At 38.7% G+C, this 123945-nt stretch overlaps 7 protein-coding genes and 2 long non-coding RNA genes across 26 annotated transcripts; 6 read left to right on the top strand and 3 right to left on the bottom strand.

Annotated features, from left to right (window-relative positions):
* Positions 1-3882: 3882 nt before the first annotated feature.
* LOC120111442 lies at positions 3883-13113 on the top strand. 2 transcript variants are annotated; one of them, XR_005512630.1, is made up of 3 exons: positions 3883-4070; positions 7510-7714; positions 8148-13113. It is a non-coding gene; the product is annotated as an uncharacterized LOC120111442 (long non-coding RNA). The 2 variants fall into 2 exon arrangements; XR_005512629.1 differs by lacking the exon at positions 3883-4070 and having other exon boundaries at positions 7122-7714.
* A 12004-nt stretch (positions 13114-25117) lies between these two features.
* LOC103701466 lies at positions 25118-30661 on the top strand. 4 transcript variants are annotated; one of them, XM_008783519.4, is made up of 6 exons: positions 25311-25490; positions 25663-25910; positions 26011-26625; positions 28022-28429; positions 29416-29621; positions 30192-30661. In XM_008783519.4, the coding sequence occupies exons 3-6, from the start codon at positions 26217-26219 to the stop codon at positions 30429-30431; spliced, it is 1263 nt and encodes a 420-aa protein (XP_008781741.1). In that variant the 5' UTR covers positions 25311-25490; positions 25663-25910; positions 26011-26216; the 3' UTR covers positions 30432-30661. The 4 variants fall into 4 exon arrangements, with proteins under 4 accessions (XP_008781742.1, XP_008781741.1, XP_008781740.1 ...); XM_008783520.4 differs by lacking the exons at positions 25311-25490; positions 25663-25910 and adding an exon at positions 25118-25239; XM_008783518.3 differs by lacking the exon at positions 25663-25910 and having other exon boundaries at positions 30192-30642.
* Positions 30662-37256: 6595 nt separating this feature from the next.
* On the top strand, positions 37257-43078 carry LOC103701465 (protein ALTERED PHOSPHATE STARVATION RESPONSE 1). 7 transcript variants are annotated; one of them, XM_039128477.1, is made up of 5 exons: positions 37257-37438; positions 39021-40158; positions 40500-40708; positions 40811-41034; positions 42333-43078. In XM_039128477.1, the coding sequence occupies exons 2-5, from the start codon at positions 39057-39059 to the stop codon at positions 42958-42960; spliced, it is 2163 nt and encodes a 720-aa protein (XP_038984405.1). In that variant the 5' UTR covers positions 37257-37438; positions 39021-39056; the 3' UTR covers positions 42961-43078. The 7 variants fall into 7 exon arrangements, with proteins under 7 accessions (XP_038984405.1, XP_038984401.1, XP_008781739.2 ...); XM_039128473.1 differs by having other exon boundaries at positions 38635-40158; XM_008783517.4 differs by having other exon boundaries at positions 37257-38749.
* A 934-nt stretch (positions 43079-44012) lies between these two features.
* LOC103701577 (mitochondrial outer membrane import complex protein METAXIN) lies at positions 44013-55226 on the top strand. Of its 2 annotated transcripts, none has more exons than XM_039128482.1 (6): positions 44013-44446; positions 46427-46767; positions 47165-47241; positions 47395-47455; positions 53608-53782; positions 54824-55226. In XM_039128482.1, exons 1-6 carry the CDS (start codon positions 44281-44283, stop codon positions 54997-54999), a joined length of 996 nt encoding a protein of 331 aa, XP_038984410.1. In that variant the 5' UTR covers positions 44013-44280; the 3' UTR covers positions 55000-55226. The 2 variants fall into 2 exon arrangements, with proteins under 2 accessions (XP_038984410.1, XP_017696907.2); XM_017841418.2 differs by having other exon boundaries at positions 44055-44446; positions 54818-55226.
* An 11778-nt stretch (positions 55227-67004) lies between these two features.
* LOC103701463 (pumilio homolog 5-like) lies at positions 67005-83363 on the top strand. 3 transcript variants are annotated; one of them, XM_008783516.3, is made up of 12 exons: positions 67005-67181; positions 68381-69181; positions 70197-71283; positions 71389-71632; positions 71737-71878; positions 72022-72129; positions 73484-73696; positions 73812-73922; positions 80041-80235; positions 81627-81798; positions 82897-82902; positions 83045-83363. In XM_008783516.3, the coding sequence occupies exons 2-12, from the start codon at positions 68537-68539 to the stop codon at positions 83065-83067; spliced, it is 2946 nt and encodes a 981-aa protein (XP_008781738.2). In that variant the 5' UTR covers positions 67005-67181; positions 68381-68536; the 3' UTR covers positions 83068-83363. The 3 variants fall into 3 exon arrangements, with proteins under 3 accessions (XP_008781738.2, XP_008781735.2, XP_008781736.2); XM_008783513.3 differs by having other exon boundaries at positions 70197-71632; XM_008783514.3 differs by lacking the exon at positions 82897-82902 and having other exon boundaries at positions 70197-71632.
* LOC103701464 lies at positions 81805-85025 on the bottom strand. Its single transcript, XR_005512609.1, has 3 exons — positions 85011-85025; positions 82937-84897; positions 81805-82788 (listed from the first exon to the last, which is right to left on the bottom strand). It is a non-coding gene; the product is annotated as an uncharacterized LOC103701464 (long non-coding RNA).
* A 7391-nt stretch (positions 85026-92416) lies between these two features.
* LOC103701462 (transcription factor GTE7-like) lies at positions 92417-105962 on the bottom strand. Of its 2 annotated transcripts, none has more exons than XM_039128445.1 (6): positions 105836-105962; positions 105048-105101; positions 100904-101041; positions 93996-97625; positions 93692-93881; positions 92417-93591 (listed from the first exon to the last, which is right to left on the bottom strand). In XM_039128445.1, exons 4-6 carry the CDS (start codon positions 95535-95537, stop codon positions 93503-93505), a joined length of 1821 nt encoding a protein of 606 aa, XP_038984373.1. In that variant the 5' UTR covers positions 95538-97625; positions 100904-101041; positions 105048-105101; positions 105836-105962; the 3' UTR covers positions 92417-93502. The 2 variants fall into 2 exon arrangements, with proteins under 2 accessions (XP_038984373.1, XP_008781734.1); XM_008783512.4 differs by having other exon boundaries at positions 93996-96135.
* A 4102-nt stretch (positions 105963-110064) lies between these two features.
* Positions 110065-118111, top strand: LOC103701458 (reticulon-like protein B22). Of its 3 annotated transcripts, XR_603169.4 has the most exons (6): positions 110065-110572; positions 113204-113345; positions 114103-114172; positions 114501-114619; positions 117101-117258; positions 117334-118111. XR_603169.4 is itself a non-coding variant. In XM_008783509.4 (5 exons), exons 1-4 carry the CDS (start codon positions 110382-110384, stop codon positions 114614-114616), a joined length of 519 nt encoding a protein of 172 aa, XP_008781731.2. In that variant the 5' UTR covers positions 110065-110381; the 3' UTR covers positions 114617-114619; positions 117101-117366. The 3 variants fall into 3 exon arrangements, 2 of the variants coding, with proteins under 2 accessions (XP_008781731.2, XP_008781730.2); XM_008783509.4 differs by having other exon boundaries at positions 117101-117366; XM_008783508.4 differs by lacking the exons at positions 117101-117258; positions 117334-118111 and having other exon boundaries at positions 110066-110572; positions 114501-114917.
* Positions 115623-119092, bottom strand: LOC103701459 (bZIP transcription factor RISBZ4). Of its 2 annotated transcripts, none has more exons than XM_008783511.4 (6): positions 118678-119092; positions 118424-118547; positions 117373-117511; positions 116834-116909; positions 116219-116344; positions 115623-116120 (listed from the first exon to the last, which is right to left on the bottom strand). In XM_008783511.4, the coding sequence occupies exons 1-6, from the start codon at positions 118873-118875 to the stop codon at positions 115737-115739; spliced, it is 1047 nt and encodes a 348-aa protein (XP_008781733.1). In that variant the 5' UTR covers positions 118876-119092; the 3' UTR covers positions 115623-115736. The 2 variants fall into 2 exon arrangements, with proteins under 2 accessions (XP_008781733.1, XP_008781732.1); XM_008783510.4 differs by having other exon boundaries at positions 117373-117529; positions 118678-119075.
* Between the last annotated feature and the right edge of the window lie 4853 nt (positions 119093-123945).

Here is a 123945-nt window from a genome sequence, read left to right as displayed (position 1 = left end):
GCCGTTCATAAGGGCTCAAATTTAGCATTAGTTCCTATTTCACCCCAAGTCAGTGTCATCAACCGTGGTCTATGTAATATAACAAATTCATGCCCATAGTAACTATAACTCAAAAGAATGTGATACAAGCAGTGACCAACAATTTATGCACAAACCAATTTCAGATGCTTGCATGGGATTTTATGTTATTTGCGTGCAAAGGACGACTCCTAAATAAGGAGTGCAAAAGAACCAAAGCAGGATGCAATAGTTGGTTTGCCCGTGTTCTTTTTTTTTTGGGGGGGGGGGGGGTGCACACTAATCTCCCGTGAGAGCTGCCTAGAGAGTTAAAAGATAAAATACTCCACAGAGGTAGAGACACAGATACAAAACAGGTGCCAAGTCCTTCTCCTGGCAATATTTGAAAATGGAGTTGGTTGTGTCCATTGTTGCAGTAATCCTGGCTAAAGTCGATGAAGCAGCTTGCACGGGGCTGCTGTTTCTTTACTAGTTCTTTGACCATGCAAGCGTTGCCGTTTCCTAAACGGCCATCGAATGGTAGAATAATATTTTAAAACATTAACCTACTAATTATGCCTTTGTCGAAGTCTAAACACATTTGGCTTTACACCCTGCTGTTTGGAGAACGCATCCAGTGGGGTGTGGAAGCTTTTGAATGTACAATGAAGGAATTGTCAAAAGCAAGAATTTTTCGGCAGCGGGTCGAATCAGCCATTTGCTTCTCTCACGCTTGGGATTCTTTAAAATATATGCGTTAATCTTGTTTTTTTTTTCTTAAATGAAAAAAAGAAAGGAAGGAAGAAAGAAGCTTATATGTTAGTATGGTGCAGACCTATTTGACTTATAATATCCCTGCTGAGCCAAGATAAATTTTAGGTCGTGGCTATAGTTAATTAATAGAATATATATATATATATATATATATATATATATATATATATATATATATATATATATATATATATATATATATATATATATATATATATATATATTGATATAACGGTTGCTCACACAACTAGTACAGCCAGTAGAGATAGAACATCTTTAGGTTACAGCTGTGGCACTGCAATTCATGGAATTCAATAGATTGCCATCTTGGCCTCTTGTTAATTTATGTACGTATTGCAACATGCTGTCTTTACAAGTAATCAAGCGTTAAACATAGTCCAATAAGTATTGGGTCCTTGGAGCTTCAGCATTGGTAGAATGATGGTGCAAATTAATTGCAAGAGTTCACGTCCCTAGAGTAGCCTCCTCATAGATATGTGCACCTTGATGGGTTTAAATTAATCCAAGACCAATTTAGACACAAATTTTCCCAATAGACCAGTTCCATCTCATGCACAAAAAGTCTATGAAAGATCACATGTTTGGCTGTCCCTTGTAGAAATGTTCAAATGGAAGCTTTAAGGGCTCGTTTGGTTCGCGGGAAGTATTTTTCCTCCTAGGAATCTGATTCCTGGGAATCATATTCCTAGGAAGAGAATACCTAGGAAAGTACTTTTGGCATGTTTGGTTAACCATGGGAAAGTGACAAATTTCCAAAGTGCTTATGTTTGGTTGACCATCCACTTTCCTAGGAAAGTTATGTATAATTCCTATTATGCCCTTAATAAAAATTAGGTCTTTAATGCCTCTTTAATGCTTCTTTAATGCTGAAGGGTTTTTTTGGGAAAAAATAAAAAAGGAGTGATTCCCACCTCATGGGAAAGTAACTTTCCCATGTTTCTCATGGGAAAGACTTTCCCATGAAATGTGGGAATCATATTCCCATGGGAATACAACTTTCCCATCCCTCTCCTTTGAAAACTCCAACCAAACAAGAGGCATTTCATTACTTTTCCGTTGACCACACTTTCCCCCCTCCTTTTCCTGCGAACCAAACGAGCCCTAATAGTCATTTACGAGGCGACAAATTTGTTGGAAATTCTAATTTCCTATTAAAAAAAAGGAAAGGACCAGGATAAATCTCTAGTTCTCTACCGTGCCCAGCAAAGGAACCAAATTAAGATCAAGTTGTAGGGACATTAAGCTGTGTAAGCCTAGTTCTACAATACTTTGGTATGGATATACTTAATTTTTAGGGACTTTGGTTGTATCAACAATTTATCTTTTTTTTTTTTATGACGAGGGAGGTAAAGTCACTCGGCGTTTATTAGAAAAGTGGAGTTTACAAAAATTATTTATAAAGAATTTACAAGAAAAAAAAAGCATAAAAAAGCAATAAAATTCTTTTAAAAAAAATAGTGATATGTAAGTAGACCTGTTAAACTATTCCACAATTCATCGAGGCAAGCCAAATGTGCTTAGAGGCCAACCTGCAAGGTGAAGAAACTACTGTAAACTGGCTCCAAGGAGATCGGCAACAGCTGATTGGCTCTCCAAAAGCATGGAGTTGAAAGCACCAAGACTTGTTCTTGGGAGCTCGAGTTCAACCTTGCATGGACTGTTTAAGTGCCGCCAATCATTTACACTGGTTCCAGAGAACTATGAATTTATACTGATTATTGACTAGGATCCTGCGCTTTAAATCAAATGAAAAGGTCGAACGTAGGCAGGTAATTGATGTTTAATTACAAGATGATCGACAATTAATAAAATATTTTGATGAATAAAATATACAAATCATGTCGTTCATGAATCAATTTGTTTATATGCAGTCGTCGTCTCCGATGTGCTTTGAAAGTTGGCATATATTTACGGCATGTTGCATGGATGCTGTTGAAGGTTTTGGATCAAAAACAATATGATGCTTATCCTACACTTGAGGGCTTAGGGCTCTCAGGCAAGGGTTCTCAACTTTTGCACTCATGGCTTAAGAATCTCGAGTTACAAATTCCAATAGCCAAGCCCAGTAAATGTGATGCATGGATAAAGTAGTTTGCCATAATGCAAGCATAAGTATTGAGTCAACCACAATGTAGCTGGAGAGAAATTATTTCCTACCCTACATGCAGAGCGTTGTCACGCACCCTATCAATCATAACTACTTATTTCTATAGGCCCATTCATTAAGCATACATCTTGATGCATTCTTGCAGAAATGAGCGGCTATGATTGGCGGCGCCCTCCGCCACGTGGCTACGCAAACTTCAATTTTGCAATTTATAATAAAAAAAACATGTATCCAATATCAACATTTAATAGGGGGTTATATGTGATGATGCACGTGTAAAATTTGACCCACTTCCGGCAGTTTTTTACCGAGACTAGTTTGTTATTCAAGTTCAAGTTGAAGAAATTTAACACCTTCGAGTTTTCTTAAGGTCAATTTGGATGGCTCGATCTCGGATGGAGGTAGAAGGGGATGGGCTGGATTTTTCACCAGGGCCCGAGCTCTAGTGCGGTAGCAGCGGGGGGCTGTCAGATTTTCGATACCTCGATTCTTGGAGTAGAGCAGCAGGCGGCCTGGATGGACATGTATTACGCGCGGCAGGTGCTTTAGATAAGTTCAGTCTTACTGGAGGATGATTCGGCCATGGCGATCAGCTCGGTCTGAAAAGGCCCGAGCAGCGACAAAGGAGTTCATCCTCTGCTCCGCGATATTTGGATGATAGTGAGAGAGGGCGTTACATTTTAGGCTATGCATGTATATCGTGAAGCTAACAAGGCAGCCGATTGGATGGCGGCATATATAATGAGCTACTCAAGAGGCACTCTATGGACTGAAGAAGGAGAGATGCCCGGAGCACTTCGGGACCTTTTATTTTTCGATTTTATTAGGTGAATTCGTATCCATAATGTATGAAATGCTCGTCTTAGTGTAAAAAAAAAATAATAATATATATATATATAAAAAAAAAAAGCAGCATAGGCAGCGCTATTACGTAAAACCCCCTAGCATTTAGGCATTTAAGAAGAGAACCTCAATAACGCGCTCGTGCGCGGCGACGCCGGCGAGACCCCGAAAACTTTCGCCCCTCCTCTCTCTCCCTCTCTCCCCGCCAACAATTGTTTTTTCCCTTTATTCGAGATATTTCCATCCCTAGGTTTATCCGATCGCACGGAGACGAGGAAAGAAGGATCTCGAGGATTTGCCGAGGGATTTCGATCATGTATCGGTTAAGGTTTGGGAAGTTCTTCCTCATCTCTTTCCTGTTGGTTGAAGATATTTTGTATCTGTTGTAGATCTTCGACATTAGCTTGCTGAGGGAGAGGAAAACTAGAAATGTAGATCATATCAGTCGCATTATGTGTGGGATTGATTAAAGAAGCACGAAAGTTTTCTTTTTTTTCCCCAAAAAAAACGGAGTGAGGAATCTACTGGAGAAACTTGTTTAGAAGAATCATAATTGGGAGCTATCAGGTCTGGCATCATCGAAGTCCAAAAACTGCAATGAGATATTACGACTAAATAAACTATATTAGTTGAGATTTGACTAGATGGATATTTGAGATAAAAGTGTACAAAATTGCACCAACTATTACATAGAAAAGTAGGGGAATTTTCAAAGGATCGATCACGTACGTGTGGAAGTAAAACATTAAGAAAAGCATGAAGTTTGTCTTGATCAGGCTATGTATTACCCGTTGCATTACATCACCGTCATCTTTTCTGTGTTTTAGATCTGTTACTTTAACACATTCTAAACTCGGTATTGATTGTCCACTCATGAGGCCAAGCAGAATGGCAGATGCACCTGTGTGGAAACTCACAAGTAGTGGAAACTATTCAGTAAATTCCTTCTGCAAATTTCTAAACCATGAATTGGGTATCCTTTAGCCTTATTGTACACCTGTTTGGATGGCAGCAGCTACTACTGAGAAGGCTAAAATATTACTCTAGCTTGCTCTCGAAAATAGACTATATATGGGAGAGGTACTTGCGAAGAAGGGTTGGGGAGTTAGTTCTGGATGTCCCTTGTGTGCTGCAAATGTTGAGTCTGTAAAACGCCTTTTTATAAAGTGTCCATTCATAAGAACCTTTTGGTCAGTCTTGAAGACACACCTCAAGTTCTCTAGGCTGCCGACTAATCTTCAGGACCATTAGACTTCATGGTGCTGTAGAAAAATTAAATCTCCTTTGAGAAGAGCCTGGGATCAGCTTGTCATGGCAATGCGTCGGCTAGTTTGTTTGGAACGAAATTCTAGAATCTTCTTTGATAAAAAATATCTTCACCTTCTACAGGGTAATCTTTGTGATGGCAAAGCAAAAGAGAGCCACGATCAGCTTATGAGTACCCTTGCTCCCTTGTTCTCTCGGATTTTGTAACTTTTGTTACTTTTCTCTTGTACAGATTTATTTTCTACTGAATAAAATTTGAGGGGAAGTATTTCACTTCCTCCCTTCTCCCTTCAAAAAAAAAAAAAAAAAAGATTGTCCGCTCATAAATCATGAGTTTGTTTGTTTGTCTTTGGCTTCATATCTCTAATATCTCAAAATTGTCTGGTTGTAACGAATGTCGAATCAACTAGCATGAAGCACATGCAAATGCACATGTTTGATTTTAGTTTTTGAATGGCAAGATTACATATATGAAAGCATGGGACTAATCTTTTAGTGGTTATATACTAAGAGGGTTTTTAATAAGGTTGATACACATCGACTATGGCTTTCTTTATAGTGCTCGAGAGAATTGGAAATGAAGCAAGTGCCTCATATTAAAGGGAAATGCATTTGTCAAACAAAGAAGGAACCATGCAAGAACTTAAATTCAACATAATAAAATTTTGTTGCAAGAACAACTGAGAACTGTAAAAATTCCTTGAATAAAAATTAAATGACAAGAAACTTGCCATGATCTGCAAAATTATATTTACAATTCCATATATATTAAAGATTCCCTGGAAGCGGGGAACAACACTTCCTGCACAATTGTTTTTTCATGTTATCCTTATGTTTTGGCCTTTAACATTCATTATGAGCAATGATGCCTTCTATTGCAAAATGGAGTATGGAGTCACAATTTACCCTTGTGTTTTTGTTGAACCTTCATACAATTTCTAAAGCTTTTGTTTCCATAGCTATACCTTCACCTACAGCTCCTAAGTTACTTCTAAAAGTCCATGAACCATCAGTTCTTCTCTTGAGGTTTCAATGGAGTAACGCAACTGCAAAATGTGTTATTAAGTATATATTCATCAATAGTACAATACAAGTCTTCCAATTATCTATTTATTCAGGTAGTGATTAAATAGGTGTGCAAGTACTCAGCAAGTGGCCTCACAAAATCAAGAGGTACATGCTTGTATCCATGGTTCACTGTACCATCCTAAACCGCTTGGTTTGGGGCAACCAAGCTATACCAAAAGTGGATCAATACGGTTCCGCCCCTCAATTCAAAACACTGGCAAGGGACAGGGAGAGGGAGAGGAAGAAAGAGAGGACGAGAGAGGGAGAGAGGGAGGGAGGAAGAGGGAGGGGGAAGAGAGAGGCCGAGAGTGAGAAAGGAAGAGGGCTTTCGAGCTCCCTCTCCTTCGGCGCTATGTAACAGGGGCAGAGCTCCTATTTTGAAAAGAAATAGGGGCTCTATCCCCTTGACCTTTTCGTTTCAAAATGCCCTTTTTTTGAAACGAAATAGGGGCTCTATCCCCTTAATCTTTTCATTTCGAAACAAGGGCTCTGCCCCTATTATATAGCACCAGAGAAGAGGGGGCTCGAATGCCCTCTCCCTCTCTTGGCCTCTCTCTCTCTCCCACCCTCCCTCTCCCTCCATCTGTCTCTCTCTCCTTTCCACGCTTTTGTTATGGCATGGCAGGAGGAGAGGAGGCGTGAAAGGCCCCTCCCTCCCTCTCTTTTCTTCTCCCTATCCCCTTCTCTCTCTAGCTTCCCTTTGTCGATATGCCACAAGTCGGCATAGCACCGTACTGAACCATACTGTATTGTTGGGCAACCGGTACAAGTCCCGGTACCGGTTCCACCGACCTTGTTTGTATCAGATAAATAACTTTGTTTATTAAGTACTTATATTGTTAAATTTGAATTGTTTTATCTATAATCAAAATCATTTGCATACCTTGATGTATTGCGATTCAGCAAGATTGCTCCAGTCTGGATATCAATGAATGAAGGCTATTTTAAAAAAATATGCTATTATATTTTGACATCTCTATAAAATTATAAGATAGTTATCCAATGCCGCCCCCTTACCCCCCCCCCCCCCCCCCCCTTCACTCTCTACGTGTGTACACAAGCACATGTGGGCATTCTGCAGAAGTGCAACAAAATGAATTTCTTGCTTGCAAATGAAGAGGCCTTACACTTCATATTTCTAGCACCAACATGCACTTAAGAAACCACATTATTTAGGAATCCATGCTAACATGGTTGCGGATAGCTGCGATCTGCCCCTTCCACGAGCCTTGCATGAGAAGACGAGGGCAAAATGTAGCCAAGGACAACCTGCCGACAGTCTGCAGTAGAGGAATTTTCTCTTAAGTTGATGCCGGCAGATCATCCTTGGCTGCACTCCACTCTCTGCTTCTTCATGTAAGGCCTGGTGACAACTCTTGAATGTCATGATACTTCCATATTTCAAAAGACTAAAGAGGAGGATGAACTTGCAGGACCCATCTTCTCCATCTTGTGCTCTTCCTACTTCATATCGCTGATATGGTGTTCATATATATAGGCTGGTCTGCTTGACAAAGTGCTTGTCGTATTCTCTGTTTGATTCATTTGGTTGTGTGGAAAAGTGATGGAAATCTTGGGATGCCTGTTACACCTTCGCGACAAAATTTTCAAAAGTGATTTGTTACTTCTAGTGCAAAGGTAATTCCCTCTCTTTATATCATCAAACTTTTTCCTCATTTAGGAAGATCTACAGCATTTGAAAGTAATTGTCTAGGCCACTAAAATGTGTTGGGCTACCCTTACATGACTCCATTGCCACTAAAACATTAATTAGATAGCATTGGGAATAAAATCTTGACTATACAATGAGATATGCAAGTGCCCATGCTTAGCCACAAGGAATTTGAGTTTTGTCAAAGGAATTTATGCTGAGAATAGTGGGGTTATTATTCCTTCTGTTTTACTTTCTGACAATTGCATGAGGTGCTCTCCTCATGTATTGTCAGGACTCTTGGACTTTTTCAATGTTGGTTCTGGTGAATGTGTGTTTACACTTCATTCTTCTATGAATTCTGTGTATGGCATTTCAAGCAACATTGCATTTTTAATGATTTGCTTGGTAATGGTGCAGATGCTGTCCATGTTTGGCCTAGGACAAGACTGGCTCATAGTTGGCACAATATTCCTGGTAGTCTTGTTGGAGTTGATATTCTGTTTAAGCCTGAGAATAAAGTTTCCAACAGTCCATCTGGATAGTGGCACTTATATGGTGCCAATGCTTAGGCTCTTCTGGCTGGGTTAGTATGAGGCCTGCTTTTCTGTATTCATTGAAAAGCAGTCTGAAGGCCTAAATAATTTTGCTGCTGAGACATCTCAAACCAGGTCCAATGATGCATTAAAATGTTACACACACACACACACACACATTAGAAACAGTGGTTATTCACCACCACTCAGGTTTGAACTGAGGCCCTCAATTGGAGAGGTAGGTGCCAACCAGCTGAGCTACCACTACCAGCTGCTGGTCCATTTACATGTTATATACTGCCATTGTATTAACCACATCTACTTGTTATCCCTTGAGCCATCACTAGCACATTTGCTTTGAATGAGTTTGTTGTATTCATTAATATATTACATGTTATGGGACTACACATGTTGATATTGCTCAGTAGTGGTTGATGCTTATCTAAACGTCTGGCCATGTAGACCAATAAGACTGCAGTGTTTCTCCGGCTTTTTGAATGGTTCTGCTGTCATAAAGGTTCAAGCGACCCTTTAATGCTAGGGAAGGTTGTTCTAGTGGATACTTTTTTGTAGAGCCAGATGCTTATCAGGAAGTAGAGTATATAGTACTTTTTGTTATTTTCTTTATTATAAAAAGACAGGCCATTCCCAATGATTGTGTAGGTACCACAAGTTAATGAATTCTGATCTATCTTATGGAGGACTAGGATTTAATTGGTATACTGTTTTGGGACCATGACAATTGCTTGAGAACCAATTTCATGGTTTTTATTCTACAATGTAAAAACTCAAATGGCAGGAATGAGGAATTGTTTTAAGATTTAATTTGCCTACACTATTGTTGGTAGTGAGCTGAGAATAGGGCGCTGAGCTGACACAAATTTGATTGGTCAACCAAAGGATTGTGGAGATTGAGGTGTAGTCAGAGAAAGCCAACAACATAGGGTGAACTTCAGATATTGAAAGTAATGATATCTTGGTAGAATGGGATAAAGGAGGATGCATGATTTTGGGCCAAGTAAGAAGTTTTTGGAGCAGAAATTGAGACATTGAAAGATGCAAGGGAGATTTAAAATTATTATTAGCGGTTCACTTCAGACCACCATTCTGGCAAACAAGACAGACTTTCTCTCTAGGTGATGTTACAGTGTTCAGGTGCCAGGTTGTGCTGACTTCAGATCATTTATCTAATGGAATTGGGGCTATACTAGCAATCTCCAAAGGAATTGATATTTCACTTCTGGTTGATATGGCTATGTGTTCATTTTGGATCTTAGTGCTCAAGTGGAACTACATGCATATTTCCATTAAATTCAGGCATTGCTTGATGTGTCTGTGTTGGATGGTTGGCAAGTATACGCCCATGACAAATCAAGTTGTTTGTTGGTAACTACAAGAAGCCTGAGTATACAATAATTGGTAATTAAATATAATTTACAACCAAATTAAACTATAAGTACTGCTGATCTACACCCACACTTGCCTCTTGGTAGGTCAACCTTGGTACTTCAACCGACTAGCATGATTAATAAAATCTTAAGAGGTTAATAATTATTGCATTGGACCTAGAAGGAAATTAAGCTCTAGCTGGTGAATGATTGGCAAAATTTTTGCAATTTGAGTTTCATAATAATTGTAAGTAAAAGAATGGCAGATGTCATGGCAAGAGGGAAGTTGGAGAATCTTTCTCTAGAAATGAAAGAATGCAAATGTTTTCTAAGGATGCCATAGATCTGTTGGAAGCCAAGAGTATGTCTATAGGTAAGCCAAAGACGGTAGAATCATTTGGGACACAGAGCATAGAATATTATACATGTGGAAAAGTTAGTCCGCCATGTTGCTTGTTATAAGCTGAATAATGCTATGGAGAATATCTCAACCTTTAATTCTTTTGTTTATGAAAAATGCAACATTAGAAATTCTAAGAAACTTCTAGCGCAATTGGAGGTGCCTTTTCTTTTGAGAACGTGAACATTTATCGCTAAATTGTGCTATGCATATGTAATATTCTCTCTTGGAGGAAAGCTTTGACTGTGCTTTATCTTGGAGTTTTGACTTAGATAGCTGCATTTTTTACATGTGACAACAACTGATTTTAGTGCTGTGAAAACTCTTGAGGCTGTAGATATGATTAATCCACTGTTATGTCAATGGAACACTGAAATTGGTGTCATGATCAGAATCAAGTAAAAATTTTGAAATCGTGGTTCCTTGGTTCAGTGAATGTTGACCAAACAGGCATCCACAGAATAACTGTTCATTGCATTTTTGCTGATCCATGCAACTTTGTCATCTGAAGGCACTCTTTTAGCAAAGCGTGGTTGGTTATTCTCTTTTAATCTGTAACTCGATATAGTTTTCAATATTGTTATGTCAAGGGAAAACTTTGACATTTTTTGCTGATCCAGGGGCAAAATCATTCACCCCAAATTTGTACTATTCTGAAAAAAAAAGAGAATAAATCCAGCAATATGTTGCAAAACCAATAATTAAGTGGATTTTCCATTGAAAAATCACTATTTTCATTATAGATTTGTAACTTTACCATATTATTGTTCTGTCATGGAATAGTAACTTTTAGGTTGTTCATCTCTTTAATATGTTTCAGAATTCTTATCGTCATTTCTATAATATTATTTCAAGAATATGCTGAATAAAATAAAAAAGTATGAAAACTGTAAATCTCATGGTACATTCTTTTTCTGCTAAATAGATTAGCTGAGATTTGTTGCTATTTGTAGCACTACATACTTAGGTGAAATGTAGGCAGAGAGATATTTAACATTTCCCTGTGATTTCCCTTGTTATGGTGCACATGTGGAACTCTCAGCCACGATATTAAACATAATTACCACAAGTCTTGAGCAAAGTAGAATGTCTATAAAAATCTTAAAGCAAATTTATGTCAATTCAGAGCAATTATAATAGAGTTGGAGAAGGTTGTAAGGTACATCTTTGTTGGATTAACTACTGCTGGCGAAAGAATGGGTAGAGCGTAGGTAAGCCTGACGGCATATATTTCTTCATGTTGAGTTATCTTTACTTAGTCATCATCGTACTCACTGAATGCAAACATTGTACAAGAAAGGGATCCCTGATTCAAATATAGTTGGTATTTGAGGAGGCAATATTCAGTCCTGGACTTTAGGTATTGTTTCAAATCTTAAGGTTTATTTTTTTTAAACTGTAATCATGGTCATTCTAATTGGCATTATTGACTTCACCAGCTTCTCCATGAGCTGATAGGTAATTTAGTTCTTTGAATGAATTCTAAAGCTTGCTGGTTGGCATCTTTTTGTCCGAGGCCTGGGGTGAAGAAATTCAGGAAGGAATAGCTCAAGAACTCATGTCTCTACTGGAGGGAGTTGCACAAATCAAATTACTGCTGTCATGTTACATGCGTTGAGATTTTGACATCGAATAAACTACTCGTTTTTGAACTATGAAATTTATTACGTATCAAGAGGTGAAAGTGTTGGACCTAAGGAAGGGCAAGCGATAGCGCTAGCAGTATCTTGCATTCATTAGAGTTCTTCAACTCATATGCATTGTATGCATGTGTTGTTTGAGTTGGCATTACTCATTTAACTTTTGAAAAATCCTTAGCAATCCTTTCAGTATTTATGCGTACCTCATATTCCAACAATGGGTAAACACATGATCATCCTGCCACATAAATAATTTTGAGTGCTAAGAGAGCTATTGCTGCTTATAATCCATTTTACAGTATGTTTTATGTGTACTCAATCCAACTCATAATCAGATTTTTCTACTCTGCTTGATATGCACTTAATAGTATGAAGTGTGTCTAAGACAAAGTATGACTGGCTTGGTTCTTGATAAATTTGTATATGATGGTAAATACGGCCATCCAGTTTTGAAGTTGATTTCGTCATTAGGCCGCTCATTATGTTCTTATCTGTTGTTGCATCATCTCGAAGCACAGGTTTACACTTTGTATTGTAAAAATTTTCATAGTGCTCTTCGTTGACATTATACTGGTCGCTCAAGAATGCATCTTTCACTAGTACTGCACGATCCATGAACAAAAGAAACAAGAAAAAACTATGAAAGGTTGCATACGAAGGTTAGAAAACAAAAGAAAAGAAAAAACTAGACACCATGAATATCTTACTGTTTCAGAAGCCTAAATTTTTCAGGTCATACCTCTTGGCGCCGCCGAAGTTCTTCAGGGGGCATTGCTTGAGTCATGCAAGGGCCTTGTGTGAGAAGAAGAGAGCAGAAGGTAGCCAAGGACAGACTCGCCGGCAACTTAGGAGTGAGGTAGAGTCTCCTCTTCTTAAGGCTAATGCCGGCAAGTCATCCTTGGCTGCATTCCACTCTCTGCCTCTTCACGTAAGGCCTTGGATGAGAAAAAGATGAGACTCCGGCCTCTCTTTCACCATCTGATCTGTTGATGGAGATGGTATATATGGGCAGAGATGGGTGTTTCAAATGGTGACTCGGAAGCTGGCAATGGAGAGCCAGTGGAATGGTATGTAGATATTCTCTTAACCCATTCCCTGGTGGAACTTTTCTCACAGGCAGTGTATGATTTTGTGGTGCCAGCTTGACTCTTTCCTTTTTAGGATGGAAGTGCAGAGGCTAAAAACAGTAAGTGGGCCACGTCTTGTAAGGGATGCGGGCCCACTCGCATTGGGTGGTTTGCTTTCTAAATTGTTTGTTGGGCTGCTGATGGGAAGAGAATCTTTGTTGGAGGAAAGTTGGAGATGAGAGATATGGAGTGGGGATCATGCCTGGCTCATGATCTTTGGCTGGGACCGACATGGAGATTTTGACTTTCGACTTAGTCGGAGGCATCCATAATTGGAAAGGTTGGTTTTTGGCTCCTTTTTCCTGCTCTTTTCTGGCCAGTTCGTGCACGAGGTGGTTTCTCCATGATCTCGTGGGTGAGCTTTTGGTGATTCTAGACGAATATGTCTAAAGATTGCATGATGTCGAAGCGGAGAAATTTAGAGTTTTAACTTAGGAAAAAAATTTTAATTTTAAAAACAAATATACCAGTTTTATTTTCTAAATTTTACATTTTGAAAATTTGAAAAGTCTTATTCTTTTTCATCGTACGCCACAACTTTTCTGAAAATAATGTTGGTTCCAATTTCCGTAGGGATGCGATATTTCTGAAACATTGCATCTTTAAAAATGCCGCACCGTATCGATAACCAGACAAAGTCTATAAATAGGTCAAACCTTCCAGAGATCAAGTTTGAGAGTAAGTCGAAGGCGTTGTGCCCTCGATGCCTCTAATAATTGGCTTTGTTCGATAGAATTCTCTCACGAGCTTGAGCTATCCTAAGAGAAATTTCGGAGGTAACCAGCCATGAGATGATTTGATTAGTCTTTCGTACTTGTTATAGGAGGATCGCGCTGAGTTGGATTGTTGTACCTTGGGGATGAAATCGCCGTAAATCTGTACATAGGGGATGAAAAACGTTCTTAGGATAGTCTATACCACATGCTTTAATCCAATCAAGTTTTTTTTTCAATTTTCTGATTTTTTTAGTAGATTATTTTTTATAATACTTTTATAAAATAAAGATATGGCAAAACACTTTTCCAACAAATGCTGCCATTAATAATTCTAAGTTTGCATGCAATCATCGATGACCGCTTCAAACAATGATTGCATGGTAATAATGCTAATCGTATCACATTTCTTTATGACAATTGAATCATCTTAGATGAAGAAATATTGTGGAGTGGGGCGTATTTGGATTGGCATGATCTCATAAAAGTTTCGAGAGATTCGGAACCATACTTTAGACCATGGTCGGAGGTTATTCTTATTCCTGCCTTCTGTGGACTTGCTTTTAAGGGGGCATTTTCCGTGCTGGATTGTGATTAAGGAGCCAGCGACGTTATATGAAGGAATGATTCTGGTCTTTTTTTTTATCTGGTGAGGGAATGGGATTCTGTCAACTGATTGCTGGGATCACTTAATCACAATTTTAGTTTCACGTCCATTTTGACTTCCATCGATTTGATTGTTAAATGCTGTTTATGGACATTTGTTGAAATATTGTGATCCATGTTGTTTAGGCCTCTGCTGATTTTTGGAGCTTTAGGCCTTCATTATGCATTCATTGCCTGTGACACCAATCTAAGGTGAAAGAATATTAATTTGTCGAGCGTATAATCTCATCAACTGATTAAATATTTGGTAATGGATTTTATGCTTGTAAATTTTTGTTGAGAGAGAGAGAGAGAAAGGTGGGGGAATGTTAAAATATTGGCAGAAGAAGAGAAAAACAAAAGAACAAAAGAGAGAAAAATAATTTTATTCGTCCGTTCCATCATATTCGATACATCTCAAGGGTTATATATTTTTATATATGGACTTCGTACAAGAAAAATAATATAGCCTGATATACAATCACACTAACAATGGAAAATAATACTGACTGATACAAGTTATCATGTGATCCCTAAAATCACTCTAGCAAGGTTGTACTAATAATATAGGTAGATACAGAATTATGCTAATAAAAAAAGTTATTATAGGCGATGCAGATTGTTACGTGATCTCTAAAATTATACTCATAAAGAATACGATTATATGCTTGGGTAGTGAGCTGAAATGGATTCCTCTGCTAGATAACCTGCTCTGTTTGAAGAGACACTGTTATTAAAATTTTTTGTTGTTAGAACGATCTAACATGTTTCTGCAATTCAAATGCTCAAAAATTGACTCAGGAAGATTTGATGGCATGTTGCTTCTTTTGGACCACTCTAATGGCAGATTCTATCATTGAAAGAATCTATGCAATATTCTTTTGAACCACTCTAATGGCAGATTCTATGCAATATTCTGAAAATCAGCTACAAATTGCAATTCGGAGCTCGAAATTGGATTCCATAAAATGTATTGAAATTAGATAGATAAAATACGCTTTAGAACTATGAAATTAGAACCATGCCTCAAGTAGCTGTTTCGGTCTGGGCTTTTGCACAGTATTCAGCACTTTGAGCATAATTTGAATTCTGTAAGTTGTGTTGGATTCATAAATGGATGCTATTTGCAGCAAGTATAATGTTCACCATATCGAGACTCATAAAAAAGGTAAAGAATTTTAAAAATTCAAATAATTATCGAGACTCAAGCACGCATGGATCTCCTCCTTCTCAGCACCTTTGACACCATCGATCACAAAAAATCTTCATGAGGACAGCCATGATCAGAGGCTCTCTTGCTATCAAAAAGTGTTAAAATCACCAATTGTTCCAAAAGATTAGGGGCTCGTTCGATTCGCGGAAAGTATTTTTCCTTTTAGGAATATGATTCCTGAGAAGCAGATTCCTAAGAAGAGAATGCCTAGAAAAGTACTTTTGGCATGTTTGGTTGACCATGGAAAAGTGACAAATTTTTAAAGTGCTTATGTTTGGTTGACCATTCATTTTCCTGAGAAAGTTATGTATAATTCCTATTATACCCTTAATAAAAATTAGGTCTTTAATGCCTCTTTAATGCTTCTTTAATGTTGAATGGCCTTTTTGGGAAAAAATAAAAATGGAGTGATTCTCGCTTCATGGGAAAATTTTTTTCATGAAATATGGGAATCATAATTCCATAGGAATACAACTTTCCATCTCTCTCCTTTGAAAACTCCAAGCAAACAAGAGACATCTCATTATTTTCCCGTTGACCACACTTTCCCCCCCTTTTTTTCCCGCGAACCAAACGAGCCCTAAGCTTTTAGGATAAGTGATGATTTTAACATGGTATCAGAGTAGAGGTCCTGAGTTCGAAACTCCATTATTAAAAATTTCATATGTTGGGCTCATTCATTAAAAAAAAAGTCCGGCCTACATGTGAGGGGAAGTGTAAAAAAATATAAAATATATAAATAAATCTATCTCATCCTATTAGCTTAAGCTTTTAGGATAAGTAGTGATTTCAACATCGTATCAGAGCAGAGCTGGAAGTGGATATTAAAATAATGGTGACAAGACTAGGATTCTCAAGAGATGAATTTGCCATAATATGATCCTGTAATCTGAATGTGTTAACTGCTCATGCACAATTGAGGGCAAGTGTTTGATGAAATTAATGTTGGAGACACTTGAAAAATATCCTGGAGATGTGTCGCTAAGACGTGGCCAAAGCTTGCTGATATCTCTTAAAACAAACTTGAAGTTAACTTCATTGTTTCATAGGAATTCTAGCTGAGTTGAGAAGCCAAACTTCATGCGCAGAGTTTTGGTGTTTTTTTATTATTTGTATAGAGGTAAGATTTTGTTCGTATTTAATTATAAAGGGTCAAGCAAAATCTTAGAAGCTATCTAATGCAGAAGCATTTGGCAAATATATGCTACGTAATGTGCATCAAACATGCCAGGATCAGAAACAAATATCAATTAAATGAATCAATAGTGGTGGGCAAAAAAAATTTAGAGAAAAATATAATTTATTTTAAAAAATAAAAATCTAAATAATGAGTACGGCATCTCTCATAAAAAAAAAAAAAACTTCATGCATCTCACAAAAACTCTCCCTGCCACTGAGACTTAAACTCTCTCCCCCTCGCAAAAATATCACCATCTCCCACAAAAGGAGAAAAAAACCACCATCCTGCCTCAACTAAAAAATAAATTCAAGTATATTGAGCCTAAAACTCAACCTATTTTAATGCGAACCTGAATCCTAAAATTTTAGAACTAATGATCAGCTAAACAGAAATCATAATAAAAGTAGGACTTGGATTAATATCAACATATTCGGCGGTAAAGTACAATAAAAAAAACTTATAGTAATAATATTTCAGAAAAAGATTTTGAAGCTTCTTTTTCGCATCTTGATTGCTGGAACTTCAAAATAGTTGTGGCATTCATGGAGATTGATGGATATTGGAACATTGTCAAGGTAGCAGCAGCTCGATCTAGTGAAAGGCTTTGAAAAGTTCTTGAGAAAGGTTCATAAAAGGAAGTTGTCAATAGAAGAGGAGGGACAAGCCAAGAGAGTGCATGTGGGGAGGACATGAAGCATGGAATTGAGGCTGTGATGCTTCTTATAGTGCTGCCTGGAAGAGAAGAAGGTACGTAGCAAATGAAACAAGAAGGAAAATAAGAAGAAGCAAGGAAGCAAATGAGACACGGAAGATGAGAAGAAGAAGGATACAGTTCCAAAGGCTCTATTTTAGACGCATCTTTTATTTATTTATTTTGGTGGTCGACCCATCGTTTATTTACTTTCCTGTGGAAAAACTTGCAAGTCTATCTCGGGAAAATCCGAGTTTGACCAGTTGAATCGAATTCCTCGGTTCGTGAGCGCTAAACGTCTGTTGCGATCGCACTGCATAGTGGTCTGAAAACGTTTCCCAAGCTTTCACGGTCGCTGGAATACAATGAACCAGGCCCCATTTATATTATCCAGCATTCACGGTAGTCACGATGGGGGGCAAGCAGAGTTTTGGTGTGCTTCTCGAAATGTTGACTTCGTTCCACGGATGATGGCTAGCCTTGACACTCGAGGGGGTTACCCTTATATAGGAGTATGAACAAGAAAGAAACAAGAAGTGTGAAATGAAGGAGAGGGTTACTCTTATATAGGGGTATGAATAATTCTGATTAAAGCGACAGTTCGACTACCCGATCTAATTCATCTACATGTCAGCTCCGGATACGACGTGAACGATTCATCCGGATCACCACATTAATATTGTCTCGAGAAAATTCTAAAATAATGACGTCTCAGGACAGGTTGGTATGATGACGCTTTGAGAAAATCAATCAACGCATTAAAACTCCCTTGTAGATGCCATGCCCTTGATCAAGATGACGAGACAACACTTTTGTCATCTGAACTAATATTTAGTTCGGCCTCAAAAGTAGAGGCAAGTGATGGGAGAAATATGGGACATCTTGACCTTGGCCTAAACCGACCTCTTTGATCTCAGTACGAACCAAGGTGAGCAATCTCAGTAAAAACTAAGCTGCTACTCTGCTCATGCTAATAAAGACTAACAGTTATAGCGATACTATAGTTAATGCACGATCGGCGTAATTGTTGTCGCACGCTACTCATACGGGACGGTTACCATATTGTTAACGTGCAGTCAACTGTTACTTTGTAGTTAAGGCATGTCGCGCTAAATTAGATAACAAATCAATATTCTACCCTATACAAAGGAGTGGCCCAAGGATCCTCAGGTAAGCCCATTTTGAAGACTATCTTATACAAATTTTTTCTATTCTATATTGTTGCTCTACCATTCTGACTTAAGAATTGAAGGATTCTCTGTCGAAAACTTTTCGGTAAGTAGACTTTTTGCAGGTTAGTCTCAAAGGCAACCAGATATTTTTCACTTCGGTCTTATTCAACCTCATTCAGCTCGATTCTTGCTAACCTCAAGGCAAGCCGAGCACCATCCCGACCTCGATTTAAAATTTAACGGAAACAGTTAGGTAGGATGTGGGCATCAACACACACACACAAAAAAAAAACCAGTAATACACGATTCACCAAGGGTGTGAGATCTCACACCCTTAGTGGTGAAATCAAAAACAGTAATACACGGTTCCGCCCATCTGCCAGTCTACAGCTACACGAGTACCTAATACCTTTAGTGGTGAAATCAAAAGCCTTGAGCACGATTCACAAATAGCGTGAGGTATGAGCAGCTTATTTGGTGTGGTTTGGACCACGGAAAAGTGACTGAATGCGTTGGCCCAGCGGAGCAGGAGAGATTTTATGGGTCAAGCAGGCCCACTGTCCCCAGCTTCCAGAAAATTGTTCTCTTAGGACCCGTTTGGTTCACAAAAAGCATTTTTTCTTTTAAAAATATGATTCCTTAAAAGTAGATTACTAAGAAGAGAATGCATGGAAAAGAACTTTTAGCATGTTTGGTTAATTATGGAAAAGTGAGATATTTCCAGAGTACTTATGTTTGGTTGATCATCCATTTTTCTGGAAAAGTTATGTTTTATTTCTATTATACCCTTAATAAAAATTAGGTCTTTAATGCTGAAGGTCTTTTTTGAAAAAAATAAAGATGGAGTGATTCCCGCCTCATGGAAAAGACTTTTCCATGAAATGTGAGAATCATATTCCAATGGGAATACAACTTTCCCATTTCTCTTCTTTGAAAACTCCAACCAAACAAGAATCATCTCATTACTTTTCCGTTGACCACACTTTCCCCCTTCTTTTCCCGCGAACCAAACGAGCTCTTATATCCATTAATACAGGATAGAATATTACAAGAGATACGAGACATTGTCCACAAATTACAACATGGTCTTTATTCATCCACACGTCAATATTTTTCATTCCCCTGTTCGGGACAAGTTAGTTTATTCATCACGGATTGTGCTCGGATGGTCCGGATTGTTGCCAGGACTGCAAGTTGATCGGTTCGGGTTGGAGCATGCTTGACCCAACCTAATCTGGCTCCGTATTCGGATCTTGATGTCTGGTCGAACTCAACCCAATAAAAGTCTGACCGGATCTATAATTTTTTTTAGATCCACTGGATCATTCGGATCAGATCAGGGCATATATGATCCGATCTCAACCCAAGAATACTATTGGCTATGGAATATTTCTCTCACTCTATCAAGATGAATGGATAACAAGTCCATATGCCACGATGGCAGTGTGCAAAGCACAGGTCTCGTGAACAAAAGAGAATAGCTTCGTGACGCCCTTTGGATGGATTGCCCTAAGCAAGCGCTTGCCTGGTTTGTTTTGGTGTAGTTCCACCGTATTCAATGAGAGCTAATATTATAATTAATTAAGATTGTAATAAGGGTGTCAATTTAAAATCCTTTCTATTTCCAAGTCCAATTAGAGAGCCCCATGATTGTTGGTGAATCACAAAATAGCTCATTTATTCATGGATCCTGTCCCACATCACTAGAGTTTTTTGTTTTTTTCTTTTTTTCCGGAGGGGCAACGGCATTTGGTCCAAAGGACCCGAGAGCAAGCCGGATGAAGGAAGAAATAAAGTGAATGAAAAAGGCTTGGAGGCATATTTCCAAGAAGCGGTAGTTCTCGCATCCCTGTGCTCAAATCGGGGTGGGCGAGTTCGGTTCGAGTGTTTATTGATTGGATGGAACTAGAGGAATCAGAAAACGAAATATCACCCCAAGGTGTAGGAGTAGATGCACTAGAATCTCGAATTGCAAAACTTTGATCGTTGGCCACAAAGAATGCTATCCAATCTACCTCACTATTTACCTCCTGAAAATATAAAGCACCCACAAACTGAATGGTACAGCTTGTGATCAGACTAATAATGATCCAAAACTACTTTTCCAACCCTCAAGGCAAAAGTGGCATAGACAAAACCTTCCCATACTCCTTTCAATTCAGCCAAAGTTGTGGAGGTATCAAACCGATAAGAACCACTTGCGGTTATCAATGCAAAGTTCGGTCTTTTAATGATGAAACCTTGCACTCCACTGGCACCATTGTTCACCATATTGCCATTGAAGTTAATCTCAAGGAAACAAGGAAATGAAAGCATCCAAGCAAACCGAATCACTCTAAAAGATGTTAAAGCTGCAAGATAGGGTCCCAAATTTCCTCTACTATGAAAAATCCCTCGGGCATCTGAGCACAAGCGAACCCATCTGCCTGTGTAGTTGCTTTTACGAGGATCATCTTACGTCGATGAGTTAATCCCAACATCCAAGATTGCTGTTCCTTTACAGCACAGGGTCCATGCAATCACAAGCAATCACATGGCAAGCGGACAGCCATGATTGCATAAATACCATCCCAAAGTTCAATATATATATATATATATATATATATATATATATATATGTCTACTCTAAACATATAAAAAAGAAATAGCGGTAAGTAATTTAATATGTTTATCAAAATAAAAGAAGTTCTGCAAATATAAATATAAATATAAAATCTAAGGCAATTACATTGTCATCTATTTGACAGAGTTGTTGGCAGTAGAACTTTCGGAAGTAGGACTTTTTAAAATAGAGCTTTCTAAAGTAGAGCTTCTATAAAAAACTATTTAATGTTTGGTAACTACATTTATAAAATGTTATACAACTTTAATATGTATTTGATAAACAAACTGAGAAATTATTTTTGCTATAACAAAATAACTATAAAAAAATATTGCATAGTATTATATAAATAACATAATAAAATATAATATATATTAATACATAAATATATAATATAGTATAATATTTTTATAATATAATATAATATTATTATAATATAGTAATATAATATTTATTGTATATTGCTGAATCAACCATTTCCAAAAGCGTTCTCGCGTGAGTAAAGGTGAGGAAATCATAAAGGATGTGAAGTGCCGTTTGCCGAAGTCGTGTTGGTGAACACTTTGAGTTTCGTGCACGTGATTAAAATAGTAGAATTTTTTGCCCTCCCAAGGCGTCGCGACTCGAATTTTTGTGCGCAAAGGCAGTCCACTGCTGAAGCAAACAAACGCATGCACGGGTCGACTGCATTCCTTAACGCAGCACATGCGAAATTTCGACATTTGTAAAAGATCTCACTCACTTTCCAATGCACCTCTCGAGTCACTAAATTTTGTGACACAGACTTAGTAAATTCTCCGAGGAGACGTTTTGTTCGTAAAAAATATTTTTTCTCCTGAAAATATATTTTTTTAAAAAAATTTCTATATAAAAAAATTAACTTTTTCATGAAAAAAATTTTCTACGAAATATAAAAATTATATTTTTAATGAAATACAACCTTTCTATCTTATTATTTTTCTATTGACCATTTTTTTTCGCCTTCTTTTTTCGTAAACCAAACGAGCCCTGAAGCCTTTTTGTGTAGTGCGTTGGAGCTTATGGTGGTGATTTGGAGGCTATGGATGACTTGGATTACGGTCAAAAATAAAAAAATAAACACAGCTTGGCACTTCCCCCTCCAAGAAATTGTTAGTCTCTTTTGGTACAACCATGAAATTGTTGTTTGCAACCGACTGGCGGCCAAGATTTTATTTCATAATTTTTTTGAGTGCTTAGCAAAATGATGTATAAATATTGATCAATGCAAACTAATGTTTAATTTCAGCATATCAATCAATATAATGTCAAGATATTGGTGAAAATATTTTAATCAATATTTCACAATCTGAAAGAAAATTTTATCGAGATTAATATTTGTTGCTGCCAAATTTGGAACCGAGGTTGGGAGGCTGCTCGGGTGGCTCGGAGATTGGTAAGTATCGAAGAGCGTTGAGGTCGGCTGTGGCTAAAGTGAACACACGTTGAATTCCGCCGAGGCCCAACTTGCAAGAGGTCTGCTTGCTGGAAGATTTCCAGCAGAAGACCCTCTATGGTTAAGTCAGAATAGTAAAGTAACAGTGTAAAAGGGAGAAATTTTGTAGAGAGAGTCTCCAAAAGAAAAATAAGCTTACTTGAGGATCTCTAGGCCACCCTTTTATATAGGATAAAATACAACCCATTACTTGATTTGGCGTGTTGTGCCTTAGCTGTACGTTAACGGTTTGCACCATTTTAATAACATGGAAACCATCCCGCGAGAGCAGTACACAGTGGCAATTACGCCAATCGCACATTGATTGTAGATCACTATAACTGCTGGTCTTTATTAGCATGAGCAGAGTGGCACCTCGGTCTTCACCAAAGTTGTTCACCTCATGCCAACATCTCAGCGAAGTGTATAGGAAAGTGCTTCTCCAAAGAAAAGAGAAAACGAGATGAGCTTAGACTGCCCTTCATTTTTGACTTCGCGACTGACTATCTACGTCACGAACTTCTAACTTCGCCGCATTGAAGCAGTTGACGTAATCTCTAAGGGACTCTCTTTTCCTCTGTTTAACATTGAGCAATGCATCGAAACCACGATGTTGTCTTCGGCCGATGATGAAGTGGGCCATAAAAAGACGTCCAAGCTGCTCGAAAGAGTGAATCGGTTTGGGATGAAGCTTCGAGAACTAGAACCACGCTGCTTTGCGAAGAATGGTGGAAAAAGTTCTCCAAATAATCATGAGAGCCTTAAAGATCTCCAAATGATCCAAAGGATCCGAGGTGCCGTCGTATAGCTCCAGCTGAGACATTTTGAACTGAGGTAGGATCGGTTCCTCCATGATCTATTAGGAAAAGGAGGTTTCTGTGTCGAGGTTGAGGTCATTATTCGACCTCTAAGTCTGCCCCTTAAGCGCCTGACTAACAGCCCATCTCCTTGATTTTCCTATCGAGGTTTGCTTTCCATTAGGGTAGGGGCTCCCTATGACGAGGAGATGAAAGACCCGGAGCGAAATCCTTGTCGAAATGGAGACTTGGAGTACGTTGCTTCCCACCCTGATCAAGACTCCTCCATCGGGTATACCGACTCTGGTGAGATCGCTATGGACTTTGGCATTGAGAATGGTGCTTGACTTGGTGCATATGAAGCGTTAGTTGTTAGGAGTGGTGACTAGGCCGAATAGGTTCTGGTCGGATTGATTTCGACCATGGGGATGCTTGCTGTAGGCCATGGACTGCTGCAGTCAAGGCCTACATCTATTATACGAGTAAATTAAACCATTCAGTGTTCACAGGTGCAGCGGGTTGTACGAGCTAGGCATGTTTCGGACTCTGAGGCATGCGATGCTTCACGACTCTTTCATGACCTCATATTGATGATTCTCTCTTCATTTGGTGTATAGTACCCTTTTCTGGCACCAATCTGTTGCTGCCAAATTCAGAATCGAGGTTGGGAGGCTGCTCGGCTAGTTTAGAGATCGGTAAGTAGTGAAGAGCGTTGAGGTCGGCTGTGGCTGAAGTTAACAGACATTGAATACCGCCAAGGCCTAACCTATAGGAGGTCCGCTTGTCAGAAGGTTTCTGTCGAGGGACATTTCAATAGTTAAGTTAGAATAGTAGAGCAACATTGTGAAAGGAGAAATTTTGTAGAGGTGTTCGAAAGAAAAAATGAGCTTACTTGAGGATCTTCGAGCCATCTTTTTATATAGTATAGAATACAAATCTGTTATCTGATTTCGCATGTGGTGCCTTAATTGTATAGTAACGATTGGCACCACGTTAACAACGTGATAACTGTCCCATGAGAGTAGTATGCTGCGGTAATTACGCCAATCGCGTATGGACTTCAGTATCAGTATTTATTAGCACAGACATAGTGGTATCTTGATCTTCACCGAATTTGTTCACTTCAGTTAATACCGAGGTCAATAGAGTAGATCTAAGCCTAGACCAAGATGTCTTTTTTCTTGTGCCGATATTATAAATATAATTAGCTTCACATCTAAATTCTAAGGTTATAGCAAGTATTTTTGTTATCTTAGTTTCGGCATACCAAGTGCGATCCAAAACTCTTTTATTTCAATATTTTTAACCTCATTTCATGACTGTCTAGATAAATTGATATTTATCGAAGAAAGATCAACACTTCCGCATTTACTCTTAAAACTGCTGATGGATTTAATTTTACAAATCATTTTAAGAAACTAGATATTCAGAGACGAGCAGACAGCCGATAATATAAATTAATAAAAAATCCGTTTAAAGTACAATTTTATAATTTTAGTATTTTAATATTTATTTTTATGTAATATAAAATTTCAAAATATCATTTTCTTAGTTGGAACTGCAGCTGAAAAGGTTCATCCAATAACAACTTCCAACAACTTTAACAATTAGCATCATCAAATGTTTTTATTCGAATTATCAAAAATCAATCGAACCGTTAACTTACAGGGAAATTTGAACCATTTTTTTTTCAAAAAAAAAAAAAAGAGGGAGCAGCACCCACGCCATGGTGATAGTTTGGAGGAATGGCGAAGCAGGGGCAAGAGAGGAAGATAAGGAGAGAAGGAGGGGATGGAAGTGAGATTTTGAAGTCGTATGTGGGTTCTGACAATATTCCCCTTGAGACAAGACAGTACATGTCGCGCGATTTCCCAGGCGTTTGGGTTTTGAACCCCCCAACTTCATACGACACATCAATTTTCCGAAGACAGAAACGAGCAAGCAAGCAAACAAAAGTAATGAGTTTTTATTAATTTTAGTAACTTGATAATTTGCTCTTGGATTGCTTTGTCCGACAATCTAAAATGGAATAATTTCGTAGGCTCATGCCATCCTCGTTCATCAACTGCTCCTCCTCCTCCTCGGAGTAGTCGCCCCCTTTTACTCACCTTCTTCTTCTCTAACCCTAACCCTAATCCTAAATCTGCCGACCATTCAACTGGATTTCTAGGGTTTTTCGGGCTCCGTGCCGGAGAGACTGGATCAGGTACCGGAACTTCCGGGGCTTGCTTTTTTTTTCGCTTCTTTTTTTGGCATTATTTTTGTTATTTTTTGCTTGAAGGAGTGTCGGTGGAGTCTTGGTGGGATCTTGGAGGGATATTATGAGGTTTTCGTGAGCTGCATTTGGGATTTTTCTGATCTTTGGGTTGGATTTCTAGGGTTTGGAGGCGATTTGTCTTTCCTTAGAAGGTGGCATTTTGTTTGGTCGCATGGGCTTCGTTTGGTTGTATTTGTGGTGGTAAAGAGGCTCATAATGGGGAATGGGGGATCTTGGTGTCTTTGGGATTTTCCGAGGCTCCTTTGCGTCAATGCGGTGATTTAGCTAGCCGCATTGCGGAGATTTGGATGTTTTCTTTTGTTTCTTTGCGTCAATGCTGGGATTTATCTAATTCGTTTTTTTTTCGAGGTATTTTTAACGTTCCTTCTTCTTTTTCTTTCTTTCTTTCTCGATTCTCTTTTGTTGTCCAAGTTTTGATTTTGTTCTCATTTTATCTCTTGTCAAGCAGAAAGGCGCGATTTTACTTGTATTTTAGCTTTCTAGGGCTTTAGAAGTTGAAGGAATCAAGAGAAATGAGAGGGGCTTTCGTGGATCGGTGTTAGCTCTGGGGTGAAATCTTCCCTTTTGGAATCTTTGTAAAGAAAAGGAGGAATTTACTTGTTCTTGCTTCGCCAACAAGCTTGTTTGTGATTTGGGTTTCTGAACAAGGTCGAAATGGAGTTTTTTAAAGGGAAAAAGTTCAGAAGAGCTCGCATGCCAAAAGAGGAGGATGATCTGAACCCTGAAAGCGATCAAGGGGCCTTGGAGGAACCAAAAGTTGGCACCATGGATTCGGCACCGAAGGCAGCTGCTGCTGACCCAGCTGTGGAGGAGGAGGATGATGACGATGATTTCATCACTAATGAAGTGAAGAGGCGGCTGAAGGAGCTGAGGAAGAACAGCTTCATGGTTCTGATTCCTGAAGAATCGTGCCCAGAAGAGGAGGAGTCAAGTTCAAGTGAGTGGAGGGAATCGGAGGTGGAAGATGGGTATCCCTGGTGTGGATTTGATACATTATACAATAAATATTGCGAGAGGATGCTGTTCTTCGACAAGATGATCGCTCAGCAGTTGCAGGAAGCAGGTATATCACTGTCTGATGATGAATCTGGGTTCAACCTTTTATTACTTTTTAGTTTATACATCAAAATTTTCTCAGTTCCATTATAACAAAGTAGCTTAACTTTGAAGGAAATTGGTTTGTCAACCAATTATGTTGATTTTCAATCTGGTTTATGTTTGTGAATTTATTCAAAAATCCAAAATAAATAGGTGATGGTTAAAAGTGTGCAGTCTTGATGTCTTATTCTGGCACGCAACTATGGTTTGAGCTTCCTCTAGTTTAATTGAATATTTAGGATATTTTCTATTGAGTTCTGAGTTTTTGGCTTAGCTTGTCAAGGTATTTTCTACTTTATAGTGTACTTAGTTATGTACTAAAAAAAATTGTGCTAATGTCTTTAATCTCTTAATTAAATAAATTTGCCAGTCAAGCTCTGCATCTCAAATGTCTCTGATGGGTCTGCAAGCAGGGTTGAACTTTTTTCAAGGCCTTGGCTGAACTATACTTGGCATTTAATGCATGCCCACAATCTGGTGAAGGCCAGTAATTTAGGTGCAATCTTTTTGAGTCTTGAAACTCAGGCTGACAGTTTGTGTAAACTTCTGGCGAGTCCTGCTGTGAGAACCTCTTTAATTTGAAGTTCTGCACCACTGCTGATCTAAATTTGATAAGGTTTTGCTTTGTTGTTCTTGTTGTTGTTGTTGTATCTTTATCAAACCCTTGAGTGCCCTCCTACTTTTTTTATCGTTCTTTTTGTTTACTAGCAACCTTTCACACTATTACATGTCTAGTTCCCTTTGTCTTCAAAATGTAACTGCCTCAGTCCTGAAGCAAACAAATTTCTTCAAGCCTTATCTAGTTACAGAATGTTTGATTCCAGAGCAGATGTTCACTGAATATTCAGGATGCTTGCATGCAGGTGCTCTCTCGTTCCACCAATTTCGTTCATATAATTTGTTTCCTATTGTTTATTATGTATATTTCGGGAGGGGCTGCAGCTGTTTTTGTTTCCATTGGCTACTGCATATAGATTAACTTGGAATTTAAGTCTTCTGAATTTATTACAATATACCTGCATCCATATTGACTATTGCACATGAAGATTACGACTTCTGAAACATTTTCTTAGCTTGCATGTGCAAATTACTTTGACGTGTATTTGTAATACCATATTGGACATAATCCCAACCCTGATATGCCTTTTTAATGTGGCAAATAAAGGTATGTCTGCTACCATTTTTGATGTCACAGTAAGAGTTTTATGGAAATTTAGAAATTTTTCTTCTCTATCTTTTGCTTATGTGCATCACTACTTTATCTCTGACTGGTCTACCATTGATCCTGTATGTGATTCTGTTATGTTTGGCAGTTGTCTAATGCTCCTCATTTTTATATGATAAAACACATCATGTCGCAGGATCTTGGAATATTTCAAATAATTCACCGAGATCTGTATCTAAGAAGCTGTCATTGACTCTAAGGAACCTTTCTTTCAAGAAGCGAGATGAACTTCAAGATGACTGTGAGCATCTACGACAATCTCGGGAGGATGACCCTTACCATAGTCTTGAAACTGCTTACATAGCACAAATTTGTTTGACTTGGGAGGCTCTCCATTGTCAGTACACTCAACTGAGTCAGAAACTATCATCCCAACCCGAAAATGCCACCACCTATTGCTATGCTGCTCAGGCATTTCAGCAATTCCAGGTTCTGTTGCAGAGGTTTATTGAAAATGAGCCCTTTGAACAGGGTTCCAGGGTGGAAATTTATGCCCGAACTCGAAGTTCTCTCTCCAAGTTGCTTCAAGTTCCTAGTTTTCAAGGTAAGTGCCAAGAGATAGAGAAGTTCATGTAACTTAACTAATTCACAAAGAATTTGTATTCTGATGCTTGTTTGAGTGGGTAATTTCTCAAATCACTTTGAAAAATTTAGTTTTAATATCAGAATCATGTTCTCTTGCTTTGCACTAGTGATCATCATCTTTGCAACCTTATATAATTCTTTCGTGAGAGCTTGATTAAGTGTTAATCTGCTCATTTACGAGATTGGTTGGTTATGTAAAACTAGTAGCTTTGTTGCACTTAAGCATTGATCGGCATGCTATTTATAAAACCTACATCACTTGTCAGGTATGTTTAAAAGTAAAATGGTCATTGGTGCATGACCTTATGGTCTATCCTCAGCATACTATTTATAAAACCTACCTCAGTTGTCAGGTATGTTTCAAAGTAAAATGGTCATCCATGCGTGCTCTTATGGTTCTATCTGATTTAACAAATTTTGGAGAGTTTTTAACCAGAGGCATGTATTTGATTCTGCACCCTGTATATGATCAATGAATACATGGACATAGAACATCATATGAAACTGCTGATTTCATATATAAGGTTGCCTTGTGAGCTGAACCTGAATTACTTTTGTTTTTTGTTCTGAAAAGAACAGTCTTAAGAGAGTAATAGATAGGGTGGATCAACAACTATAACACTAGTTAACACTTTCAGTGCTTGTGAATGAAACCCCACATGGCTTTTGTGGAAGTATCAAGCATTTGAGTTCAAGGGGATCCTGTTTTCCCCCATGTGCAGGGAATTGTAAATTGACTTACGGAAAAAAGGGAAGCTGGCTTAAAATTTGGAAGCCTGTTCATTTTAGTTAGTTGATAGGTGCATGCCATTCTTCTCTATGATGTTCTAATGTTGACTCTTTAACTATGAAGTAGAATTTAGGAATACTTTGATAAAACTGGTTCGAGATTTCATATAAATTTCATATATGCAGGCACATGACTTGCTTTTTGCCTTCTATCAGGTATGGACCAGAAAGAAAATGAGGCAGATGAATTAGACCCACCGATCTTTTCCTCCGACCTTTTGAATATAATGGAGGAGTCAATTTTAACCTTCCTCCTTTTTGTAAAGACGGATAAGAAAAAATCAGTCAGTTCTCTGAATTTATTTAGGGGTCACAATCAGGATGAAAGCTCCCTTCAGCAGGTTAAAGCCTCTCTTGAGAAGGTATGCTTCATAAGCTGGTCCATTTCTATCCCCCTTCTAGTAAAATCCCATGATCCATCTTTTTAAGTGGCTACTTATGCGGTTCATTTAAATGTACTTGAAAATACTCTAGAGGAAAAACTGGCATTCTCTTTGTTTTGCAATAATTCTCCTGCTTTCTTGTTTTATTGATCAATTATTTAGTGAATTCTCTTTAACCATGATTATCGCCTTCATTGGTATCTCATCTGTGCAGTCTTTAGTTTTAAGTATCGGCTAGTCAAGAGTTAACTTCTTCTATAGCTGTCTGTGGTTGTGTAATGTGAGAATGGCATTCTGTTAAAGTATCAATAAAAGCCCCTCCAGAGGCAAGTAATTGTGATTTGTTATTGCATAAGGTATTTTGCTAGCCTAAGAATCCGAGGTTGCTTTTGTTGTAACAATCAATTTCACTTAGATATGTAGCATAGATGATTTTATTGTGTATATGTCTCAATGAAGTACATGCTTTAGAGAACTCTTATTTTAAATTCTCCAAGATCTCGTCTCCTGAGGTTAGTACTCTCTAAAGATCCATGTATGTAACAACAGAAGGAGAGCAAAGTGAAGGAGCTCTCCAAAATCAAAGGTTGGAAGAAATCGTGGCCAGCCACCCCAGATAAAGTGGAGCTGCTACTTGGCCTCATTGACATCAAAGTCGTAGCAAGGGTTTTGAGAATGGCAAGAATCAGCAAGGAGCAGTTGCTATGGTGCGAAGAGAAGATGAGCAAGCTTGATTTGTCTGAGAACAAGCTCTGCCGAGATGGGTCGCCAATCCTTTTCCCTTGTTGATGTTTTTTTTTTTTTCTTCTGTTAAGGTGGGTAGCATCTTTTGGAAACCTGGACCTATATATTTATCTTATGATTTGTAAGTTGGTCGTTTTGCTGCTAGCTTGTAGTAACCCGAAGTAACCAATCATGAAAGTTCGCTCACTAGTGTGATGTCACAGTTCATCAGCAGACCTCATATTGATATATCACAGCAGGTTTTAGTTACTGAAAAGTAGATCTAAGTTTGTTCACTTGCATTATTTAGTATGGCATAAACTTGCACTGAGTTATTTGAAAGCACTGTTGCCAGGTTGTAAATGTCAGCATGTATTTGATTCCTATATTGCATTGGCAATCTTAAGTAATCAAAAAGATTAAACTAATTGTAGAGCTCAATCATCTCCCGAGCTGTAGGGTGGTCAGAAGCTAAAACAACAGAAGCAGCCATTTTGACTTCTCAGATCTAGATCTGTACCTGATAATTTAATCGAGCTTTGTACTTTAGCTTGCTCGATTTGCTGATTTATTAAGCTCAACGTTGTCTTTGTCAGGTTACAGGGTGTGAAACTGGGGTCCTTTATGGATTCTGTTTTGAGCTGGACCCCCTCTTCTATAACTTTTTATCAGCACATGAATAGGTTTAAAATAAGGAATGTAAAGTGTGTGGGGTGGCCTTGGTTCTTCGTTTTAGCTGTGTTGGAACTGCGGCAGTTCTGACAATTTTGGAGGGCCTACTCTTAGGGATTCACATTGGGCCATTAGGGCTGGGCTTTAGTTGGTCACGGGTTCAGCCCAGTTTATTGGACGCTAGAATGAGTCCACCAAACTGTCACAAATGGAGCTTGGGGGGAAATTGGGCCAACCTAAGTTATGGACCGAGCTGTCTCATGATATTCTGAATTCAGCTCATGTACCATGGGCGAACAGCCCAACCCCTGGAACATATTATAGCTTTAGGTGGTGAAGAGTCGGGGTCGATGTGAATTTTTGAGGAAGATCAGTCATCGTCGGATCATTGAGGCCGGCCTTCTTTCTTGCTCGATGGGTGGGTTTTGCAGTCAAGCTCTCTTCTGCCTTTGTACTCGAAAGTCTCCGGCTTGAGGAAACTTTTGCATGCCGCCATTATCTTTTGGGAGGGCCTACGCCCTATAGAAATTATCTATTTGAGACTGTTCTTTGGCCTGAAGGTTGACATTAGAATTCTAGCTTTCATTAAAATTCAAAACATGCACCGTCATTTCTCCTTCTGCAGTCCTATCATATGTATAATGTTAAATCTTTGTCAACGATTCTTAGTTAGAAGAAAATTCTTTAAGTAATTATTATCTTGATCTGTATTTATCATATTATACAAATAAAGAACTATATAGTATACAAATAAATACATTTGTATAATATATACGTCAAAATTGAATATTGGGCTGGGCTGGATTGGGCTATTGGGTTCATAAATCACAAGTTCAAGCTTGGTCTGAGATTTAAATCAGGCCGATGTTTGTGGCCGGAGCTCATCCGTGCTGTAAATTTTGGCCCATTCTTTTTATACTTCGGCCTGGGTTAAGTAGGACATGGACTGGGCTAGTCCAATGTGCATCCATATGGTGCATTTGAGTAACTTCCATGATGAAGCAGGGGATAGCTACCAGCTGATCTTTTCACTATCTGCATCATAAATTATTATCTTATTTTATTTTTTAAAAATATTGTGAGCTGTTAGATGTTAACTCAGAAAAGAAAAAAAAACATCCTATATGAGCAGTAGGGTTATAATAGAGTTAAAGCATAATCAAGCTTGGGTCTGATCAACTTTGGTTTGAAATTTGTTTCCAGCCGGATAGTTGAGATCTTGCATGATTTTTTTTACCTCTATTTCAAGCTTGATTTGAGCTTAATTTTGAACCAGGCCAATACAAGGCAAATTGAACAGCTTGAAGATCCTAAATCGAATTAAAGAAATTCATGCTCAAACTAAGTTTAGTTCTAGCTTAAGTTAAAGCTTGATTCAAGCTAGTTTGAAATATAATTAATATTTAGTAATTTTAAAACTAAATAAATATTCAAGCTTGAAACAATCTTAATATTATGGATCATTGGATCTAAGACCCAATAATTACTATATAAATGAGATAGACTTTGCTCATCTCAAAATGATAGTGTATCTATCTCCACAATTAATTATTAGTTATCCAAAAAAAAGTTCATACTATTAAAAATATCTAAAAACTAAAGGCCATATAGTTTAGTGGTCTAACCTAAGCATTAAAATTATTGATTTTAAATCTATACATGTTTTAACATGTGTAGATCAGGATCAACACTATTAATCCTTAATTTAAGTGCTTTATAATGTATTTAGCTTAGTATGGTGGAAACTGTCTATTTTTGCATTTATTTGATATATAAGTGAAGAGATCATCAAAACAAATAGTTTTTTGATTTCTAGACGTTTTTAATGATATAAATCATGATCTATGATATGAATCTTCAATTTGAGTGCCTAATTATTGATTTTAAACCTAACAGAGGTATATACCTTCTCTCAAGAAAATAGTACTCACATACAGACATACATACAGATACATATATGTATGTATATATGTATGCATGTATGTATATGTATATAACTTAATCTAGTTGAGCTTGATCAAGCGAGGTCTATTTTTGGCTCGATGTGGGTTTATTTTCGATCCTTTATTACTAGTTTAAAATTGATTCATTTAGTTTTGAATTGAGTTTGAACTATACTTTTATAGCCAAACTGTGCCTAGATTGTTTGCCACTAGGGATGGAAATATGCCGGGCTACGCCAGGCCACACCCTTACTTGAGCCTGGCCTAAAATATTTTTTCCGGTTTTAGGTTGCCCTTAGGTTTGAAAATGTTTGGAAAACCTGCCCATGCCTAGGTCCAAGCCAACTCAAACCTGATTGGGCTAGCCCAACTTTGTTGAGTGGACTATGGTCTATTGAATCACAAATAGCTTTTTTATTGATAATTCAAAATTATAATTATTTCGAGATGATTTGAAATGCATCCAACTATTATGCCTTTAAAAGATTCTAGAGGCTTGAAAACACCAATGTTCAACAATTGTAAGCCCAAAAACTTAAGGAAGGATGATGAAGGGTTTTGGACTTATTCGGGCCTAAATCCGAGCTCTATTTTAGACCTTGTCCGGGCTCCGGCTTGGGCCGGGCTAATAATATACTCAAGCTCGATCCAAAAAACAAATAGGTTCTTATATTTAAGCCCAAATCTAACCTAAAAGTTTTCAAGCCTAGCCCGTTGTCTAACCCGAAGTTGGTGCAGCCGAGTTTATTTCCAACCCTATTAGCCACCCCCAGTGAACCATGATTTTGTCAAATAATATTGTTTACGGTTGTAATTTACTCTTATGCAACTAACAACAATTTTATAAGTGCAACAATTATGTTGCAAAATTCAGTTCAAGATATGGCCCTAAATCTTTTACTTCGTTAGAAGGAAAAATAGCGCCTGTTGTGGTTCAAATTTGGCCCGAGGGTGACCACGCCGGAGGAGTCGAGAGAGCTGCCGACTGGAGCGGAAGAAGGAGAGCCACTTCCACGCGACGGTGTACCTGCACAAAGCCTCACCGGGGGATCCGGTGAGGGCCCTCCGATGCTCAAGTTAAGGTAGATCTTAGTTGGTCCAAAAAGTTTTCCTAGTGTTACCTAATGGGGCTACATATAGCCCTCGGAGATGTGTCTAGGTGGCAGAGGTATGGCCCATCTTCAGCATGGGAGGAGATAGGTTTCAGACAGATGGCGGCTAGAGCTTGCTTGGGCACACGGCGTAGGCCGTTCCTGTGAACGGTAAGGCGTCGATAGGTGCGGCGGGGTATAGCTGGAGCAGCATGGCATTATTCTTGACTATCGTTGGTCAGTAAACAAAGCATAATGCAGTGACGTTGTAATGTACGACCACGTAGGCGGGCATAGGCACATACGTGGATGCGGTCGTGGGCGAAGCTGAGCTCGATGAGGGGTCGCATCGTGCGTTCGGCGAGGTCATTTTGGCGGGTGTTGAGGTCGGCCTAGCTTTTTCAATTTCGAGATTTGCTCGGTAGGGCGCCCCGAGTTCAAGGGTCGGGGCACGTTGTTAGATGGGGCGCCTCGAACTTGGCCAAGGTGTATCGTCGAATATTAAAGGCGCCCCGAGCTCGGGTCGAGGCGCGTCGGCGAATATACAAGGCGCTCCAAGTTCGGTTGGGGTGTGTTGGCGAATATTGTGGGAGCCCCGAGCTCGGTCGGGGCACATTGTTGAATGGTCCTGCGGTCGGAAGAGCTTTTTGGCTCGCAACTGACTCAGCAGGGCATTCCAAGCTCTGGCTCGGGACGTCATTACAGGCAGAAAAAGCTATGGGAGGTCGTAATAGCAGAGAGATCCAACCAAGGTCAATTGAGCCTTTGGCAAAGTCTGAGATTGGGCCAGTTCTGAGCATGGTTGTAGTCTTGCCCAGTTGATGTTGTGGGATGATCCCTTGCGCCAGGCAGGATGATCCATTTTGCCCCCCATCAGCGCCAACCCAAAATAGTTGCTATGATAGGCCAACAACGTTATTGAATCTTGATTTTTGGTTAGTTCTTAGCCTAAATTTTAATTTATCTTCTGTTTGGTAGGAAGGATAGATAGAGAAGGAAGAATATACTGGGAGAAAAGATAGATGGGTCTTCCATCGATCTTTGCATATGTTTGGTGAAACATTAAGGATGGATGGGAATGCTTCCCTCGTCTGTTTGTTATAGGAAGAATTAAAGAAATAACAGGTGATATATGTATGACATGTTTACTAATTATGCTTTGGTAAAAAAATAATTATCAATTTATAACTTTTATTTATACGAAAGAAGTAGGGCACCATATATAGTCTTATATTAAATATTAAATTTAATTTAAGTTAATTAAATAAAAGATTTTATAGATTAATTATATATGAACTTGTTTTTATTCATTAATTATATAAATAACTAATTAATTTGTAATTTAATGATGTTAATTTAAAAGTAAAAAAGTGTTAAAGTTTTGTTAAAAAATTATGAGGGGTAATATTATTAATGTAAAAAATTCACCCCTCATATGCTTCATCTATCCTTCCTTGCGTCCTCCTAAATTGAAAGGATTTAAATTGGCGGTCTAGGATAGACTGATAATTCCTCATTTTCATCCATCCTTCCTAAAATTTTTTGAACTAAACGGTAGATCAAGACTATCCATCCTTCTAACTCCATCCATTCTCTCTCTCATCAGCCTAACCAAACGCAACAGCGGCTCACCAGGCATTTATCTGAGACAATGGTAGTAGTACTAGAGATCCAGAAAATGATTAATGCTAATAGTTATTATAACATATGCTACGTTGATTAGATATTATTTGCATTTTTATTACCTCTCTAGTCAAATAATATTTAAATTTAATTGTATCTTCCATTTTGGTTTGAAAAATAATATCTTAATAGGCAAATGCTGATACAGTCAAATAATGTCATATTTTTCTGTCTAAATAGCCTATTACAATTATTTGAAAAACTCATTACATGACTAAACTAGACAGAGTAGTAGCCGTTATTTTCCTACATTGGTTAATAATGGCCTCACGGATGGTCCATTATTTGACACTTCCCCGGTCCAACTTCAAGCAAATTAGAGAAGCCTAGGACCCGGCAAATACGTACAGTCATCTAACGGTCCATATCTTTAGCTTGTCTCCATCTTTAGCTCCATCAAACGGTCTGGAGTTTCTTATCAGGTGGAAGTATATTAGGCTGTATGACTACACGAAAAATTATAAATTAATTTGTTTGGCTTGGGTTGTTTTTTTTTTTTGTTTTTTTTTTTTTGTTGTAACGGATGTTTCATACAATTCTAGTACGGATACATCCAAAAGAGTCAAAATACAGCATATTTCGGAGCGCACTAGGCAGCTCATTCTCTCCAAACAAAAAATGCCTCCAGAATGATTTATCATATATGAGGCCACGCAGTCTGCAGCCCCATTAGTCTCTCTGTAGACATGTATAGTCTAAAAGGCTATCCCATCATAAACTATGGCTCGGATATTTCGGATCAAAGGTGGCACTCACACGCACCGCCAACAATCCGTTGAACCCATCCAATGACTGCGGTCGAATCTCTCTCAAACAATATCGCACTAGCCATAGCACTCATTGGGCATAGCCTAGCCCGGCCCATGCCACCCCCAACTTAGTCCTCAGGGGCTAGTTCGATTCGTCCATTAAGAAATTGTGAGAATGAGGGCAGTTTTGGAGAATCGGCTTCAGAAGGCATCAAGAAGTGGCTTTAAAGCTTGACGCGAATCTTCTTCATCCATTAGCTTTCGGGCCGACGACAATTTTTCTTTTTTCTTAGCTTTTTAATATTCCCTTGGTGTCAAAGATTGCAAGAAGGCAATGATTACTGCTGTAATAGAAGTAGGGTTACCAAATTACTCACTATTATAACGTTACCGCTGTTATTTGTCCAATAAAATCTTTAAAATTCTAAGGCAATGATCGTCATTGGCAGTTATAAACATATATACAAACATCTCTCCATAGTACACACACACACACACACAACGTTAGTAACATAAAAATAATACTATACTCCTCTGTAAATTGAAAAAAGATTAAAAAAACATAATAATGTTTGTTTTAAAAAAAACAATTGATCAGTGTTCATATTGTTCCTTTCCGACAAATCAACAGCTCTACACGGAACAACGGAATAAAGAAAAAGAAAAGACCGAGTTTATACAAACATTGGCTTTTTATTAGCCTTTACATGGCGACCTTAGTCATGTAATCTTATTAAAGTGCCAAAGCCATTGTTAGATGCAAGCAATATTTTGCCTCTTCGCTGAACTTCCCCACTCTTCTGTAGAAATTTTCTTTGAATTGATCGTTGTAACCTTCTCTCTCTCTCTCTCTCTCTCTCTCTCTCTCTCTCTCTCTCTCTCTGTGTGTGTGTGTGTGTGTGTGTGTCTCCACAACTCCCAGCTCAGAAACCCAGGTTTCTCTGCCAATGAATACTGTCTTTTTTTTTTCAAGTTTGCTTCAGAAATTAGCAGTATATATGCTTTAGTTTGTCTTGTGTTGATTTCATAATTTCTGTACTTCCGATTTATAAAGGTGATCGCAGTAGCCTTCAATATGCCAACAGAAGTTGCATATGGGGTGTATAACTTCTATTGTCATAGTTCGATCCTGTTTCCTTTTCCTTCTCTAGAATTTTTATCTCCAATAGTTGTCACAAAAAAAAATAATCGGATTAGCTTCTTTTATCTCCAAGCCAATAGATAGTTTCCTTCACAAAATTCGTTGCAAGCAAGCTCATGAAGCAGTCTTCTTTTGAATATTTCTTCTCTTGTTTTCCATCTAACTTCTTTATTCTACTAAATACTTTCATTCTTGCTTTCCTTCATTTATCCATACCGAACTTTCTTTTTTGTAGAAATATTGATGGGAGTGCATCTGATGTAATAAGTGCTATTGCCATATAAGTTCTTATTCACCTTTTTCATTTTTTTAATTTGTAGTTCAACATTTGAATCCCATCCTCTCTTGATTTATGATAATTTACTACATCATGGGATTTCTGATGTTTCCTTGCCGCTTCATAGAAATAAGCACAGCAGATTTATTGATGTATACTGTGCATGTTTAATTTTTTATTTATGATCACAATTATTTTACAATAAAATTTCCCCCTAGATTTGTTTATGAAAACAGAAGAATTTTTTTTAGCCAATTAGTCTTTGCTCAGCCAATTGGCATCTCTCTCCTCTCTGCTTACACTGGGAGAGGTCTCGAGTTTGGCTGGGAATGGTGGCAAGAGCCATTATTTTTTCTTAAAATAAGACTGTGTTTTCCCTATTTTCCCAATCATCAGCTTCTTCAACTTCAGAGATACTGTCTGCAGATTTTCTTTTTCTTTTGTTTGGAATGCAGTAACATGACTCAACTCATCATCTTTCCCTGCCACTTTAACACTGTCATCCCATAAATTATTAGAGGAAAAAAGTTATGCTTTAACTTGGATTTCTTCGCAAATAGGATATACTATTAAATCTTGTTAGCATAACAGATGTAGATTTGATTTTCTTTTCTTCTTCTTTTTTTCCCCAGACTTGTGAAGTTTTTTATACATTTTCCCTAGTTTTTATCTTTCTGACCAAATTTCTACCTCTCTCCTTCCATCTTTTTCAGTGTCTGGAAGGATTTATAACCGAGGAACTGGGTTGAGATTTTAAAACATCATTGCCTTTCTCGGAGAGGAAAAGAGCATATAATTCTAGGATTCCTTTACTGATTTCTTTGCACAGTATGTTTCATCTTTCCCTAAGTTTTGTTTGGAACAAATAACTTGAAAACCAAGCATAGAATATTTTTCAGTCTGGTTTTGCATGAGATTCTAGAGCTGTTAACTTCTATGGATAACCTTTGTGTTGCTTCTTCTTTCAAATATGCTTTTCTTGCATGAGCATACTGGCTCCAAATTTTCCTTTGCAGCTCGGATGCATGGAATAGTAGTACAAAATCCTATAGAGTTTTGGAAAAACATCAAGAGTTTTTTATACTGATTCTGGTTTCAGCTCGAGCCCGAAGAATTCATAGGAAGGTACCTGGAGATGGGATGTTCAACTTCAAAATTGGATGATCCGGAGGCTGTCCGGATCTGCCGGGACAGAAAGAATTTTATCAAAGAGGCCATCGAGCAGAGAAACCGGTTCGCTTCTGGTCACATTGCTTACATCCAGTCTTTAAGGCGTGTCTCCCTTGCTCTTTGTACTTATGTTGGTGGAGATGAAGACCATGGCTTCTTCTTCTTAGATTCCTACACAACACCACCATTGACACAGGTCAGAAAGGTAAGCCCTGAAGTCATCTCAATTCCTTTAAAATGCTTCACACTGACACCAACCAAGCCAGGCGAAAGCAGCTCTTTTGTTGCGAATTACTTTAGACCGGGCGAAATTCCATCAGTTTCTATTGAGGAAGTGCCTGAGTCACCAGAAATTGTGAGAATTGAATCCTACTACCCTATGGATGATCATTATGGCATCAATAGTTCTTTCACCGCAGATGCTCCACCACCGAGCACATCATTCTTCTCTTCACCTTATAACAGACCAAGCTATCCACCAGCATCACCTCAAACCTCAAACTGGGACTTATTCTGGAACCCTTTCTCATTGATGGATACATATGGATACCCTCCTATGAACAGTCTTGATCAGGTAATAGATGATGATGAGATAACAGGGTTAAGGATGGTTCGGAAAGAAGGGATTCCTGAATTGGAAGGAGAGGAAGACAAAAATAACAAAGAGAATGAAGAATCTGTGAAGGTGGAAATGGTAAAGAAACCAAAGGTTGTCCCAGAACATACTGGAGAAAAGGTCAGCAGAGATAGAGATAAAGATGATGACAAAACTAGGAAGGTGAATGAAGTGAAGGAGCTTCAGTCTCAAGGCACAGAGAGTATGGAAGTATCAGAATCTAGGAAGGCCATGGTTCTTGAGGTCAATAACGAGCAGGGAGTCGTGAGCAATAGAGAGAGTACACAAGAAACTCCTCGTTTTACAGTATATGTGAACAGAAGACCCACAAGTATGGCAGAAGTTATGAAGGATGTAGAGGGGCAGTTCTTGAGAATTTGTGATTCTGCTAACGAGGTTTCAGTGATGTTGGAAGCAAGCAGAGCTCAGAAATCCTCGAACTCAATAGCAGGTATTTTCATCAAGCCACTAGCTACTTAAAGTTCATAGACAGCAAGATGTTGAATCTTTCATGCCTCTTGAACTCTTTTCCTCAACAAAAAACATACATTAGAAGATGTTACATGCCAACAAATTTTGCTGTGAACTCTTTCCTTTTGGTAAACGAAAGAACGGTGCTTTTCATCACTTAAATATATAGCTCGATAGATATTCTTATTCTTATTCTTATTCTTATTATTATTTTGTTGTAAAGATGACAGCCAATGTTCCATGCCAACCAGATTTACTTGCCGTGTTTGCATTGATATTTTCAGGAAAATCCAATTATGTTTTTGTATTGTTACATGACAGTTTGGATGTTGAACCCAGCTTCTTTGTTCCATTCAACATCATCCCTTTCATCATCTTCTAGGCTCCTCAAAGCTTCTTCCACTTCGAGGGATGATGGCAATGAAAATGGTGGTAATCACTCAGAGGAATCTCTTATGATATCTGGAAGCCACAAGTCAACCCTGGACAGATTATATGTATGGGAAAAGAAGCTATATGAAGAAGTCAAGGTATTTCTTTATTACAATGTCTTGGCTAGGTTCGTTAGTTAATGATATTGGCGTAGGAAATATGAAAATTTCCAGTTTATAACTAAAAGTTCTTGTTGGCAGGCTGAAGAACTTTTGCGTATAGCATATGAGAAGAAATGCATGCAGCTTAGGAGTCAAGATCTGAAAGGGGCAGAGCCTTCTGTTGTTGATAAAACAAGAGCTGCGATAAGAGATCTCCAAACTCGGTTAAAAGTTTCTATAAATTCAATGGAGTATGTTTCAAAAAGGATTGAAACGTTACGTGATCAGGAATTATATCCACAGCTTGTGGATTTGATACGAGGGTATGTTTGATTAACTACCTGCTAGTTAATTATGTTACTTGAAATATGCAACCAGAAGATATTCCTCTACAGATGATAGATTTTTAAGGTTTATGCAACATTTACTCATTCTAGATACTCAAAAAGTCTTTTTCTTCCTTTTTAAGTTTTTTAGGTAAACTCAAAAGTGTTTGATCAGTTCAAGAAAATGGAGAGAGAAAAAAAGATGGAACTTATGACGATACTTGCACTTTACTTTAGTAAAAGTGTTTATTTTATGTTAGAACTTAAGAGTATATCATGTTAGCAAATAGTGTAACTATATACATTTGGAAATGTGCATAAGATGCCCGCTGAACTTGATGAAGAAGGCACAGATAGATTGTAGATTGGCTAAAAACACGTACGAATGTATGTTAGTCCCACTTCAACTATGCATTGGATTAATCTTAGGTATTTTTACCTGATCCAAAAATTCAAATAGTATCTTTCAGCTAGCTTTCTTGAATGAAGCCCTAGCTATTGCAAATGGCATCAGAGTGATTTAGGCTCATAATCCATGTAGACTAGAAGACACTGAAGCACAGAATTTTTGAGTTGACTACAAGCTGATTGTGGCGTTTGTAATTGAATTTAATTATGTCCAAATTCTTAACCTAATGAAAATGCCAGAGCTTAAATAGCGAAAACGTGTATGGACCTGTGCAAACGTGGGTTTAGTCCCGTATTGGTTATATACATAGTAAATCTTGGATGCTTATACAAGGCTAAAAAATCTAAATAACGCCTTTCAGTTAGTCTTTTTTAGTGAGGTTCTAGATTGTTAGAAGAAACAAGAGATTCATCATTGTTATATGTATGCTCCGTGCCATGCAAAATATTTTGGACATACTAATTTCTTGAGAAATTAAATTTTTTAACATCATACATACCTTCTTTCCAACAAAAATATTATGGGGAGTTACCGTTTTATACATACACATCAAACATCATATATATGTGTCTAGCATTATGAAAGCCATAAACACACGCGAGAAAGGCAGTATCGTTACCTTGATAGAGAGGATTTTCTTAGTCTCAGGCATAGGAGATGTTTTTTTGGATTAGCGAAGGGAGAGTTTTTGTATTTAAAACACGGCAGGATGCTTGCTTTTCAGGCACCTATCTCAGTTAGTGCAGTAGAATTCTCACTTAATTTCTTCTCTCTTTATGATTCCTTAACTTTGTTTAATGTTTTCAGATAAAAAGGCACACTTGGTTAGGTTGTACACTCATTTATGTTTGCGCGTAGTACGTCATCGCTGTTGCTTTCGGCGCAGGTTAGCGAGGATGTGGACGGCCGTGGCGGAGTGCCACCGGATCCAGAAGCGCACAATAGACGAGGCCAAGCTCCTCCTCTTCTCCTCCTCCCCCGCCGCAGTCCCCGCCGGAGCTCCGCCGCCAAGGGCCTCCCGCTCCGCCGCCCGCCTCGAGGCAGAGATCCGGAACTGGCGCTCCTGCCTCGCGGCCTGGATCGAGGCCCAGCGGTCCTACGCCCGCGCCCTCGCCGGCTGGATCCTCCGTTGCGCGCCGCCCACGAGGGACACCGGCGACCAGTCGGCGCAGGTGTCGCCGCTTTCCGGCGCCAGCGGAGCGCCCCCGCTCTACGGGGTCTGCGTGCGGTGGTCCCGGGTGCTCGACGCGGTCGACGAGAAGAAGGCGATCGAGGGCGTGGATTTCTTCGCGGCGGGGGTAGGGTCGGTGACCGGGCAGCTGAGGGAGGGGGCGGCGGCGGCGGCGGAGGGGCTGGGGATGATGACGGCGGAGGCCTGCGCGAGGGTGCTGTGCGCGGGGATGTCGGTCGCCGCCGGAACACTTGCGGAATTCGCCGGCGCGTCGGCGGAGGGGTACGAGGCGTTGCTGAAGACCTGGGAGGAGGGTGGAAGGGAAGGTGGGGTGGATTCGTAGTATGGGAACAGTTTGGGCTGATAACTTATCCGTGATTAATATTAAGTTCTTAATCGCAATATATGTGACAATCTCAAGCATGGCTACCAGTTCAATTATGTGACAATCTCAAGCTTGGCTCAAATTAAACCTGAATCAAACGAAACTGAATTCAATTGAAATAAGTTTGAAACTAAGTCAGCTCAATCAAGCTTGAAAATATTATATGGTGTAACATATTGGATATATAGTACCATATACTCTATTTGTACTTCCATACAAAAAGTTTTAATTGATGAATTAGATAAATAATTTTTATTATTTAGGTGTGATAACATATTTTTTGAGTATTTATTATTTTTTGTTATTTCCATCTTTCTAGTTTCTACATCTATCTATTCTATTATATAATTTCAAAACTCTTCTAATGTGTATAAAGGCATGTTCGTATTTTTCTACTATGCTTGTTCCATTCTGTGTATTTCCTCCACCTCTCTCAGCCGCACAATCTATCTGTTGGTTCCTCCTTTTCCAATATAGCTATTAACTATAAGATTAATTAGTGGCAATGTTGCTTTCCAGCCGGGCATATTTACAGTGAGATTAATAGAGATGCGAATAGTGAAAGTCCCAAATCATCACAAAAAGAAGCAACCTGTATCAAAAGAGCCTAATCTTAAACGCAGTCAGATTTTTATTTCTCTACTTGCTTATCCCACTATCAAATCATGTAATCATCCCAATTGGCATCCCATGTGTAAATTTCTTTTGCCACCGCTTGCTATGGTAGAAGTGCTGCAAACATGGCAAGGCTGGAGATTTGCTAGACTACAATAATCCTGATTGGGTTGAGAAAAAGAGCCGATCGGATATAGAAGAGGCTCTTATTGCCGATAACCCAAGTTGGGTTGTGTCTGTTGACCCCAGCAGGAGCTCAAGTCGGTCTAAGATTTGGGTTGTATCTTTCGGGCGAAAGTTCGCAATATCAACGGTTGGATCATGCTCACACAACTCTCAAAGCATTCTAAACTTACTTATTCGTTCGTCTGCACAAATCTAACAGTGGCGAAAGTTACAAACCGAATCCGTCGGTCGAGGAGGCTCGAACCCTGCTTCCGCCGGTGCGTAGACTGAAAGCCTTGGGAGGCAAAGCATCTTTATTCTAATCAAAACCCTCTCACTTTATAGGGAGCGCCTCTCCCTGCAATCATCTCTCTATTCTCTTGTCCAAGAAACCCCAGACGCCAAAACCCTTCAAGAGTCCCTCCTTCGGCGCCGGTTCGAGAGTCCAGGAGAGGAAGGAGGAGGGAGAGAGAGAGAGAGAGAGAGAGGGCGGTCGAGATGGGGGACGAGAAGGGAGAAGAGAAAGGGAGCCTCGTTCTGGTGGCCAGAAAGGGCTGCTTCGGCCTCCCCACCGCCTGCCCTTCGTGCCTGCCCGTCTACGTCTACCTCCGACTCGCCAATGCCTCCTTCGACCTCAACTTCGATGTCTCCAATCCTGACTCTGGTCCGTTCTCAATCTCTTCTTGTGCTTTTTTATTCTTTTTTTTATTTTTTTGAGAAAAGCAATCTGTTCTTTTATCATACCAAGGCACAGGAACCCATCGCTCTCGCTATTCCGATCACTCTTCAAGAATCCAGAGGGGTTCGAGTTCCAATGGGAAACTGTTAACTTTGATCTTTCCTCCCGTTTACGTTCTTCCGTTAGAAAAATTCGGAACCTGTTTATTTAGGAAGAGAAAAAAAAAGGGAAAAAACCTGGTTTGCACGAAATGATCAAGAAGACAGGTAATCTGTGGGAAAGGTTTCATTATTTTAGAGCTGCAAGAAAAACCAGTTTTCTTGAAAATCTACAAACATCGGTATGCCTCTTGAGATTATCTCCATGACTTTGTGTACTGGGTTAAGCAATATTTGGTCATAGTAAGATGGTACTAAATCTCTTTGCATCGAAGAAGCTTTGGGTCATGGTGATTCGCATTGAGAGCCTAGATACACCGTTGATTCTGCAGGGTGAACTAAATTGGCCATTTTTCAGTGTTATCATCATATTAAAGATATAGAGCAATTTTATGAATAATCACTAAATCCTAGTTTTCTTGAAACTATCTCCTGCTCATGTCTTCCTTCTCTTTGTCCCTCTCCATCTGTTAATCTTTTGTTTTAACTAATCAATTACCTTGTGGCCATACTTCTTTAGGCATTGCAGAATTGCAGCAGTATCTGAGTTCCAATCAGCTAGAGATGGTCAAGTTGATTAAGCTCTCAAAATATGAGTGGTAGCTTCTTATGATCACTTCTGGCATCAGTTATTGTGTTTTCCTCTCAAATCCAATAATCTTACTGGAAATGAGTGTAGCAGCAACCATTCATTAAGGGGAAAAATGCAGTGCTTCTTGTATATACGTCTGATGCTTTATATAGGATGTTCAGAGGTCTATTTTGGGGTTTGAATTTATATGTGAGATCAATTGGAGAATGTTCCTGTCTATGTACTTATGACTGTTTATCAATTTCTAATCATATATTACATTGTAGATAAATGCAGATGTACTGCATACGATATTGAGCATTAGACTAAGATAGCACTATAATATTTAAGGACTATTGTATGGGAAATATCCAAAGCATTCCTTGTATTCATGTTATAGAAAAAAAGTAAAATGTTTAAACTCACATATGTTTATTTTTCAGTTGTCTTTTTACTCTTATGTTAGTCAATAAAAAAATTTCAGAAGAGACTGAGAAGCTGAGATACTGAAATACTGATGGATTTGCTAACTGTTATCAAGGAGCAAAGGCATGAAAGGGGTTATGTCAAGGTTCTTTAGGGTTATGCAAGGCTTCACTGAGTATGTGAAGTAAGTTGATATAATAAGCATGTTTTTGTATCTGATTTGTCTATACCAAGGTTGGACATAAGCAGTTATCTCTTTAAAATTGTTTAGGATGCAACTGATGCTTATTTTGATAGTGCATTCCCTTATTATATATCTTTAGAAGATCATTGGTGGAAAGCCTTGGAGTTTAAGGGTTCAAACATTTGTTCAAGAAAATGGAGTATTTGGAACGCAGTAATGGCGGTTCAAACATTTGTCCAAGAAAATGGAGTATTTGGAATGCAGTTATGTAATCACGTTCACTGTAATGGCCATAAGATACTCAACAGCAATAGTTTCCACTATTATGACTTGTTATATGCAATAGCCAAGAGATGCATGAAACTAGTTGGTGATGCAAGTTATTTATGATTGGAGGATAGCATTGATCTGGGACTTACACCAAATCTTGAGAAAAAAGCTACAATTGTAAGGGTGAATCCTTAAGCTTGGGAAAACAAATATGTTAGTCTATAATCGTAGGCTGAAGCATCACCTTTTTTGTCTCATCTTCTATGTGTACAACTTCTATCCCTCATATTTTTACTGCATCATTTGTTACCATTAAATGCTGCAACTGTCATATCTTTTTCTGCTATTTTTTACAGATCATGTACCATATGTTGAGTTTGGTGATTATGTTGCATTCAACAATGAGAAAGGAGGGGTTATTGATTGTTTGACAGAAGATAGTATTGTTGATTTGGACTCAAAACTTCCAAGCCTTTCAGTCCCTGAATGGGTATCTACAAAAGCAATGATCAGCACTTGGCTTGCGCAAGCGGTGCAATATGAACTTTGGGTGGCTTCTGATGGAAGTATTGCCAATAAGATATATTTCTCTGATCTTCCAAGGCCAATTGGAAAAATCCTTCATTGGAAGCAAACTCGAGCTGTGAAGCAACTATGCGGAATAACCAGTCTTAATGCTGCAGAGAAAGAGGCAGAGGTCTCTTTCTCTCTCTCTCGCTCTATCTTTAATTATATTTGCATTCTTGAATAGGTGGATTTAGTTGAACATTTGAAAAACATATTAAGGACACTTGAAGGAGGGCAGAGGACTCAATAAGTTTTGCTACACAGTTCTTTATTGTAAATTGGATGGATCCATTAGTATTCTCTTATATTTTTATAATTAAAATGCAATTTCACTTAGTTTATTGATGTATGTAATTATTCTTTGCTTCGTTCCTGCAGATGCTGCCACTTGTGCATGCCTTTTCTTTTCTTTTGCATTTTATTTATTTTTTCTTTTTTTTGGCACTTTGTTCTTATAAAGAGGCTTGAAAAATAAAGAAATATATTTTATCTTGGTAGTCATTTGACTGAGATTTCTGCATGAACAGATATACAAAAAAGCAAATATGGCATATGACGCTCTCTCTACGAGGTTAGGAGCACAGGAGTTTCTGTTTGACAATAGGTACTAACTAGTTCTTTGATCTACAAACTTCATCCTATTTTTTGTTCCTATAATATGTACTATTATGTGCTTAGCATCCTTTTTAGAACCATATCTCCGATAGTTTACTAGGAACTAGTAATTAATTTGGATGTTTATTTTCCTTGCATACAGGCCTACAAGTGTGGATGCAATTTTCCTTGGACATGCTCTTTTTGTCCTTCATGCATTACCGGTAAATTCAGTTGCTTCTAGATTGTTGCATATTTGATGGAACCTGATTGTTGATTGTTATTTTAAATTTTAACTGAACATATCAATGGCTTATTACAAAGAGGGTCTCATTATTCTCATTATCAGTTGCCCTGCAGCATATTTGTAACCCTTCTGGAAGCCTGCTAAAAGGATTTGGATTTTAAAATATTTTTTCTTGCATCATGAAGCAAAAACAGTCCTCTTTCTTTCTTTTTCAATTTAAAGACAAACTACAGTTTTTTGGACATTGCTATTAATGGAAAGTGGTGGATGCATACTCATGTCATCTGCTATTCACTTTTTGTCATTTCATCGCTGCTGCTCACTTGTGGATGGTAACATTGATGAATAACATAACTATCGGACATATTTTTTGATGATGCAGCTTAAAGTAGGGTCTGCTTGCAATTTATAAGTTATTTAGATGTGGTATATGTGTAGTTTAAATCTTTAAATACGTACGTCTGTGTCTTTCTCATATTTGAGGATGCTTACCTGTGGTAATTATATTTATTGGGCTATTGTCTGCATAATGTCATGCATGATTACTTTTTCCCTTAAGTTTACATTAAATAAATCATTTCCCAATAGGCCAAATCTATATAGATAGAAAAATCACCTGACCTGCCATTTGAGTTGTAGATCTAGATTTTGTTTAAGAAGAAGTGGAGACATGGTATCATGTGCGAGTTCTTGTTCATAAAACAATAATTTATTCCATCCGTAGCAAATAGGAGAGAGCTGGCAAGGTGATGGTGGTGGGCTGTTATTTCATCTCTATGATCTTATCCATTTCATGAAAAAAAAACCTGAACTCTGACAATTTGGACCAGTTGTGACAACAGATGAGTTGCATTAGAAAATCTGTTGCCCTTGTGAGAAAGGAGGTATATGTGTAACAAAATCTTGAATTGCTTGATCTTGGGTGTTAATTTTAAATATCTTTTTCTTATTGTGTTGTATGTGAACTTTCTAAAGAAGATGCATAAGGTGTTAGTGGAACATTGTTTAGTTTGGTTGGTCATCATCATAAAATGATGAAGGTTTGCAAAACAAGAAGATGATGGCACTAGATATGGCAAAAATGATGATACAAGGGTACCTATGAATACATAGTGAATCATTCAACACTTGCCTCATAATATCTATAGCTTGCCTACATTACAGTATGAAATAGAAAGATCAGGCCTTTGGCAAGTTGGTTTTACCAGCTCAGATCTTAAAGAGAGATGCTTCACCAAAAAAAGGTTACAGATCGGAGCTCATTGTAAATATATGAGTTCTGTAACTTGCTAGGAGCACCATTGAGAAGATTGAGTATTTAGTTCTGCTGCAACATTTACTATCAAGGAGAGAAGGCAATTGATGAGGTGCAATATGCAATAAGGAGTATTTAGACCCTTCTTTTGACGCATTTTGGGATTTTGCAAAGCAAGATAAGATATTTAGTAAAATGTTTCATTATAAACATTAGGAGATAACCTTTTCAAGCCTCCTCAAACTAAATCTATCCATTTTTCTTCCTCTTTTACGTCTAATAGTCTAACTAGGTCAAAATTCATAGCTTTTATTTACTGAGTACCTGATAATTCATATATTCAATTCAAAGAGGATATTTGTATGCTTGCCTACGATGCTAGTTTGGAATTCGTAGCTATTGGGGTTGTTGGTATAGAGCAAAGAAGTAACCATGGTTTGTATAATCTGATTTTTGGGCTGGGAAGATTTTAGTGAGGCTTTACAATAGCCTTTTGGCATCATTTGACTGATGGAATGAGCATCGCTGCTAATGGATCGGGCTCAGGCAGGCCCACCTCAGGCCTAGGCTCGGCCTGTCATATTAGCTATCAGCCCGAGCCCACCCAATCATAAAAGATCATGCCTAGGCTTGTCGCAGCACAAGGTCACTAGGCCTTGGTCCAATACAAAACGAGATTTCTTAGTTCTCATTGTATTTGAAAAAAATAAAAAAATCCCCAATCTCCTCCCCTCTGCTGCTTGTTGCCACTGCATGATCCCCTCTATCACACACCATCTCTGCATCTTCCTCTCAGCCACTGCATGCTCCCCTTGGTTGCTTGCCACCGCTAAGACATCCCTCCACTGCTCGTCAATGCGGCAGCCTCCCTCCCATAGCTCATAGATGTGCTAGCTTTCCATCTGCCACTTGCCAGCTGTGCTCCCTCTGTCGCTCGCTGCTATCATGGCCTCCTCTCCACCACTAGCTGCCTCCTTGCCACCATTGCCTATCCTCCATGTTGCCTCCCTCTATTATGGCTTCCCTCCCCCCTTGCCCCTGCTGTGGCCTCTTCTTCATTGTTTGTTGCCACTACTACCTCCCTTTCCTCTCTCATCATTGTCGTTTCCTCCCGTTTGCCGCTTGCCACCGCAACATGCTCCCCTCCACCTCCTGTTCATGTTCAAGAGATGGGGTTTATTTAGGGCAAATAGGCCATGAGCTGGGCTGAGGGCGGGCTGAGGGCGGGCTGGGCTCAATCCTATAATATACGTGGGCCTAAATTTTAAGGCATAGGCTTAGCCCTAAGCAAGACTGATAACAGCAATAGGAATGAGTAATTATGTAAGATTCATTATAATGGAAGTAACTCTTGAAAACTAACTTGGTTTAATTTTGTAGCAGGATCACGTAAGGTGTGATGAAGTTGAGGCTTTGGTCATTGGTGTTTAATTTACCTATTGACACATTTTTGGAGTGCTAATAATTGATGGGCATCCAACTCTAGAATAATGTATCTTATAATGTTAATATATATTTTCTTACACCACAATTAAGGAGTGTAATATTGGAAATGTCACAGTATGTAGTTTGTAGGTTTTATAAGTTCTGGTTCTTGGCCCATGGCAGAGTTGGTTTCCAAGAAAACTAGTCACTTTGGGTTTGAGGGTTATATCCAGCTTATAGTAAGAAATAAAAACAATGTTTTGGGCTCAAACACAACAATGTGGTCCCCTTTTTCTCATGTTTTACCAATAGGAAATAATTCATTTCTACTTCAGCGGACTGAAACACATTTCCACTTTATCAGTTGCTTGCATGATGATCTTTTTTTGAGACTGAGCTTGTAAGATGATCTTTTCTTGATCAAATGGTTGATACATCACATAAAGATTTCACAAAAGTAAGTTATTCTTTATCCATATAGTGGCCAACATTGATTATTCAATCACTCTAGCTTATCCAATACTTCAGTTTGATTCATGGACTTGTGGATATGAACTTGGTTGTGTCTTTAATGTGATTAGCGGGATTTGTGATTGCATCACGTATGTTCTTTAGCTGTAGCAGTTGTAAATTAGGTTTTATTTTTTTCATACTTGTAGAAATATTTGTTTGGGTTCTACAAATGTTAGGTGACTACTACCTCTTTATGTTCCCGTTAATGCCTCATAATCTATTAGTTGCTAGAGTAATAAGAGGACCCGTGAAACTGAACGAATAAATCTAATTCTATTCAGTGGACTAACGAGCTAAATGTCCTTCTTGTTGCAAAATAATAGAAAAATAAAAAGAAAAAGAAAAGCTAAAGGTGATCCAAGAGGATCACCAAACTCGATGTAGAATACTTTGATCGCTACGAGTATTAAGAAGGATCACCAAACTTGATATGGATCACTATGGCCACTACAAGTATCCAAGGGGATTATCAAACTCGATGTGGAATACTTTAACCACTACGAGTATTTAGGAGGATGACCAGGTTCGATGTGGATCACTTTGGCTACTATGAGCAGGGCTGGACAGTGTTTAGGAGCAAGATCTGCCACATCGGAAAGTCGAGTCGTAGCCAAACTTTCGAAAGCCATAACTTGGTTATACGGTGCCCAGTTGAGATGATTTTTTTTTTTTTGAAATTAAGTATTTTTTTGAGATCTACAACTTTGGGCTAATCTCCTAGGAGGTTGAATTGGGCCAAAATTCTATTGTTTAGGCTCTAAAATGGGCTGGTCAAAGCGAAAGTTTTCTTTTCGGATTAAATTTTGACCGAGTGCAGCTCTCTATCTGAGAAGAATTCGGTGGAGCGACAGAAGGCAGAGTTGATGTAGAAGTCGAGATCTACCTTCTTGAGATTTTTAACTTTTTTCTGCTAGAGATGTCTAATTAAGAAAAAAGAGTTCTACTAGGATTAGGAGAGGAATCTAATTCAAATTGTGAAAGGGGGAATCTTACTATTAGTATTATAAATAGAAGTTATGTACCTCAGTTTAAGATGTGGATCATCAATAAAAGAAAAGGGGACTTAAAGTCCTACTTTCGGGATGCCTCCATCTTCTTCTAGTTTTTTTTTTGGGAGATCCGAGTTGAGCGGGTTGAAGAAAATCTTCTCTCCGATCGGGTCAAGTTGGATCAAAGTTATACTCTTATCTGGTGGAATTGGAACTTGATCTGATCAGATCAAGTTGGTATCAGAGCTTCGGTCCTCTACATTTATGGAGCTTTAGTGCATGGTCTAGATGTGCGAGCGGTACAAGCAGTCAGAAGAAGAGCTATCCGTGCTTGAAGTACATTGAAGGACAAAGGTGAGTATGGTTGCTACTTCTACCTCGACAGATGATGAGGTGATGGAACGTCTTACACAACTAGAGGAGAAGATAGCCCAAGTCACCAAGATTGTGTCTTGATTGGTGACTCCTTCAACACAAGCACCAACAATTCTATCTTCGAGCAAAACCAAGTGGTTCAGCCACGGGCAGGGAAGTAAACATTTTTCCATCTTCATTTCTAATTTAGCAGCTAAGTCCTCTAAACAAGATAAGTTCTGATTCAGAATGATCACCGAACTTGATGTGGACCACTTTGACCACTACGAGTATTCAGGAGGATCATCAAACTCGATGTGGAACACTTTGACCACTACGAGTATTCAGAAGGATCACTAGACTTGATGTGGATCACTTTGGCCATTACGAGCAGAGCTGTACAGGGTTCAGGAGTAAGATTCGCCACATCGGGAAGCTAAATTGCAGCCAAACTTTTGAAGGTCATAACTTGATCATATGATGTCTGATTGAGATAATCTTTTTTTCTTGGTATTGAGTATTTTTTTTGAGATCTACATTGCCAATCTCCTAGGAGGTTGAATCGAGCCGAAATTCTATCGTTTAGTCTCTGAAACAGGCTGGTAAAACTAATTTTTTTTTTTTCGGATAAGATTTTGACCAGGCGCAGCTTTTTATCCGAGAAGAATTTGGCAGAGCGACAGAAGACAGAGTTGATGTAGAAGTTGAGATTTACCTCTTTGAGATTTTTAGCCTTTTTCTACTAGAGATGTCTATTTAAGAAAAAAGAGTCCTATTAGGATTAGAAGAGGAATCCAACCCAAATTGTGAAAGGCTGAACTACATTAGTATTATAAATAGGGGTTATATATCTCAGTTTAAAAGGTGTGGATCATCAATGAAAAAAAGGGGACTTGAAGCCCTACTTTCGAGATTCCTCAATCTTCTAGCTTTTTTTTGAGGGATTCCAGTTGAGCGGGTTGAAGGAAATCATCCTTCTCCCTGATCGGATCGAAAGGTCATGTATCTCTCACAACAGAAGATTATAAGAAGGTTGTGATTTTTGGCTGGGCTGATGTTGAACATTGATTAAAGCAGTGAAACATATATATTAATGAATCTTTTTTAGGGTGGTGAAGAGAGATTTTGATTGTTTTGTAATGTGTATTCTAAATGATAAGGACTTTCTAGGGCCGAATTCATTTGTATCTCTTGCAATCACTATATGTGGATCATGGAACCAACCAAGATTTGGAAGTGCCACCAAATGACTGCCAGGAAGATTTGTGAAGTTGTCAAGTTTGATAGCAGATGCTATGGGGTCTTTAACCATAAAAACTGCTATTTTCATAGTTTAAATGTAAGGTAGTGTCAGTTTGTTTATGTTAGATTGCTATGCAAGATCAAGCCGCTATCTTTTACTTGCATTTCAATTTTATTTTTCTTGAAGAATCACTTCTCTGCTATAATTTATTTGTTGCAATTGTCATTTGTGTTAGTCTGCATTTACTGTAAAAGTAATCTAGTTCCAAGCAGTTGAACTGGTTGCATCTTGGATGCATTTGATTCATTCCAACTCTTGATGTTATCATGTTTTTATTTGCTGCTACACAGGATACTTCAGTGCTGCGGAACAGCCTCCTAAAGCTTGCCAATCTAGTAAAATATGCTGAATATCTTAAGACTGACTTGCTGGAAGCCAGCTCATCATCATCTTCATCGATACCAAGATCTCCATTTGATGCATCAACATCATCAATGCCTAGAAAAAGTGCCTCCTCGCGATGGAGTATGATAAAAGAGAACCAATGAGCTTGGTTTATTTTTTGATTTTTTTAAACATGATTTGTAGAAATTGACACTAATTATAGGATATTATTATCATTGTCATTATCATTATTATTGTTATTGTTATTATTATTATTCTCTGCATGATCCATGTCTATGCAGAACTAGGCTTTTTTTTTTCTTTGTTTTAAAAGCATATCTAACTCCTGCTATTCAGTCCTGATGGTTAAGTGTATTTTAGCCCTTGATTATAACGAAAAAAGGAAGAATTCATAAAGCTGTTTCCAATACACAGGATAAGACTGGTTGATTAAGTTCATAAAAAATTGTGACGGATATTTGGAGCCAGGTTAGAAATTCAGTCCATGATTAATATAAGCTCAATTTGTTCCAGACTTTTCTTAATGGGACATCTCAGATGTTATGAGACCTTGACTCCACTATTAAGAATTCTGGGTATCTAAGGAAACTAAATTTTCCCTTTTTTTATTATATTGCTTTATCCTCGTCATTACGGATATATTGGTCTACTTCTAGCTTGGCGGGTTAAGTTGAAACTACAACACTATTTACACATTCATTTATGGAACAGTTTCCTCCCAAATTACATGAAGCACAATGCAGCCAACTGACTTCAGCATTTGATAAAAATATTGGCAACAATCTGTAGCATCCATGATCCCATGGATAATATGTCAGAAACTTAATTTAGCATGAATTACTTAGGTGAACCATCAAAATACTCTATTAAGCATGCAAAACTTGGTATTAGATGACACACGCCATCTTTTGTTTTTTGCTGGCCGTGATGCATACTTGAACATAATCTGAACAAATCATTGCTGTCACCTTAAAGTTGCTTGATAGATTATAATTATTCTTTAATGTTATAGATAATTTATCCTTTCCACGAGCACCTTTATTGGACATCTTGAATATTTCATAAATTTAGTTCTTGTCATGTTAACATAATGAAGTGTTCAGCTATTCGCCGTGGTAAACTACATCCTGCTTCTTTGATACCATGCTTTTTCAGGATCAGAGCCCAAGCCAAAAGCCAAAAGGGAGAGGACAGAAGAAGAGAAAATTTTCAGGAGAAGAGCCAAGTACTTCCTTGCAACACAGCTTGTTGCGGTTATTGTATTCTTGTCACTGTTTGGAGGGGCTGATGGTTCTGAAGATGGTGCTGAAGATGGGGGAGCATATGAAGAAGACTAAAAGCTTCCCAGTGTTGTACTGATAATTTGTCCTTCCGTACATCACAAGTTGTAACTTTTCAGAGGTTTCTTTACGGGGTTCTGTTTTTGCACATTGATTTTCTAATCAAATTTAATAAATTCCAATCACTTGTATCATGCACTAGAATTTTGCCAACTTTTGTCAGTTATTATGTAACAATCATTTTTTTTACTTTTGCGAGCATCAATCTGGGGTTCCGGACATTTAGTAATGGCCATGAGATCTTGGTTTGATGTTCATGATTGGTATACCTATGCTTCAGTTAATCACACCAGCACTTCTAGCATGCTGTGTTACTAAATTGTGGATTTTTTTTTATCCCTTCTTAAGCCTTTAAATGTGTTTTTTTTTTTTCTGTCAAGTTGCTCTTTGTTCTACTGACTTGCATTCACTTACATCCTACATATGCTTTTGACTACATCTCTGCCATTACAGTCTCCTTGTCACGGTATATATTCTCCCAAGTTCAATTAGATAGAGATTCCATAAATTTTACCTTGAGTTTTCATTTTTGTTCATTGGTTTGGCCGCCTTTTCCTTCTTAACAGCTTCTTTGGACCGGCTTAATGTATGGCTAGCTTATCGACTTTTATCAGCTGCCTTATCTATTAGCTTCATTGTGTTCTTGTTGATATCCAAGTGTTTTGTGATGGTCATTTTATATAAATCATTACTTGCAGCAGCTAAGAATTATGATGTCTGTTCATGCTTGTGCTGAAGCTCACGTCAGTAGCTTTTTCTTAATGAATGACATGACTTGTAGTGATTCTTTGTACTTATATATGGTTAATGGTCATTTGTCATCTATGATATCTTCATGGACTAGAGTCTGATACTGCTTGATGCAAAATGTGTGTATATATATGTGCGTCGCGATTACTATTTTGTTTGCACCATACTGGTCGATATAGCAAAGGTCAATATATTTTCTATTTGCTATCTTCATTGCTTCAGATATCTGCTTAAGCTTGTGGTATATGCTAGCAAAATGCAAGTAGGGTTATTCCAGGTGAGCAGCACCGTTTGCAAATCAACACATTTGACTTCTTTTGTGCTAAATATGATCTAGTTGTTTGGATGGCTGTGGTTGGACTAGATGACACCGTTAATGTTTGGAGAAACAGAAATCCAACATTCCATGCCGTTAAGTTGATTTCTGGGACAGTGGGACTCCAACTGTTATATCAAGTGGGAAGGCAGATCATGCAAGGTTCTGCTCATATATCCCTTTGTTATCGTGTCCTGGTCTGATAATGCTTTGAGGGGCTTGCGCCCGATTATGCTTCGAAATATCGTGTCATTGCTACATCTTGTATTAACCGATGGTTTTTGTTGCGTCAAAGTCTGTTGTAGATAAAAATTAGAGGACGGGCTCCGTCAAATGGAGGATCTAATATTTGAAAGGAAATTTATTTTTGAGTTGAAATACTCAAACTTTTTTTTAAAAAAAATAAAAGAAATACCACAATTTGAAGTGGTAGTTTAGATTTTCTTTTATGCAGACATTAATGAGAGAGAGAGCAATAAATAGTTGGCATAATTAAATTAGTTATCCGTAAATATAACAATGAACTTGAATCCTTCTATGTTTGTACTTTAAAGCGGAGAGGTTGAATCCTTCTAATGCAATTAGTACTCTTTAAGTGGAAATGTTGAATCCTTCTAAGCATGTGAGTTCAGCCTGTTTTTATTTTTTATTCAACGACAAACATAGAGAAACATGTGAGTAATTGAAAACAGGATATAATACAGAAATATTAAATGCTATAAACTAAAACTCCACTTCCAAATTTGTTTTTCAGCAGGAAGAGTTTTTCGAGTCTATGTTCCCATTTTCTTCGTAGTGTTGTTTCTCATTTCCAATTACTCTTCATTTAATTTATTTCTCCTTTCGAAACTAACCTTTCCTTATCTCCTTTCCCGGACCCCGAATTGATGTCTTGCTTCCTTTTGCTCCGTGATCAGCCGCACAACGGAGGACGATGCCTCCTATCCTGATCTTTCGAAACCTGGAGTCACCCAGCTCTGCCACGTGTCTTAGCAGGCTCCGCATGCGGTCTTCTACGGGACTAAGAATTGGATGGACCAGGTCCAGTGGACCACTCGCCACATCACCTCTTGTATTTAAACAATTGAAGATCAAATAAGCGGTTCCTCCTATCTAACAAACGTGCTCCGGGAGATTTCGACCGGTCCGCTAGACCTGGTCCATGAATAATTTCTTCTTTGGTAGTTTATCCCTAGTCAATGGCAAAGAAGAGGTGAGGCTGCGCTCTGCTTGCCGTACATGATACACCGTTCGCCCGCCCACCCAGAGGCCACACCCGACTTTAAAATTACCAAAGTACCTCTAAACTACTTCCCTCCTTGACCGAGGTCTCGAGGGTAAAATGGTTACTTTATTATTCATTTGTATATTAAATTATAATGTTTTTTAATGCATATATATTTATATATATTCCTGCAAATATAATTTATTGTATATTTACTTTCCAGATATTACTATTTATACATACTCATCTTGTCTATAACTCTACATTAAAGTTTTTAGTGGTGATGTTAGAAATAAATGGCATTTGTTACCATTTTTCTTTTATACTAATACTTTGAAATATTTGAATTTTCAATTTGTTGAAAAGCGTTATATGCTTATATAATTTTATCAGAATATTAATATAGAAGCGCAATAAAGTTATTTTATATTTAAAATAATAGTTTATGATTTAAAAGGTATATGTAAATTGTCATTTTAAAGGTTGAATTTACAAGCTCTCAGAGGCGATTGCTTTAAGTTTTATGCATGATCGAAGATGGAGGAGAAGACCAAGGCGTGCAAGGTGGTGGGAAGCATCGCCGCTGGTAGAAGCCGGGGTTTGTCGGCATGGGGGGAGGAGTTGGGCAATCGAGCGAAGCTCCGGGGTTGGGCGACGCACTCGATCTCAGAGGTGGAGGTGGAGAATCTTCGACGACTTTTCACGACAGTCCTTGAGTTGCTGAAGGAACCTATTAAGGCATCGCGGAAGAAGTGGGAGGATCGTGTGGTGGTAGTCTGAAGCCTCGACCGCCGTGTGTCGGTGGAGTGGTGGCTCGGGATGTCGCTCTCCGAGGAAAAATAGAAGCCAAGGTGGAAGCGGTGCCTCTCACTGACGACCACCTCGCGCTCCGGTTTAAATCGACTGTTGATCGAGACCATGCGCTCACCGGCGGCCTGTGGGTGGTGGTGGGCCAGTTGCTGGCCATGGAGCCATAGGCTCCTGACTTTGTGCCGGAATTGGACACAGTGAAGATGGCGATGGTCTGGATCTAGCTCCTGGTGGAGTATTGGTCAAGCGAGACAATCCTCTGGATTGTGGCGGTGGCGGGCCGACCGCTCGCCATTGAAGGAATCACCGAGCAATAGAAGGTTATAGGCTTTGCCCAAGTGAAGATAGCCATCGACGCCATCGTGTCGCTGCTGCCCAGCGTTAAGATCAAGAGAAAGATGAGGGCGTTGTGGTAGCCCTTCACCTACGAGAATGTGCCGAAATTCTATTTTGATTGCGGGCGGATCGGGCATGTGGAGGCTAGTTGCAGGTTTCCGGCACCGATGTTGGTGGAGGAGGGGCAGGATCGGTCGTGGACCCCTGCTCCCATGGTGGTGGAGACTGGCAGAGATCTTGGGGAGCCAGACTTGAGCTCTCGTGAAGAGATATGGTGGCTGATTTTCAGCCCCTGGTTGACGACTATGCAAATTCGGCCACTGCATGCAGGAAAGGGGCCATCGCGGTCGAGGAAGATGACCGAGTCAATGCCCGAGTCTCCAAGCTGCAGTCTCCTCCCAACCATTTGAGCTCCCCTGGCTCTGCCGAACTCGGATGGTTGGCAGAAACTGGTGAAAGTGGCGCTCCAATGCTCCCCTTGAAGGAACGATCGACCGGCGAGGGCGACAACTCGAGCTTAGGGTCGGGAACGACTTAGGGTCGTTGCCGAGGCGGGTTGAGTTTTGACCTGCTGTCCGCCCTGGTTGACTCGGTGAAGGACGCAGGTGGCTTTCGACCGGCCAACAAGCGACCCAAGAGCCTAGTGTTCGATTCGGATGGGGTGGGCTGGGCCTGGTTGCTGTGGGCCGGCCTTGGAGTGTGGGCCAACCTTGGAGTGTGGGTCGACCTTTAGTGATGAGCTGTGCACGCCCGCTGCACACGAGCGTCAGGTCGGGCCTGACCGGGGCCCAGGATTGCAAGAGTCGGGGGCTGGCCCCCCTCCGCCTCTTCTCCGGCTTCTTCCCCAACGTGGGCGGCTTCGGCCCTGCCTCCGGTGACCCCCGGCTCCCCTTAGCCTCTATGGGCGAGGTCTCCCGAGGTGGATCTAGGCGCTGATTTGATGGAAAAAGGTGCCCTGGGTGGTCTGGTCGCGGATCCCCGGGAGCTCGGGCTGGGCTGGGAGGTGGCCGACCGCGGTGGACCGATGGCTTGCCGAGTGGCCACTAGCTCTTCTGCGGCCTCCTGGATCATCCTTTGGTTGTACGGATGGCGAGAGCGGCGGTCATGGGGGAAGGCGCTTGTCCCATTAAGGGTGGTGGGGTTGGTGATGGGCCGACCCAGATTGGGATGAAGGGATCTGAGGCCCTATGCGGCGATGAGCAGGGGTTCGACCGGCAGTGCGGTGCGGAATGAAGATCCTTGCTTGGAACTGCAGGGGGCGGCCAAGCCCTCTTTCAACACTTCATTTAGAAGATTGGTCAAAGTGAATGACCCGAATATCTGCTTCTTGTGTGAGACGTGACTTTTGGAGATAGCCTTCGCCGAGCACAGCGTCGCCTTGCGGCTGCTTGGGAGTCAATTGTAGTGGAGTCTCAGGAGCTATCTGGGAGTATCTTGGTGCTGTGGAAGCGGGGGTTGCCATTATGGATGTATTCCACATCTCTCCTCAACAAATTGTTATGGTAATCTCTTAGCCTAATAAAGCTCTTTGGGTTTTGTTTGGTGTGTAGAGTCATTTGGGGTGAGGTCACCAACTATCTCTTAGGAAATGCCAACCATGGTGGTGGGCAATTTCAATTGCATACATGGGCATAGTGAGAAGAGAGGTGGTAGGGCTTGCATTGGTAAGGTGGAGAGAAGGGAGTTTCGGGACTTCCTGATGACGAATAGATTGGTGGATCGTGGGCTCTCTAGAGCGAGATCCACCTAGTGCAACAACCGTTTTGGCCACATCAGGGTGTGGGAGAGGATCGAAAGGGTCGTCGCGTCACCATGTTGGATCCAATGCTTTCCCACCTACCAGGTTCGTCATCTGCCTTGGATTGCTTTTGATCACTGTCCCTTCTTGATCTCCACTGCTTCTAGCTCTAGCCATAGTAGTCCTTTCCACTTTGAGAAAGTGTGACTATCGTACCCCCAGTCTTAGAATATTGTTCGGGAGGCCTGGGGGATGCTGGTGCGAGGAGATACTATGTAGAGGGTCTCGCATAGGTTGGAGCTCACCAAGCGGAGGCTACGTAGATGGAACCATGAGATGGTGGGCAACATCTTCAAAAGATTGGAGGAGGTGGAGGCGTCCATTGCTAACCTTCAGAGGAGGGAGGATAGGAGTGGTGAACTTCTAAAGGCCGACATGGTTGTTCTGCGTCAGAAGCTGGTTTTTTGGTGATAGAAATCCAGAGTCCAATGGATAAAGAAGGGTGACAGAAACACTCATTTCTTCCACCGGTTGACCATCATTAGGAGGTAGAGAAACATGATCCGATCCTTGAGAGATGGGGTAGGGCAGTGGGTGGAGGAGAGTAGAGTTAGACATGTTCTATTGGATTTTTTCAGGTCTGGGTAGATGGAGGACAGTAACTCAGAGGCAAGTGCCTACTTTTCGTTGTCGGAGTTGGGGCGGCAGAGAATGCAGACTTGATCTGGGCTGTGTCGAAGTCGAAGGTGTGGGGGCTGTTTGGGCCCTCGCGGAGGACAAAGCCTTAGGGCTAGACAGGTTCCACCCTTCTTCTTTAGAAGATACTGGTGCATTATGTGGAGGGCGGTAGTGGAGGCAGTCCAGTTGTTCTTTAGCACGACATCAATGGCTGATGACTGGAACATAACATACGTCACTCTCATCCTGAAGTTCCTGGATGTGGCGGAGCCTGGCCACTTTAGGCCCATTAGTTTTTGCACTACCCTTTACAAGGTTGTAGCGAAGATGTTGATGGGTAGGATGAAATCCTAGCTACCTGGTCTCTACTGTCAGAAATAGGGGGCATTAGTGGAGAGCCGGAGCATTACCAATAACATCTTAATTGCCTAGGAGATTATGTGGGACCTGCAACGGGCCTTGAGGCGGCGAAACTACATGGCAGTAAAGCTAAACATGGAGAGGGCCTACGATAGGGTCTGTTGGTGCTTTCTCAAGCATGCGTTGCAGAGCTTTGGCTTCCACGAGATCTGGATAGCATGAGTTCTGGGCTGTCTATAGGGGCCTTCTTTTCCATCCCAGTCAACGAGACGCAGTCACCTTTTTTCGATCCACCATTAGGCTTCGCGAGGGTTGTCTTTTGTCCCCTAATTTGTTCGTCATATGTTTTGATGTGCTATCTTGCGCTCTGCAGGCTACTTGTTGGGAGTGGGAGTTGGAGGCCTGTATACCAGCCTCTGGTACCTGACCAATCTCTTATCTCTTGTTTGCATATGACTGCCTCTCCTAGTTAGGGTGAGGACAAGGGATGCGCGGCCCTTAGAGGGATCCTGGAGGACTACTGTGAAGCATCAGGGCAGAAGGTGAATCTTCATAAGTCTACTATTTGCTTCAGTTCGAAGATGGAGCTGCAGGTGAGGTAGGAGATCAGAGGGCTACTTGGCATGAGGGAGCAGGAAGGGCTGTAAAGCTACTTGGGTGTTTCCATCATGAAAAGGAGACTGCGGGTGTCGGAGTGTATCAACTTAGTGCAATGCATCTAGGAGTGATTGGAGAACTGGAGGGCGGCCTCGTTATCCATGATGGATAGGCTGATACTAGTCAGGTTGGTCTTGAGCCCCATACTTGCATACCTCATGTCAAATATTGTAGTTCCAAAAGTTGTGCTGATAAAGATTGAGCGGCTTCTCCAAAATTTCTTTAAGGGCTCTCATGATGGCAGCCACGGTGTGCATCTACTGGCTTAGGAGACGATCTACCAACTAACCCGTGAGGAAGGACTGGGGGTGCATTCTCTTCTTGTGAGGAGAGAGGCGTTGATTGCTCGGCATGCGGCGAGGCTTGTCCTTGAGCCGCAGTATTTTTGGAGTCAGGTGATGACTGCTCGGTACGACCCAGCACGGATTGATGGTGCAGCTTAGAGTAGCCGAAGGTGCTCCTATATTTGGCAGAAGATCTGCAGGTATGTGCCCACTGCCTTGGCTAACACCAGGTGGCTGATCAGTGATGGGCATAGTGTGGATATGTTGGAGGACTCTTAGGTGGACTCTCTTTCGGTGAGGCTCTGGCCACCTATGGTCAATGTTGAGTCCATGGATGGACTTCGGGTTTGTGATCCTCTCCGCCCGGAGGGGGCTGGGTGGGACACCAGTTGAATCGGTCATCTGTTTGGGGAGCATCTCGCAGAGAGAGTTCGATCGCTTCTTGTTTCGGGGAGTGCTAGTCCGAACATAAGAGTTTGAAATATATCATGCAGACCCAGAGTCAGAGTGGGAGATATTTATCGTATCCTTCAGAGTGAGCAGCGCCGAGGACTGGACTGTCATGGATTTGGAGGTTCGGTCTTTACTCGAGGGTGGCCTTGTTTCTTTGGAAGGTAGCTTGGGGCCAGTTGCCGACGAGATCGGTGCTGAACGGATAGGGATTAGGCATTCATCCTCAGTGCCCTAGGTGCCAGGTGGATGAGATCATGGACCATACACTATTTCAATGCGAGCGAGCTAAGAGGGTATGAAGGCTCGTCGAGATCTCGCCAAATGTTTGGTGTTCGGGCCCTTTCTTGGAGGGGCTCAGATAGTGGATCGTCGCCCCCCAGACTCGACAAATGGCCATTGGGGCGACTTATACTATTTATCAGATTTGGGTAGTCAGGAATGCCTGGACTTTTGGTAAGAGCAGCCCTTTACCTAGGTTCATTGTGGAGCGGACCCGGGTACATGCGGCAAAGATTCGACACTCGGGGCTCTACTTTAGCTCTTGTAGCACCTTGAATAGTATTTTTCACCTGGGAGCCCCCTCCCCTGAGTTTTCTCAAGGTCAACTTCGATAGATGAGTGCTAGATAGTGGCAAGAGGGGAGGTGCAGGCTTCGTCATTAAAAGCTTAGACTCTAAGGTGGTTATTGCTGGTGGGTGCCAGATCTTCAACACCACGGTTTCGGAGGCTGAGCTGAGGGTGGCATGGGCTAGTTTGAGCCATGCTCGGCGTGTGCTGTGAGCTAGAGTAGTCATGCTTGAGGGTGATTTAGCTACGGTGATCAGCTGGATCTAGGAGGCACTAGCGGCGTGGGTGGGTGCCACCCTTTGCTTCGAGACATCCTGGTCATGGTTAGTGGCGGCGTGGCTTTTCAGGGCAAGTATGTTTACACAGAGGCTAATGGGGTCGTAGATTGCGTGGCCTCATATGTGGCCGATCACTCTGGAGGAGTTCTATGGATTCAAGAGAGGGAGTTGCCTAGAGCACTCTGTGACTTGTTGTTCTTTGACTTTTTTGGATGTATCCGTACTAAAACTGCATGAATCATCCATTTTGTAAAAAAAAATGCAATAAATTATATTTGCAAGCACATATATTAGAGATTGTTAAATAATTAAAAGAGGAAATTAGTGATTCCGACTAATCTCATATAATAAGTTTGAAGAACTCCTATTAACTATATTTATAGTAATAAGGTAATAAGTTAATAATTCGTGCAAGATACCGACGTACCATTTTAGTGTACCAAGTATAGTCCTTTTTTGTGAAAATTACAATTTTGCCAAGCACCAAGTTTAAGTGTGAACCTATCACCGCCAATTATCTAGGATACCTCTCAGGTAGCGTTTGGTGATCTAAATAGAATCATCGAGGTGATCTTAGATCATTGATGATTCTTAGGCCCTGTTTGGAGAACTGTTAGTAATAGAGCTTTTGAAAGTAGAGCTGTCTGAAGCAGAGCGTTTATAAAAAGCTGTTTGTTGTTTGGTAACTACATTTCTAAAGTAGTGTGGCACTTTAACATATGTTTGGTAAACAAACTGAAAAGTACTTTTGTGTGACAAAATGACCATAAAAGACATTACCAGTATTATATAACAAAGCATAATAAAATATAATATGTATTAATATATAAATATATAATACAATATAACATTAATGTAATATAATATTATAATATAGTACTATAACATTATGTATTATAGAATAATAATTTAATATAATATTAAATTATTTAACATAACATATCGATGTATTATAATATAATGTAATATAATATTATATTTATAGTATAATACAATAATAAATATATATAATATTATAATTATTAGTGTAAATTAATTTTTCATCCTTTTAATGATCATTTATCTCTCTAACAAATTTTCTAACAAGATGATAAAATTAGTTAAATAATTACTAATATTTATTTTTATTTATTTATTTATTTACTTAGATCAGATTATTTACCACTCACTTATTATTTTTTATTATTTATTTATTTATTTATCATTTTATTTCATTGAAATATAGAGGGGTCGCCGGCCATGGGTGGTGGCCGGCATGGTGGCTGCCATCGTGGGCAGCCACGAGCTCCCAAAACACAAAAAAAGAAAGAAAAGAAGAGGAAGAAGGAACAGAGGTGGCGGCGTTGAGAAGAAGAAGAAGATAGAAAGAGAGAGGATGGGTGAGAGAGGAAGAGGCAGGATGAGGCTTTTGGAAAAAAAAGTGTGATTTAAATAGGAGAATTTTGGTCCAAAAAATAGCTTTCCGACAAAGCTGAAAACAGCGTTTTTGGAAAGCTCTAAATTGGATCTTCTCCCCAAAAGCTGTTTTCAGCTTTCCACAAAAGCTGAAAGAGCTTTCCGAAAATTTTATTAAACACCATTTTTATCTAAAAGTACTTTTGGAGGGCCAGAAAATGCTTTTTGGCCCTCCAAAAGCTCCCCCAAATGGAGACTTATTCAAAGATAATCTAATCCTAGATGATTTAAGATTATTGTATTTGATATGCTATATTCTAATGATTAAAAAATTTTAAGTATTCACAAGTAACATGTTTGGTATTCGATGAAAATCCAGAAGCACTCATCATACAATACTAAAATTATCTTTGATATATTTAATAAAAATATATTTATTAATCATATAAAATATATTATAATAAAATATTACTATATATTTATTTATATAATAATTATCAATATTTTCTATAAAAATATTTATTAGTCCTATAAATTACTAATCCTATAAGATATATTAATTATTATTATAGAATCAATATTTTATTTATTCTTATAATATTTTTTTATACTAATAATTATTTTGATTAAAAAATAAGACAAATTGAAGTAAGATATTAAATAATTTTAGTGTATAAACACAAAGTACAATAATATATTTCTAATATAATTTAAAATTATCATTGAAGAATGATATGATTAATAATATATTATAATATAATAGATCATAAATATAATATACATAATATTAATATAATATCATATCATATATATATATAATATTAATATAACATATTAACAATATATTAATATACCTTTTTTTTTGCTAGACTAAGGAATATTTTTGCCTTCAATTTTTAACCCAAAATTAATGTTTTGAGGTAATTTTAGATTTTTGATCATAAAAATAGGTAATTCATCACTGAGTTGGCCGGTGATTTAAAAAGCCATAGGGGGCGTTTGGTATGAGGTGATCGTCCCAGGATCAAGGATGATGTGGGTGGAGGTGATGAGATCACCACGTTTGGTTGCACCACGGTGATCCTACGTGGCGGTGAACCTAAATCACCTCCACTCCTCAAATCACCGTTCAACCCGGTGATAGGATACCCGTCCTTGAGGTCGGAAATCCAAGATCACCCCATGACAGTGATTTTGGGTTAAAAATTAAAGACAAAAATATCTCTCAATTTAGCAAAAAATTGATATATTAATATACCATCAATATATTATGTTAATGTTATATATATAATATTATGTTGATATTATATATTATATTAATGATATATATTATTATAATATATTACTAATCATATTATTATTGAAGGATAATTTTAGAAATATATTATTATATTTTATATTTATATAATGAAAATATTTAATATATTACTCCTATTTACCTTATTTTTTAATCAAAATAATTATTAGTATTAAAAAATCTATTATAAGTATAAATAAAAGTATTAATTCTATAATGAAAAATAACATATTTTTATAAGATTAATAATTTATAAGAGTAATAAATATATTTTTATAAAATATATTAATAATTAATATATTGATAAATATATTAATATTTTATTATAATATATTTTATATGATTAATAAATATATGATAAGAGCTACTAAAAGTAGAATATGTGACAAAATTATGGAACTATCATAGGAATTAGCATATTGATTTACATTTTTGATTAATGAGAATTAAAAATATATAAAAAATCATCTAAGATATATCAGGGGTATTTATGGTATTACGTGGTTGGTGATTTTGGATCTCCGTACCATACTAAATAAGTTACTCATGATACCCAAAAATTTTTAATCACTGGACCATGGCCTGCCAAACACATTGATCCTAAATCATTGGAGATCAAATCATCCTAATATTTGGATCACTGGAATCTTAGATCACCGTGGTGATCCTGTTGGGGTTACTAAACGCCCCATAAGTGATTTAGAATTACTGTCACGTAAAATCGAGTAAAGTGGTGCAGCCAAATAAAGTGATCTATAGCACGCGACGAGTGGAACCGAGTTTGCTTGGAGGGCAATTCCGTCATTCGGCCGCTCTGCCGCAGAAATTTCCAAAAGCCCGGAGGGTTTAGAAGAAGCGACATTTTGGGTTTCAGAGCGGAGAAAGCGAGAGGGGCCGTGAGAGACCGAGCGAGAAGACCTTCTCTCTTTTGCCGTTTTTCCTCTTTGGTTTGAGGGAAGAAACCGAAAAAGATCACTGTTCCTGGATTCGTTGACGATCCCCGAGTGCTAGGGTTTCTCCTCGCCAGAAAAGCAGGTGAGAATCCTCCCTCCTTCTTCCCGTTCGATACTCGAATAGGGTATTAGGGTTCGGAAATCCGCTCTTGTTCCCGGGTTCTTCGTTGCTTCTTTGGCCTCGTGGCGTTTGCTCGATTCTTGAGGGTTTTGATTAGTCTCGAGGCATTCGAGATTGTGTTCTCTTTCTTGGGTTGTTACTTTGAGCGTTTTGGTGTTGGAAAAAAGTGTTTTTTTGTGGTTTTCTTTTGTGTCAGTTGGGAGTAAGTTTCTGATTTTGGGGTGCATGGAAGGTTGGTGAAGGATCAGGATTTGGAAATTTCCTTCAAGTTGTGGAATTTGTGCTGTAAAAGTTTTAGCTCTATATCTTTCTATGTTTTGGTGCATCAAAAAGATTTTTGAATACGAAACTCAGGCATATTGTAAGATCAGTGATTTCTTTATTGGTTCTGGGTCTTGGATATGTCGTAGATTAGATTTGATGAACGTATTTCCGGCTTGCTATGCTTGTTTTTTTCATCCTTGGTTCTATAATTTGATTCTTTGCCACTTTTCGGTTCTGTTTTCCTGCAATAGTTACAAGTTACATTCTTATGTAACAGAAATGGAGAACATCTCGGTAGCCTAATATTTTGGATACTTTTCTTTTTGTAATGGCTTGTATAGATTCCTTACTGCTCGACATATGAGGGGGCTTTCGCTATCAATTTCACTATTTCACCAAATATAGTTTTGCCTTGTTAAGGTCCCCTCATTCAGTAGTATAACTTGGTCCTTACTGAGTAAGCTCAAAACTGGTAAGTGCGCTGCTAAAAAAAATGCCAGGTCTGCGCACATAAATCATGACCAATTATTATGCTGAGAGGTTGCTTCTCTGTTTGTGGCACTGAACGTAAGCATTCTTTCCTAAGTGCACTCTCTGGTTGCCAAGATCCTACACTTGTTTCTCCTTTGATGGAACCAGTCAATCACTTTTCTGTTGGTATAATAAGGAGTTGTAGCAAGTTGTTTAACTTTCTATTTTAAATTTTAACATGTTAGTGACCTGCTGAAGTTGTTAATGTAATTGTTGACTAGTTTAAGTAGATGACTTTTTTCCCCAATTCTCCTTGGCCCATAGTTGTCTTGCCAGGCATTTGATCCCCTATATGAATCAAATTTCTGTGAATTTTTAATTGCATGTCTGCTGGTCTGACCTTACGTGCATCATTGAAACTGCAGACTGTTACAAAATTTAGCTGGACTTGACAGGGATTATAATCAAAAGCAGCCACTAGTGACATGATTTAACTTTTTTCAAGGAAACTGTGATTAAAAAAAAAATTGATGTTACAAAGATTTAGAGGCTGTTGTAACAAAACTAGCTTCTGGAAATAAATGGCAACAGAGAATCCATTGAGATTATTAGGTGGCAGTGGAGCTGGAAACTGGCCCATAAGCAAGGATGCTGCAACGTTTTCTTCATCTACGAGTTGTATAGCTGCAGAAGATTTCGGGTTACTTTTAAAAGGGAACGGCTATCATGGAGACAGGAGTACTGCTGGCCCTAGCCGTAGTGGAAGTGCACCTCCCAGCATGGAAGGTTCTCGTGCAGCATTTGATATCCTGAAAGGCCTGCAAGCCTCTGGTTTTGATGCTAGCTTGGAAAATTTAGGCACATCTGGAAGTTGTGTGTTGGAAGAGAAGCTCCGTGCCCATCCAGCTTATTTAGCATATTATTGCTCCAATGTGAATTTAAACCCAAGGCTTCCTCCGCCTCTTATGTCACGGGAGAACCGGCATCTTGTGCACCATATTGGTGGGTTCGGGAATGGTTGGAGAATGTCTTCTTTTGATGACAGCATCAATGCATCTTTGTTTATCTCTCGACCTACCCTCTCCACCCATAAGGAGGAACCTGAGGACGATAGGTCACCTAGACTGGAAACTAACAATTGGCAGGAAAAAAATGCTGATACTATCCCAGGACAATCTACATCTCCTTTTCAAGGGCGCCACAAAAGCCTTCTAGATTTGATACAGGTAATGTATTTACTATGGTTCGTAAATTCCCTGGTACACTTCTTCCGTAAATGTTTCTTTCTTGTGTTCATGAAGACACTATATTTATGCTTTTAATGAAATATGGTACTTTGATTCTTTTCAGCATCAGATGTCTGGTTTTTGATTTAGAATTTTGATCTAAAATGAAACACGCTTTTGCCAGACAAAGGTTAAAAAATTCATTGCTTCATTCATTTCAGATGATCGTAGCTGAGATAAGATATAATGGAACATGTTGCATTATATCGAAACAAGAAATAATCAGAATTCTTTTAATGATTTAATAATCGCGGGACCATTACTTAAGCAAATAAAAATGTTTAGCATTTTTTATTACTGGCCATAGTAATTGCATATGTGGTGACTAATCAAGCTAGTCTAAATCGGTAATGTGAATTTTTATGGTAAAATTATATTTTACTCTATAAATGTAATAAAATATTAGTAATAACATATTAATTAATTCTAATAAAATTATATTAGAATGAATTTTAATTTAATATATATTATCAAGTTATTTATCCAGGTGATGAACTTGGAGCACCAATGAAGTCATTATTGTTATATAGTTATACAACATGTTGATTTTTATATCTCTTTGAGGAATCCTACTGATTCCAATTTGCTTTTATCCACAACCATGTATTCTATATGAAATTGCACACTTTATGTTTGGAATGACCCTTACTATTTGTTGAAATGTGCATATTCCTTCTTGTTTTGGTAGGTCAGAACTGAAAATATTTTGTGAAAACGTTCCTTTTCTAGCTGGCTCTTTTGAACCCATGTTTTAGAATTATGAACCAATCTTCGTCTGCTTACCATGTACTCATTCATTGTGGTGATTGCCATAATTGTGATGTGATGGAAAGCATGGTCAAATGCTATATACAAATAGGTCATTCTAATACTTGATGATAGAGCATTTTTCATACCATTTGTGGCTTATTTTTGATGCATTGTGTATTTGAGGCTTTGTCATTTTATCTTTCAGGAGGATTTTCCCCGTACTCCATCTCCTGTATATAATAATCAGACTCGTCCCTTAAATCACAGTATGGCAGAACAAGCAGCTGATTCAGATGGCTATGTCAACCGTGTGCATGATTCTTCTAAGTCAGAGTTGAAAACATCCACTGTGGGGGGCTTTGCTCGTGCACCTCTCCCAGGTGTACATTCAGTTAACTCAATGTCCAATGGTGATCTTGCTGCAGCCTCAGTTCCATGTTCAACATCCTCTAGCAGAATGATAAGGCCCCACTCAAGCCTAAGAGGAGACTTGAGCAATGATGACACCAGTTTGAACACTGGTATTTTACGTAGTAGTCTGGCCGGTTCAAATGTTGGCAGTATCGATAATGACATTAAGAGCTTAAAGATATCCAATGATGGCCACAAAAATCAGCATGCAAGGCAACATCATCAACAAAATGGCTTGCATGCACGAGACTCATCTCAGGCACAGCTTTCTCGGTCTCAAATAATGCCTCAAGGAGTGCACCGTTCTCCTGTGGATCATTTTTCTCAAGGACAGTCAAAGTCATCCTCGGTTGAAGTGCAACCACTAGTGCAATCCACGGGTATCACGCCACCTTTATATGCTTCTGCAGCTGCTTATGGAGCTTCATATTACCCTAATTTGCAGCCTTCTAGCCTATACCCTCCCCATTTTGGCATAAGTGGATATGCTTTGAGTACCTCACTTATGCCACCATTGATAACTGGCTATCCTCCTCATGGTGCTATTCATATGCCTTATGACAATCCTGTCAGTCCAAGTTTTAATGCTAGAGCTTCTGGAGTCACTACTGGGGGAAATATTATTCCTGGAATTGATTTACAGCATTTCTATAAGATGTATGGACAGTTTGGTGTAGCAGTTCAGCCTACTTTTCCTGATCCTTTATATGTGCCTTGCTTTCATCATGCTTCTGTGGACATGTATGCTGGTGCAGGTTCATATGATCCATTGGGAACCAGGGGAAATGCCAATGGAAGCACACCGGTTAATTATGATCTGCAGAAAGGGCCATCTCCTTCATCATATTCACCTGATCAGAGGCTCCAGATTGCTAGTACTGGTGGGTTCAATGCTTTGACTGCTAGAAAAGGGGAAACTGTAAGTCCTAATTATTATGGTAGCCCTCCAAATATTGGTGTGCTAATGCAGTACCCTACCTCTCCAGTAGCCAGTCCAGCATATCAAGGATTACCTGTGGCTGGGACAAGCTTTTCAGGAAGGAGAAATGATAATATTGGGTTGCCATTTAACTCTGGAAGAGCTGCAGGTGCTTGTTCTGGATGGCAGGGACAAAGAGGGCGTGAGAAGGCTGAAGATACAAAACCATATTCTTTCCTGGAAGAGTTAAAATCCAGCAAAACTCGTAGATATGAACTATCTGATATTGCTGGACACATTGTTGAATACAGGTAAGTTATAATTTCCAGATTCTTTTGATTTTAGCCTCATCTTGTTTGCATTGTAGGAGATGGCATAAACTAGCAAAACAATTGGTTATCTACTTTGTCATCAGTGCTGACCAGCATGGGAGTCGATTTATTCAGCAAAAGTTAGAAACCTGTAGTATTGAAGAGAAGGCATCAGTCTTTAGAGAGGTTCTTCCACATGCTTCGACATTGATGATTGATGTTTTTGGGAATTATGTTATCCAAAAGGTATAATGTTCTGATGTATATTTTTTATTTTAAATGATAATTTTACTGTAAAAAGATTATTCTGTAGTTTCATTTTTCTGGAATGATTAAAGGTTTGTCTCTGAATGCGATAAGGTCTGTGGGTCAATTTTTTGTCTTTACAGTTTTTTGAGCATGGAAGTGCTGAACAGAGGAAAGAACTTGCAAGTAAACTTGCTGGCCATGTCTTGCCATTGAGTCTTCAGATGTATGGCTGCCGTGTAATTCAAAAGGTACTGTATGCTTCATTCTGTCTTCTATCTGTTTTGCAACTCTAATCCTTTTATTTGGTTCACTGGAATTTGGATTGATTTTAGATGCCATGACCAAGTGACATTGGGGGAAGCTTAAAATGTTCTTTTGAATGTTAACAGATTTGCAATATGCATTAATTTAGAGATGTACACTGCTAGAAAATAAGGTTTTCTAGGACTGAAAATGGTTTTACCAATTCATAGTTAAGTAGGTTTTCAAACTAATCAAATCCCCGGTTTTTGATTCCTATAATAATAGCTCTGCCTTTGTAATTTAGGAACTTATGTTTAGATAAAGTGGTGAAAGTTCAAATGTCTGGTTATTTAACTAACATTACTGAATAGTATGGAAAAGGTAGGTTCTGATACAAGTAGCAAATGACTGCCTTTTCTCTGTACCCAAATGCAACTTGGATGCGTGCTCTGAATTTTTGTATATACTCAAATATGAAATTGAAGTGGAGTCACATTTGTAGGGGTGGCAGTGGGTTGAGTCAGCTATGTCCATACCTAAGCTCCAGTCACATGCTTGAATTGAACCTCAGCTATGTCTAGGTGCCTGGATCGATATTGTATTGTGGACTTGATGGTCATACGAATGAGAGGAAGAAGAAAAAGGTGGAGGGGGGAAGGGAGGGGAAGCGTGTGTTGGGCAGGGGCCTAGGGGGGGAGGGCTTAAAGCAGAATGGTGAGTATTGGTGGAGAGGGAATGGTGGAAAATCTTCTGTATACAAAGAGACATATGTCATATATATAACGTATTTGTGAACTGATCTATGACATTTTAGCGGTCTCATTCTGGAATGTAAATGTGATGCTGTAGCTGATTAGGCCTGTTTTCGAGGCCCTATATTTTGGGTCACGTTAGCGGCTCATTGGTCCTTATAACCTTTGGCATTGCATCCAGAATATAATCTGAATGATGTTGTACAGCATGACCATGGTTGAGGCATTTGGAGGTTGCCAACACTGTCTGATGAGAAAAAGTTGTAGCATGATGCTGGTGACTAGATTATCACTTTTGATTTAAAAATTCCTACCATTTAGCATTTCAAACGTTTGAGATCTATAATTTTAAGGACTGTAGGGGTTACTTTGCTTGGGACATTTGGCTGCAAAGGGGAAATTAACGCTTTAGTGGTAAAGAAAAGGACCTTTAGTTCTTGCGTGCTTTAAGCATAAAGGATCTTTTGTTAGTTTAACCTTTTGAGTTAAGGAGGTTCAATCAAATGCAACAAACTATGAAGCAATAGAGAAAATCATGGAACTGTAGCATTCATCTCAAGTCATCCAGGTTAATGCATTCTTTGATTCTAGTTTCTGCTCACTGTAGGCTCTTGAGGTTATTGAGCTTGATCAGAAAACACAGCTTGTCGAAGAACTTGATGGACATGTTATGCGATGTGTACGTGATCAAAATGGTAACCATGTAATACAAAAGTGCATTGAGTGTGTACCAACAGAGAGAATTGTTTTTGTCATTTCTGCTTTTCGTGGTCAAGTTGCAACACTTTCTATGCATCCATATGGTTGCCGAGTAATTCAGGTAAGAAAAATCTTAAAGAATTTGCCACTTCCTACCTGCCCTTGTTGTCTGGAGTTCTCTATCTTGTTCCGTCTTTGATTTCCTGAGGCAGATATTTTCATGTTATATGATGTAGAGAGTGTTGGAGCACTGTACAGATGATTTGCAAAATCAGTGCATTGTGGATGAGATTTTGCAGTCAGCCTGCCAACTTGCCCAAGACCAGTATGGCAATTATGTTACCCAGGTGATGTTCATTTCACCTTTCTCTGCCATATGATCTATTTCTGCTGTCAAGTTGACAAATAATCTTTCTTTTATCCTTCTGATCCTTGTTCTTTGAAAAAAAAATGCTTTCTAAATGTCTGTGAAGTTCAAGTTTGAAATGTTTCTCACTTGTTTTTTTTTTCAATCACAATTTTGGCATTACAGAATGGTCCTGCGGTGTATGCTTAGTTTTGTAAATTTAACAATACTTGTAAAGAAGTATAACAGAGTGATGTCCAGCCAATTGAAGATTCCATTTAAAGTCCCATGTTTCAGTTTTACTGTTGTTTTATTACACTAACAAGTAGTTTCTGAATATTTCTTATTCATGCTAAATGATTGACTGGATAATACTAAAAAACCAAAATGGCTTTACCTTTCTCAATTCTGCTTTTGCCATTTCCTTTCGAGGTTTCTTATGCTTTGCTTTGACTTTGGGTTTTTGTTTTGAGGAATTGTGGTTGAAGCAAATAAAGTATGTATCAGTCCTACCTAAACAATATGAGTGCATAGGGGTTTGTTTTGGATACTGATTAGTTATGTTGAACTGTATTTATCATACCCTTTTTTTATAGTATCCGAGAAGTTCAATTTGATTTATTACGAGGCATGTCTTGTTTCATAACAGTTTGGTTATGGTATGACATGGTAACTGCTATACTTGAAGCCTTTTGATTTGGTGGCTACCTTCTGAAGGGGGAAAAAAGCTTTCTCCCTTTTTTCGTTCATCGCTAAAGGCATGAATTCTTCAAGAAAGTAGAGAAACAAGAATGTAATATATCAGAGCAAAAAAAATGTTAACATAAGCCATATAACTTAACCGTCTCTGTCAAATTCACCTTTATGAAGCTGCTAAATATGGAGTTATTGAAATAAAGATGATGTTCCGGCTTTAGTTGTCCCTTCAAGGAGACATCAAATACATTCTCCTCACATTAACCTCATGGTTGTGTCAAAATTTACTAATGAGCAGTCCTATTGCAGGAAGAACGCTTGGTAGTTTCATATTGCTGCCTAGGCACCTCCCTTAACGCTTTGCATCATTTTTAGCATCGGTGATGAGATCAATTTATGAATTTAATATGAATATTTCCAAACTTGATTCTTTTCATCGATGTACCATATTTTATTTGAGATGTTTTGTTCAGGACTGCAAAAGGGTTGGGTTTGACTTGGGGCATGCTTGACCCTGACCTGATCCGGTTTTATATCCGGATTTTGATTTTGGACCCAAATCGAAGGCATTGGTTGATTTGGTTAGGTTGGATGGGGTGGGGTCTATGGAATAGATTTGACCCAACAGGTCAATCAAGTAAGGTCAGGCTCAAGTATGACTTGGATCTAACCAAAAATGTTCATGTTCATGTTGGGACTGAGTTGGTCAAGCCTACAGTTCAGGTCAAACATTTAGCTATTATTTTGTAATAAGAAAATAATAATTGATAATTAAATATAATCATTAAAAATTTTTAAATAAAATTATAAAGTCAACTTAAACATGAATTTTCATTCAAAAAATTTGTTGAATTTGATCCAAGAAAGTAATCATTCTTAAGGTGGAGGTTTACAAACTATCATTTTAAAAATAACTATTTATATACTTGAGAATGTTATAAATAAGAATGTTTTATAATTAAATGGAAGTAGTTGAGAGGAGATGGGATTGTTGAGATGAATAAAGAGATTAGTTTAAATAAGGTCCATTCTTGAATTGAAAAGTCATTTAGGGTGAAGGAAAAGGATTTTATATAACTTAGGTTTTAAGTCAGGTTGGGTCTGGTTGGGTTGCGTCGGATCTATTTTTTGTTGACCCAAAGTAGACTTAGATATTATATGGTCAGGTCGAGTCAGGTCAAAAATATATAATATCTAGACCTAACCTTGTTTTTCTAAGTTGGGTCCAATTTTAGACCTTGATTCAACCCACCAGTGTCCAAAAATGGAGGGGGTTGAGTCTAATCAGGATGGTACCAGGTCAGGTCACAAGGCACTCTTTGTATTTGTTACTTTTTTTGAATTCATTATTTTTAGGTTGCCTTGACTCATGGGCACTTGTCAAGGCGGCTTGCCTAGTGTCGTAGCACTTGGCTGCCCCAAGCCATTTATCTACTACCAATAGTCTTTCAATACATATATATCCATCTTATGAGCAATCCCCTTATAACTCAATTTTCTCTTTTATATTGTTGATAACCATATTTTATATTATCGATAACCGTATTTTATTACTTTCCGTGATATTACCATGGTCTAGTACCACCTAAAATCTTGTTTCTGGAAATACTATTGATGCCAACCATGAATATCGTGCATAAATGTTGAGGTTAAAGTAAGAGCATAAAATGATATAATTTGAGAAGTCATTGTTACCAAAACACTTGGGGCTTGTTTGCAATCGCTTTTGTTCCGATTTTCTATTTTCAAAATAAAATCATAGAAACCATGATAAAATATATGTTTGTTGCTATTATTTTTATATTATATTTTCAAAAGTCAGTTTTATTATTTCTAGAGAAATAAAAGTAAGAAATTCTTACTTTCAAGTCACTTTCATTGTTTCAAGAAAAATAAAAGTAAAAAAATCCTTACTTTCAATACTTTTAAAAACAAGAAACTCATGGTTTTACCACCATCACCTTCACAACTATCGCCACCGCCTCCACCACCATCATAGTTGTCGTCTCTAGTTGTTACCACCACCAACCCCACCATTATTGCTGCCTTCACTATATCACCGTTGGTGTTATCATTGCCCTTGGAATATCACTATGGTACCCCTTCCACCATTGTTGTTGCTGCTGCAACACCATCGTCGCCATGATTTTCATCTCCACCACATAGCCAACACCCTCAGCACCATCATCGACACCATCTCCTCCACCATACCACACTACAATTGTCGCCGCCTCCGCCATGTTGGTGATGCCCCTGCCATCAATGTTGCTACCACTGCCATTGTTGCTACTTCATGTTGTCTCCGCCACATAGCCAGCACCCTTGCCACCATCAACATCATCTCCACCACACCACCGTTGACATCACTGTGATGAGGACCCCATCAAATTTCACCATGGCGGCCTCAAGCCAAGCGAAATTCGCCGCATGCACGAAGGCTTGGACGAGTACATCTTCGGCGGAGGGACACTTGGTCTACTGAACCGTCGGAACCGACCAGTTCAGCCTGTACCGTATCGGTGCTGGCCAGCATCGGTACGGTACAACCACAGAATTCGGTTCCGATCCCTTTGGGGTTGGAAATGAATGGCTCCTTGCCCATACCCGTGCGAACCGGTTCGCACCGGTTCAACCTGGTACCGATGCGAACCGGTGCGGTTCGCACTAGTACAAGCCCGGTACCGGCATCTGTGAAGAAGAGGAAGAAGAGGAAAGAAGAGCAAGAAGAAGAGAGAGGAGAAGAAGAGAAGAAGCCTACCTCCTCCCTTAGGCCAACCTCCTTCCTCGGGCCGACGAGGATCACCCATTCTCCGGTGCGGTTCCGGCCCCTTCTTTGCTCGCAGGAGAAGGGGGGAAAGAGAGGAGGAGAGGGGAAAAAAGGAGAGGAGGAGAGAGTTCGGGAAGGAGAGAAGGGTCGGGAAGAAGAGAAGGCCAAAAAAAAGAAAAGAATAAAAAGGAGAGGCCCGGGAATAGTGCCCGCGGGCGGGGACGCGGGCGCGAGTGGGGAAACGGTTTTCTGACTCGCGCCAGCGCGTGTTCCACGTTTGGCGAACCGCGCGTCCACGCGCGGGGCAGCGAGCCTTGCATGGGGCTTTAAATTTTAATGCTACTCATGGGCGCCATTCAAATTGAAATGGCCGCCATGTGTGCAAGCCACGTCATCAACTGCGTGCATGGAACACTCCATTTAAGGGTGACAATCACGGCCATCATTCAAATTCAAGTGGCCGCCATTCAAATTCAAATGGCCGCCATGTGCGCAAGCTACGTCATCAACCGCGCGCATTGACTACTCCATTCAAGGGTGACAATCATGGGCGCCCAAAATTGCGGCCTTGATGTGCGCCGGATGGAGCACTCTGGAGGGGCCAAGTGTCATCCAACAAGGACTCTTCATGAGGGCGTGATTCAAGGCTACATCATTTGAATTTATGTCCTTTCCGTTGAATGTTTGAATTTGAATTTCGAATTACTTTTGTATTAGGTCTATATAAGAGATAGGATAGGGCTAGTGAGGACATCTTTTGACATTTGTATTTTCCACCTAAGAGTGTGTCGGCCTATGGGCTTGGGAGGCCTTGTGCCTATGTATTTCGGCCTTAGGTTTGTCTAAGGCTTGGGCTAGTGTGGGATAAATCAATCCCCGCTAGATTGGGCTAGTGTGGGATAAACCAATCCCCGCTAGATTGGGCTAGTGTGGGATAAACCAATCCCCGCTAGATTGGGCTAGTGTCGGGATAAATCAATCCCCCACTAGATTGTTCTTGTTTTAGTTTTATTGGAATCGAATTAACAATCTTTCCTCTCATTGTTCTTAGCTTGTGAGTTGATTCAACTTGTGCAATCATCGGGGTAAGCTGCAGCCAGTAATCTCGATCCTTGGACAAGGATTCCAAGGGTACCGATCTTCTTGTGCAAGCCTTGGGGTAAGCTGCAGCTAGTAATCCCGATCCGTGGACAAGGAGTTCAAGAAGTTCCGATCAGTAAATCTATTGGTGTTGCCTAAGTTCGGTCGAGGTATCATCTAAACCCAAGGAAGACGTCAAGGTCAGCGGCGAAGGCATGGAAAGGCTTGGTGTGGGCAGCGGCCGACCGATGCGCCCCACCACGTTGTTGCCTGCGCCACATTGCTAGTACCTTTGCTACCAATGCTGCTGCTCCTGCCATTACCGTTACCTTCGCCGTCCCACCTTCCCCTAGGCCACTAACCAACACTGCCTGCACTATTTTCATCACCACTGCCATCATGTCCGCTATCATCGTCAGTTTATATTATATTTATATTTTTAATAATTTCAAAAAAATGAAAATGTAATTTATTTTTTTTAGTTTTTGAAAATAGAAAGATGAAAGTGATGCCAAATAGCACCTTAATGTATCATATAATATTCTATGCTTTCATGCATTCTCATCTGTGATTTTATGCAATGCATGGCCTTTTTAATAACCCGATATGCTGAAACTTGACGTGGATTTTGGAAAAAGGTGTGAGTTTATTAGAAAAAAACAGTCAGGAAAGCATTTGTAACAAGTTATCACACTTTTTGGATTTCAAAACAGATGTTCATGTGGAGAGAAATTTCTTGAATTCAATGCATCATATTGTTATTTGATGCCCTTGAAACTATGAATATGGAGTTGGCTAGGAGACATTCATATGGGAAGCTAGAGATCGTTTTGACGTCTATCTTATAAGTTGTCTTTGCAGCCCCCCTCCTCTCCCTTTCTATTTCTTTGCTTCTCCAGTTTTCCCACTCTATTCCCCGCTTCCTGTGTTTGTCTTAGCTTTTAAAGGCTAAAGTGCGTCATATTGGTGCTATATTAGTCTTAAGTACATTCGCCCAAAAGTGATTATGAGTATTAAAATTGATTATCAGTATTATATTTCAGTAGTAGGTTGGGAGACCTCATGCTTTACGAGCCTGTTGAACAGCCAGCCAGCTTATCCATGTGATATATCCCACAAGCAGGAGACATGAAGAGAAATGAGGAAGCAGAAGGATTTTGAGCACAAAAGTTACGCAATCCCAAGATTATATGCATACTCTTTATCATCTTTTTAGGTGGATGCCAGTTTCCTGAAAGACTTGAGATTCAGGGAGCAACAACTTCCACCAATTTGTTCCACATCTCTTTTGCTTCTGTACTTTTTAACTCCCATAAGTGTTGAAGATAGGGAGATTGGAAATCCAAATATTAGCCTCTCATTATTGAATTTGAACAGTGTTTGGGTTGTCTCGTATGAGTATTATGACAAAAATTTTATGCATCTTATTTTATGGACAAGTGTTTTTGATCTGGCTCAGGATCTGATGTTGATATTTTGCACCTTCTGCTTGATTTATTTTTTATTTGATAGTTGAAATATAAAAAATATTATTTATTCGTTGCAGCCAAGTCTAACGTAAATACATTACTTGCAGCATGTTTTAGAGAGAGGAAAGCCACATGAAAGAAGCCAAATTATCAACAAACTAGCTGGACAAGTTGTACAGATGAGCCAGCATAAATTTGCATCTAATGTTATTGAGAAGTGTTTTGAGCATGGTAATACTGCAGAACGGGAGCACTTGCTTGAGGAAATAGTTGGACAGACTGAAGAAAATGACAGCTTACTGGTATGCTACTACGCTTATGAAATTTGCTAAATAAGAAACCCGAGCAAACTATCTTATGCTTTCCTCTCCTAGACTATCAATAATTGACAATCATCAACATTTGCATTTTTACATGTATTTAATGCATATTAGAGGGTGAGCCTTGGTGCAAGGTAAGGTTGCTCCATTATGACTCGGGTGTAATGGGTTTGAAATATAGAAACAGCCTCTCCGCACGCGGAGTTAAGGTTGTACATATTTGGCCCTTCCTGGACCTTATAGTGGTAGGTGCCTCATGCTTTGGGACACCCCTTACATATCTAATGCCTGCTAGAACAGATCCATCTGTAAAATTTAAAAATATGTTGCTTTGCTAGTGTTGTAGCATTTGTGTTATTAGGTACTTTGTATTTCATGGTCGGGGGAAAATGAAGACTGATGATAGTTGTCACTTCTTATCACCAAAATTGAGGATAACCTTATATATGCTCCCAAGAATAATGTCTCTCATCCTTAATAGTCCAAGCTACAATATTGAAGAGGCTATATTAAGTTTCTGTGAGAATATGCTCACACAATTTTTTTTTCATGTAGTAATTATGCTAAGTATTCATCTGCTAATGTACTTGGATATGGGCTGTAATTACTGTGCACATAGTGTATTCTTTGTATATCTGGTATGTTATCCACCATGGTGATCAGAGATTAAATGATCCAACCTTTTGGCCTACCAGTTATCAGCGGCAGATTGCTGATTTATTTAATTGATGCATCATGTGACACACTTCTTGGATGCATTGTGGGGCCTAGTGACAGATGCAGCACAATGTATGAGCATCAATGCTTCATGTGAAGATAATATTTCATTACCCACACAGCTTCATTTGATATTTGTGAAATATATGTTGCTTCCACTCGCTGCATCCTGAGTCGTAGTTGTAAATGAAAACGTCATGGTTCAATTAAATAGGAATGTAATAATAATTTACCATGCAATTTAAAGAATCACCAAAACAGCCACAGCTTTCTTTCCTCCATTTGGAGGATGAATTCATTGGGCTGTTTTCTCTCTCTCTCTCTCCTTTTTCAATCTTAAGAAAGTTTTTGATCATTTGTTTGCTTCAAGAGGTGTAGGAAATGAATTGACATTTTCTAGTATCCAACTGTAATTCTTCCATAAGTTGTACTCAGTTCAGATAGCATCGCTGCACACTTCTCAGTTTTCACTGTTAAAATTTTTTGTAGTTGCACATAGGAACAACACTGGCTGTGCTGCCAGTGTTGTTCAGAAATTCAAGTTGATCTAGGATAATAAGTGCATTTATGGAACTGGTCTCGTGCTTCATATTACGTGGATTCTTCACCTTCGCTTATGGTTTAGAAGTTCTTATATTGTGGCATTTATCTTGTAGATAATGATGAAGGATCAGTTTGCAAACTATGTGGTTCAGAAGATCCTTGAAACCTGTTCTGATAAACAGCGTGAAATTTTGCTTAATCGCGTAAAAATTCATCTGCAATCCCTGAAGAAATACACTTACGGGAAGCATATTGTTGCTCGGGTTGAACAGCTATGTGGTGAAGGTGCGGACTTTTTTCTTCATGCTAAAGTTAGTTTGATATTTTAGACTATGAAATTTACCGTGAAAAAAAGAATTGTTTCACTAATTAGCAAAACCTCAATATTCAAACTCTAATCTGCTCCACAGCTTCCTCTTTTTACTACTGTCTAACTGCTTCCTACCATAATGTTAATTTGAACATCAGGGTAAACTTATTGATTGTTCACATTAGTTTATATACTGTCATACTTCTGCAGGTCTAACCAGCAGTGCCATAAATCAGAGTCCATGCTTTATTATATATGGGTTCTATTATTTATAGTCACCATCCAAAAGATAAAGCAACCGATATCTTTGTTATGACTAAAGCAAAGAAAGTATGGTTGACTGATGATATATTGATATGGTACAGGCCGTAGCTAGTTGTCTTGAGAATGACAGGAAACTTTTCATTTATAAAAGGAAAGTTGTCTCTTGATTGCTGATAAAGCAGTTGATTTTGGGTTTCCTCGACTATGAGAAGAGGTGATTGAGTGTCAAATATATAGCCCAAAAGAACACAAATATATATATATATATTAAATATATGAAAAATCAATATCCAATCTAATGTTCATTTGCAGAGCTAAATGTTCATCTACAGATTAAACTTTTCCATTGCAAGTTATTGAATTCTGAAAAAAATTGAGTAACAGTAGTTATTCAAGATGCAATACCGTCATTCAAAATTATAAAATCCCTTATCTTGCAGTTAACCGAATTTAACTGAACGAGTTATACTTGAAGCAACGTGTAGGCTTGCAGACCATCATCGCAACTGCCTACGGACCATAACAAAATAGTCAATAATTTCATGATCTGTATTGCAGATATATGAATAGAATCTGAAAAATTCTGGGCTTTTGTCTTTAATTGTTGTCATTTTTTTGAAGTAAATGCGGGATTTTGTACTTCCATAATCAAGGGAAGTCCACTTCCATAATCAAGGGAAGTCCGTTATTTTTCTCAGCACCTCTCTCTTTAGGGGGCAATAACCAAGTTATTTGATAAGATATGGTTTGCTGCTTGTAAGTAGAGTAGCTTTTTACTAATCCTATTGTTCATTCTTACTCCCATGCAGAAGCAGGTGCGTCTCTATCATGAAATTTCGGCAACAGCACCTCTCTCTTTAGGGGGCAATAACCAAGTTATTTGATAAGATGAGGTTCGCTGGTTGTAAGTATCGTAGCTTTTTACTAATCCTATTGCTCATTCTTGCTCCCATGCAGAAGCAGGTGCGTCTCTATCATGAAATTTCAGCAACAGCACACACCAACATCCGTCAGTACATGGTATCAGGTGGAGCTCCACTCACATAAATGCTCTCGGGTTATGCTCATACAGGAAGAGTAACTAAATCCTGGATATTCTCCCCTGCCAAATTTTCTCGGGAGCAGCTTTCAACTGCCTTCAGAATGTACAGGTCAGGGCTCGTAGCGTAGGTAGTTTGACACTGTAAAGTTAGTAGATCCTGTTCTACATGTGTTTTATACGACTTATTTAAGGCGATATGATATAATATATTTATGCAATAGCTAGACTTCAGCCTCTTGTGTGGAGAGTGTCCATCCATTAGTGCTCCTTTGATTAAGTAGAAATGGAATATTGATTCTGATCTCTCAGACCTGGACCTGCTTAACCATGGATTATATATCAGGATATAATTTGTGAACTTGGCGTGCCCCAGTAAGCAGGAGTTTTTAGTGTGTTACAGTAATTGTTGAAGTCAGCGATTGACCAGTAGCTGGCAGCTCTATTTGATCCTTGGGTGGAGAAAAACCACAGATCAGAACAAGATAACCCCAAGACAGCTTCCTGTCGATCTCTGGCCGCGGTATTCATTCAAATGAAAAACCAAAGAAATATCATATCAAAATGTGGGTAAAATATACGAGAGATATGGCTGGAGAGTTCGACGATCGTGAGCTATTATGGATTCTGAACCTGGGCATCGGTGCCTTGGAACTGTTTTCATTTAAGGCCCTGTTTGGATTCCGGGTGTTCTTTTCCGCCCTTTAAGAACTTCCTTCTCGTGAGGGAGTTCGAAAAATCCGATGGTGATCAACCGGAAAAAAAAAAAAAAATTTCCGATGGTGGTGTAAGTTGTTCTTTATTTTAAGTTATTGAACTGATTAAACCAATCCTTATTGGTTGTTTGTTTTCTATAATAATTTTAGAGCCAAGAACAGTGCCCGGGAGATCTTTATCAGCTGATAAGCTCTTCCGGCATCCAAACAGAGCGGAACATCTCAAGACTAATTTGCTGCTTCCAATTATGTTTGACCCCACGGGGGGAGGGGGCGTGGGATTAAAGTTTTAGATTCAATTCTTGGTTGGTATAAATCTTGGCGCGGATGATTATAATTCTCTTTTCTCAAACCGTAGTAGCTGAAGCATTACATGGTCATGATACCATGAGATTTATGTAAGGAAAAAAAATGCACTGGAGATGATTTTTAATCTGTAAGATTCGTGTCGTGTTTTCTGTATCCATGTTGAGTATTTTCCACGGATATACAAAATGACTTGTACTGTCAACCGTACCAGAAATTATCGTGATCGAGATCCGGGGATATCAATTCTCCAAGAATAAAAAAATTTCGAGGTCTTTTTTTCATTCAATTTGGAACGGTAATTGAGCTCATGCTGTAACGGTCGCCTAATGGGGGTGAAAATGTGCATTGATCATCCAATCGCTGCGTCACATGATATTTTGCCTTGAACATCCACAATTTCTTGCTGACGAAGCATCTATTTTTCCTCCTGCTACAAATCTTTTATGGCATTCCTAGTATAATCTTAATTATTTAATGCCTTTTAAACAGCAAACTGATTACTGCCTCTTGAAGTGCTCGTGAGACTTGTGAAGAAAAACCGTAGTCGGTTGCTGGAAAACTCCGGCAAAGCTATGATGTGATAGAACTGCCAGAATGAAAAGGGAAAATCAGGGCATGCCGTGAGATTTGCTTCGCAACCCCAAGGAAGATTTACGAGTCAGCTTTATAATTTTGTGCAAGATTCCTGCGCTCAGCAAACACTGCTCTTTGATAAAGGCCATGTGACATTGTGAACCTGGCAATGTCTCTCCATTGCGAAGCAAAATAAATGTGAAGTAAAATATATAAGATTTTCATGGATACCTTGTAGAACACAAAAAATCGTAAAAATAAACTAGAAAAAAAAATCGAGGCATACCTTGTGACCTTAAGAAGCCATTGATAAACGTTGCAGCAGTATCCTGCAGAAGAAGAAAACACAAAAATGGGGTAGGTCTTCATCTCCTCCTTCTTGATACATGTCTCCTTTTTCTTTTTTTTTTAGTGTACCGGCATTTCACTACATTAAGGTTGTGAGGCCTAGAATAGTCACAGTACAAAATGCGCTTTAGTGCCAGTGGCACATGCTCCAATGCCCCCTATGTGACTGCACCAGTGTGAAGTGCTGTAAAGAAGGCGACCCAGTCTGCTGCACTGTTCGCCTCCCGAAATACATGCCCGACACTGAAGGAATCCGACTCTTCTAGAAGGCGGCAAATATTGTGAACTAGAGGATGTAGGTCTGTCCTGGCTCGCCCACTCTGGATCCACTCTGGTCCCTGTCTCCTTAATGGGATAAACACCCTCTAGGAATGTACAAACTCAGATACCCTCGGGTTTCATTACAAATAGATATATATATATATATATATATATATATATATATATATATATATATATATATATATATATATATATATATATATATATATAGGAGTAGAGTAGGAACCTAATCCAATTAGGATAATGCTAATTGGTCCATTCATTACAGAGCTCATTAACTAATTTGGGCCTACATCTATACTCACTATATCACATGACTAAGACAGCAGGGTCCAAAATAACCATATGATCATGAATTAATTTTGGACTCTTAAATATGCATTGACACAATAACTTAGCCCATATAATGTAATAAAACAATAAAACTAGTCTACTATCAAGGGAAGCCCACCTTTATGTGAAACTCTAACATTCTCTCATTTGGGCAATATTGATTAAGACTATCATTTTTTTAAAAAAAATATATTAATTATATATATAGTATGAAAATGACTCTCAAGCTAAATTCACCTCATATGATTATATTTGCAAATATCCTAAATAAACAACATCTTAAGTCAAAAATCAGTCTAACAAAATCACTAACATCGATTCATGGCAGTCTTCATATCACCTATTGGCATAGGACTCTTCTATTGTTACAAATATTAGTAATTTCATTAACATGGGTCTCAATAATACAATGCATGTAGTGTGAACTTTATATCCTTATATAATCAAAACAAAATATACAAAATTCATCATCAATCCACTTTATGGTTTCGAATAAAACTCTTTTATACTTTCAAATAAAATATGCTACAATTATAACAATTTTAAGCTTATATCACAATCTCATATTTATGTCTCATGATGAATTATGATATCAATTATAATATAAGTAATACCTTTATGCTTAAGTAATACCTTTATACTTAAGGCTTTCGTTTAAACAACATATGCAAATAACCATAAGTACACAAATGTAAATACAATATTTCAATATAAAAATAATGGAAAAGATAGTTTATGGTATCCAAATAATGTTTAACAAAATAATGCTTCCACTTACCAAGCACATCAAAAAGACTCCAATAGATCCATGTTTTCAGTATGCTTAATAAATACATTGGATCTAAGTGCTTTGGTCAATGAATCTTCCAATATTGGACAAGTCTCGATATGCTTAATTATAATATCTCCCTTTTAGCCAAATATCTGGCTGCCAGATATTTTATCAGGAGGCATTGGAACTTGTATTGTTCTTTGAAAATAACATAGTTGCACTATTATCACAATAAATTTTAAGTGGTTTCGAGATGGAATCAATAATTACGAGCTTTAAGATAAAGTTCCTAAACCAAACATGTGTTGCAGCTTCATGATATGCCACAAACTCTGGTTACATGGTAGAAAAAGCTAAAAAAGTTTGTTTTGTGCTTTTCCAAGAAATAGCCCCTCCAACCATTATAAAAATATAACTAGAAGTGGATTTTATATCATCCACAAAATCAGCAAAATTAGAATCACAATATCCAGTTACCTCAAAATGATCAGACTTTCTATAATCCAGTATAAAATTTTTGGTATTCTGTAAATATCTTACAACCTTTTTAGCCGCCTTCCAATAGTTTGTACTTGGATTTAATATACATCTGTCACAATAACAACATACACTACATCCGGTCTAGTGCAAACTTGTACGTATATTAAACTACCCACATCACTAGAATAAGACATATTTTTTATTTATTCTTTTTCTAAATCATTATTAGGACACTAGCTTTTTCTAAATTTATCTCTCTTGATCATAGGTACATCTCTAGGTTTGCAATTATGCATGCCAAATCTACTTAGTATACGATTAATGTGAGCTCTCAAAGAAAACCCTAATACACAGCAAGCTCTCTTTGTGAAGCTCAATACAAAGTACAAATGGAGCTTTTCCAAGATCTTTCATATCAAAAATCTTAGTTGGCATATGTTTAATCTAATGCAATAATCTAGAGACATTACTAGCAAGCAAAACATTATCCATATATATGATAAGAAAGATAAATTTACTCTCACCGATCTTAAGGTATATGCATTGATCCATTTTTATTTTCCACAAATCCAAGAGAACTCATAATTTCAACAAACTTACGTACCATTGCCTCATTGCCTACTTAAGACCATAAATGGATTTCTTCAGTCTATATACCATAAGTTCCTTCCCACTCTTAACAAAATCTTATGTTTGATTTATTTAGAGTTCTTCATGGAGTTCACCATCCAAAAAAGCTATCTTAACATTCATTTGATGAAGCTCTAAATCAAAATGAGCTACCAGTGTTATAATTATTCTGAAAGAATCCTCACAAAAGATTGGAGAAAAAATCTCATTGTAATTTATGCCCTCTTTCTTTGTGAACCTTTTTGCAACAAGTCTAGTCTTGTAGCTTTCATTATTAACATTAGAGTCTTTCTTAGATTTAAATACTCATTTACATCTTATAGGCTTAAACTCCTTAGGTAATTCTACCAAATCTCATACTTTATTTTAAGTCATGGACTGCATCTCATCACGCATAGATGCAAGCCAACTATGTGGCTGGGGACATGCAATAGCCTAATAATATGAGATTCAATCAACTACATGACCACTGTCATAGTCATTCTCACCTAAATATACTATATAGTCATTAGAAATGATTTTCCTCTCTTTATGTGATCTCTTTAGAAGCATTTCATTAATTGGCTGTAGAGGTGCTATAATTGGTTCACCTATTTGCTGCTGCTCTCACATTGTCCTTTCAATAGGATGAAATATGATTTTTTTCTTATACGAAGGAATAGAAATAATGACTTGTGTTTCTTCTAATGTCATATCTCCAGTATAAAAGCATCTGCAATTATCCATATCAGACTCTAAAAAACCCAGCATGGATAGACTCAATAATTGTTGTGCCTCTGTTAGGGCAGTGGAATCTATATTCTTTAAAATTATTTAGATAACCAATGAAATAACAACGGATGGTTCTAGGTCCAGACTTATTTTCTGATAGATTTAAACCTTAACCTCTGCAAGATAGCCTTGAACATAAAAATGATTAATACCCGATTTCCTGCCAACCCATAACTCCAAAGGTTTTTTCAATTCTGCCTTACTAGGAACTCTATGCAAGATTTAGATGGCAATCTTTAAGGCCTCACCCCAAAAATATCCTGATAAATTGCACCACTCATCATGCTTCGAGCCATATCCTTAAGAGTGTGATTGCGCCTCTCAGCCATATTATTTTGCTTTAGAGTTTCAGGTATAATATATTAACCAAATTCACCATATCGACTATAATATTCACCACCATGATCAGATCTTACTATCTTAATTATCTTTATATGTTGCTTCTCAACATCAGTTTTAAAGATCTTAAACTTAGCAAGTAGTTCGAATGTTTTCTTAAGAAAATAGATATATCCATAATAAAGAAAGTCATCAATAAAGGTGATGAAATCCTTACTACCACAAATAGCAAGATTTAGGGGTCCACTAATATTAGTATGAATTCATTCTAAAATTCATTACTTCGTGTGGAATCTTTTCTTGTAGTTTTGGTAAATCTATCTCTAAGACAATCAACTCAGATATGAAAGTCACTAAAGTCAAGCGCAGGCATAATTCCATCATCAATTAATCTTTGATTCCTCTCTTTAAAAACGTGATCGATCACTTATGCCACAACATAGAGAATTTATCTTTAGTCGATCGCCTTTTAGGAACAATGCCATCTACATGTATGGTTTTTTCTTTTCTAGTTTAATGATGTAAGCCCTAACACCATCAACAATACCATATCTCATATTGATTAATTTATCCATTGGCTCTACAACCCCGGCCTTATCAGATTCTACATACCTTTTACTTATGGCATCAAATAATGTTTATTATTACTATTTTCAGGTGTAGCATCTAGAATGAACTTAGATATGGATCTATTTATGATTAACATGCTAAGATATGCAACTTTTTGTTTTAGAATATCCTCACTAGCGAGTTGAGATGGAGGACCATCTTGCAGTACAATATCAAAATCTAACAAACTCAATGCTAGCTCAATATCATGTTTCTATCTTTTGCAGTTTGTTCTAGCCAGAGTTTCAATGGGAGCAGTAGTTTTATCGAAGCAAAAGTCCTAACTGCAAAACAACCTCAATGTAGTGAATTAATGAACAAATATGGGCAACCAATATGCTTGAAAACACTTATAAGCATTATACTAATGAGAGCCCTTAGTTGCAATGCCACAAACTTTGTTTGGAAAAAAAGTGATCCACATAAATTACTCTCACAAGCGTACAATAGAATCGACTCGCAAGGCATCATTAGTTGTTGGAGGTCCATCTATTTTAGTAAAATGAATTCCTAAACCATACACGCTCATTAGTAAAAAATATTCCACTTTAGAATTATAACACACAATAAACTCCCTTTGAGAAGATAATTGTGTATAATTATTTCACAACGCTTCTCGTTTCTTTCAAAAATCAAATAGAAAGATCCAACAAATCTTAGTGAATGGGCCACTTTGGTGATTACCATCCAGTAAAATCCACAACCTTCCAAATCAGCGATCAACCTAGCCATTTACTAACCTTAATGCATCAATAACATGTAAATTATCAAATATGGCATTACTCAAAACATATTATTATTTAGACCAAATGTAAGAGTACAAATAATTTGCAATACCACAATTAAGGGCTTTTATGTAACAAAGCTATTATAGAGACCAAAACAATTATCTGACGACCTATATGTAATAAAAATCATTATCGATGGACCTTTATGTAATAATGCCCTAGGGATCAAATGATAATTATACAAGGATCTTTATGTAATAAAATTCCACTATAGGGAATAATTTTCCCTTCTCCTTCTATTTATTATCTTATGTAACAAACCTTTACCATAGGAATCAAAAGGTAATTACACAAGGATCTTTATGTAATAAAATTCCGCTATAGGGACCGCAAATCATAATTCCACTATATGTGTCAAAAAGTAATCATCCAAGGATCATGATAACCCTCATTTTCCTCCTAGGCGCCTAATCAGACAGCGCGTAGCCAAATCTTGACCGGCAGCCCCCGAAAACCTTAATCATCCGATCGCCGTCTCCTCCCAAGAACCCTGATCGCCGATTTTCTAATGACTGAGAGGAGAACCGCCGATGAACCGAGATCTGATGATTCCTCTCCTTTTAATCAAGAAGAGAGTCGTCATCCCTCCTGCGACTCTTTTAAACCTCAACGTCGGTGCCGCCGGTTGCTGACGTCAGGGTCACAAGCGTTGGAATTTTTTTTGTTCTTGATCACCGCCAGGCGCCGGCCCATCCCAAGTGCCGCCCGAAGACCGATCCTACCACCTTGATGAGAAGAGGACGAAGGCACGAGGGAGAAAACTATGAGCACCATCGTCCCCATCTTTTTTTTCTTTCCATTTTTTATTTTATTTTAATTTCTTGAATCAGGACAAAAATCGGGGATTGACCATCCTGCGCTACACCGTGATGGGGCTTGTCGTCAGCTTGTCCTGATGGCTGCTGAAGGTTTGCCTGGCCATCGCGATAGGAGAAGAACGACGCAACGGGGAAAACCATGGCCACAATCATGCTTCTTCCCTTTCTTATGTCTCTATTTTAAATTTTGATTCTGATATTCTACAACATCTGGCTCTCATATTAGATGTCGAGTTCTTCACAGACGCCATGCAAAAAATTAGAACATAAAACCCCCTCAAAAAATAAAAAAAAACATTAAAGCAAACCATGAAATTCTTAAGAAACCACTGATACCCGTTGCCGCAATATCCTAAAAAGACACAAAAGCGGGGTGAAGCTTCCTCTCCTCAATGAAATAAATACCCTAAAATCATAGAAACCTTAATGCCCCAAAATTTCATTACAAGCATATAAAATAGAAACCTAGCTTAAGTTAACTAGTATAATGCTACACAACTCGCGAACAACATATCATCATATATTAATTTTAGAGCTTATTAATTATTTATTCAACCCCTATGACTTGGTTAAACGATAAAAACCATTCTATAATAAATGAAGGCCTAACTTTATGAAGAATTCCAACAAAATACACACGCTATAGTCACAATTGCTTACCAAAATATGACATCAGATTTCACTCATGGAAGCCGTTTGCTGACCTGATGCAAATAAAAAGTAGCATCAACCATGAGTCACGATAGAATAAAATAATTAAAAAAGAAGAATATTTAGGCAACTCAGTTATTCCTTTGGCGACAGCCATCTTAAGAGCGCTTAACTTTTTTTATTTTTGCCCTCTACACAGCTATTGTCACCAACCATATATCTCCCCCTTGCTCCCGCGGACCCATGAATCCATCCGCCCACCGAATCCTCACATTCAGCAGTTGTCATTCCTTTGCCACGAAGCCGGAGCTCACGTTTCTTTTAAGGCAACCCTCAGGCTGCTGCACACCAATACACCAAACTAGGATGGGCTCATAAGCAACCAAAATGGGATTTTATTAGGAGTAAAAATAAGTTACCTGAAATAATTATACGAAATTTATCAATAATTCTACCACATTATTAATAATAGTTGCATCCGCATTCCACCGCATGCCAAGATTAAGTAGTCTGGAATGCAGATCCTAGCAACAGCAATAAATCAACCAACTTCACAATCACCACCAGACCAACACACACCACATCATTATCATGGTGCTGCATCAACAACCAGTTAATTTGATTACAATAAAACCAAAACTCGTACTTCTCTTGGCGGCTGAGGACAAGTCATGATAGCATAACCTAAGAATGTCCAGACTGTCTGGGAGAAGAAAAAAAAGAAGAAAAAAAGCAAGTTCAAAATCCTTCTGAGATCAAGATCTGATTTAAGTCTTAACTTGACTGTGACCCTGTAGCATTACAAGTTCGTTTGAATTAATCACCATAGAATAATAAAGCAAACAAATTTCAATTTCATCAGCAAGAGTAATGAAAAATACTTGAGCACTTCAAAAATATTTCCAGCTCCACCATTACAAGCTGCATAACAGAAACTAGAAAAATTAAAGAATATGAACTTCTTATCAACAACACACCACCGGAAAAAAAAAGAAGAAAGAAGAGAGATCCTGCAACATCAAATCTCAGAATATCAGCAACAATCAGACCATACAACCGAGCCTTGATCAAGGGCAACATAACAATCCAACAACAACAATGATAAAAGCCAACCTACGCACCGAAACAGATCAGGCACGATGTGCTGCAGTAATCATATCAAGCAGATTGACCATAATTTATACAGAGCAGATGTTGCAAGTCTGTTGGATAAAAAATGTAACCCAAACAGATAGCTTATACCTAGAGGAGGATGACAAACAAAATAAAAGCCAAAAGAAGATACCAGAATACTAAAATCTTTTACCACCCAAAACACCTAAATGGACAATCAAATATTTGTGCATGATTTATCATAAAACAGACAACCCATCAGGCCACTGAAAGATATATAATGCCGGTTGCCCATGGAAACTACCAAAAGGCAAGTCAGCTGGCCTAAAGAGGCAGAAATTCAATGAGATCCATCTGAAGTACATAAAATAAAACCCACTAGATTTAATCTGAAGTTAATGAGAGAAAGATATGCCGCTAAAAGGATATCTGTTACTCAATCATAACAAACATCCATATCCACCATGCCTAGACCCGGACTAGGTCATAATGTTGCAGCATTACATATATCAGCAGGAGAAGACCCGATAACACAAAAATTACCTAAACCTGAAAACACCCATAACCAATGAAACCAAAACTATAAGCCCTAAACTAAAAGCTCAAAATAAACAAGAGGGAATTCAAGTAGAAGCCATTCTGAAGGCTTCACCTACTCAACCTTCTCCACTTTCTTCTCCTTTTACATATGGTACACCTGTGCCATCAAATTACCCACCTATCTATCCACTCCTACCTAAATCACACCTGACGAGAGGGGAAAAAACCCACAAGCCCTCAAATTTCTGTACCCCTACCCATGCCCTCTCACATGCTTCTCGTCTACTATCAACTAAACTTGTTGTTAGTTTCTCGGAGATCTCAAGCCTACAGCAGGAGACTGTGCATCATCTCGATCGGAATCGCACTCTGATGAGCTACCCGAATCTGAATCTGAACCAGGATCAAAGCCATAGACAACAAGTTAATTAAAAAGACCCTGCAAGGAACAGTGCATGAATCAAAAAAGCACAAGATCATCGTTGTTGTATACCACTTGACGATGAAGAGCCGCTGCTGGAGCTGCTGGAGCTGCTGGCACAACCAGCATCCTTCTCAATCTCCACAGAGGGATAATTGGTGCACGGCATCTCATCACCAATATCAACATCCTCCTCAACTGTGTCCGCCTTCTTGCTCTTCTTCGCCGCTTCTGCCTCTGGTGTCTCTACTGCCACTGGAGACTGCCAACATCCATGCAGAGGAGAAAGGGCATGTTAATAATAGTATCAGAGAGCAATGGAAAGAAAGCTCCTTGAAATTAATAGCCTAACAGAGGAAAGTGCATTCTTCATTACCCTGTCACCGCCTTCGGTGTTAACCATGGTCGCAGGTGGACCAGCAGAGATCAGGTGGCTGGCCATGTCCTGCCGCTTGATCTTGCTCATCATCTTCTTGCAATTGTACAGGAACCGATCGAGTTCCCAAAGGGTCACCATGTCCATTGTCTCAATGTCCAACTCTATCTCATCCCCCTGCTGTGCAGGATCCGCATTCCTCTTCCTCACGATTTGCAGCACCTGGGACATCTTCTCCTGGGGCAGGCTCTGGAGCCCCAGGCTCAGCTTCGTCTTCTCCTCCAAGCTCATTGGTCGCTTCTTTGGGTATGTCGCCTTTGGCTTTGGTTGCTTCCCCATCATCATTCTACCAACGACCGGATGCTGCTGGGGCTGGGGCAGCAGCTGCGGCTGCTTAGCTTGAACAGGAGGCAGTGCAGATGGAGTTGGCATTGGAGTTGGATTCAGAGCTGGTGGCAGTATCATAGGAACGACCGGCTCAGGTCTCATTGCACTCTCGACAACAGGAGGACGAGACCAGGAAACGACCCTATGGCCCTCCTCTTCCTCCCTGGCAATGGTGCTCTGCTGCTTCTCATACTTCTCGTACGAAGGGCGAAACAGCCCCTCAAAGAGCCGGAGGAACTGATCAGCGAGCTTATGCACTTCATGGCCTTCTGGATTGTAGAGAAGGGCATTGTTAAAGGTCAATCTGATGTCAGCAGCAAACTCCAATGGCGACGGGTAGAGACCTTTGTTGAGCTTAGATTTCACAGTACCAAGGTCCATGGGGTGCTTGATGATCTGGAAGTAGTCATGGAGGCCCATGCCCACCACATCCACAGGGGAATTGAACCAGATGCCCTTCTTGTGCTTCATCAGCTTCGTCAAGATCTGGCCACACTTCTTCATCATGGCAGAGCGGAGCTTCTCTGAACCTGGCGCTGCCGCCAGCCGCTTTGCCTCCCTGGGAGAGACCACCGGCAGCAAGGTCTTGTTTCCGGAGATCTTCTTCTCCTTGGTCGAGAAGAGATCGGAAGATCTGGCTGCCTGTGAATCAGGAGGCTGGACGTGGTTCTGATGCAAGGCTGCCGCGGCCAAGGAGGTGACCTCCCGGCCACCGCAGTAGATCCCCGATGAACTGAAGCCAGCGGATCTGGCGGAAGACTGGAACTCTCTGGATTCGATCCGGCTGCTCAGGCTCCGGACCTGCTCCAGCTCCGAAGCCAGGCGCCTCTTGAGCTCCCTCAGCTCCGTCTTCGAGTAGTTCGAGATGTTGAACGTGATGTAGCTGGCCGAATCACGCCGGTGGTTGAGGTTGATGCATTTCCGGTTAAAGGACGACGAGTCGTCCGACACCGCGGCCACGGACGCCGGCACCTCCTCCGGCTCCAGTGGGTGGAACTGGCCCGTATGGTCGGAAACATGGTCTCTGGCGTTAGGATTAGGATTAGGGTTCGTCACAGCTCTTGAGTTAGGGTTAGAATTCGGGGTTTTCCTCATATAAACCTTTCTGTCTCCCCAGTACGGCTCATTTCGGCTGGCCAGGAGAGCAGACGCCATGCACGGCGGCGATTCCCCTCAAATCGTCCGGGATCCGACGGGCTCGTTCGGATCGGGTGCCGCCGGGGGGTCGGGGACCATGGAAGAGGACAATTGTTCCACGAAGGAAGGGCCGGAATCCAGGGAGCAGAGCCTCGTGAACAGCCCAGGCGGGGGGGGGGGGGGGGGGGGGAGGGAGGGAGAGAGAAAGAGAGAGAGAGAGAGAGAGGATGGTGAGGTGAGGAAGGGCGAGGGTTTCTTGGGAGGACGAAACCCTCGGCTGGACGAGGAGGAAAGGCCGGGGGGCAACGCCTCTTAAAGACAGCGAGATCTGCCCGAGCACGTCCCCGGCCTGATCGGCACCGTCGGTTCGAGCATATATGGGGATCGGACGGGCGAGGCAGTTTCTCCCCTGCCCGGGACGGTGACCGTCCCATCTGTCACGGACGGCGAGGATATCGGGCTGAGGTACATGTGGCGCGCATCCTAGTGTAGACCGCTTCCAATCTCGCCCCGGTGGAATTTCATTTGGTTTGGATTTCGCGTGAATTTGGGGCGCATGACTCGTGCATTTGGGGTTAGGGTCCCGACTCCCAGTACCTCTCCTCTCCTTTCCCCTCTGTAAAGAAATTGATATTTTTTTAAACAAGAAACTTAGTACCCCAGGCGGTCAGGTGGAACTGATACAGCTGGCAGCCGATGCGGGAAAATATCTTTCCAGAAATGACAGGTAGACCCAAAACGAGTGAACCAACAAGTCCACTCGCCTCAGTCATGCGGGCCCCGATCCATGGAAAAGGTATTGGTGGCGGGTTCTATTTCGCCAGGTACCTTTCTGGGTCTCCAAGGAATGCTTTGGGTACTATTTTCTATTCTATATCTATATAATAAATAGTAAATACGGTGACAGGATCTTCTACCGGTAGCCAGCTCGGACAGAGACGGTTACCTAGAGGTGGGGTTACCGCGAACGTGTGGCCAGTGCCCCGGTCAACGGCTGGCCATCTGGTGGTTACGTCACCTGGAAGGTGACTATAGCGGAACGAAGAAAGTTTCAAAATGAAGCAACGACGACGACAGCAAACTCAAGCATGTGGCCACGTCGTCCAATGGGTGACCATTCAACGTGGCGTGGTGCATCTCGAGTCTTTCTACACCTGGAATTACGGACGTGTCCTCCCACATGGCACAGCACTTTTCTACGTCTAACTCACTCTCCGCCCTTCAGCCCGAGAGGCAACACGTCCAACATCACGGGGCAAATGGGTTGGACCGAGTCATGAGTTAACACCCCCCCACCCCCCAACCCCAACTCAATTTAGTTCCATATCGAATCTAGATCCAATCCAATAAAAAAACGAGTCGAATTGAATTAAATCTATGACTACAATATTTGACCCAACAGATCATTCGGATCGAACCAGATTCATATATAATCATGTATAATCCGATCCCAACCCAAAAAATTCGAATCCGACTCAGACCCAGCCCCAACCATCTTTTTTTGCCGAAGTTGCAATTTCTTATGTAACCAGAATTCACTTTCTCAAATTAAATCAAACAAATAATTAACATGCTTGTCTTAAATGTTGGTAACCCTCCTACCGGTGTCCATCAATGTTACACAGCTCTCAATGACTTTTATCGACTTTCTTAGGTAAGGATTCAATTTTTAAACAGAAACTTCATAAGCAACATTTGGACCTAATTCATAGAAACTACGCTTGGTCGGTATCATTCATATCCAAATGATGGTAAATGGCAATTGATCCTTCCACAAAAATCGATAGTCCATAAATAGTGCTCAATAATAGTTGATAGTTTGATACAACTCGAAGTTAACAAAAAATTGTGTATAGTAAAGCAAATTGAACGAGTACATATTTCAAACCAAAAGCATATGTATCTAAGATATGGATCTAAGACCTTTCTGAAAACAAAAATCATGGATCTAAAAAAACTGTTGAAGATGTAATTGAGTTCTGAAGGTGGCCATAAAACTACTGAAAGAGAACTACATGAGTTTTCCTATTCCTTTCACCTACTGGATTGGTTGGCCTTCTCTTTACTAAGAGCAAAGCAGCCGTTTGAATTCAAAAATCCTGTAAACTGGAAAGCAGCAGGATAGTGATACCCAATCTACATTAAAAATGCATCAAACAGAACACTAAACCAGTACAGCAAACGTATGATGCTTCTGTAAAACCTTATTTCAGGATATTCACAAACAACTACTTAAACATGTGATGCACCCATGCAGCCTGCAGGCCCAAATGATTTACTGGGTTCGGGGCGGGTTGGGTCGTAGGGTTGGAAATCCAAAATTGCCCCAATTTCAAACGAATAGATCAGGCTGGATCGGGTCAGAATTCAGAAAACCTAAATTCGGCTCCGAAAATAGCATGGGTCCAATTTTAAAACCCGACCCAACCCTACGGTTCCTTTAAAATGGGTTGGATCAGGTCTAAGTGGGTCGAGTCACGGGTTAACCCAACCCATTTGCAGCCTTGCTCACAAGCAATTGAGACTCGCTTGGTTTGTGGAAAGAATTTGCCCTCACTATTATCTAAATATATGATATCAGATTTTTTTATTGCATATTTAGTTGACCATAAAAAAGTACCAAGATCATGCTTGATCGAGCATTAACTTTTTTAAAAAATATATAAAATACCTATTATGCTATTAATTAAAAAAAGACTTTACCACATTCTATCTAAAAGCTTAAAAGCACATTTGGGAAAAAAAATTATTCCAATTTTTAACTGGTGAAAATTAGACTTTTCCATATCCCATATAGATTTTTCTCTCATAAAGTACGAAAATCTTAATCTCATGAAAAAGCTATTTTTCTATCTTTCTTCTTTAAAAAAGTTAATCAAATATCAGGTATTTCTTCGTTTTCTGTTGATCATACTTTTTCTTTCTCGTTTCGTGCACCAAACGAGTTTCTAAAGTTTGGACTTAGGTGCTTAGGAATGCCCTATCAGTGGACTTAAGGTCCATTTGGCAGAGCTTTTGGTGAGCCAGAAAGTACTTTCTGATCCTCTAAAAGTACTTTTGGATGGAATAGGGGTGTTTGGTAAAAAAACGAAAAGTTGTTTTTTTTTTCAGAAACCTAAAACAGCTTCTTGGACTTCTTCAGAAAAGCAAGTTTAGCATGCATCGGAAAACTATTTCGATTTATAATTTTTTTTCTTTTTAGACAAAAATACCTGTGATAAAATATTATAATTACAAAAAATGTCACTTCATATTACAGAAATCTGCAGAAGACCCAACAAAGAAAACAATGAACCCTAAATATCCCTTAATATATATTGATACTAATTATAATATTTTATAATATATAATGATAATAATTATAATATCTTATACTTTTATCACTATTATGCTATAAATATCATATAATATTATATTATATCATAATTCATTGATATGTTATGTTATATAATATCAAATTATGTTATATTATTATGCTATAGTATACAATATTATACTACTATATTATAATAATATTATATTACATTATAGTAATATTATACCATATCATATATTTATGTATTAATACATGTTATATTTTATTATGCTTTATTGTATAATACTATATAATGTCATTTATGATCATTTTGTCATACCAAAAGTACTTTTTCACTTTGTTTGCCTAACACATTAAAAGTCCATAGTATTTTAGAAATTTTGTTACCAAACAGCAAATAGTTTTTTATAAAAGCTTTACTTCAAAAAACTTTACTTTCGAAAGCTCTACTGCCAACAGCTCTGCCAAACGAAGCCTTAAACTTCTATTAACACAGACACATGCAAAACATTTGAAGCCATAGCACAAAATTTGAAGCTGCCTCACATCTATTGCATGTGCAAGTTGCCCCTCTAAAGCCAAACCACTCCATCATAATGGCATGGCACCCACATTATCCATGGACAATCGCTGTGTTTGGGAGAAGCATTGTCCATGTCAAACAAGTCTAATGCTATAATTTCATCTTGGTGACTGCTCGAGATAGGCATACTTGTACTTACAAGTAAGAACCACCAGCGTGTAGCTAAAATTGCATATAACATTAACTACAGAACTTTGACAACACACGTAATTGGTTTACGTGACTTAGTTTTATAGTGTTTGATCGACCATAATTGACAAAAATAATATCTACCTAATGTAACAGGATTCATTGCGGCCTCAGTCTCCATGATTTGCCATATAATAATATTGGCTGTAGAACAAGTTACCACTGGGAAGATTGGCAGGTTCTTCCATAATTACCAAACAAAGTTATATCAAAGTTGGCTCACTTACAGTGTCTGCTGGACTACTGCATCCTGGCACCTATATCCAAAATAGTGCAAAAGGCGCAAAAGGATTATGGCTGGACTTGTATAACCGGACTAGGTTTAGGGATAGCAAAGTTTAACCTTTCAACCCGTTATAGATCAGATTATATTACTTATTTAATAGAATGGTCAGATCTTGATTTGGATTTTTGACCTGTTTATTAAACAGGTTAGGTTCAGGTTGACAGATTTTTTGTGTATCCTGGATCCATCCTGACCCATATCTTGTCTGTCGCAACCTGATTGCTACCTCTAACTAGGTTGGCCAGCACCCTGCAACAGAAGGCTACACCATATTAAGCAAGGTGTGGTTGACCATCAGCCTGAAGCCTAAACACACTACAGATCTCTTATCGAGCTGGGTATCAAATTGAAGTGGTTAAGTGCAGGTTGACTCCACTATGTAGGATGTGTTTGCCGCACCGGGTGGGTTCGGCCGGAGAGAGGGAGCCCCAGAGAAGGAAGAGAAAGAGCAGGAGAGCAGGAGACAGTGAATGCAGTGGTTGCTGGCCTCGATTAGCCATGACTAACATGTTCACCCTCTACTGCTCGATCCCTCCCTCAGCGCTGCCCCTCTTCAGCCAATCCTGTTGGATCCAGCAGGAACCTTACAAACAGGCCCGTAATGGAAAAACTCCTATTAGCATTAAAAAAAAATAAAATAAAAAAAGATCATCCATGATGATTTTGTATGAAATTCCACAGAGGATATTAAGTTGTGTACTCAGATGTAGTACTTCTAATACATCTGAGAGTCTAGCTGTTAAGTGCCTACCAGAACCAATAAGCATCTAGCTGCCGTTTGAGACCTGTAACCATGTGGCACCTATGCATTTTGACACTTCTCACAATGATGTTTGTATTTCTATTGCTAAATAGCACTTAAAATGCTGTTCGTAAAAAAATTATCATTTCGAACAATGACAAAACCTGTCAGAGTTGCATCGTTATTTTTGAAATTACAACAGAAAGACAAATATAAATCAGTACTTAACTTGGACAAAGCTTAAATTGCATTTCTCTTAAGAACTAACCTTGCTGGAAGGCAGCAGACAACAGTAGGCCTTCTGTTTGAATGCTGTGCATTTTGTGCTATGAGGTATGCCATGCCCTTTTCTTCTCAACTATTCATTCTCCAATTTCCACTCTCTTCCTTTCTATGTCATGCCAAGCTGCATCAACAAAAACATCTCTCGTTTTAGACAAGACATGTCCCTATCGTGCTTTGCCATCTACCTCTTTTTCTATAGTAGAACAAAATTTATCTGTTGCTATTCAAAGTATAAAGAAGTAAATGTATTTCAACATGTTTGCAGATTTCAACTTAGCCATCAAAATCTCATTTAAGAGCTGGAGTTGCCAAGGAAAAAGAGTCGACTAGATCACAGACGGAAAAATCATAAATCTTAGCAGTCATACTAACATGCACATGTACACATATATACAAGGCCCGAGGGAAGGAATTGAATATGATCTAAAGGAGTAAAAAAATAGAATTATTTATTGAATTAAATCTCTCTCTCTTTTCGTGCCGCAACCACTGTAATAGTTAAAGAAACCGCACGATAGGCTAAGACATGTATGTCGAAAACAAAATAAGCCAATAATCAACAGCTCTTGTTATCACCACAATCATCATAGAAACAGCCAATGCATTATCATATGTAGGATAGCAGCAGAATTAGAAGCAAAACACTGCTCAATATAGCTTGCTTGAGAATGGAATGCAATTCTGTCTCATAATGTTCTTAGTACTGGTTAGGATTTAGGAATTGTCTTATAGTGTACAACAGGAAATTTTTTTTATCAAAATAACTACTAGCGTCGTGCCATGTTAAACACACTTGTTTGCACGCATCATATTATACTTTCATATTGGTCTCTTGTGACTGACGATGCTTTAACTCCCATAAAATCACCCAAATGAAAGTAAGTGGGACACTGTGGGAAGGTGAATTGATCAGCATTTGTGTTGGTGCAGCTAAACCCAAGATTTCCTGTTAAAAACAGTACCAACAAGTACATTTTATTAACGGGTTTTTTGCATAGATACCCTTCTAAATATTAGATTTTGCGTGAATACCCTTTAAAAATTGGTATTTGCATGTATACCCTCGTAAAACTCTGTTATAGTACAAATATCCCTAATATAACGGTTGTTCTAACGGTGTTAAAAAAAAATCATATTTTTATTAATTAAAAATAAAATTAAAATATGAAATGACGTTATTATCCTTGCTCCCCCCCTCCCCCCCTCCCCCCCCGCCCGGCTCCTCCTCCTCCCACCGCGCCCGTCCCCCCCCCCACCCGGCCCGGCTCCCCCTCCTCCCACCGCGCCCGTCTGCCCAACCCACCCACCCCCGACCCATCTTCCCCACCCCCCGCGCCCGGCTCCCCCTCCTCCCACCACGCCCGTCTGCCCACGCCCCCACCCCCCCCCCCCGTCCGTCTTCCGCACTCGTCGCGCCCGGTTTCCCCCTCCTCGCACCCGGCTTCCACATCACCCCCTCCTCCCCACCCCCGTCTTCCCCACTCCCCGCGCCTGTCTTCCCCCCCCCCCTCCACGGGATCGCGGGCGACGCGATCAGGAGATCGCGATCGCTGGCGTTCGCCCGCGGCCGTTCGCGACGGCGAGATCGCGATCTCCTTCCTCCTTCCTCCCTGGTCTGTGACCCATGACTTGAAAGACTTGCAATTGACCTTCAGTCAGAACAGATGACCTATGACTTACCAAGCCAAATTTCATATCACACTATTTTTTATCTATATGACTGACTGGACGGAACTTGGCGTCTCCCAGCTCCCCTCTCATGAGGACAAAAAAAACCCCAAACCTTCTTCCAAAATCCAATTCCATTGCAGAAAACTGACATGACCCATATTTCGTTCAGTGTTCCCTCACTTTCTCCCTTCAAAAGTTACAAGAAACAAAAACCAAAAAATAGAAGGAAAAAAAAAACAGCTACTGAGACACCAGAGGTATCAACAGTGTAATAGATCGAGAGAGAGAATCCTGACGGGCCGAGGTTCCTTTGGATTCTGTGAACCTATGCTTGTTGCCATCCTTCCACGCTTGAACCCTACTCCCCTTATGATATTAATCCCATCATCAGATCAATTGCAGGAGATAAATCAAGATACAACCAATTTGCAAATCCTATTGTATATTTTTGTTATATTCATGATATAGAAACAGGCTTTTAGTCATAGAACAAAATACATTTCCTAATAAATACAGGGTTATAATGGCTATCACATTAATTAATGTATCTAAATTCTTTCCATCTACTAGGATTTTTTTTGCGTAAATACCCTTCTAAATATAAAAAATTGTATGAATATCCTTGTAAAGTTACTATTTGCTTGTATACCCTTATAAAAATTTCTATTTGCACGCCTACCCATTAAGGATATTTTAGTCATTTTAATTTGAAACCGTTAATTTTTTAACGGCGTTAGATGGCATGGGTATATATGCAAAAATAAGAATAAAAACGGATAGAATAGCAAAACAAGTATTTTACAAGGGTATACATGCAAATATCAATTTTGAAGGGTATTCACGCAAAATCCGATATTTAGAAGGGTATCCATGCAAAAAACCCTTTATTAATTCACCCTGGACTTGACCTGTAATATGTAGTAACCAGAAACAAATTTAATTAGGCTACATGATTGAACCCCTAAAATAACCTCTTGAAAACAAAAAATAAATTGAATTTGCTGCTGAGAGCAGAGAAAGATTTTATACTAGCAATATAGTTCAGCAATTTAGACACTTAAGAAATGCAACATAAACAAAGTATGTCAAACAACTTGTCGTTCATGAAATATCATATGCACAATCATGCTCATATAGTAATGAAGAACAAAATTATGGAAGGAGAACTCCAACTTATAGAACACTGGATCATATCAACAGGCTGAAACTAACAGCCACATGGATTTCAGCAGGCATGCATCACACTGTGCATTCACAAGAAAGAAATAAGGAAATGTAACTCAACATTCCTCACCAAGAAACTAACAAAGCATAGTTTTAAAAAGCCCAAAGTTTTCTCAACCATGATGCATAGTGGACGATAGACCTTGTGTCATTGATGTCAATGCCAAGAATATCTAGAACCAACATTCAAAAAAGTGACACCATTAGCAAGCCCATGGATGACTAATGGTCACCGGCCCAAACCCTGTAATAAAACTTGGAATAATGAAATGTATCCGAAAAAATAACCTTGTAATTTAAAGTAATCATTTTTAAGTAAAGATAGTAAATTTGAGAGAGATCTTCATATACATAGCATTCAACATCGACCTCCATTAGCTACAAGTTAATCAGAATAACAGCAAACAGGAGAGCTACTGGCTATATATATCCAAGGGTCATTCCTTTTTCACTTGTTCAGTCACTAGTAGACTAACAGTCCTATAGACATGTTTATTTTTTGTTTGCATATAATAATCAAAGTTAAATCATAAGTCTCATACGTCAGGTCAGCCAAAGGTATTCCAGTGAGTTCCAGTAGAATAGTGATTAGTATATGTTTGAGGTCCTTTGTCCTCCTTCTAACCACTGATGATCCTCTAGATATGTTTGTAATGTTTAGCCATTCACTGATGTCAGCAGCATTAGACCATTTCCCAGTGCAACATTTTCAAGTTGGCAATCACAGTCTTCTTGAAAAGTGCTCCCAAATCAGTGATACACCAACTCCAATCTAAAATTGATGCCCATATGTCCAGAAATAACTCCAAATTTTCACAACCTTCCTATATGATTAACAATGTATGCGTATAAGTTCACGAGTTCCTTTTCTTCTCAGAATGACGGACATGCACCTTGGAAAGCAAAGCTATATACCCTCCACTGTTATCGTCAATTGGATTGTAGATCATATAAAAATCAGGCATTCCCAACATTTCCAAGCTATGCCACTCAGCCCCTCCATAGAAAGCAAAATGAATTTGACATCAGATTCAAAGAAATCCTTGCAATCATCATTATTCATATATGATGTAGACAGTGAATGATATATTGAGACAGGACTTAAATCACCTTATTTAGGAAATTCAGTATGTATAATCCTTTTGTCGTAGAATCATAAGGAGTAATGGATTATGATACGACAATCTCTAATTATAGCCAAAGAAAACAAGAGCAGCATCTAAAAGATGTACCTAATCAATATCAGCAAGAATAAGGTTGCCATCCTTCACGCTCCAATGCGACATCTGTTACAAAATGGACATTAGAATGAACAACAATTGGGAAAAAAAAAAACCACAAGCAACAGAAGAATCGCATTGAACGCAATGATGACCATCCTCAACAAGGCCTCATCACTAAGTCCCAAACCACAGACTAACGAAGCAAGGAAGAATCAAATGAATAAATTAATGAAAACGTTCAAAGTTGCAACAGAACTCGAATTGTCTGTCAAATAAACTGTAACCTTTTTTCTGCCACGATCTTCCATAAGCAAAAGTTCCTGCCGTTGTTTGGCATTTACTTGTTCTGACAAAAGACTAGTATTAATTTTTCTTATCTTTTTTAAGGATGTGGACGGTAAAATCGAAACAAATATACATCTCACCGTCTCAGGATACATGATTTAAAGATAGGTGAAATATTTAGGACCCGTGTTTCGGAATTTGCGCATTCAAATCAACTGCTTCAACGTTCAAAACTTTGCAATTAATTGCCATTTTTTAGATAACAACCGTTCGGGGAAAATGTAAGAAAGAACACACCGGCAAGAAAAAAATAATAATATTCATAGATATCGAGCAAAAGCCCGGGGACTCCTTCGCTCGAAGGAAGGAGAAGCGTCAAGGCTTTCTCCAAGATCTTCGCCAAAAGCCATAAATAAATGACAAATCAAGTAGAAAATCGAGAAATATCAGAAACGAGCATTGGAGTCGCCGTCGGAGCTCCCCGGCGGAGCCCGGAGCTCCGGCCTCGGTACCTTAGCCCTCCCAAAAACAGGAAAGAGGTCCGGATGGAAGAGGCAAGAAAGATCGAGAGAGATGGACGAAGAGAGCGAGAAGCAGGCGGCCACCACTAATCCAGGGTTTATCTTCCCTGCCAGGATAGAAGGAACGCATGGAAGACCTTCTTTGACGACCGTTGGATCCTGCAATTTCCGCTTTGAGATCTGGAGTGCCAATCATCCTTTCGTGCAAAAAAATACAACTCAAACCCATCGAAACATGTAAATCTCGAGCTTGTATGAAAGCAAGAGAGGAATAGGGACACCCTGCTTTACTTTGGCCTTTCAAGCTGAGTATGTATAGGCTAATAAAGTCACAGACTGAGTAGCTTCTTATCTGACATGTTTCTTCAAAAATATCTTGTGGGTCCAGAGCACTCTTAGACTCGTTATTTTCTAATTTTATTAGGTATATCCATACTCGAACTGTATGAAATACCTGCTTTAATACAGCAAAAAAAAAAAAGCAAGATAAAAATCCACAGGCATATTGTTACCTCTCGGGGGTTCTACTATTTCCATGCAAATCTATCAACCATAGAGCAATGTTTGACTCAACACAATTTGATCTAGTAAAACCATTCCGAACCCAAGTCGCCAGTTGTACGAGCGAGGATGGTGCAAAGAAAGCTCTTGTTCATTGCTTGAGTGATGCGGAAGTCAGTGATTAGCTTAGCACAAGAAGGGCTTGACCGACACCACCGACCCTATCATGTATGGCACTAATCCCTGATTGCTACATTTTTTAGTGAATTGACCATTGATCATTAGTGGGTGAGTGGTAATAGTACTTTACATGGATACATGATTTAGCATTTATTTTTCCATCATGTCTTCAGTATGTTGATTTTATGAAGCGAGATCAACCACAGATGAGTGGTTCATAGAGGTGCTATTGTGTCAACTCGGGCTTGGGTCTAGGTTTCACAAAATATGTTGTTCTATAGCAGATCCATCTAAGGATTTGATTAGGGTAGATTAATAAAAATATTTCGGGCCTTTGAATCAGGTTCAACTATGTTAAAACCCATAATCTGCTTAATGTTCCTTAAATTTAGTTTGGTTTGGATTGGATCCAAGTTTCCACCGGGTATCAAAAAATATATCTTGAACAACTAAGTTAAGACTATTCATACTTCGAAAAATTTATCACTAAACATCTAATCAAATGCTCGTTCATGATTCATTTATAATAAGTATTTGATAGTTAACCAACAATTGACTAAATATTGAAAAAATACATTATTTTAAAATCAAATACTAATATCTAAATATATTCTAATATGTAATTAAATTGCAATAATTTAGAAATTAAATGGTGTATATATATGTGTGTGTGTGTGTATGTATGTGTGTGTGTGTGTGTGTATATATATATATATGTATGTATGTATGTATGTATGTATATATATATCTATATATATGTATCATGTAATTAATGAGGTTCGGGCTCAAATGTGCATCGACCTATATTTTTATTTTATTCTTCTTTGCTAGACCTTACATGAAAATCCATGGCAACAAGAGGCAAAAGCAAGGTGATTACTCTAGGATCGAACTCCTAATCTCTTAACTAAGGGGCAAGCGGTTGACCTACATTATATTTGCATGATGCACATCAGTAAAACTAAATATATGAATTCAAATGTATAGGTGTGAGAGATTAGTGAAAGCCATAACAACCAATTTTTGCAAGAAATAAATAAACAAGGCCTTCCAATTTCTTTATACATAAGGGTGGCAATCCGGCTGAGCCAGTCAAGATACAAGTTGGGTCAAATACAAGAAAGATGAGAAATTTGTAAATACGAACCCAGCCTATTTATTAAATAGATCAAAAATAAAACCCGATTATTTTATTAAAAAATTTAACCCAATATATAATGGATTGAATCATGTGAAATGAGTTGAAGAGTTAAGCATTACTAGCTCTACTTAAACGAGAGCACTTGTGCAGATAGACTTTAAGAGAGCAATTTGTTGCAAACCATTATCATTCAGATGGATGAAAATCAAGTTTACACCATCAGAATAAAAGACTACAAAAAGGTTAGCATTGGAGATCTAACGAACAAGTTATCAAACCATTACAAAATAAACAATTAGCTAATGTGGCATGAAACAAAGTTAAGATTAAATTTCTTGCTTTTTTTCTTCTTTGGAAAGCTTTTCACCTTTTAGCGCATGTTTGAGCAAATCCTCCCAGATCTAGTAGGATCGCGCATCGTAGGACCTAGAGAATTTAGAGAAGGGAGAAAGCATGAGAGGGGGGAGAAGAGTGTGGCGAGGCCATAGGTCTCAATCACCGTTGTAAGAAGAAACAAAGAACTTGAGAGAATTATCCACAAAAAAAAGAGCTATTTAGTAGACAGGAATGGTAATCCGCGCGATGTGCAGATAACAATAAAGATAGAAATATAATTCTATGTAATAGAAAAATAATAAAAATCTTAAAAATAAAGTAAACAAATAAAGGTGCGATACTAATTCTTCCAATCTCTTCGTTTACTATGGCACGAACCTGACACTTCAATTGTAGGAAGAAATAGAGGCGAGATTTTTTCAGATTTCTTACTATCTTTGATCGTCGTGACACTTAACTCAAGCTCAAAATTTTTCTTGTATGGAGAAAAATAAATAAGAAATAGATTTCTTAAAGTTTCTAAAAGAAATAAGAAGCAATTTTTTTTTTGTCTTTTCTTTTCTACACAACTTTGGAATGCTACATTTTTTCCTTTTCTATGAACGATTTTTTTTCCTAATTTTTTTTTCATTTTTTTTTGCATGCATGATTTCCTTTTTACATAATTTTCTATAATTGTTATTTTTTGTTTGATTTTTTTTGTGCAACTATAATTTTTTCCTTTTTGAATGTTTCTTATTCAATGATTTTTTTCTTTTTGAAGAGTCTCACCAAAAATATAATTCACTCGTGGAGAAAATATTATGAATGAATTATTTTTTTTGCGCATGTGGCGTTCTCAAAATAATAAGAAGCAGAATTGTTTTCTTTTTGAAGATTCCCACTGATATTTTTTTTTCTTAGTGGAGAAAATATTGCGAACAAATTACTTTTTTTTTTGTACATATAGAGTTTCTAGAAAAATAAGATTTTTCTTTTTTTTGAACCCATTAAAATTCTAATTATGAAGATATTATTTTTTTCTGATTTTTTTTTATGCATGTGCCTTTTTTTTCTTTAACATGACTTCCTACAATTGTTGTGATTTTTTTGTGCATGATTTTTTTTTATGAGAATGGTTTTTTTTTCTTTTTGAACATCCCTTTTGAATATTTTTTTTCCTTTTGAAGAATCTCACTAAAAATTTAATTTACTTATGGAGAAAATATTACAAATAAATTATTCTTTCCTTTTTTTTGTGTGGAGTTTTCAAAAGAAATAAGAAACAATTTTTTTTGTTTTTCAAAAAGTCCCACTAAAAATCAAGTTTATTTCAAATTTTTGATACTCACAGAGAAAATACTATGAACAAATTAATATAGAGCTCCCCTCAAAAAGTTTTTTTTTTCTTTCTTCAAAGAGTCCCACTAAAAATCTAATTTACAAAATATTACAAACGAATTATTTTTTGTGCTTAGATTTCTTTTGTGTGTACATTTATTTTTGAATTAATTTTTATTTCTTTTTGAAGAGTCCTACATAAAATTTAATTTATTTCAAACTTTTTATAAGAAAATATTATAAATGAATTATTTTTTCCTTTCTCTGTGCATGTGGAGTTCCCATAAAATAAGAAGAATTTTTTGGACGCAATATCTTTTTTCCAAACAGTCTACTAAAAATATAATTTAGAGAATATTTCAAATGGGTTATTTTTTCTTTTTTTGGTTGGATTTTTTATGCGTACATTTCTTTTTGGATAATTTTTTCCTTTTGAAGAGTCCCTGTAAAAATGATTTGTTTATTTTTTGTGCATGGATTTTTTTCTTTTGTATATGTTTCTTTTTGAATAAATTTTTTTCCCTTCCCAATAAAAATGAATTATTTTTTTAAATATTTCTTTTTCTTTTTTTTGGTGCACGAACTTTATAAATTTATTAAAAAAATGATTTCTCGAGTGGAAGCGAATATATGCAAATTCTTTTATATGATTTTTTTTATAATTTTTTTTTGTATTTTTTTTAAAAAAAATTTAGAAAGGGAGTTGAGTTTTCCCTGTTCTAGTAATGTAAGAGAAAAGAAGAGGAGACGATAGCGGCAGAATTTTGACCGGGCCCTGATCTGACGACCTGGAATCTCTGGCCGAGGCCTGATGAAAATCCGGGGAGCTGATCTTGTCCATGCTTGAACCGTGCAGGTATAACAAGCCAGGTGCTTCTTCTGGGAAGGAAAAGGGGGAAAAATCTCCGGGAATTTATTTCCCGACTTCAGAATTCTTCGGTAAAAGGTTCAGCACGCCGAGTCCAACAGGGGCAGGGGCCGGCGGCGGCGGCGGCGGCTGGTGAATAGAACACGGCGAGAAAAATTAGGGTTTGAGCCGCCTCTCTTTCTATCGGAGAGATGGAGGAGGAGGCGGAGGGGGGACGGGTGGAGGTGGGGCGGCCCGCGGTGGTGCTGGTGTGCGGGAGCCTGATCTACTACCACTGCGCGTACCGGGAGTCAAGCCTCCTCTCCCTCGTCTCCGACGTCCTCATCGTCCTTCTCTGTTCCCTCGCCATCCTCGGCATGCTTTTCCGCCAGATGAACATCTCGTACTCCCCCCCTCTACTTTCTTCTTTCTCTTTTCTTTTTTTAATCGCCAGAGGTTTCCAATTCTCGAATTTTAGATTTTTTTTCCTTTGTTTGTTGGTCGATGCTGCGGTTCTTGGTTTATAATGGCGTCTTTCTGTTTTGATGCACCGAATTTTTACCATCTATCAGGGGGATTTTGTGTTATGTTAAGCTTGGCAGAACTATAAGCTATTTCTCCTGCAATATACGTGCAATTGTTATTAATTAGAGCTTTATATGGTGTATAGATCAGGGATTCGTTGTCTTGCATTAAATTTTGATCATATTGATAGCAAAAAATGTTTTCCTTGTTTACTCTTGGGCACTCAATTAGTTTCCTGGAGGCTAATTCTTAACATTTTAAGATATCGAAGATGTGATTTTAGCGTTATTGTGGAAAAGTGTTTCTTTTTAACAGTAAAAAGAAAGGATTTTGATTGTAACCTGGAATGTCCAAGTCCGTATTTGGTTTCTAATTAAGCTCAAGATGGGAGAAAGACAATTTTGGCTGATTTTGATTTAGGGTAGTCACTAGGTTCTTCGTGGAGTAATCGATCAATACTGGATTTTGTAACTCATAGTGCTCAATGTTGGAAGAAATTTTGTTGGAACTTAAACTGAGTTGGCTCAGTTTATTGAAGATGAGATGTTAAGTTTTGTAGGTTTCTCTACTAACCCCTCTTCAGAAATTTCAATTAGAACAAAAAAAAGGGAAGAAATGAGCTTTTGATACCAACTTGTTCAGTCTCCTATGAAAGGAAAATTTAACATTTATATGTAACTACTGTGTGCCAATTGTCTCAACACTATCTGTGTGTTATTGGTACAAAAATTAAGCGATCTTACTCTCTGTTATGACTAAGCCCGCAGATGCTCCACTTCTCCTTTCCTAAGATGTTCTTTATATCCTTCTTTTCCTCCATCTCTTCAACTCTTGTTTCCTCCTCATCTACCTTCAGCTACTACTGGTATCCCTCTCTATCTCATATTTCTCCTTCCTTACCATCCAAACACTCTCCACTCTCATCCAACTAAGCACAAGGGGTTTATGTGGCACTGGTTATTGTGGGGCAAAGATATATTTATGCGTGTTTTATTGACATGTTAAAAGTGGATATTATTCACATTTTTGGTGGATAAAAAGTTAAAGAAGAAGATAATGATGGCTTTTGATAGTATGAAAAATGCTTTATATTCTAGTAATATAGAAGATGGTACATGGTCAATTGTACACTTGGTGAATCACATTACCAGAAAAATGGCGGATAACATATTAAAGATATGATGAGGATTCTCGGGTGTATGACAATACTTCTTTTGAACAATGCCAATTTATGAGTGGGATGTAAACTAAAAGCAATTTTTGTTCTCTTATGAGTGGGATGTAAACCAAACGTAACTTTGTTGTTTCATATTACCTCCTTTTGTTTCTTCATGACCGTTCTATAGTCTAGTATATGATCCTGCAAGGCTGGTGCTTATCTATTTCTTCTTTGATTGGTTTAACATTAGTTTGTCCTTGCATGTCTAGTGCATGGAGTTTGGGAGTGTATACACGTTCAATTTTCAAATAATCTTTGGATCAGTATTTATATATTAAACAAAAATAAAAAGAAAATAAAAGGAGTGAGTCTTAGCTCATAAATATAATCTGATATTGATCAGTCATTTTTTTGAGCAGTGCTTAGGATTTGAACCCTTGACCTCCTAGAGAGAAAGCCCTTAGGGGTGAAGCACCAGCTACCTGTGCTAACAAATTAACAATTGTTGGCTATATTGATGAGTCATATAGGCCTCTTGAGAAGCGAATCCCTCATAATGACACGCTTCATAAAATTTGATACTATTTATTTTCTTTGGAAAACCTATACCTGCACATGTCTGTTGATATTTAAAGAAAATTGTGATTAGCGAATACATACCCAGGGATGAATCAGCTTCTTTCATACATAAAGCCATCTAACATCTGATGTTTCCTTCTTTACTGTACTGGGTCCTAGATGAATAATTAGTGTTTTTAACCTTTGGGATAGTTATTTCTGGGATTCTCATTTTCATTGGAGAAGACAGTATACAAGAATCTTCACCAATCAGCTGTGCTGGCAAGATTCCAAATAACTTATGAAGATGCACTTCTGGTTAGATACTTTTGTAACATCAGCCTTTGATATTATAATTGTATTATTTTTGTCCATTCATTAGGTACTAACAATATCCGCCATGTGATATCTAGCAAAGCCTTTACGTGCTCTTGATAACCTGACATCCATTTCATATGGTTATCTGACACCATTATTATATGAATGCCACTGATACGAAGTGTTTAAAGCTATTGTTTTCTAGTTGATTAGCACATTAGTACTGAACTTTGCCATCATCATTTTAACGGTAAACTGTATTTGTAAAATTGTTTTATTCCAGCTGCTTATGCCGCTGGCCTGTCTATATGTTTAGCATTTAACAGGTGAGTTAGGATTTAGAGTCCGGTCTTCTTGTTGCAACCCTCTCCTTGCAAATATTTAGCTGCAGCAGGTCTAAGCTAGAGATTCATGGTAACCACAAGGTAATTGATTGTGGCTAATCTATTCAAATGTTTTGTGATTTGTATTCAGGGTACCTGTAGATCCTCTTGAATGGCAGATTTCTCAGGACACAGCCAATTCAATTGCTGCATGCTTGGCTAATACAATAGGGGCAGCAGAGTCTGTGTTACGGGTTGCTGCAACAGGACATGACAAGAGGCTATTTTTGAAGGTCTTTTAGTAACAATTGCACATCTTTAATTTTCAGCATTATTTAGGAAATTTCATTGTACATTACTGTTCATCTAGATCCAGAAAGTTGTTTGCTCTTCTACTAGCTGTCTTTATAGCTAAAGCTGTTGTTGTGCTACCTCAAGAGGACTAGGTTTAGATTATCGATTTGGCATAGCAATTTGCTTGGCGATAAGTGTCTCATTCATCATCTATGACTCTATCAGTTTGAATCTCATATACTCCTGTTCAAGCCCTGGCGTCTTGGTCAGGCTAAGGATCCAAATTGAATCAACATCACAAATACCTTAATCGGCTTGTGGTCAACCTCAAATGGGCATGTGCTATAGTATCCCCTAGTCCATATGGGCTATAGGCCGAATCTACTTTGATACCATTTTATTTGTAATAACCCAAGATAGGCTAGCTAGAAGGTATTATTTGGGTTTCTTGGCCCTATAGAAGTACTCAAAATCTTGCCAATGCACCTAATATGGGATTAAACACACGCCTACATGGGCTCTCATAATAGTGCATTGTTTTGACATTCCCATCTTCTGAGTTAGATGACAGTGAACTTCTTTGCATCAAAAAGGCTCCAAAATACACTTCATGTTCTTTCATAGTTCGTTTGGAATGCACGATGTTATCTAGGCATTGGAAGGTGCAACTGATGTGACTTTGTTACCTTTTCCTCCCATGTGTAAAACAGTCTATATCTTTGTTATGTTCCTTACACATTATTGTTAACTTTCCAGGTGGTGCTTATTCTATACCTCCTAGCAGCTTTGGGACGAGTTGCTTCAGGTGCTACGGTGGCTTATGCTGGTAAATATACTACATAACTTATCTACTCTCTCTGTCTCTCATTTGTGTTTGAGATTGTCCAAATGTCCAAAAAGCTCACCCATCTCTTACTGTCATTTGGCTTCCTTGCACATCCTCCCATTGACAATTCTGTTGCCATTCCTGGTACCAATAATGTTATGAAGACCATTAATTTTATTACTATAATCTGAAAATGCACCCTTATATAATGTATAATGCCTTGAATACCTGTTAGTTATCAAATCTTTGTTTCAAGTGCTTTTGCGATTTGACATAAGCAAATTGTGCAGTACGTTTAACTCAGCTGGTTATCTGGTGTTTTGAACAGGATTGTGCTTGCTTTGTATGTACGCTTTTGCCCAAAATTCCCAACTGATCAATAGGTGCATTTCTCGGTTTTCAAAACGAAGAGACTCTACAGGTGGAGCTCAGGATGCCATATAAGGGGTAAATTTGCAATATTCTGGCCCCTAGTCTATGGGTTATAGAGGCAATTTTTCCTTTGTATAGATTAAAGACGGCATCCAAACTTCTTTGGTAATTGGTTTGATTGCATGACGTGTAACTTGTTCAAAAGCATATGAATATCCATTTGTGGGTGTTTGATTGTTTATCTGTATTTCCTGTTATTTCCTGAAAACAGTCTAACATCAGCTAGCAGATCTATATCTCGTTGGGAATTATTATTAGCTTGCATTACTCTTATGGGAATTTGTTTCAGTTTATATACATTGCTTTTTCTGAATATCCATTTCCGGATGTTCGTTTGTTTGTCTGTACTTCTTCTTGTTATTTCCTGAAAACAGTCCAACGCCAGCTAGCAGATCTGTGTCTCCTTGGTAATAATTATTAGCTTTCAGTACTCTTATCAGAATTTGTTTCAGTTTATCAACAATGCTCTGGCCATCTAATTTATCACATTGAGCTTGTGATCATCCAAATGAGAGTAATGGGAACATTGAGCTTGTAATTCCATTCCTCTTTCTTTGTATAGCAAGTGATGTAATATGCATCGAACCATATCATTATTTACTAGCTGTATAATATCTTTGTATAATATGCATCCAACCATATCATTATTTACTAGCTGGAAATTGAAACACATGAACAGAACGAGACTTTAGCATCTGCTGGCATGCAGAATGATGCATTAGTTTCTATTTTGCCAAAGGGGCATGGCCAGTTGACACCCCTTCTGTATGTGAGAGAGGTCTTAGACTTGTATTTGGGCGTCAGCATTTCCACGTTGTCTCCCAACAACAGTAAAAAAAAGTACATTGTGTTTTGTGACCTGACTGTGGCTTTTGCTTCAATTTGATTTCAGATGCCCACGCACTTGGATAATCTTCAGTAGTCACACCCTCTTGTTAACCATGATCGTGAGCAATTTTTGCAGACATAATGAAATATCAAATCATTGAAGTTGCAAAACCTTGGGAGTCATCATCACTGATGAAAAGATAAAGCTCATTGCATTATGAAAAGAAAGTTGAGAAAGTAGCATATTTAAAGTTACTAGACAGAGTTTGACAATACTAGTCTTCCACTGTTTAGTGAATGGAATTCAAAGCTTGGGCATTGCATTTGTATGGGAATCCCATGTCCAAATGTCAGCCCCGCTGTTTGTTACTTCACTGGAGTGTCTGTTCTGTAGGTTTTCCAATCCTGGGATGCTTTCCAGTGGCAAGCTGTGATTCATTCTAGACCTGATACCCCCATTCTTGTTCTGACTATTCTCCATTGCTATGCTTTGAACTTGTCCAGCCGCCGACATACCAGTGTAGCAAGTGTCATCACCTTGGAAATCCAAGGTTGAAAGGACATCTGATAATGCTCGACATGGCTGTCGAGTATTTAGATACTGGGGTGATCCACTGTTGCTTTGAAGGAGATGGTCTAGACTACAAGTTAACGACCCTCTAGTAACCAAATCTTCTGCCATCTTTACCTGAAGCAAAAAAACAAAAGTTAAGTCTCTCTTGGACTGCCTCCTGGCCATTTTACAAGCTTGAGAAGCAATTAAGGTTTTGGCTTGTTAAGACTTACCTTGACTCTCAAATTTTCCACACCTGATTTGAGAACCCTGTTATCTCTAGCAGCTTCAGTGAATTGTTGATTGGCATCTGTTAGTTGCTTGAATAAAGATGCATTTTCTCCTCTAAGTTGGTCAACCTGATGATTCAACAACAAAAACGGAATTTTGAATTATAGTAGTCAAAGAAAGGATGCAATTCCTCGTTTATCAGACATATAGATACAGTTTTGGGTAATGTTTTAGTGCGTTAAATCCTGCTCCTACTGCATTCCTATTGAAACTATGTGAAAACAAATCAATCCTAGATATGGATTTTGTCCCATGTGTCCAGTATTCAAATTTTCTGTGCTTGGATTAAAGAGGCCCAGATAAATTTTTTGGCTCCCACATTGAATATTTGGATGAGGAAACCTCTTTGTAAGGTAATTCTAGTAGGCAGTGTTGGGCAAGGGATTATATGCTGAAGATTACTCTTCCTTATTGGACTATCATTTTCAAGTTGTAGATTGTCATCATCATATTCTTTGTTATGCATAGCTGAAGGACCTAGAAGTAGTTCTGGTGCGACGATTATTTTCATTTGGAAGTGTGGAAATTTATATAATAGGAGCATGGTTAATTGTTACCTGCAACTCGAGATCAGCTAAATGTGCTTGCTTTCTCTTCCTGGAGCGTCTCGCAGATTCGCGGTTGGATACCATCCTTCAAAAATTGAGAATCCCTGAATTAGAACTATTCGAAGAAGACAAAGGCAAATGGAACATGCTTCACCCATGCAGTAGCTACTAAAAGAATCATATGTTGTTATCTCATTCTTAGGTTTCTTACGCATGCAATGCCCTTTGATTTGGTTAGGCAGACCTGTATAAAATACATGATATGAAACTATGCAGATGGTCTAGTTTCAGAGCCACCTCATCTGAAGAAAAACGAAAAATTGTACAAGGGAGCTGCAGATCGTACAAAAACCTGTGGCAGAGAACTTTCTCATTCATTGTCATGGTGTTTGCATCACAAACATTCTGGAATTTCATCTCGGAATAAGTATTTGGTAAGTATTCCATCAAAAATCTTTGCCATAAATTGCTTGTATGGAATGGATGATCATTATTTCGTGGCATTACAGATGTGATGAAATTAAAATGATGTGAAGTTTTAGTTATACCTTCTCATGCGCTTCAAATCAGAAACGTTTGTGCTTTGTTCGCATGACCCAGGCTCGAATTCGAATGATTCGTCATCTGACTGCTCAGAACCACTTGTTCCTCCTGGAGCTTGATTCTCTCTACCTTTAGGCTTATGAGCTGAAGTTGGGGTACCAGCTATCAAAAAATCAGTGTCATGATACAATTAGATCATTCTATTGCATGCAAAAACTGGGATCGATCATGGTAAAAGCCTTTGACCTACAAGCGCAATGATGCGGGTTCCAATCCTAGGAGAACCATTTGTAAAGAAAAAGAACCTGAAAGATTAGTACTGTACCATAACTACATAATGTTTTTCTTTATTTTTTTTTAAATTTTTAAGTATGCATAAACTGTGACCTGCAAAGAGGGCAGTGGGCAGGAAAAGGGAGCAGCTATAGAAAGTAACAAGTAACTCAAACAAAGTGTTTCATGGATGTTAGATGGTTAGAGAAGCCGGCCTGGTGAAGTTGAATTCCCTCTGATCTCAGTCATGAGTATCTTTCGCAAGAAAAAATGGTTGATTTTCCTCTTTTTATGGCCTCAATAATTATATCTCATTCTGCACAGATTTCAAAGTATCTTTTTATTCAGCTGCTTGCATGGTTATCAAAGCAATCATTGCATGATCCAATGATGGATTCGCATGGAGGAAGATGAATCCTTCCTTGATGCGAAAGATACCTCCCCTGTTCCTCGGTCATATGAAAATTGAAAGGTATCACATGATTATACCAATTTCCTCTCAATAGCGGGCGCCTAGCTAGCGGACTTGTGACACAAGCAATGGTCAGATTTATATATTTATCTATTTACTTTTGGTGGACTCGTTAAATTTGCTTCACTCTCCACCTTTTTTTAACCATAAGGAGCTGCGATTTCTTGTACCAAGGCAGATCGTAGACCAAGAAAACCATGATACGTTGGGTTCTGGGTTCATGGTAAGCTAGCTCCATGGGGCTAAAATATTGATCTGCTCCAAGATCAGATGAAAGGAGAGGCAGAAGAAGAAGAAGAGAAAGGCCATACCACAAATGGAAGATTGGGACTCGATGGTTGCAGAAATGCTGGAGTGCTTGGGGGTGGGATTCTGAGACCACAACTGCTGACTCCCTGCCTGGAGAACACCAGTCGAATGACTGCTTAACGTCTCCTGCTTTCAAGCGCACAGCCAACTACTCTTCAGTAAGCATCCACGACATCACGGTCTCGAATCTAGGATTTAGATAAGGGAAGGGGCATTTTCTCAGCGAAGTCAAGAAGAGAGAGACTGGGGAGCTCACCCGATCGCCGAAAGGGAAACCCAAGTCGCCGCAGACGTCGGCGAAGGGGTCTCCTCCGGGCTTCTGCGAGGCCGCCGCGGGGAGGAGGAGGTCCTCTATCGCGGCCGGGGGCGGTTGTGGCCGATGATGGTCATCGGTCTCGCCGCCGACCGGTTGCAGTAACGCCTCCAGATCCAATTCCGACGCGAATCTCTTCATCTCGCTGCCGGTGCGGAGCTCTGGAGCTGGGTTCTTTTAAGGGTGCTTGCTTTCTTCTCGCCCGGCTGATGATATCGTTCTTTCCATGGACGCCTCGTCGGACCCAATACAACGTCGGAAAGGCAAAAAAGAGAAAGGGAAAGGCTGGGTGCGAAAGGGATGTCTTCAGGTGGCTGCCCATGCACTGTGTCCTTAATCACCAAAACGCCACTTTCCCAATTTCCTACTTTTAGACCGCCTTGTTCCATTTGGAGCTGTCACCTTATGAACCAAGGGGCAGACTACATCATTCTAGAAGAAGACTCGACTATGGTAATTGAGTGCATTCGTGACATCAGGCGACAGGGCGATGGCCACCTCCTATTCAGAGATATCTAGAGCTCGGTGGCTGGCTGTAACTCGTTTTAGGTAGTTTATGTATTTTGGAAGGCGAACACGACAGCAGACTGGTTCGCCTTCTTTGCTATTCAGCACTCAAAAAAAATTTTATAGACAGGGACTGATTCCGCTTCCCTACCTTTATTTACTCTTATTTCTCTTGACGCTGATGGTAGAACTCACATCAGGCTAACGTGAGATACCGTAGTACCAAAAACAAAAAAACTAATTTTTTGATTTTCTTTTCAAAATATTTGGAATAACTCTAGTTTGGGAATGTCCTTTTCCATTTAAAAAAAATTGAAAAACAAATTTATGCAAAAAATAATTATGCTGGATTGCATCCTATTCTCAAAATGATATACATTTTGGCATGAACATATTTGATTGAAATAATTTTTTATTTTTTTCATTTTTTTTTTTGGGCAACTTTCATGCGCGGGTCTTATTTCAAGTCGCATGCTTGTTTTATTGCTGAGCCAAATATTGCATTAACTGCATTTCGGTTAGGAACAAGATAGTTATTTCATATGCTGGACTTGGTTCAAAAGTAGGAAAGGATGGTTATTTTTTTTGCTTTGTTATTTTATAGGATGCATTTAGTTCAGCAACAATAAGTCGATTAGGAATAGTTAATCTTTTGAGATAGTTATTTCACAAGGTGCATTTGATTCAAGAGGTAGGAAAAGTGCAAAAGGAATAGTTGATTTATAAGTTATTTCATAGAATTGCTATATTTGTAAGGTTATATATATATATATATATATATATATATATATATATATATATATATATATATATATATATATATATATATATATATTTGACTATATTTATATGGATCTCTATTCAAATTGGGTCAGATCTACATTGAATAATAAAGATCTATATTGACGATTGAAGTAATTCGATGTAATTTACTATTTTTAAAATGCTTATATTACCAAAAAATATATAATTCAAAGATCCTTAGCCTATATATATCAAACGATCAAAAATCATATATAATTTAGTATTATTTAGATTGTCCATTTTTGGACTATTTAATATATAGAGTAGGAGTCTTCAAATTATATAATTCTTTATATACAAATAATTAAGAAGTAGTAGATTGTATCAAATTGTTTGGATCATGATCATATCGTCCAAATTATATGACTGTCTTTATATATAAATATATATATATATATATATATATATATATATATATATATATATATATATATATATATATATATTTGTGATTTTTTAAGCTGCCAAGAGGGACAAGTTGATTCGATGAAGGGAAGCTTGAGAATTGTGACAAGAACGAGGGTTGTAATGGGAAAGCAGGAGTGGGGCAATGGAGGTTGATTCGGATTCGCACCGGCCTTTGGAAAGGTGGGAGGGGTGCATGAACTTCCACATAGGCCGCGGCTTACTTTTGCTTTGCACGGCAGCCTCAACCAGGATCCGCTGTTTCGTCTTGGTTAGCATTTGATGCTGTTTGATGATGCGTCGAGTTGCCATTGGTTCATAAAATCTGAATAAAGGCCAACTCTGCAGGCTAACTGCACGGGGCTTGACACGTCCCCGGATAACATCGAAGTTGCCAGAGAAAGAGCAGCCGGGCCACTAGTGACCCACAATCTTCCGGTCGTAACACGACACATATATTATAAAAAGAATCTAGGCGCTAAATCCAGAAAACTTTGTTCTTTAGCATGACGTATATGGATAAGAAACTTTGATTTCCGACAACAAAATAAAGGAATTGGACACTTTCCATACGCGTTCTGAGTAATGGAAATTATGGGATCTAGATGGAAAGCTGTGATGACCTTTCATGGAGCAGGAGAAATAAGTGAGGGGCTGGTTTTAAATGGAAAGAGAATTCCATATATAAGTACTTTGCAGTCAACTGCTTTTGATGTAAATTTCTCTGCAACTATCAAAATTTGCTATGTAACCCCAAGGTCAGGGGCTGCAGAGTTGTGCAATCAATATAAGTTTCTAATGTGCTCGAGTTGCAAGAATTCTCAAGTTGAACGACGTTAGATGGGTTGGAAGAGCTACTAATGAAATAGTATGGTTTATACCTGGAATTGTCTACGTTGTGCAGTAGCTCTTTTGCCTGCATTCTATCTGAAAACTTGCATGGTTTTTTGTGTCCGAGATAAACTTTGCATGGAGGAGGAAGATAGACTAAAATTTATGCGTGTACAAGTTTTTGGGCATGTTGTGCACTGCCTTACAAAAACAGAGAATTTCAATTTCAACTCAATTGATCTGGCCCGGGAGAATGAAATAATTCCTTCTAGGTTTCATTTTCTTTCGTTGATGAATTTCAAACTAAGATACATAGCTTTTATTTATACTAGTAAGGTCCAGCTTTGCACAATTTGGATCAAATTTCTCTTGTAGTTGAAAGAGGATACAATTTTTTTAAAATAGATATGACTAATAAAAATAATCACGAAGAGTTAAAATTCTACAGTAGATAGATCTCGACTTTTATATCAATTTCGCATTCAGCTGCCTCACCTAATTCTTTCTTGATTGGGAGTTATGTTCAGTTAAAATCTTTTCAGAAAAAGAAAAAATTTGCTTTGATAGGACTGTTTTGATGTCCAAACGATGAAATTTGATCTCGATCGCTTGGTGCACCATATCTTTTAGTGGTGGTGCCAAATTGTAGATACCGAAGAGTTACCCAATTCAAAAAAAGCCCCTTTAATTGGGCATCGTGCGGCCAAGTTATGGCATTCAAAATTTAACATGTGATTCGACTTTCTATAGCGTATCTTGCTCTTAAACTTGTGTTTGGTAGTAGTCAAAGTGGTCGACATCGAATTTGATGATCCTCCTAGATTACCGGTTGATGGTTAATCAATTGAATGATAAATTTTGTATCATGTACATATGCATATGTAGGTCAAGGTAAAAAATAGGCTCCATCCATTATTGAGCTCTTCTTGTTTGCTATTACCCATGTTCACATGATAAATTCTTTCAAAAAGCCACCTAATGAATGTTAGCTTACATCAAATTTACCTAATAACTAAATAAATTGAAAGTTTTGCTTAGGCTTCCAGATCAGTGAAGAGAAAATTTCTTGCAGTGCTAGACTATTAGATTAAAAAAATATAATAATTTAACAGCTTCACCGAAATGACAAAATGTTTATATTGCCATATTTAGGGGCTTAATCAAAATATCTTGAGTGCTTCAATCCTCTTGCTTTTCTTGTTAACCCCGAGTTCTGCCTTAAACAAGCTTGCTATTTTCAGTCAATATCTTTAGTTTGACTCCCATTGTAGCGTAGTTCGAAAAGATATTTTACATAATATTGTTCTATTCAAAGTTGATCTTTTTCAGATAATATAGCTAGCAGTAGGATTTGCTTAAACTTCTGCAATTAATCTGTCCCGTGGCATTCATTGGTCCACGTATCATGGATAATGTGATGTGGACCAATAAAATCTGCATAGTAGCAGAGAATGTGGTAACAGTTAAATAAAAAATTTCGTAGCAAAGCCTTTAACCTTCCTATTCACTAAATTCGAGCCGTTGTCGGTAATTATCTAGTATCTTAAACCGACAGATGATATGATGGTTTATGAAACGAATAACCTGAGCGACTATAACACCAGCTTAGGATGCTGCCTCTCTCTGTGTCAACCTCAGCTTATGCCCGTATGCAATTCTCCACTAATCTTTCACATCTCTTCCTTTTCTATTCCATTTATCGAATCAGTCATAGATTCCAATGCTATCAGCCTGCCAACCCCCATGCAGCCGAGGCTTGGGTGGCAATTAGCACCCTCCCCTTCCCTTTCCACCAAGATCTCTATGACTATGAGTTAATAACAGAATTTTCTTACATGCTTTATGGAGCAATACCACATATATCTTTGCCTGAGCTCTTATGTAGCCTTTTATTTTCTGATTTTGTTGGGCGTATTCACACACGTTATGTGTGAGCCGCTGCTATACCAAAAAAGGAAAGAAAGAAAGAAAGAAAAAAACAGCTAACACCTTCAAAACAACCTCAAGCGATGCTGCAGCCAAGTGGTTGGGCGCAGAGATCCAAACATCAACCTTTTTCGTGCCAACTCCAGTGGAAAGCTGAGAGTAGAAAACAACGCATGAAAGGATCAGCAAGCCGAGCTCTAATCTCTTTTGATCTCCCATTAGTGATGAGGATGCATCCATTTCTGTTCCTCCCGATAACAAGTTAACTATGATCATTATACGTTCCAAAGAAAAGTGATTCTAGCGCACCCTTCACTTTTTGATTGTATTATTGACCAAACCTGGTTGGTGGAGTGGCATTTGACGAAGATGGATATATGGTCTTCCTCATCAGCATTGCATAAGATGCAAAGGGCAGGTCTAGGCCACCCTCTTTTTAGCTAGGTTGTCCCTGTATGCAATTTTCCTAAGTTGTCGCTTTGGCGACTGCCCACCGTCTAAGATTTGAATGAAAATTCATTCAATCTCCAAGCAAAGGTGTTTTATATCGATGGGGGCTGATGAGATTTGATAAAAGATCCCCGAATTGGGTCAACTCATGTTCATTTTCCTGATAAAGTGGTCTCATAAAAGTTAATTGCTTTGTAGGCATTGCACTCATTAGCCTTCGAACGGTGAATGATGATGACCAAGTCTAGCAGGGGGTCATCACAGAGTCTCAAACTTTTCTTTCGGGTT

This window comes from Phoenix dactylifera, chromosome 1 (genome assembly GCF_009389715.1).
Source record: "Phoenix dactylifera cultivar Barhee BC4 chromosome 1, palm_55x_up_171113_PBpolish2nd_filt_p, whole genome shotgun sequence".
NCBI classification, from domain to species: domain Eukaryota; kingdom Viridiplantae; phylum Streptophyta; class Magnoliopsida; order Arecales; family Arecaceae; genus Phoenix; species Phoenix dactylifera.
This window is presented reverse-complemented; position numbering and strand designations above follow the sequence as displayed.

Bases quoted from the DNA above. Each gene is read 5' to 3' on its own strand.
- LOC103701466 (XM_008783520.4), top strand. From the start codon at position 26,217: ATGGAGTTTTTTAAAGGGAAAAAGTTCAGAAGAGCTCGCATGCCAAAA. The intron at 26,626-28,021 runs GTATATCACTGT...ATCATGTCGCAG, and splicing joins TCAGCAGTTGCAGGAAGCAG to GATCTTGGAATATTTCAAAT. The intron at 28,430-29,415 runs GTAAGTGCCAAG...GCCTTCTATCAG, and splicing joins TCAAGTTCCTAGTTTTCAAG to GTATGGACCAGAAAGAAAAT.
- LOC103701465 (XM_039128477.1), top strand. From the start codon at position 39,057: ATGGGATGTTCAACTTCAAAATTGGATGATCCGGAGGCTGTCCGGATC. The intron at 40,159-40,499 runs GTATTTTCATCA...GTTACATGACAG, and splicing joins ATCCTCGAACTCAATAGCAG to TTTGGATGTTGAACCCAGCT. The intron at 41,035-42,332 runs GTATGTTTGATT...CTTTCGGCGCAG, and splicing joins CTTGTGGATTTGATACGAGG to GTTAGCGAGGATGTGGACGG.
- LOC103701577 (XM_017841418.2), top strand. From the start codon at position 44,281: ATGGGGGACGAGAAGGGAGAAGAGAAAGGGAGCCTCGTTCTGGTGGCC. The intron at 44,447-46,426 runs GTCCGTTCTCAA...TATTTTTTACAG, and splicing joins TGTCTCCAATCCTGACTCTG to ATCATGTACCATATGTTGAG. The intron at 47,456-53,607 runs GTAAATTCAGTT...GCTGCTACACAG, and splicing joins TTGTCCTTCATGCATTACCG to GATACTTCAGTGCTGCGGAA.
- LOC103701463 (XM_008783513.3), top strand. From the start codon at position 68,537: ATGGCAACAGAGAATCCATTGAGATTATTAGGTGGCAGTGGAGCTGGA. The intron at 71,879-72,021 runs GTATAATGTTCT...TTGTCTTTACAG, and splicing joins GGAATTATGTTATCCAAAAG to TTTTTTGAGCATGGAAGTGC. The intron at 72,130-73,483 runs GTACTGTATGCT...TGCTCACTGTAG, and splicing joins GCTGCCGTGTAATTCAAAAG to GCTCTTGAGGTTATTGAGCT.
- LOC103701462 (XM_039128445.1), bottom strand. From the start codon at position 95,537: ATGGCGTCTGCTCTCCTGGCCAGCCGAAATGAGCCGTACTGGGGAGAC. The intron at 93,882-93,995 runs GTAATGAAGAAT...GGATGTTGGCAG, and splicing joins ACACCGAAGGCGGTGACAGG to TCTCCAGTGGCAGTAGAGAC. The intron at 93,592-93,691 runs GTATACAACAAC...ATCCTGGTTCAG, and splicing joins CGGCTCTTCATCGTCAAGTG to ATTCAGATTCGGGTAGCTCA.
- LOC103701458 (XM_008783509.4), top strand. From the start codon at position 110,382: ATGGAGGAGGAGGCGGAGGGGGGACGGGTGGAGGTGGGGCGGCCCGCG. The intron at 110,573-113,203 runs GTACTCCCCCCC...ATTTGTATTCAG, and splicing joins TTCCGCCAGATGAACATCTC to GGTACCTGTAGATCCTCTTG. The intron at 114,173-114,500 runs GTAAATATACTA...TGTTTTGAACAG, and splicing joins TGCTACGGTGGCTTATGCTG to GATTGTGCTTGCTTTGTATG.
- LOC103701459 (XM_008783510.4), bottom strand. From the start codon at position 118,875: ATGAAGAGATTCGCGTCGGAATTGGATCTGGAGGCGTTACTGCAACCG. The intron at 117,530-118,423 runs GTATGGCCTTTC...ATTTTTTGATAG, and splicing joins GTCCCAATCTTCCATTTGTG to CTGGTACCCCAACTTCAGCT. The intron at 116,910-117,372 runs GTATAACTAAAA...CAATTTTTGAAG, and splicing joins GATTTGAAGCGCATGAGAAG to GATGGTATCCAACCGCGAAT.